The following is a 144,179-nucleotide window of genomic DNA, read 5'->3' as shown; positions in this document are numbered from 1 at the left end:
TAGTGCGCCCGTCTTCCCGCTACTCAGGTAGTGCTGCCATTTGCACTCTAATAGAGTTCCCTTCCTTTCTTTTTCTATTCATCTGAAGTCTAGTCATGCTAGATTTTCTGAAAACATCAGCACTATAGGGTGGAGAAATGCGTCGGTGACCTTTGGAACGCAGGTGGAACACAAACCGGAAGCCAGAACCCCCGTGACTGGAAAATGCGAACTGCATGTATGACAGTGTCCACTGGTTTGTTGCAGCATCACAGAACACTGGGAAGAACACCGTGAATTAGGAGCAGAGGTCCCTCTGCCTTGGGTCCCGGCATCACCAGCCACTCAGTGTGAGTAACACATTTACACACTGGTGCCAGTGTGCAGCACATTGCAGAAACAGCCAGCAACTGACAGGGACAAACAAATATTCTTCCCCAGCAAAGGGTGGAGGTACTAAAGACTATCAGATCCAAATTTCTATAGTAGTCCACCAGCTCCCAATTACTGCACTGAGGCCTGTGTAGAATTATTTGGAGCAACAAAACTGCCATATGGTTAATTACCCACATCATCTATATATCTGACTGAATATTAACTAACATACTAATATTATCAATTTTCTGCTTTGCTGCTAATATCTTTATGACCTGCCTATCCACAACTCTGCTATTGTGCTGACTATGTTTACAGCCAGAGCCGTGTAATGTTATTATTTCTTTGTGGCCATAGGTTATTGGCAATTTTTCCACCTGCCTACTTTGCTTATGTTGCAATTTTACTGTAACTTTAGTTGTTGAATACATTTTAGTTATATTTTCAAACCTGCAGCTGTGTTTAAGCAATCCCATTTCTTTGCCTTGTAAATTAAGCTTCTGCCTCTAAAGCCAAAAAGCAAAATATTTAAAATATAAACCTAGAACGTGCATCTGCCTTATTATTGCTGACCCTGCAAATATGACGGGTTCAGAAAAAAAAAATAAACTTAAAGTTTTTAAGCACCAATGTACAGAAGGAAGTATACTTTAAAGTAGGGGTGAGCGGGTTCGGATTTCTGAAATCCGAACCCCCCCGAGCCCCCCCGATCCGAGTCCGATCCGAGTCAGGCTCGACTTTTCCCGCCTGACTCGGATCTGAAATCGAGGCAAAACGTCATCTTCCCGCCTTCCGAGTCTCGCGGGTTTTGGATCCTATATAAGGTACACACGTCGGCGCCATTTTCTCACTCGGCTGTGGACAGTGAAGAGGGAGGGTGGGAGTTAGGGCTGTGTAGTGTAGTGTAGTGTAGTGCTGCTGTTGTCCACTACTTCAAAGTCCATAGGGGCTGGCTGTGTTGTGCTGTGCTGCTGTTGTTAATAGGGGCTGTGTCCACTACTTCAAAGTCCATAGGGGCTGGCTGGACTGTGTTGTGCAGTCAGTTCTCCATAGGGGCTGTGTCCACTCCAAAGTCCTGTGCAGTGTCCCAGTCCTAAAGGAGTGCTGTAGTGTTGTCCAGGGGGTGCTCTGTCCATCAGGGGTGCTCCCCCCAAGTGCTAAAAAAATAATATATTTTCTGTGTTTGTGAATTGTGTGCGCAGTAGCCGCACGTGCATCAACAAAGTAGTGCCAAGCGTGCGCCTGTGTCATAAGTAAAGGGCCGGCTGGCTTGACCGTTAAGGGTGCTGTAACCCCCGAAAGTACACTCCAGTCCAAACCAAAAAAAAAATTATTTTCTGTGTTTGTGAATTGTGTGCGCAGTAGCCGCACGTGCATCAACAAAGTAGTGCCAAGCGTGCGCCTGTGTCATAAGTAAAGGGCCGGCTGGCTTGACCGTTAAGGGTGCTGTAACCCCCGAAAGTACACTCCAGTCCAAACGAAAAAAAAAATTATTTTCTGTGTTTGTGAATTGTGTGCGCAGTAGCCGCACGTGCATCAACAAAGTAGTGCCAAGCGTGCGCCTGTGTCATAAGTAAAGGGCCGGCTGGCTTGACCGTTAAGGGTGCTGTAACCCCCGAAAGTACACTCCAGTCCAAACCAAAAAAAAAATTATTTTCTGTGTTTGTGAATTGTGTGCGCAGTAGCCGCACGTGCATCAACAAAGTAGTGCCAAGCGTGCGCCTGTGTCATAAGTAAAGGGCCGGCTGGCTTGACCGTTAAGGGTGCTGTAACCCCCGAAAGTACACTCCAGTCCAAACCAAAAAAAAAATTATTTTCTGTGTTTGTGAATTGTGTGCGCAGTAGCCGCACGTGCATCAACAAAGTAGTGCCAAGCGTGCGCCTGTGTCATAAGTAAAGGGCCGGCTGGCTTGACCGTTAAGGGTGCTGTAACCCCCGAAAGTACACTCCAGTCCAAACCAAAAAAAAATTTATTTTCTGTGTTTGTGAATTGTGTGCGCAGTAGCCGCACGTGCATCAACAAAGTAGTGCCAAGCGTGCGCCTGTGTCATAAGTAAAGGGCCGGCTGGCTTGACCGTTAAAGGGTGCTGTAACCCCCAAAGTACACTCCAGTCCAAACCAAAAAAAAAATTATTTTCTGTGTTTGTGAATTGTGTGCGCAGTAGCCGCACGTGCATCAACAAAGTAGTGCCAAGCGTGCGCCTGTGTCATAAGTAAAGGGCCGGCTGGCTTGACCGTTAAGGGTGCTGTAACCCCCGAAAGTACACTCCAGTCCAAACCAAAAAAAAAATTATTTTCTGTGTTTGTGAATTGTGTGCGCAGTAGCCGCACGTGCATCAACAAAGTAGTGCCAAGCGTGCGCCTGTGTCATAAGTAAAGGGCCGGCTGGCTTGACCGTTAAAGGGTGCTGTAACCCCCAAAGTACACTCCAGTCCAAACCAAAAAAAAAATTATTTTCTGTGTTTGTGAATTGTGTGCGCAGTAGCCGCACGTGCATCAACAAAGTAGTGCCAAGTGTGCGCCTGTGTCATAAGTAAAGGGCCGGCTGGCTTGACCGTTAAGGGTGCTGTAACCCCCGAAAGTACACTCCAGTCCAAACCAAAAAAAAAATTATTTTCTGTGTTTGTGAATTGTGTGCGCAGTAGCCGCACGTGCATCAACAAAGTAGTGCCAAGCGTGCGCCTGTGTCATAAGTAAAGGGCCGGCTGGCTTGACCGTTAAAGGGTGCTGTAACCCCCAAAGTACACTCCAGTCCAAACCAAAAAAAAATTATTTTCTGTGTTTGTGAATTGTGTGCGCAGTAGCCGCACGTGCATCAACAAAGTAGTGCCAAGCGTGCGCCTGTGTCATAAGTAAAGGGCCGGCTGGCTTGACCGTTAAAGGGTGCTGTAACCCCCGAAAGTACACTCCAGTCCAAACCAAAAAAAAATTATTTTCTGTGTTTGTGAATTGTGTGCGCAGTAGCCGCACGTGCATCAACAAAGTAGTGCCAAGCGTGCGCCTGTGTCATAAGTAAAGGGCCGGCTGGCTTGACCGTTAAAGGGTGCTGTAACCCCCGAAAGTACACTCCAGTCCAAACCAAAAAAAAATTATTTTCTGTGTTTGTGAATTGTGTGCGCAGTAGCCGCACGTGCATCAACAAAGTAGTGCCAAGCGTGCGCCTGTGTCATAAGTATAGGGCCGGCTGGCTTGACCGTTAAGGGTGCTGTAACCCCCGAAAGTACACTCCAGTCCAAACCAAAAAAAAATTATTTTCTGTGTTTGTGAATTGTGTGCGCAGTAGCCGCACGTGCATCAACAAAGTAGTGCCAAGAGTGCGCCTGTGTCATAAGTAAAGGGCCGGCTGGCTTGACCGTTAAAGGGTGCTGTAACCCCCGAAAGTACACTCCAGTCCAAACCAAAAAAAATTATTTTCTGTGTTTGTGAATTGTGTGCGCAGTAGCCGCACGTGCATCAACAAAGTAGTGCCAAGCGTGCGCCTGTGTCATAAGTAAAGGGCCGGCTGGCTTGACCGTTAAAGGGTGCTGTAACCCCCGAAAGTACACTCCAGTCCAAACCAAAAAAAAATAATTTTCTGTGTTTGTGAATTGTGTGCGCAGTAGCCGCACGTGCATCAACAAAGTAGTGCCAAGCGTGCGCCTGTGTCATAAGTAAAGGGCCGGCTGGCTTGACCGTTAAGGGTGCTGTAACCCCCGAAAGTACACTCCAGTCCAAACCAAAAAAAAATTATTTTCTGTGTTTGTGAATTGTGTGCGCAGTAGCCGCACGTGCATCAACAAAGTAGTGCCAAGCGTGCGCCTGTGTCATAAGTAAAGGGCCGGCTGGCTTGACCGTTAAAGGGTGCTGTAACCCCCAAAGTACACTCCAGTCCAAACCAAAAAAAAAATTATTTTCTGTGTTTGTGAATTGTGTGCGCAGTAGCCGCACGTGCATCAACAAAGTAGTGCCAAGAGTGCGCCTGTGTCATAAGTAAAGGGCCGGCTGGCTTGACCGTTAAAGGGTGCTGTAACCCACAAAGTACACTCCAGTCCAAACCAAAAAAAAAATTATTTTCTGTGTTTAGCCGCACGTATATATCAAATCGATATAACATAAATGGAGGACCAAACTTTCTCCGATAAAAATAAAATAGAGAAAGATCAAGAACCACTTCCTCCTAGTGCTGAAGCTGCTGCCACTAGTCATGACATAGACGATAACATGCCATCAACGTCGTCTGCCAAGGCCGATGCCCAATGTCATAGTAGAGGGCACATACAATCCCAAATGGCAAAGTTCAGGAAAATGACCTTGAAAAAGACATTTAAATCAGCTGAAGAGAAACGTAAACTTGCCAATATGCCATTTACGACACGGAGTGGCAAGGAACGGCTAAGGTCGATCCCTAGTATGTTCATGACTAGTGGTTCAGCTTCACATGACGATGGTAGCCCTCCTCCCACTAAAAAAATCAAAAGAGTTAAGCTGGCAAAAGCACAGCGAAGAACTGTGCTTTCTAAGAAGATATCACAAATCCCCAAGGAGAGTCCAAGTGTGGTGGTCGTTGCGATGCCTGACCTTCCCAGCACTGGACGGGAAGAGGTGGCTCTTTCCACCATTTGCACGCCCCCTGCAAGTGCTGAAAGGAGCACCCACAGTCCACTTGCTGATATGCAAATTGAAGATGTCACTGTTGAAGTACAACAGGATGAGGATACTGGTGTAGCTGGCGCTGAGGAGGAAGTTGGCGAGGAGGATTCTGATGGTGATGTGGTTTGTTTAAATCAGGCTCCGGGGGAGACAGTTGTTGTCCGTGGGATGAAAAAGCCCATCACGGTCATGCCTGGGCAGAAGACCAAACATTCCACCTCTTTGGTCTGGCAATATTTCTATCCAAATCCGGACAACAACTGTCTTGCCATATGTACCATATGTAAAGGTGAAATAAGTAGGGGTAGGGACGTCAACCACCTAGGAACATCCTCCCTTATACGGCACCTGCAGCGCGTTCATAAAAAGTTACTGTCAAGTTCAGAAACTTTGGCTAAGACCGTAAGCAGTCCAGGGACACCTAAATCCCGTTGTCCTGTTGTATCCAAGCGCCTGCAAACCACACCGTCAACTCCCTCCTCGTCAATTTCCTCCTTAGTCAGGATCGGAAGTAGTCCTGCAGGCCATGTCACTGGCATGACTGACTCTCCTATCCGGGATTCCTCTGGAGGATCCTGCATTGCTACGCCTACTGCTGCCGCTGCTGCTGTTGCTGCTGCTGGGAGTCGTTCATCATCCCAGAGAGGAAGTAGGAACACCACTACTTTTACTAAACAATTGACCCTCCAACAGTCCTTAGCGAGGAGGATGAAGTACGACAGCAGTCATCCTGAAGCAAAACGTATAACTGAGGCCTTGACTGCTATGTTGGTGTTAGACGTGCGTCCGGTATCCGCCATTAGTGCAGTGGGATTTAGACAATTGATGGAGGTAGTGTGTCCCCGGTTCCAAATCCCGTCTAGATTCCACTTCACTAGGCAGGCGATACCGAGACTGTACAGAAACGTCAGAAAAAGTGTCCTCAGTGTCCTGAAAAATGCCGTTGTACACAATGTCCACTTAACCACGGACATGTGGACAAGTGGAACAGGGCAGACTAAGGACTATATGACTGTGACAGCCCACTGGGTAGATGTATCACCTTACGCAGCAACAGCAGCAGCGTCACCAGTAGCAGCATCTCAGAAACGCCAGCTCGTTACAAGGCAGGCTACGCTGTGTATCACCGGTTTCAGTAAGAGGCACACCGCCGACAACCTCTTAGAGAAACTGAGGGAAATCATCGCCCAGTGGCTTACCCCACTTAGACTCTCCTGGGGATTTGTGATATCTGACGCCACCAATATTGTGCGGGCATTACATCTGGGCAAATTCCAGCACGTCCCATGTTTTGCTCACACAATAAACTTGGTGGTGCAGAATTTTCTGAAAAGCGACAGGGGCGTGCAGGAGACGCTTTGGGTGGCCCGAAAAATTTCTGGCCACTTTCGCCATTCAGCGACTGCGTGCCGAAGACTGGAGCGCCAGCAAACACTCTTGAACCTGCCCCGCCATCACCTGAAGCAAGAGGTTGTGACGCGGTGGAACTCAACCCTCTATATGCTTCAGAGGATGGAGGAGCAGCAAAAGGCCATACAAGCCTATACATCCACCTATGACATAGGCAAAGGAGGGGGTATGCACCTGACTCAAGCGCAGTGGAGAATGATTTCCGTGTTGTGCAAGGTTCTCCAGCCCTTCGAACTTGCCACACGTGAAGTCAGTTCAGACACAGCCAGCTTGAGTCAGGTCATTCCCCTCATCAGGCTTTTGCAGAAGCAGCTGGAGAAAGTGAAGGAGGAGCTAAGACGGAGCGATTCCGCTCGGCATGTGGGACTTGTGGATGAAGCCCTTCATTCGCTTTGCCAGGATTCCAGGGTGGTCAATCTGTTGAAATCAGACCACTACATTTTGGCCACCGTGCTTGATCCTAGGTTTAAAGCCTATGTGGTGTCTCTCTTTCCGGCCGACACAAGCCTGCAGAGGTGCAAAGACCTGCTGGTGAACACACTGTCAGCTGAAGCGGAACGTGACACGTCAACGGCTCCTTCTTCATTTTCTCCCGCAACTTGGGCTGCCAGGAAAAAACTTAGGTATCCTAAGCAACCCGCTGGCGGTGATGCAGGGCAGGCAGGACCAAGTTTGGACATCTGGTCCGGACTGAAGGACCTGGCAACAATTTCTGACATGTCTACTGTCACTGCATATGATACTGTCACCATTGACAGAATGGTGGAGGATTACATCGGTGACAGCATCCAAGTAGGCATGTCAGACAGTCCATACCTGTACTGGCAGGAAAAAGAGGCAATTTGGAGGCCCCTGTACAAGCTGGCTCTATTTTACCTGAGTTGCCCCCCCTCCAGTGTGTACTCCGAAAGAGTGTTTAGTGCAGCCGGGAACCTTGTCAGCGAAAGGCGTAGGAGGTTGCTTCCACAGAATGTGGAGAAGATGATGTTCATCAAAATGAATTATCAGCTCTTCCAGGGAGACCAGCCTCCAGAAGGTACAGAGGGACCTGTGGTGGTGGATTCAAGTGGGGACGAGTTAATACTTTGTGAGGATGAGGATGTACACACTGAAGAGGGTGAGGAATCGGTGGATGAGGAGGATGAGGATGACATCTTGCCTCCGTAGAGCCAGTTTGTGCAGGGACACATTAATTGCCAGCTTGTTTTGTGGGGGCCCAAACGAACCAATCATTTCAGCCACAGTTGTGTGGCAGACCCTGGCACTGAAATGATTGATTTGTTAAAGTGTGCATGTCCTGTTTATACAACATAAGGGTGGGTGGGAGGGCCCAAGGACAATTCCATCTTGCACTTCTTTTTTTTCTTTGCATTATGTACAGTTTGGGGCCTAGTTTTTCTAACTGCCATCCTGTCTGCCACTGCAGTGTCACTCCTAGATGGGTCACGTGTTTGTGCCGCCCACTCGTGTCGCTTAGCATAGTCATCCAGCTACCTCGGTGCAACCTTTTGGACATGAAAACACTATTGTGAGGTGTGAGGTGTTCAGAATAGACTGGAAATGAGTGGAAATTAAGGTTATTGAGGTTAATAATAGCATAGGAGCAGAGAAACCAACAAATTCTGTGATTTTAGCTGTTTTTATGCTTTTTTTAAAAAAAATACAGATCCAAAACACAAAACCCAGAACCCAAAACACGGAAGGGTGGTTTTGGCAAAACCAATCCAGATCCAAAACACGAAGAAAGATCCAGATCCAAAACCAAAACACAAAACACGAAAAGTGGCCGGTGCACACCCCTACTTTAAAGCCTTCACCACTGAAATATTCTTGGAGAATAAGACAACATAAATATTAGATACTTTAGTGCCCCAAATCTCAACTGCAAATAAAACTGGGAACAACTCCAGAAAGGTGATATTAACATTCCAAATCTGAACCAGTCTGTTTTCCAACCACCGACACCCTCCAGGAAAGGACAAAACACAGCTATATATTCATACTATAAAATCAGAGGCAGAACTATGGGAGACAATGGAGGCGCCTGCCGTCGGGTTTCAGCTTTGAAGGGGGCACCTCCTCTATTGTCCACAACATATTCACACCACTTAGGGCTGTAACTATGGGAATCGGTATGAAATACCGCTGGCCATTCCCGGCAGCGGCAGCCCGACACTGGAACAGAACCCGGCAGCAGCACGCCCGACACCGCTGGAAATCCCGATCGCCGTAAGGTAAGTAATGACTAAACTAACCTAACCACCCTAACCCTCCTTAGGGGTGCCTAAACCTAACCTCCCCCCCAAGTGCCTAACCCTAATCCCCGCTGTAAGTGCCTAACCCTAACCCCCCCCTTCCCCGCTGCCTAAACCTAAGTCTCCCGGGGGGGCCTAACCCTAAGTCCTCCCCCCCGGGGGTGCCTAACCCTAACCCTAGCTCCCCCTAGCCTAACCCTCCCGGGGGTGCCTAACCCTAAGTCCCCCCTAAACCTAACCCTCCCCCCCGCGGCTGTCCACTTGCGGCACCTGGCATTCCTTCAATCCCGATTGAATGGATGCCAGTAGCCGGTCTCCCGGCGTCGGTGAAATGAGCGGCGTCTACATCTAGACGCCGGGCATTTCACCCTCGCCGGGATAAGACAGTCGGGAAGCTGGCTGTCAGTATAATGTCAGCCGGCTTCCCGATTGCATCACGTAACTATGTACCTGGAGTGTACCCTCACAGCCACCCAATACATGGCACCCCTTCCCGGCACCTGAGAAGCCACCATACACTAGTGGAGAGCTCCGTGTCAGACCATCAGTTGCTGCCTTCGTTTATCTATAGCCTGTTTGCATGCGAATTGCTACATTACAGTGTCAGTGGCTGTGATGGGGGGGGCACAAATTATAACTTGCCTCCAGGCGTCTGGGATGAACTTACACCATTGTATATAACCCTATGACATGTACTGCTGTACAGCATTCTGTTCAGGCATTTTAAGAGAGGAGGGGGCCCGTGTTCATTCCCTGTCCAGGGCCCCCCTCCTCACTCCCCGGTGGCCGGCAGCACACTGATGCATCTGACCGCCAACCTCAGCATCAGTAGACTCTGGGCACTAGAGTGTGCCCAGAGACTACTGTGCATATGTAGGTTGCCGGGGAAATGGCGCGGCCGCCATTTTCCTGCCGATTTCCTCACTGCGCATGCACAAAATGCTGTAAAAATGGCTACGGCCAGTGTCGGACTGGAACATGAAGGGCCCACCAGGAAAAAGATTAAGGGGTGTGGCCAGCAATCAGAGGGGGCATGGCCAGTCACCACAGATGCCTGGCTAACCAGTAGACAAATCTTTGTGTAGTTTTTATAGGTAGGAACCAAGAACCCATGTTGATAAGTGTTACTACTCCACCAGGTAACTGGTTATCTAATAGAGTAACAATGTATGATTTGAGGTCTGGAATCTGACACCTAGAACAGGTGGGTGGACCCTCAGGCAGTGGGGTCCACCGGGGATTTCCCCTATACCCAGTGGGCCAGTCCAACCCTGGCCACGGCGGCCATTTTCTGGTGTTTTGTGCAGGGCTGAGACACCCGACGCGGGACCTTGGAGAGGTAAGTATTAGATAATACGGGTGCAGGGTGTGCGGTGCGGGGCCTCCCCATGTGCAAGGCCCCCCCCATGTGCACTGCACACCCTGTACCCATTATAGATACGCCCCTGATTCTGTTACTGAAAGTCCTCATCATAGTATTACCATGCTTGAGGTGGGATGTACTAAAAGGAAAATATGGGTAAAAATCTGAAAACTGCTGTTTCTCTCATGTACCAAGCTCCGGAATGCGTTACTTTCCCGAGCTTGGACCCAACAGGCAATGCCATCTATATATGGCATTGTCCAATAGAAGCTTATGGTCTTCTTTTCACACTGTGCCCTGGGAGGGATCCAATCGGACCCCCTCTTCGCAAATGACAGCTCTTTTTGGAAGAGCTGTCCCTTGTGATTTTAATCACAATTCTAGGTACATCCCAGCGATTTTACCCCCGGTATGCACCTGATTAGTGGCAGGATGTACCTCATCAAAACTGCAATGCGTAGTACATCCCGTCCTAAGTCTCTATAATCCTTGCATGTTTCAGATATGGTATGTACATATTTTAAAAGAAGGGAACGTTCCTGGAAAGGTCTTTTATTTATAATGCTAGGAAGAAAAGCAGAACATTTTTAGAATTTGATTCTTCAGCCACTCCACATACTGTATAATATTTTTCTCTGAACTAGCCACACAATTGTAAACACAAGCAGCAAAGTGCCACTGTCCAAATATTACCCCTTCACAATGTTTCTTTTATTGATGATATCCAGGGTAACACACCTGTACCTGGGTCTTCTGGGTAATCGTGTGTATGTAAAGCTTCTAATGGTTCTCACCTTGTGGTTCTTTTAGTTTCAGTGCCTCCATCCGAATCTTGACACCGCGTGCTCTTCGGACGGGAACACCAGGGGAAGATTCAGGGAACCCCCTACCCAACATGTACTCAGACCACAAACACCACAGGAATTATTCACATAGATATGTTGCAAAAGCCACCCTGGCACATTTATTAAAGGGTTTTGGATAGCTACTGCTTTTATGTGTTATATAATTAATTAACTTTGTAAGATCAATCAAATAAAACATATACAAAATAGGCATATATAGATAAATGGAACAGTCAGTAATGTACAGAAAACTCTAGAGGGCATGTAATGCAGTAATCATTAAAAAAAAATCATTGAACATGGACCTGATCTCTTCTGTCTTTCCATTCTAGAATCTACCTTCAAATAACATACAGAGAATTGCAATCACTGGATGTGTGATGGCACCATAACCAGCAGTATCACAAATGGCTTGCACATACACCACACTCTATTAGACAATACTTTCCCCACTATCTACAGTGCACTGGTGAGTTTGAGGTCACACTCTATCTTCTACAAGCTATTACTTGTAGAAATTTGAACTTTAAGGATTTTCACTTAAATGTCAAACTCAAGTAAATCATGAACAAATAACTTTCTCAAAGTCCTCACACTGGATCTCTTGTCACTTCCAACAAAGGGGTCTAGTTTGTGTGAGTTTGCAAACTCACGTGAGTTTAGGCATGTTTTTCATCACGCAAATTTACTAAAGACAAATGCGAGTGAGTTTGGAAGTGAGTTCTGTCTTTTCACTGTTAAAACTCATGTGAGATTGCAAACTCGAAAAAACTCACCATCAGCCAAAATTAGGAAGTACTTTACATGAAAAAGATGCAACTCGCAAGTTTACTAAGAATCGAGTTTCCAATCTCGTGTGAGATTGTAGCAATTGTAGCAAACTCACTGTGAAATTGAAGTTTCAAATAGACCACCTCCTGAGCTGCGAGTTTGGCAGAAACATGCACAGATCAGTGTGATTTGTGTATGTTTCTGCCTGTATACCTAATATAAAGTGTTTTTATTAAATAAAACTTACATAGGTCCCCCCTAAAGCTTTACCAGCCCCAGATTTGCCAGCCTGTCCTGGTACCTAAAATTATGAGGAACAAAATGAGTAGGGTTCACCGTAAGTTAGGTACCAGCACCAGGCTGCAGGGCCAGTCTTGGTTTTAATTATAGGGGGAAAAAAATTGTGTAGGGGTACCCCTATAATTAAAACCAGCACCGGACCCTTTCTAGCGAGGGGGCTGATGCCACAGCCAGGGGAGCTCATTCACCGGGCCCCTCAGCCGCAGCATCCGTACTGACTGCTAGTTACCCAGGCCAGGGATCCCTGGGGAGTTGTGGACAACCCCAATAAAGGGGTCCCCCCTCTCCAGGGCACCTCTAGCCTAGGCTGATAGCCCGGGGTTATCCCCGCCACCCCTGGACGGTGGTTGGCAGGTTGATAGTGTATGTAGTGTATAAAAATTAGAATGAACAACATTGTCTTTACAGTGGAACTACAGGTCCCAGCAAGTCTCTCCAGCATGCTGGTACTTGGAGAACCACAAGTACCAGTATGCGGGGCTCGCTGGTACATGTAGTTCACCTGTAAAGAAATGTGTAAAACAAACACAAGACACACACACCATGAAAATAAAGTTTTATTACATACATACACACACATACATACTCACCTGCTCCCAGATGTTCACGTTCCCTTGTCAACATAAAGTATCCTATGGAAGAACCTGAAAAAAGATCCAATACTCACCTTTTGTCCCACGAAGTTCTCCGCAGAAATCCATTACGGCCAATGGACACACTGTAACAACATGCTTCAGCATGTTGTTACAGTACACGAATGACAGCTGGAAATGAGCTGTCATTCGTAGTGAGCCGCGAGCCATTCAGTGGCGGCTTAACATTAGTGGCCGCTCATTGGCCGGGACCCATGGGTCCCGGCCAATGAGCGGCCGCTAATGTTAAGCCCACGTGGGTCCCAGCTAATGTTAAGCTTCAGCTCACGGCCCGCTACTAATGAAGGCTCATTTCGAGCTGTCATTGGCGTACTGAAGCATATTGTTATAGTGTGTCAATGGGCCGTAATGGATATCTGTGGAGAACATCGTGGGACAAAAGGTGAGTGTTGGATCTTTTTTTCAGGTACTTCCATAGGATACTTTACGGTGACAAGGGGACGTGAACATCTGGGACCAGATCATACTGATCTGTGCAGTGATTTTCCCAAACTTGCCTGCTACATACAGGTCTATTATTTGGGTGGGATTCCTGTTGATTTGCAGTCAGTATTTGGTTGTTTTTCAAATCAACCATTAGTAAATCTGTGGATTCTATTCTTATCTATGTAAAAAATTCAATTGTTGGTCTGATGTTCTAAAGTGTTTTAAAGTCTTAGTAGATAAGCAGAGTAGTCCGCGCTCCAGGTCTTAGTGGGTGGATCTAATGGAGGTGTGGGGAAGGAAAGGGGGGACTTGGGGGGAGGTGGGGTGGGAAATAGGGCGGTGCTGCACGTGGAACAGGAGTACCGGATCCTGTGGTATATGAGGAGAGAGAGAAGGTACACGTGCGCTCCTTGGTGTGTAGGGTGGGATGGTGGGGTGGGGAGGAGGGTGGTTAGGGGTGGGGGGGAAAAGAGGTAAAAACTAAGGGTGTATGGGTATAGTGTGGGTGGGTAGCGAGGGTGTGTAAAGGATGCAGGCTACAGGCCGAAACGCGTTGGAGAAACTAACATCCCCCACACACCACCGCTACAGCAACACACCATTTGTGCTGCTCACTGACCCCACGGGACCGTGGGGCAGATCCACAGCGCGGACCTCTGCATCACACCAACCCACAGAGCAGTGACGGGCACCTGTCCAGCAGACACCCTGCGGGCTCGCATGGGTGTCAGGAACCACGAAGCCCACATCGAAGAGCAGACCAACGTCGGTAGGTTCCCCAATCAAACAAGTGCAGGACGCCGCCAGTTGCTATTATACGGGATTTCCTTAACAGACTTCCTTGAACAACACATACATCCTGGTCCCATAAGACTGTAGACCATAGGTCCAGCAAGGGGATGTGCAGAAGTAAGGGGCGCACGGCAAGGAGCCTCCTCAAAGGGTCCACCCACTCCCTGACCAGGATCACATGGAACCATCCATCCATTCCCAAACCCGAAAACGGAACCGCCTGGGGAGCATTGTGCCTCACCAATAAACAGGTTGGATTCAACTCACAGTGTCTGTTTTAAAGTCTTCCCTTATTAAATGGCTGGTTTTCAAAACCAATGGAAAATCACCGAAAACAGACCTTTAGTCAATTTAAACTCAAGTGCCTATGTACTGACATGGCACAGGGGGCTACACCAGTATAAGCCTAATGATAGAACACTACTAATGTATGCTTCTCTGTAGTTGCCATGTAATGTCTGTGCACTAAAATCACAAGTCCTGAGCTGAAAAACAGATTTTAGTGTGAGTTGAGTTTGGGGTAGAACCAGAGCCAGATTTAGACCTCATGGGGCCCTAGGCAAGATACCAGTTTGGGGCCCCCCTACCTCAAACAATCCATAGCACTTTGTTTGCATTCCTGATTCATGCAAAGCATCCCTACCCTAATCCTGACCCTCACTCAACCCTAATCTCAAACCTGACCCTAACCATAACCTCTAACCCTAATACCCTAACCGCTAAACCTTACACCATTCCTAATACCCCAACTCAAACACCTGACCTGACCCTAATACCCCAAACTGCTACACCAACCCTAATATCTTATCCCTAATACCGTAACCCAAACTGATACACCAACCCTAATATCTTATCCCTAATACCCTAACCCAAACTGATACACCAACCCTAATATGTTATCCCTAATACCCTAACCCAAACTGATACACCAACCCTAATATCTTATCCCTAATACCCTGACCCAAACTGATACACCAACCCTAATATCTTATCCCTAATACCCTAACCCATACTGATACCAACCCTAATATCTTATCCCTAATGCCCTAACCCAAACTGATACACCAACCCTAATACCTTATCCCTAATGCCATAACCCAAACTAAACCTAATACCCTAAGGTTTTACTCCTCATTATCCATTGAATACATCACACAAGCCTGAGGAGTGCCAAGGATTAAAAGGTAGCTGTGAGGTGGCATCTGCAGTGGGGGTTGTGGTGTGGCCATGCCCAGTATTGTTTGTGATTGTGCTCAGCTGAGTACAATGATGGGGATGAGTCATCACCATTACACCCCCTCTTTTTCTATAAAGTACACTATAGGATTTATTTTTGTAATGGTAGGTGGGGAGTGGACAGGACTGCATTATAGTATATTACAAGTGCCTAACATGAAAATACCATCATCCTGGATTGATGTACTAATAATACTAATAATATCATGATCATCATAAAGTATATTACTATATGCTTGTAATATAAGGCAGTCCTGTCCACTTCCCAGACCCCATCTACCATAAAAAATAAATCCTACATAATTCAGTCTTTATTAGAGTAATTGAGCATAGCACAGTACTTGACCCTACCTGCCTGGCTGCTATGATTCAACAAATAAAAACAGGGTAAACCTTGCGCATAAACCTCAATGGGGAATTACTCTCCAATAACAATATTTTGGAATTGCCATAAAGTCAACATAAAAAATCCTTATATTGAGTATTGTTGTATTGGTTCATCCGGGTTAAAACAGTACATATATGTGTCCTCTTCTTAAAAATATACACTGGTCTGCTTCACACAAAGTGAAGTGTATATTTTTAAGAGAGTAATTCCCCATTGAGGTTTATGCACAAGTTTTACCCTGTTTTTATTTGTTGAATCTTCTTGGTGAACTGTGGGTGTACACCATATTAACCTATTGCTGCATTTACACTCTTAAGTGTGAAGCGCACTGATTACTAAAACCTGTTTTGGCTGCTGTGATTCCCTGAGATCTGGATCCTCGGTCACTGTCTCACTCAGCCAGACTCTGCCTTGGTCTGTCTCTCTGCTCCTCTCTGGGTCCACCGGTGCATCCTGCTGGTGGCAAGCTGCAAGCCTGACAGTCAGTGGCAGAGGCTGTTGTGCTGGGGGTGGACTGGAGCTGGATGGGGCTGGTCAGAGGACCCACTGACCTTCGTCCTCCCTCTTATGCACAGTCACTCTGTGACAATGCAGACAGCGGCGCTGCAGCGGGACTCTATAAGCGGGTCCTCGTGACATCATGATGTCACACGGTACTTGTACAGTGCTCCTCTGGGAGCATTTTGACCGGCCAGATTTCTTGGGAAAAAGGGGCCCGTCTAGGGCCCCACGAGTCAAAAGGGGCCCCATCCACGGGCCCCTTGGGACTCGTGGGGCCCTAGGCGAGCGCCTAGGTTGCCTTGTGGGAAATCCGGGCCTGGGTAGAACTTCCAATAATGCTAGAGAATATGGTAACTTAAGTGTCAGTTATAAAGCCCACTGACCTTGGTAGTAAAGACTGAGTGCCAACTCCCATACTTAATGCTCTTCCCAGATAATGTGACTCTGGCATAGGCTATTATGACTAGCAGGAGGAACAGCTTTGCCCACTATAGAGTGAAATCACAAGCCCTGATACTATGGTGCGGTGACTAAGATAATGGTAATTGACCAGCATTGTCCTCTATAGACTGAAAACAAGGTTACCCAGCATGTGTACTATTAAGTAAATAAACTGAGAGTTGAACAGTGTCTCCAGAGGAAGCAGAAGAAATCACCTTCAATGATTACATTTGGTTTACAATCAAATATGCCTCTCCTGACCCCGTCAACGTGACTGTAGCATTACATGTTCTGCTCAAGGCATGAAGCCTGCTGCAGAAGGTGCTCTTTAGTGCGCATTGCTGGTCATTTCCGACATTTGCATGCCCGATTTGGGCCCGATTAACGAGCATTGAACGATAATGATGTCGTTATTGTTCAATCGCTCTGTTTAATAGGGGTAGTGGATATCCGCCTTGAGAATGTTGACGGAAGAGAGTCTTATTTTATTAGCTTTTTATTAGTTGCCTATACTGTCTCAAGCTGCTCAACCACATAACCAGGGGTAACCACCTTATTAGCAACAGAATCATCCATGCTGGAAGATGACCTTTGCCTCTGAAAGAATTAAGAAAGCAAACTCATTGCAGTCTTATGCAAACTTCTAACAAATCTTTGTCTGCATTTAACAGGGCCGCAACTAGGAGTGTGCGACTGGTGCCGCCACATGGAGCGCAGTGCTCTCTTTTGGCGACACCATCGCCACCCCATGGCCCTTGCTTCTGGCTAGCAGGTTCACTGCTGCAGCACCGCGCAGCGTCCTTTAGACGCTCCTGGCAGACATCCTGCAGTTTGTGCTGCTGATTAGAGGATTTGGACGCTCCAATCAGCGCTGCACATACTAGGGCTGCTGGCCCTGCCTCTCCGCATGTGACATCATGCGCTTGACGATATGAAGTCAGGCGCTAAGGGAGCAGGCTGGCACAGGGTGCTATTTAGCCCTGTTACAGCACTGGCATTTAAAGTCTTATAGCCCTTTGGGCTACTGAAGCTTCCCTGTCACAAGTGAACACATTCACAATCTCTAGATTCTATCTGTAAAATCTTTTTATTGTACAGCAAAAAAAGAAATGTACAAATACAAGTGAGCAAAACACAAAACACGTAAATTAATCGTTTATGAGTCAAAATTACATTGCTGTAGATTTTAATTATTTAACTGCACAAATATAGTGGAACATGAAAAAATTGTAATTATGTAAGGGGAATAAGGAGCAAAATGAAAGGGAAGGGAAAAACAAGGGGGGGGATCTCAAAAAGTATAATATATATTAAATAAAGAAAAGTGGAATCCACACTAATCTAGAATATAGCTGTTTTGTCTGCAAACAGGAGGGGGAAGTCATAACGAGAGAGGAAGAGGGAATGGGTACTTGAGGCAGCAAAAGATGGGGCAGTGGTAACACAACTCCAAAGAAATTGAAAATATATTTTAAATAGAGGTGGGGTTCATAGTTGTTAAGTGATTTGGTGCAACATATACCACTCTCTGTTCTCAAATATTTTCCATATGGATGTCTGTGTTTGAGCAGGTAATTTTTCAATATAATTGACCCATTTCTTGTGCCATCCCTTTTTCTATATCAATAGTGGCCATTCTTTGTTCATGATGGAGTATCTCCAATAAAGCTCTCCATTCTTATATAGAGGATTGGGAAATCCAATGTTTTACAATGGTTTGTTTGGCTACGGTAACCAGATCTGTTGTCAGATCTTGGTGGGTTTTTGTCACCGACGAGGTGAGGGTAGTCGTGGGAGGGTCTCTAGCAGATGGGAGTAAACGAGGAGGTAGTATATAACTTCTCCTCATGTATTAACTGTGTGTATGAAGTATGAATAGAAGCCAGACATCATGGGTAGCAGGTGAGTATGGAACCAGGATACTAGATGCTGTTGGGATCAGGTGAGTAAGAGCTGTAGAGTATCCTAGATGGAGAAGTTCATTAGATTCACTGTGTGTTGATAAAAGTGTTGTACTAAAGATGATTCTGGAATGTGGAGCCAGGAGCCATACCAGCTATACAGAATGTGCTGGGTTGCGGAGTAGGACCAACTATACAGGATAAGCTTGGATGCAGAACCAGATATATAGGTTATGCTGGGATGCAGAGCAGAACCAGCTATTTGGGATGTGCTGGGATGCAGAGCAGAAACAGCTATATAGAATGTGCTGGGATGCAGAGCAGAACCAAATATATGGGATATGCTGGGATGTGGAGCAGAACCAGCTATACAGGATGTGCTGGGATGCGGACCAGAACCAGCTATACAGGATGTGCTGAGATGCAGAGCAGAACCATCTATATGGGTTATGCTGGGATGCGGAGCAAAACCAGCTATTCAAGATGTGCTGGAATGCAGAGCAGAAACAGCTATACAGGTGTCACCAGACCGAACCTGGTCAGCAGGGGTAAACAATAGGATCAACAGTATAGGCACAGGAAAACCGAGACTCAACCATGTACTAGCAAAGCACACCACCAATAAGGGTTTCCACAGGGCACTAGGACCAAATTAACAACCGCAGCAGGGAGCACAGTAACAAGCAGCTTACAGGAGTAGTGACTTGTTGCACTGGCAATTCCCCTCTGGGCCAGACTGGCTTTATAGGCATAGCAGCGCACTGATTGGCCCAGGAGCTCCCTCTGGCTGACCATTGGATTACTGGTAGTCAGCTGATGGTCTCCAACATGGCGGTGCCCTCCATGCAGACACACAGGAACACCAGCCACATGGAACACACACCAAACTACCCCAGAAGAAGATTTTTATTTAGAGCAGAGTCAATTGTATATCACACAAGTATGGTCCTGGTATATTATGTATTATCTACTACGAATATGTTGCTTTTATAAATACTCCCTGGAAAGGGTTTAATTGTATACATATATGGGAAAATGTATACCGGATCTGCGGGGAACTTAAAAGTGGGTAGTTCTCAAATCAGCTATGCCTTGACAAAGACCCGTGGAGGGTGGAAACGCGTCGGCAGCTGATTTGAGACGGAGAACATATGATACATTTCATGAGTATTATCTAAGACACTAAAGGGATAAAAACTGACACGTGGCAGCTGCTGGTGGATAGCCAAAACAAGTTGGACCTTCAGAATTTTTTCGGTGCTCTTATACTAACAGCCGCGGGTGAGAGCCGCCCATAACAGCTGTGAGTGAAAGCTGCGGGCGAGAGCCGCCAGCATCAGCTTTGAGTGAGAGCTCTATGCGCACAAGAATAAGTGTTTTGGAGATCAGAGCAGCCTATGGGTGAGTGCCGACCGCTGCATCACATCTATTGTCCCGGAGACATACCATCCTGGTGGGTCCAGGTACTATAGGATATCTCCAGGAATAACACCTTCCTCTACATAACACGCTGCGCTTAGATTGTGGAGTCCCCTCAGGTCCGGTAAGCCTTTTCCTTTTTTGTATATGTACAGATGCTATATCGTGAAATACATATCAAGCTTTTTGGAGGAGTTTGAAATTTTTTAAAGACGTTATAAGACTTTTACTATATTTTTTGGGGATGTTTGATAGCCTGTTTTTTATTAAAGATTATTTTTTATTGGATAACAACAGCTTTGGAGAGTTTCCCTTTGAATTATAGGAACTATATAATATTTTTGTTTGGCGGATCTATATAATATTTTTGTTTGGCGGTGGATATTTCCATCAAAGATTAGAAAAAATGGTATAGTTTCGGGAAGAGTTTGCCCTTTTTAGATTATAAGATTTATTGACATTTTCCTGAGAAGTACCTTCGCACTTATATTAAGAAAGATTGGTATACACTGAAGTTATTTGTCTCTATTTTTTTGAACAATATACACGCAGCGCTGCCATATGATACAAAAGTTGCTACTTTGTTTCTTTTTGTTCTATACCCCAGATCCCCGGCCACCGTTACACCAGCCAGTGCTGCCAGTCGTAATGGCCGAGATCTCACCAGCCATCCATGAGGATCCCGCATGCCACGCCACTGCACTACCAATGCCCAGAATGTGCAAACTAGCACTAAACATTCATAAAGTCCTGACATACCAATACTTTCAGGAGAGATATATGTAGGTATAATAGTGTATGGTAATCCCAAATGGAAGTTTGCAAAAAGGAGAGCTTCCACATTCTTGGAGAGTCTAAGGGCCTGATTCAGACCCGCTCGCGAGCGCTGGACGCTCGCAAGCGGGTCGATGTTGGCCCAGTGCACATGCGCATGATGGAGCCAGCTCCGACGTGCGCATGCGCAAGACCCGGATAGCGAAGGGCAATGACATGAATGACATTGAGCACACCCTGCCGGGGACACACTAGTCGATATCGCTCAGGGAGCATATCGTCTAGTGTGTACGCACCATATGTGTGTTTTAGGGATGTCCATTGAGCATCAATGGTAAACTATCATCAATTGTTAACCACCAATGATCATTGGTTTTGCCATCGATGGCATAAGCAGGAGTGTGTTACAAGTTGCCGGCACGACTTGTCACTCTCCGACACTGTGGACATCGCTTCCACCTTCCGTACAAGAATTGCACCACCAGTTTCTAGGCAACCTGGATGCCAGATGACGTTACACGTTACTGGGAACACTGGGTGATCTTCCATTGATCTGATTGGTTCTTTATACTTTGATAATCCTGGCAGCATCCTCATGGCCTTGCCGGCTATAGCGTCTCCATAGGTGCCTTTCCGGTTCCTGTTGCTAGACTCAGCGTTTCCTGTGAGTTCTCCCAAGTTTTGCTGCATGGTCCGTTGGTCTCCCAGAACCAGTTGTTCCAGGTGGATTCCCTTCTTCCAGCTTCCACACTACCGGCATTTAGCTGCATTTCCGGGTCTCAAAGTCACATCACACCACTAGCTCTCCAGCCACACTACCAGCTCTTAGCCGCATCCAGATCACAAAGCCACATCACACCAGCTTCTCTTCAGCCACACTACGGGCTCTCGGCCGCATCTCTGGCTCTCAAAGCCGCATCTCATAAGCGGCTCTCAAGCCACACCACTGGCTCTCAAGCCACAACTACCGGCACTTAGCCGCATCTCCGGCTCTCAAAGCCGCATCACACCACCGGTTCTCCAGCCACACTACCGGCTCGCAGCAGCATATCATCACCATCTCACAAGCCACATCATCAGCTCCCAAGCCACAACTACCAGCACTTAGCCGCACCTCTGGCTCTCAAAGCCGCATCACACCAATGGCTCTCCAGCCACACTACCAGTTCTTAGCCGCATCTTTGGCTCACAAAGCCACATCACACCACCGGCTCTTCAGCCACACTATCGGCTCTCAGCCGCATCTCCGGTTCTCAAAATCGCATCTCATAACCAGCTCTCAAGCCATACCAACAGCTCTCAAGCCACAACTACTGGTACTTAGCCGCAACTTCGGCTCTCAAAGCCACATCACACCACTGGCTCTCCAGCCACACTAACTTCTCTCAGCCGCATCTCTGGCTCTCAAAGCTGCATCTCATCACCGGCTCACAAGCCATACCACCGGCTCTCAAGCCACACTACTGGCATTCAGCCACATCCTACCTTCTGATAGACTAACTGTGCTTCAGTTACCGGCTCTTTAGCAGTCACAATTTACTCTGGTCTTCCTAGGGGACCTGTGTATACCACTACTACCCCGAGTGTAAATCCAGGCGGCCACCTAAGTACCGGTGAACAAAATCTGTTCTAAGGCAACAGTGGGTGGTTGTTAGTGGTGGAAGATCTCGTCCAGAGGGTTCTAGGGGTTTACATGAGTTACCCTAGGTAACCATAATAGGGTTAAAGTGCGCAAGAATGGGGCGGAACTTCTATTTGAAGACGGAACCAGTACTGCCTCCTCCGTCCCACCTCAGCTCAGCACGCAGGGAGGTTCCATTTGCCGGGCGCCCTCTGAGATTTTGTTACCAGGGGGCACCGACTTCTTCCCTGCAATGTCAGCCGGAGGCTGAAGCTCACTCTTGAGCTCTAATTTATGGCTCCCCCCCACTGGCACTATGGGAGAGACATCATGATGTCTCTCCCATAGTTCAGAGGAGCATCCAGGCTGGCGGACCGGTTGGTAGCGGATGCATGAGCGGGGTTTAAGGTAAGTATTTTTTTTGTGTAAGTGGCTTTACTCTAGGCGGCATAACTTCTGGGGGCATTACTATTGGGGGCACTACTACTGGGGCATTGCTACAGGGGGCACCACTCCTGGGGGCACTGCATAAGGGACACCACTACTGGTGGCACTGAATAAGGGACACTACTACTGGGGGCACTGCATAGGTGGAACTACCACTGTGAACACTGCATAAGGTGCACTACCACTACTGGGGGCACTCCATTAGGGGCACTACTACTAGGGGCACTCCATAAGGGGACCACTACTGGGGTCACTCAATAAGGGACACTACCACTGTGGGTACTGCATAAGGGGCACTACCACTATTTATTTATTTCAAGTTATTTATATAGTGCCCACATATTCTGCAGCACTGTACAGGGAATAGTTGGCCATTCACATCAGTCCCTGCCCCAGTGGAGCTTACACTCTATATTCCCTACCACTGCTAACACACATACAATCTAGGGTTAATATTTGTGGGAGCCAATTAACTACCAGTATATTTTTGGAGTGTGGGAGGAAACCGGAGCACCTGGAGGAAACCCACGCAAGCACAGGGAGAATATACAAACTCCACACAGTTAGGGTCGTAGTGGGAATCGAACCCATGACCTCAGTGCTGTGAGGCAGTAATGTGAACCATTACACCATCTGTGCTGCCCACTACTATGGGTACTGCATAAGGGGCACCACTACTGGGGCCACTGCATAAGGGGCACCTCTAGTTGGGGCACTGCATAAGGGGCACTATCACTGTGGGCACTGCATAAGGGGCACTACCACTGTGGGCATTGCATAAGGGGCACTACCACTACTGGCAGCACTGCACAAGGGGCACTATCACTGTGGGCACTGCATTAGGGGCACTATCACTACTGGGGGCATTGCGTAAGGGGCACTACCACTACTGGGGGCACTGCATAAGGGGCACTACCACTACGTGTTTAAAACTATAAGATCGACTGTCATTGCTCCCATACATTACCAGGCTTTTATTCCAACCAGCCAGATTGGACAGATAATTGTATAGTGTATGCCCAGCATAAGAATTAAATTATAACCAATCAATGCTGCTTTACCTTCGACTAAATAGTACTCCACCTCCAATTGCCTGTACTGGCCTGAGGCCTATGATTTGCTGTTTGGAGAAGTGTGCTGGTAATATATTATATTTTTTTCTACTAGGCTTTTAGTTCTTCATTATTGAAGACATTCTATAGGGTCATATAGATTATTACACTGCCACCCTGTCTGCCTCTGCAGTGCCTCTATATTTTCTATATGTGCTATATTTTAAGTTGCCATGTGTTTGTGCTGCTGCTCTGTCATTTACTTTAGCCAGTCATCTCACTTCAGCCTTTTGCCCATATACTTGCATACCCTCCCGGAATGGCCAGGAGACTACCATAAATCGGACAAGTCTCGCAGGGGCTGTGGCGACTCGGCCACCAACTTCCCCGGTGAAGTGGGAGGCACAGGTGGCCGATTAAACAATTTGCGTTGAATCGCATAATCACAGTTTTGCTTCCCGCTCCACAATGTCGGTAATCTCGATGTTGCATAGCGGGGGGCAGGGCTACAATGAAGTGATTGCATTGTCCCACCCACCTCCACGGGCCCCACCCTTTTCTGCCCCTGACCTGCCCACCACTGCCGAGCCCCACCTCCCACAATGCCGACCTGGCTGCCACCTTCTGGAGAAGGCAGCCAAAAGGTCGGCAACTATTGCCAATACTAATGAGAACAATATTGTTAGCTGTGAGGTGGTAAAAATTGACTGGAAATGGCTGGAAATGAATGTTATTGCTATTAATAATACTGTAGGAAGAAAAACATATCCAAATTACATGATTCTAGCTGTTTTGATCAATTTTAAAAAATCCAGATCCAAAACCAAAACATGACAAAGATTTAGAACCACAAGAAAAGCTCTGGGTCTGCCTGCACACCTCTCTACTTTTCACGTACAGTCAGGTCCATAAATATTGGGACATTGACAGAATTTTCATATTTTGGCCTCTATTCACCACCACAATGGCTTTGAAATGAAACAAACAAGATGTGCTTTAACTGCAGACTTTCAGATTTAATTTGAGGGTAATTACATCCAAATCAGGTGAACGGTGTAGGAATTACAATGGTTTCTATATGTGCGTCCCACTTTTTAAGGGGCCAAAAGTAATGGGACAAACTAAACAATCCTAAATCTAACTATCACTTTTTAATACTTTGTTGCAAATCCTTTGCAGGCAATTACAGCCTGAAGCCTGGACATCATCAGACGCTGGGTTTCATCCCTGGTGATGCTCTGCCAGGCCTCTACTGCAAATGTCTTCAGTTCCTGCTTGTTTTTGGGGCATTTTCCCTTCAGTTTTGTCTTCATCAAGTGAAATGCATGCTCAATTGGATTCAGGTCAGGGGATTGACTTGACCATTGCATAACATTCCACTTTTTAGCCTTAAAAAACTCTTTGGTTGCTTTTGCAGTATGCTTCGGGTCATTGTCCATCTGCACTGTGAAGCGCCGTCCAATGAGTTCTGAAGTATTTGACTGAATATGAGCATATAATATTGCCCGAAACACTTCAGAATTCATTCTGCTGCTTTTGTCAGCAGTCACATCATCAATAAATACAAGGGAACCAGTTCCATTGGCAGCCATACATGCCCACGCCATGACACTACCACCACCATGCTTCACTGATGAGGTGGTATGTTTTGGATCATAAGCAGTTCCTTTCCTTCTCTTCTCTTCCCATCACTCTGGTACAAGTTGATCTTTGTCTCATCTGTCCATAGGATGTTGTTCCAGAACTGTAATGGCTTTTTTAGATGTTGTTTGGCAAACTCTAATCTGCTCTTCCTGTTTTTGTGGCTCACTAATGGTTTGCATCTTGTGGTGAACCCTCTATATTCACTCTTGTGAAGTCTTCTCTTGATTGTTGACTTTGACATATATACATCTACCTCCTGGAGAGTGTTCTTGATTTGGCCAACTGTTGTGAAGGGGTTTTTCTTCACCAGGGAAATAATTATTTTGTCATCCACCACAGTTGTTTTACGTGGTCTTCCGGGTCTTTTGGTGTTGCTGAGCTCTCCGGTGCGTTCTTTCTTTTTAAGAATGTTCCAAACAGTTGATTTGGCCACACCTAATGTTTTTGCTATCTCTCTGATGGGTTTGTTTTGATTTTTCAGCCTAATGATGGCTTGCTTCACTGATAGTGACAGCTCTTTGGATCTCATATTGAGAGTTGATAGCAACTGATTCCAAATGCAAATGTCACACCTAGAATCAACTCCAGACCTTTTACCTGCTTAATTGATAATGAAATAACAAGGGAATAGCTCACACCTGTCCATGAAATAGCTTTTGAGTTGATAGTCCCATTACTTTTGGTCCCTTAAAAAGTGGGAGACACATATTGAAACTGATGTAATTCCTACACCGTTCACCCGATTTGGATGTAATTACCCTCAAATTAAATCTGAAAGTCTGCAGTTAAAGCATATCTTGTTTGTTTCATTTCAAAACCATTGTGGTGGAGAATAGAGGCCAAAATCTGAAAAATTCTGTCAATATCCCAATATTTATGGACCTGACTGTATGTGCAATAGAAAATACATTGTCCAGCTCTGAATCAAGCCAAGCCAACATTTTCACTGCATTCCAAAGTCCATATATTTTACTGTATTTAGCTACAATATATATATATATCTATATATATATATATATATATATGGGCTGGGAGCTATCACTATGCTTGAGACTGCATTACTTTGATAAGTATTGATATACCACTCAATATTTTTGACATGCAGTTTGATGCCATTTTTTCTATGATTAAATAAATGGATTAACTTTTGCTACAAGGCTGGTGTGCTGGTCTATCTTGCCTGTTTCTATGGATACAGTTAAGTGTTTTTTGTATGGAGATCTATTGACCCTGCACCCAATTGTTGACTAAATTGTGTGCGATTTTTCCATGAATTGTTTTATATATATATATATATATATATATATTGTTATATATATATATATATATATATATATATATATATATATATTATAGTATGTTCAAGATTTATAAAGGCATTGTCATTTAATTGCAGTGGTTCCAGCAAGGGAACAGGCAACCATGCAAGACATTATTTAAACCTATTATGTAATAAATCTTGTAATATTAAAAACATATTTATTACCAATTACCATTGCAAACACACTAAAAGACAGGCGCAATGCAACCATTAAATACACCACTCAAAAAAATGTTACCAATAAGATAAGCATTAAAAACTCAGATTTCACTATAAAACTGCTTGGATTGCACATCTACAGTACTAGGACTTAAAACATTGCAAAGTTTTGAAACAAAGTTGTAAAAGGAGTTTATCAAGAGAGCAAAGAAGTAAACAGAGATTGGAATTTCAGACACTGACAGCAGCCCCGCCCCTTGCCCTGTCTCATAACAAAGACCTGCAGCAGAGGAGAGTTCCCTACAGAGAGGCTGAACCTGAAGCTCTGAACACCACCAGCAGCAGCAGCAGCATGTTCCCAGCAGGCTCCCACTCTCTCCCTCTCTGTGGACTTGCACTTCTGGCAGTCTTACTCCAGTCTGTGTTTTTTGCAGTCACATATGTTTACTTCACAAATGAAATCAAACAGGTACAGTATGTGCCTTTTCTTACAATCCTTGTTGTTTCCTAACAGCTGGCAGTGACTGTGCTCTGTTTCACAGATTGCATCTCCTTGTCTATAAAGCAGTCCACATATTGTAGTTTGTGCCACAAGGAAAGCATTCTGCCCTGTCTACACTTTTACTTCTCTTTTTGGTGGGTGGGGGCAATACATCAAGTTTGCATGTTTTATGCACTCTTTTCCTTTCCGTGTGTTCCCTTTTCTTTCTCCTTGGTTTTGGCATTGCACAATATTTATCAGTACATGCATATATTATTATGCAGTATGCATAAGAAATACTGGAAGAAACAAATGTTAGTACAATTTTGTCAGAGTGTGCTGTTTGGATAGCCAAAGTACAACTGCAGTCTCTGATAATTAAGAACAGCCTCACATTTCCATCATAATACTAATGGATTTGAAGAATTGCCCCTGGAAATACAGTATATCCAGTGCCCATTTCCACCTCTCGTTCTGTTGCTGGGTGTAAGTGTCGTTTGTTTTTTTTCTGCTTTAATGAAATAAAGAATGTTGATGGCAATTTGCCCATCCAGTCTACCCCTTGAGCAGTATTATAGTGTGGTAATGATGCATACTTGCCTGCTCTCCTGGAATGTTTGGCAGACACCTTTTATTTCATGGTGTCCTACCAGGCCGTTAGCAGAGTAGACCACCTTCACTTTCCTCTGTCGTGAAGGTCTTTCATGACGCAATTCAATAAGCATCACATACATTATCAGAGCTCGACCAGCCGCCGTGTGATGATGCGGATCTCATTGTTGTATAATGGCACAAATTGCACGTATGATAATTATTATTATTATTATTAATAATAAGCTTTACTTATGGAGCGCCACATGTGGTCCACAGTGCTGTACAGAGGGCAAATGACAAGACAGTACATGGTAACACAGCACAATACAAAAGTTATACAATTAACAAATAACACTACAACTCTCAATATAGCTACTGAGGCCGGTGGGGCAAAGGGGAATATTCGTTAAAGCTGAAACCTGAAACACTTGTCTCTTGGACCTCATCCACAAGCTCTCCAAGAGGGAAGATCCAAAAAAGTAGGTGATTATTCAATGATGCTTTGGTCCTAAAAATTAAGAATGCACAATGTTATTGTGCAGCTTGGGGCAAGGCATACTGAGAGTATTATGCCTGATTAAGACCCTATGGAGCCATGATCCTTCCTCACTGTCTACCCCATCGGTGTCACCACTGTCTGTCTGCCCCTCCCCTTTAGACAATAAGCTCTCATCCCTGTCTGTCCTATCTTCTTTAGAAAGTAAGCTCTCAGTGCCCTCTTCCCTCATGTGCTTCTCCTTCCCCTACTTACACTATAGTCTACTCCTAAATCCTCACAACGGCACCTAACACTTAGAGGTCAATCCTATTAACCGTGATGATCCTGCTGGTGCAAGTCATTGGGGCAGTGGTAGCACTTTACGGCAGCCTGGATTCACTGAATTTTGCATGCAGCCCCATAGGGATCCAAGTAAAATTCAGCAAATTCGAGCTTGGAGCAGGCCGTGAAGAGTGCGAGGTGTCGGTCCGTTGCCGGTGTTTTAACACCATTGCAACGGCAAAATCGCACCCTTCGCACTTAATAGGATTGACTCATTGGTTGCTAACGCCCTGCTGCTTATTTGAATGTTGTGATCACTAATGCAGTATTGTTGATAAACCATGTCCTTACCCTGCATTGTTTTGTACTGTAAGACACTGTAGTTCTTGTTCGCTCATTCATTTATGTACTGTGTAAGGTGCTGCGGTACCCTTGTGGTGCCATATAAATAAAGGATAATAATAATGGGGCCCTAGGCAACATGCTGTTAGAGGCTCATAGCTACCTTCCATTTGTCAAATAAGAACACATTAAAATGTATTAGTGCACTTGGGCTCTAGGCAGGAGCCTAGGTTGTGTAATGGATAATCTGGGTCAATGATAGTAGATCACCCCCAAATGCATCCACATTGAATAACATAATACAATACAGTGATTGCATGGTCAAAAACATTGTCTTTTTATTATTACAAGTAAATTGCTACAATGATAGAGAAACAATTAGAAGATTAAACTTCACAAATACTGCTGTAATATAAATTACATACATAATTATTTTTTCTATTTCCATGCAATTAATACACAATTAATATTATTGCACATCCATGTACCTATGTTCCACACAACACCAAGTTGTGCCACACATGCCCCCTCACCAGTCTGTGCTCTACATGCACCTCTTCACTAGCAGACACCTACTGGACATATGCCCCACTTGCACCCTTCTCACAATTCTGAACCCCACATGCCCCTTTTTCACCTTCTTGTGCCTCACATGTCTTCCTCTTCACCTGCGGTCTTGGTACCATGTGACTGGAGTAGTTACATGACATAATGATGTCATGATGACATCAGAAGCTCCTTAGTGGTAAGGGGAGCTAGCTGATACCATTTCAGTGGAGCGCAGGGACATGACAGAAAGCTTGAAATTTCTTGGGGATCTGTGTCACAGCATTCCCTGCCTGCTCTAGCTCTTGTTGAAAGCAGTGTAATGGTCTATATTTGCATAGAATGTACAGTCAACCTACCCAACAGATAGGTGTCACTTAAAATAAAATTAGTAGTGCTAGGCACTCTGCAAGCCACACGTACGTGCCATGGGACAGTGATAGTGTCACCCCCAGGGCCCTGCACCCTGTGCGACAGCACCGCCCACACACCCCTAGTGACGGCCCTGGTGTAAGGTTCCAATGGAATCTCACGCTGAATTAAATGTGTGTGGAATACATGGCACATTATATTATAATGCATATATTGTTGTTACGAATTATACGGGATGCAATCGGGAAGCCGGCTGACATTTTACCGACAGCCGGCTTCCCGACTGTCATCCCGGCAAGGGTGAAATGCCCGGCGTCTTGATGTAGTGTATATGCCCAGCGTCATATCCCGACGGGAGAGCAGCGTCCGGCATCCAGATCAAAGGGATGGCGAGCTTCGCAAGCGGACAGCCGCGGGGGGGGGGGTTAGATTTAGGCTTCCAGGGGGAGTTAGGGTTAGGCACTTAGAGGGGGGATTAGGGTTAGGCACTTGGGGGGGAGGTTAGGGTTAGGCACCCCTAAGGGAGAGTTAGGGTTAGGGGGGTAGGTTAGGTTAGTTAATACTTACCTAGGGACAATCGGGATTTCCAGCGCTGTCGGGCTGCCACTGCCGGGATCTGTGCCAGTGTCGGGCTGTCACTGCCGGGAATCGAACGATTCCCTGTCAGTATGTATCAACCTCGCTTGCCTTTTTCTACAGACTGAAAAAACGCCAGTCAGGCCTATGCTGTTTGTAGACAGAACCATATCTAGGAGCAAGCAACTGGGAAAACTTTTTGCCCATCTGGCTCATAACCTCTCCTCCTGTTCTGTAGCCCAACCAATTACCTTGGTTATATTCTGCCACTTTCTAAGTAACCCTGTATATCTTATTTCCCATGCAAGCCCCATGAAATGTATTGCCCTGTGAGTACATACAAAAAATGATACATAAACAGAGGTCCAAGAGTTTTGTTACTGCTTACTATAAATCGAAACTTACAGTAAATGTTTTTCTTTGTCCAGTCTCCAGTGCTTAATCCTGGGAGTGTCTGAATCTCATCCTGTTTTTTTCGAAAACTGAAACAGAAAGTAACCTCACTCCGATCAGGACAATACACTGCACCTTTTGTTTACTTACTTCAAACTTAAGTCTCTATAAAGATACAATTGTGTAATTTAGGGCTCCCATAAAAGTTTTATGAAATATAAGGAAACAGATAAAACAAGTCAGGGTGCCAAGAGCAGGGATCAATTTCAGAGCAGTTTCAAAAATGAAGAAAAAAAATGGTTCTGTAATTTTCTTATTATATACATTCTAGTATCGCATGTTATTCTATGCCTCCAACATAATGTGCTTCACTTAGTAGACAATTGTCTGCCTTTCCTTTAGCCACTGACAGTATTTCTCTTCAATGGACAATGGGGTTATTAACTAATAAAGTACAATAATGTAGTAATCTGTAGAAATAAGAAATTTGCCTTAATAAAGGTAATTTTACAAACGGTGCAATGTGCAATGCTTTCATGTTGCACAAGGGCTGTTATTCATCCACCTAGCGCATTTCAAGGTGGACCACCACTTTGCTGTCTTTGGACCTGTAAAATTAATTTCTGGATAAACTGGAAACAATACATGGAGGGATGAGTGACAACGTCAACACAAGGTGCAGCCTATGTCCACTTTATGACCACTCCCATCATTATTTAAACTTTTATGGTTTTCACGGAAAATACTGCTTAGCATTGTCTATAGCATTGTTCACCTCAATATGCACTAATTACCTAGAAGTACAATTGGAAAGGTACATTGGCCTCTGTAACTGTGTCCCCCACATCTCATTGAAGTAAACTTGGCTAGCCAAACATAACAACCAATCTTGTTATCGCATATTAGTGCAAAAGTAAGCTCACGTATAAGCCATCTATCACCCGATCCACCCAACTCTACTCATGAGACATTGGAGAGGTTTACATGCCACAGACCCCACCATCATGGTCTACAAATTCATGCACTTCCTTGTACAAATGGATGTATTTCTGTAAAAGTAAGAAAAAAGGGTGAGTGAGCGCGCTGTCACAAAGCAGCTGGTAATAAAGGGATAGTCAGTCCCTATAAAAAAAACGACATATATATATATATATATATATATACATACACAAGAACCAGCGCTAAATAAGGTGGACGGTGTGATAAAAAACACTATGATTTATTTAAAAAGCATCAATATATAAATGTCTCAAGACAAACGTTATAAAAAGTTCATATTAGAACCAAAATAAATATCTGCTTCTGTATAGTTAGACACAGGCCCGCCAAGAGCCGTGGCGGGCCCCAGTAATAGGGGGGGTGGCCTAATAGCGGGAGGCGTGGCCACGCCCCCTTGCTGATAGAAAAAAAAAAGATTTGCAGCGCGGGGGGCGCCCTGAGCCCCCTCACCCCGGCGCAAAGCCAGGGGGGGCGCGATCAGTGTGATCACTCCCCCCCACAGGCATAGGAGACTGCTGTGGCTGCTCCTCAGCAGCCACGAGCAGTCTCCAACTGCAGCCAGCACACGCTGGGCTGCTGTGAGGGGGGGGGCAGCGCCGGAACCGGGCCCTCGCCGGGCCCCTCAGAAAACCCGGGCCCAGGTAATCTGTACCTACTTCCCCCCCTCTCGGCGCCCCTGGATAGACAGCTGGACCTAGGACAACCTCCAATACGTCCCAAACAGATAAAGTGATTTCTGAAGGCAACACTTATTTACCATGAAGTGGTGTAGCAGTCACCAACACAGTCCTTAGCATCCTAGACGCCACACTTTGTAGGCTGTGAAATAGATCCACATGGAAGGTTCCAGTATTTGCCAAAGGGTCCCAGGAGGAGTATAACAAAGTCCAAATGATAGTCCAGCAGTTGTACAGGGGTGCAGAGAAGGTCTCAACGCGTTTCACTGGGTAAATGTGACCACCCAGCTGTGAAGGCATATCCTTCTGCATCTAAATCTGAATCACCTCCTATGTTCTGCAGTGATATATGAAACTGAAATGATTTTGGAAGCTATACTGATTTTTGTTCTGTAAGTCCGTCTGCTCCTGATAAACCCCATTGCAAACAGTATGAGAATACGCCTGTCTGCACTGTCATTTACTCCTAATTTGCCTAGTTATTCAGTACATCAGGGTCCAGTCTTCAACCTGAGCAACACCGGGTAAATCAAATGTCTGACATCTCTTGTAAATGCACAATAGAGTGTCGTGAATGGATATCTGACCACAGAACGCAGATACTATTTAGTATGTCTTGTCCATTGTTTGTTTTTTCAAACAATACTTTATATTGGATTCAACTTTTAAATTGTGTTAAGGTGCCCATCCATTAGGCGATGCGGGGACGACTGCACAATTACGACGCCGTCGTCTCCAGCGGGGTGAAGTCTGGAGAGGTCTTCCTCCCGGGTCCTCGGCGGTGACGGTCAGCAGTCCTCGGCGGTGATGGGCAGCATTCCTCGGCGGTGATGGGCAGCATTCCTCGGCGGTGACGGGCAGAGTCAGCAGGGCACTGGTCTCCGGCAGGCTGCAGGACCCCCCCTCTCAGCGGCTCCCAGCAGCGGACATTCCATGGCAGCAGAGTCCCTCTAGACAGGTGAGTGACCGCGCTCCCTCTCTTGGCACTCTGCTTTATGGTGGCGGGTTCATCCCCAAACATGGCAACCTGACAGCGGTCGTCAGGTTGACCATCATGTTCGGGCGATGATAGATGTTAAAATTGACCAGCGGGCGCGCGCATCACTGGTCGTTTTTAACCTTTTAATGCCCGATTTGCGGGCGATTACCAAGCGATGAAGCGATAACGACTGTCGTTATCGCTCCATCGCTAGGTTTAATCGCCTAGTGGATGGGCAGCATTAGTTATAAGGGCTTGTCAGTAGCAGATGTAAGGTGCCATTTATGAAACATGGTGCTTAGAAAACCAGGTGCTATATCCCATAACAAGCAATTCAGTTCTTTTTTTCTAGTACAACACTGGAATAAAAGGTTTATAGATGTTATGTGTTAAATACTTTAAATACTTTTTTTTCAATCTTTTTTATAAACATTCCCCATAGTATTGTATACATTGCCTAGTCTTGCGCTTAAATCACGATTACCATATTGAAATCCAGACAAACTTGAATGTTACATGTTTAATGGTAGACTTGCAGCTCAGGTAAAGCTTTCATGCTGCACCAAAAGTGATGAAAATGCAGCAATATGATCTGGGTATGCCAGGCAGAGCCGTAACTAGACTTTTTGGTGCCCTGCGCCAGAAAGAGCATTGGCGCCCCCCTCATTTTTCAAAGGGACATAATGCACCCAAAAAAGGAGAATGGCCTCATGAGGAAGGGCCAGGGAAGAGATAGGGGAGGCCAGGAGATGCTGGGGATGAAATAAGAGGAAGCTACAAGCAAGAATGATAATAAACAGAGATTTGACAGGCCCAAACAGCGCCCCCTGACCTGTGGTGCCCTGTGCGATGGCACCGGCCGCACTACCCTAGCTACGGCCCTGATGCCAGGTGTCCTATAGCAAAAGTATTGCTGGCCAACCAAAGTTGACCTATGTAAAGAAGCTTCTGATAATATTCACAAGCACATGATGATAATAGAGACAAAGTCCAATGCCGTTATTAAGTTGGCAGTTAGGAAAGTATTTATTGTTGGGGAGATACTGTTCTGTGTACAGCAGTAATCTAATTCATTCAAGGACACAGCAATCAGCCAATTGTTTTCCTGATAATGCTGACACAGAGAACATTAACTTCCATTCAGAATCATAGTAAATGTAATGACCATATTAAAGATCTCAACTTCTATATTTATATTTGTGACAATATTCCATTATGGGATCATTGATCCTTTATGTGGGCATGAAAATATGATCCGAATCATTAACCAGCTTAAACCTGGACTTGATTATTGATTCCATGTAATTAGTTTAGTTATTGATCAGATCATTTTGAGATATGTTGGTAAATAACTAAATATATATTCAAGGGATAACTGATGTGTGTTGCCAGTTTGGACAGTGATCCTTTTGCTCTTAGGCTGGGAAGAAGGAATGTTACATCTATGGCGTGTGCCAGTGTTTGGTGAGCTTGCATGTGGTGTCCATGACTTCATGTTCACACTGAGCAAATTTTCTTGCAACACATCAATGGATTTTTCTGTTTTTGGTTGTATCAGGAAAGCCAGTTATACTAAGGGCATACAGTATATACAGTAGGGGTGAGCGGGTTCGGATTTCTGAAATCCGAACCCCCCCGAGCCCCCCCGATCCGAGTCCGATCCGAGTCAGGCTCGACTTTTCCCGCCTGACTCGGATCTGAAATCGAGGCAAAACGTCATCATCCCGCCTTCCGAGTCTCGCGGGTTTTGGATCCTATATAAGGTACCCGCGTCGGCGCCATTTTCTCACTCGGCTGTGGACAGTGAAGAGGGAGGGTGGGAGTTAGGGCTGTGTAGTGTAGTGTAGTGTAGTGCTGCTGTTGTCCACTACTTCAAAGTCCATAGGGGCTGGCTGTGTTGTGCTGTGCTGCTGTTGTTAATAGGGGCTGTGTCCACTACTTCAAAGTCCATAGGGCTGGCTGGACTGTGTTGTGCAGTCAGTTCTCCATAGGGGCTGTGTCCACTCCAAAGTCCTGTGCAGTGTCCCAGTCCTAAAGGGGTGCTGTAGTGTTGTCCAGGGGGTGCTCTGTCCATCAGGGGTGCTCCCCCCAAGTGCTAAAAAAATAATATATTTTCTGTGTTTGTGAATTGTGTGCGCAGTAGCCGCACGTGCATCAACAAAGTAGTGCCAAGCGTGCGCCTGTGTCATAAGTAAAGGGCCGGCTGGCTTGACCGTTAAAGGGTGCTGTAACCCCCGAAAGTACACTCCAGTCCAAACCAAAAAAAAATTATTTTCTGTGTTTGTGAATTGTGTGCGCAGTAGCCGCACGTGCATCAACAAAGTAGTGCCAAGCGTGCGCCTGTGTCATAAGTAAAGGGCCGGCTGGCTTGACCGTTAAGGGTGCTGTAACCCCCGAAAGTACACTCCAGTCCAAACCTAAAAAAAAATTATTTTCTGTGTTTGTGAATTGTGTGCGCAGTAGCCGCACGTGCATCAACAAAGTAGTGCCAAGCGTGCGCCTGTGTCATAAGTAAAGGGCCGGCTGGCTTGACCGTTAAGGGTGCTGTAACCCCCGAAAGTACACTCCAGTCCAAACCTAAAAAAAAATTATTTTCTGTGTTTGTGAATTGTGTGCGCAGTAGCCGCACGTGCATCAACAAAGTAGTGCCAAGCGTGCGCCTGTGTCATAAGTAAAGGGCCGGCTGGCTTGACCGTTAAAGGGTGCTGTAACCCCCGAAAGTACACTCCAGTCCAAACCAAAAAAAAATTATTTTCTGTGTTTGTGAATTGTGTGCGCAGTAGCCGCACGTGCATCAACAAAGTAGTGCCAAGCGTGCGCCTGTGTCATAAGTAAAGGGCCGGCTGGCTTGACCGTTAAAGGGTGCTGTAACCCCCGAAAGTACACTCCAGTCCAAACCAAAAAAAAATTATTTTCTGTGTTTGTGAATTGTGTGCGCAGTAGCCGCACGTGCATCAACAAAGTAGTGCCAAGCGTGCGCCTGTGTCATAAGTAAAGGGCCGGCTGGCTTGACCGTTAAGGGTGCTGTAACCCCCGAAAGTACACTCCAGTCCAAACCTAAAAAAAAATTATTTTCTGTGTTTGTGAATTGTGTGCGCAGTAGCCGCACGTGCATCAACAAAGTAGTGCCAAGCGTGCGCCTGTGTCATAAGTAAAGGGCCGGCTGGCTTGACCGTTAAGGGTGCTGTAACCCCCGAAAGTACACTCCAGTCCAAACCAAAAAAAAAATTATTTTCTGTGTTTGTGAATTGTGTGCGCAGTAGCCGCACGTGCATCAACAAAGTAGTGCCAAGCGTGCGCCTGTGTCATAAGTAAAGGGCCGGCTGGCTTGACCGTTAAGGGTGCTGTAACCCCCGAAAGTACACTCCAGTCCAAACCTAAAAAAAAATTATTTTCTGTGTTTGTGAATTGTGTGCGCAGTAGCCGCACGTGCATCAACAAAGTAGTGCCAAGCGTGCGCCTGTGTCATAAGTAAAGGGCCGGCTGGCTTGACCGTTAAAGGGTGCTGTAACCCCCGAAAGTACACTCCAGTCCAAACCAAAAAAAAATTATTTTCTGTGTTTGTGAATTGTGTGCGCAGTAGCCGCACGTGCATCAACAAAGTAGTGCCAAGCGTGCGCCTGTGTCATAAGTAAAGGGCCGGCTGGCTTGACCGTTAAAGGGTGCTGTAACCCCCGAAAGTACACTCCAGTCCAAACCAAAAAAAAATTATTTTCTGTGTTTGTGAATTGTGTGCGCAGTAGCCGCACGTGCATCAACAAAGTAGTGCCAAGCGTGCGCCTGTGTCATAAGTAAAGGGCCGGCTGGCTTGACCGTTAAGGGTGCTGTAACCCCCGAAAGTACACTCCAGTCCAAACCTAAAAAAAAATTATTTTCTGTGTTTGTGAATTGTGTGCGCAGTAGCCGCACGTGCATCAACAAAGTAGTGCCAAGCGTGCGCCTGTGTCATAAGTAAAGGGCCGGCTGGCTTGACCGTTAAGGGTGCTGTAACCCCCGAAAGTACACTCCAGTCCAAACCTAAAAAAAAATTATTTTCTGTGTTTGTGAATTGTGTGCGCAGTAGCCGCACGTGCATCAACAAAGTAGTGCCAAGCGTGCGCCTGTGTCATAAGTAAAGGGCCGGCTGGCTTGACCGTTAAAGGGTGCTGTAACCCCCGAAAGTACACTCCAGTCCAAACCAAAAAAAAATTATTTTCTGTGTTTGTGAATTGTGTGCGCAGTAGCCGCACGTGCATCAACAAAGTAGTGCCAAGCGTGCGCCTGTGTCATAAGTAAAGGGCCGGCTGGCTTGACCGTTAAGGGTGCTGTAACCCCCGAAAGTACACTCCAGTCCAAACCAAAAAAAAAATTATTTTCTGTGTTTGTGAATTGTGTGCGCAGTAGCTGCACGTGCATCAACAAAGTAGTGCCAAGAGTGCGCCTGTGTCATAAGTAAAGGGCCGGCTGGCTTGACCGTTAAAGGGTGCTGTAACCCACAAAGTACACTCCAGTCCAAACCAAAAAAAAAATTATTTTCTGGGTTTAGCCGCACGTATATATCAAATCGATATAACATAAATGGAGGACCAAACTTTCTCCGATAAAAATAAAATAGAGAAAGATCAAGAACCACTTCCTCCTAGTGCTGAAGCTGCTGCCACTAGTCATGACATAGACGATAACATGCCATCAACGTCGTCTGCCAAGGCCGATGCCCAATGTCATAGTAGAGGGCACATACAATCCCAAATGGCAAAGTTCAGGAAAATGACCTTGAAAAAGACATTTAAATCAGCTGAAGAGAAACGTAAACTTGCCAATATGCCATTTACGACACGGAGTGGCAAGGAACGGCTAAGGTCGATCCCTAGTATGTTCATGACTAGTGGTTCAGCTTCACATGACGATGGAAGCCCTCCTCCCACTAAAAAAATCAAAAGAGTTAAGCTGGCAAAAGCACAGCGAAGAACTGTGCTTTCTAAGAAGATATCACAAATCCCCAAGGAGAGTCCAAGTGTGGTGGTGGTTGCGATGCCTGACCTTCCCAGCACTGGACGGGAAGAGGTGGCTCTTTCCACCATTTGCACGCCCCCTGCAAGTGCTGAAAGGAGCACCCACAGTTCACTTGCTGATATGCAAATTGAAGATGTCACTGTTGAAGTACAACAGGATGAGGATACTGGTGTAGCTGGCGCTGAGGAGGAAGTTGGCGAGGAGGATTCTGATGGTGATGTGGTTTGTTTAAATCAGGCTCCGGGGGAGACAGTTGTTGTCCGTGGGATGAAAAAGCCCATCACGGTCATGCCTGGGCAGAAGACCAAACATTCCACCTCTTTGGTCTGGCAATATTTCTATCCAAATCCGGACAACAACTGTCTTGCCATATGTACCATATGTAAAGGTGAAATAAGTAGGGGTAGGGACGTCAACCACCTAGGAACATCCTCCCTTATACGGCACCTGCAGCGCGTTCATAAAAAGTTACTGTCAAGTTCAGAAACTTTGGCTAAGACCGTAAGCAGTCCAGGGACACCTAAATCCCGTTGTCCTGTTGTATCCAAGCGCCTGCAAACCACACCGTCAACTCCCTCCTCGTCAATTTCCTCCTTAGTCAGGATCGGAAGTAGTCCTGCAGGCCATGTCACTGGCATGACTGACTCTCCTATCCGGGATTCCTCTGGAGGATCCTGCATTGCTACGCCTACTGCTGCCGCTGCTGCTGTTGCTGCTGCTGGGAGTCGTTCATCATCCCAGAGAGGAAGTAGGAACACCACTACTTTTACTAAACAATTGACCCTCCAACAGTCCTTAGCGAGGAGGATGAAGTACGACAGCAGTCATCCTGAAGCAAAACGTATAACTGAGGCCTTGACTGCTATGTTGGTGTTAGACGTGCGTCCGGTATCCGCCATTAGTGCAGTGGGATTTAGACAATTGATGGAGGTAGTGTGTCCCCGGTTCCAAATCCCGTCTAGATTCCACTTCACTAGGCAGGCGATACCGAGACTGTACAGAAACGTCAGAAAAAGTGTCCTCAGTGTCCTGAAAAATGCCGTTGTACACAATGTCCACTTAACCACGGACATGTGGACAAGTGGAACAGGGCAGACTAAGGACTATATGACTGTGACAGCCCACTGGGTAGATGTATCACCTTACGCAGCAACAGCAGCAGCGTCACCAGTAGCAGCATCTCAGAAACGCCAGCTCGTTACAAGGCAGGCTACGCTGTGTATCACCGGTTTCAGTAAGAGGCACACCGCCGACAACCTCTTAGAGAAACTGAGGGAAATCATCGCCCAGTGGCTTACCCCACTTAGACTCTCCTGGGGATTTGTGATATCTGACAACGCCACCAATATTGTGCGGGCATTACATCTGGGCAAATTCCAGCACGTCCCATGTTTTGCTCACACAATAAACTTGGTGGTGCAGAATTTTCTGAAAAGCGACAGGGGCGTGCAGGAGACGCTTTGGGTGGCCCGAAAAATTTCTGGCCACTTTCGCCATTCAGCGACTGCGTGCCGAAGACTGGAGCGCCAGCAAACACTCTTGAACCTGCCCCGCCATCACCTGAAGCAAGAGGTTGTGACGCGGTGGAACTCAACCCTCTATATGCTTCAGAGGATGGAGGAGCAGCAAAAGGCCATACAAGCCTATACATCCACCTATGACATAGGCAAAGGAGGGGGTATGCACCTGACTCAAGCGCAGTGGAGAATGATTTCCGTGTTGTGCAAGGTTCTTCAGCCCTTCGAACTTGCCACACGTGAAGTCAGTTCAGACACTGCCAGCTTGAGTCAGGTCATTCCCCTCATCAGGCTTTTGCAGAAGCAGCTGGAGAAAGTGAAGGAGGAGCTAAGACGGAGCGATTCCGCTCGGCATGTGGGACTTGTGGATGAAGCCCTTCATTCGCTTTGCCAGGATTCCAGGGTGGTCAATCTGTTGAAATCAGACCACTACATTTTGGCCACCGTGCTCGATCCTAGGTTTAAAGCCTATGTGGTGTCTCTCTTTCCGGCCGACACAAGCCTGCAGAGGTGCAAAGACCTGCTGGTGAACACACTGTCAGCTGAAGCGGAACGTGACACGTCAACGGCTCCTTCTTCATTTTCTCCCGCAACTGGGGCTGCCAGGAAAAAACTTAGGTATCCTAAGCAACCCGCTGGCGGTGATGCAGGGCAGGCAGGACCAAGTTTGGACATCTGGTCCGGACTGAAGGACCTGGCAACAATTTCTGACATGTCTACTGTCACTGCATATGATACTGTCACCATTGACAGAATGGTGGAGGATTACATCGGTGACAGCATCCAAGTAGGCATGTCAGACAGTCCATACCTGTACTGGCAGGAAAAAGAGGCAATTTGGAGGCCCCTGTACAAACTGGCTCTATTTTACCTGAGTTGCCCCCCCTCCAGTGTGTACTCCGAAAGAGTGTTTAGTGCAGCCGGGAACCTTGTCAGCGAAAGGCGTAGGAGGTTGCTTCCACAGAATGTGGAGAAGATGATGTTCATCAAAATGAATTATCAGCTCTTCCAGGGAGACCAGCCTCCAGAACGTACAGAGGGACCTGTGGTGGTGGATTCAAGTGGGGACGAGTTAATACTTTGTGAGGATGAGGATGTACACACTGAAGAGGGTGAGGAATCGGTGGATGAGGAGGATGAGGATGACATCTTGCCTCCGTAGAGCCAGTTTGTGCAGGGACACATTAATTGCCAGCTTGTTTTGTGGGGGCCCAAACGAACCAATCATTTCAGCCACAGTTGTGTGGCAGACCCTGGCGCTGAAATGATTGATTTGTTAAAGTGTGCATGTCCTGTTTATACAACATAAGGGTGGGTGGGAGGGCCCAAGGACAATTCCATCTTGCACCTCTTTTTTTCTTTGCATTATGTACAGTTTGGGGCCTAGTTTTTCTAACTGCCATCCTGTCTGCCACTGCAGTGTCACTCCTAGATGGGTCACGTGTTTGTGCCGCCCACTCGTGTCGCTTAGCATAGTCATCCAGCTACCTCGGTGCAACCTTTTGGACATAAAAACACTATTGTGAGGTGTGAGGTGTTCAGAATAGACTGGAAATGAGTGGAAATTAAGGTTATTGAGGTTAATAATAGCATAGGAGCAGAAAAACCTACAAATTCTGTGATTTTAGCTGTTTTTATGCTTTTTTTCAAAAAAATACAGATCCAAAACACAAAACCCAGAACCCAAAACACGGAAGGGTGGTTTTGGCAAAACCAATCCAGATCCAAAACACGAAGAAAGATCCAGATCCAAAACCAAAACACAAAACACGAAAAGTGGCCGGTGCACACCCCTAATATACAGTATATAGAGGTGCTTTGAAAAACAATTCTCATTGAAGTGTAGGTAACTTTTCAGTTTCTCAGGATGGAATACGTCTCAAAGTTGTGTGGCAGCTTTGTGTACTTTATGGAGAGCTTTATGTTTTGATGGAACTCCATTATATTGTACAGAGCAGTAGGCAACATAGGAATTGACACAATGTCAGAAAGGAAGGGGGGGGTGTACCGTAAAATTCACTTACATTGTGTTTTGGAAACCCGGCATCCTTTAGGTTTTTTTAGGCTGTAATGTGATGTGATGCTGTAATTCTCTTACACCACTGTATGTGAATGGTTTATTATAGACATTTCCAGCTAAGATCTACATGAGGAAATGCTTTAAAAAACACACCGATTATAAACTCTGACCTGGAGTGTTCTCATGTTTACTCTCCATGATCAGGTTATATAAAGAGCTGAGCTGGAATGTTTGCAAGAAAAAACAAAACTACTTCCTTCAGTTGAAGAAAAGCATTACCCCTGTAGAGCTTCGGGCTCATGACAGTGACATAGGGGCCTATTCATCATACCTAAAGTTTCTCAGGAGGTAATTAGGTTTAGAACTCGCATGGAGTTCTACCTAATTACTGGAGGAATTCATCATTCCTCCTCCCTATAACTATCTATTCTGAAAAGCTGTCATTTTTGCCTGCCAAGTTTTCCCTGCCTGCTCTAACTTACCGCAGCTGGAAACATTGCTGCGCATGCGCTGTTAAATTCGTTAACCTGGGGCATGCGCAGCACTGCCTACACCTGCGGTAAGTTTGTGTCCCCCCCTCCCCTCACCTGCCCCTCCTCCCCCCCTCACTCACCTCCCCCGTTCAGCACTTACCTGCCCGCGCAGCAGCCTCCGGCTCTGTCTGCTATGCTGTCACATGTTCTCCCAGCAGAGCACAGTACTGTTTAGCAAAAAAAAAATAAAAGGTTTTTTTTTTTTGTAAACTTAATTGTGTTCTGCTGGGAGAACACAATGACAGCATAGCAGACGGAGCCAGAGGAGAGACCAGAGCGCCGGAGGGAGACGCCGGGGGACCTGTCCAGATGGAAGCAGGTTAGTGTTACCTACCATACGCCACCTCACAGTTGCGGATAGTACCTCCATCAAATTCCGAAAATACATAATTTTCGGAATTTGATGAATACCATAATTTCCATATCCCCATACTAATGTACTAATGTATGGGGAGTGTGGAAATTAACGCAGGGGGACTTATCAGTGATATCTCCTGTGCTAAGTGGCTTCATGGATACTAAAATAACGTTAATTACGGAAAATGTCCTTAAAACGTTATTTTAGTGTTGATGAATAGACCCCATAGAGAGAAATATACGATGTACCAGTTACTTAGTAGACACAACAAAAGACTAATTTAGGACCTGTGTATGTGAGCAAACTTTTCCTGCATATTTTTTCTTTTTTTCTTTTAAAAAATATAAAAAAAAACAGATCAATTTATCCTATGATGATAGAACATGGACTATATTGTATCTTTTTTTATATTGAGTCTGTGGAGAAGAACTAAAAACACATTGGGGCTGATTCAGAGGTGCATGCAGAAGCGCCCTCAGCTGCGTTTATTGGTGGTCGCCCGACTCTATGCAACTACTGCTACAAGGTAATTCCCTTGTGCACATGCATGCGTTAGAATGTCATCGCCCTTTCACACTGTAATACCGATTGGTGCATCTTCAGACGCTACCATCAGTCACACTATCACTTGCACCAGCCGTATGGCAGGTGCAGTCTCCGTCCGAGTATGGCCTCATGTGTGGTGGGTCAGCGTCTATGTAAGCAACCACTTTCACCGATACGCCTGTGACACTCCCATACACGACATCAGTGGCGTCCCTCCCCGCGGTGTCACCCAGTGTGGGGAGGGACGTTGTGAGCGCGGCGGCCTTGTGGGACAGGGACGTGGCCTCGTGCACCCGATCCCTCTCGTCCCGTTTTTTTAATATTACTGGGAGGGGGTGCAGGAGGTGCTGACTGCATTGTGTTGCAGTGCCGGCTCCCTCACAGTGTCAAGAGCCGGGTGCTGCACTTAATACTACAGTGCAGCACCCGGCTCCTGTCACTGTGGGGGAGTGTCAGTCTGCACCTTGGTGTCACCCCTCGGCGGGTGACACCCGGGTGCGGCCCGCACCCCCCGCAACCCCCTTGAGGCGCCACTGCACAACATCAAGACAGTGCATCTCCATGTGTCTGAATAGCTACCTTCTAGTCACCGCTCCGGAACCTCCATTTCATTTCTGTTACTATGAAACTTAATCGGTCCTGCGTATCTGTAAGCACACACCCAGGGGCGACTTTTTAGCAACTTAGATGAATGTGCAGTTGAGAAACATTGAACATTTGCATTAATATTGGCATTGCGTCCTACTCTGAATCAGGCCCTGAATGAGCACATCCAAGATGGCTGCCTCACCCTCGGAAAATATGCAAAGTGTTTTGAGTACTAGGAGAAAGGCCACATAAACAAACAGCACTTATAATAAATACAGGTACAGTATATCCAAGGAAATTTCGTTTTAATGGGCATTTTCGTATTATGTCACAATAAATGTGTAACCCTTTGGGAATTTAATTCAAAGTAGTAAGTTAAAGGACTATATGGATGTTTAGTAAGGTATTGTTTATGTAATACTACAATTGGATATGCAGGCTTGTTTCTGAAATTATACAGGTGCTTTTCGACAGCATGCTTACAATTAGGGGTTGTATTTTTTTATTGTTTCAGTATTATTATAAATTATTATGATTATCCTTTATGGGCGCCACAAGGAGCTGCAGCGCCTTACAAAGTACATAAACAGAATGGACAAGACAGTAAACAAGTGACTTACAGTTCAATACATAGCAGGACAAGGACATGGTTTATGGTTTATAAACATTGCTACAACAGCTGTTATAAAACTGAAGTAAGCAGCTGGACTGCAGAAACCAAAGGTTAGGAGCCATTGTAGGCACTATGGAGTATATGATAGTATAAGTAATAAAAGGAAAAGCACCTAAATGAGAACTTATATTATAAAGGGGAGAGACAGGCAGGCAGGGGTGACACAGATGGGGGAGGCAGTGAGCAAGGAGCATGGGGCAGTGGGTTAGGATGAGAGCTGGATGGCTTTGATGAAGACGTGGGTCTTGAGAGCCCGTTTGACGTTTTGTAGAGAGGAGGAGAGTCTGACAGGGAGAGAGTTCCAGAGGTAGGGAGCAGCACGGGCAAAATCTCATACAATGTTCAATACATTGTATGGCCATAAGTAATAATACATCACATGTAATCATCTGCAAAAGGCGACACTGCAAAACATGTTAGTTTTCCATGTTGATATATCCTGAGGGTATGGATAGAAGTTTTTGGCGTGGAGTTGTACATCTCTTCTTGTAAGTTCAGTCTAATGTGTAATGTCCATATCTTCCATATCTAACTACATCCCCTTTACAGTCCACACACAATCTCACACATCGTCTTTCTCTCACATCCTCACAACACATATTTGCCTACTTTTAAAAAAGCATTTCAGGGAGATTGTGAAAGCAGCACCTATGAGCACTTGTTACAGTCAGTAGGCGTGTACTGATAAATCTGAGAGGTATGTCCTAAACCTGACTTACATCCAAATGTAAACCAGCCCAAAAGCAGTTAATAAGATCTGTTTGTTGATGAAAACACACTAATACTTCTCAGAAATTCATAGGGATCATTGTGCCTTATAATAACCAATGCAAGGAAATGACACTAATGATCCCATTGGAATGTATATATCTCTGTTTTGTAATATAACAGCTTCATAATGGATGTAAGGATGAAATGAGGGAGATTGCTAGACTCTTCAGGGAGACAGGGAGATTGCTACTATTTCAGGGAGTCTCCCTGACAATGAGGGAGAATTGGCAATTATGTCACAACATTTGGTCGACATTCCTGTGTGACTGGATCATGCAGCCAACCAAGAAACTGTGCATTCTGGCTGGACCAAAATGCAATATATAGCACCTATCCTTGTGTATCAATGCCAATTTCCCTATAGATTGTAAGCTTGCAAGCAGGGCCTTCCTACCTATATATCTGTCTGTTATTATCCAGCTTTGTTCTATTAATGCTTACAATTGTAAAGCGCAACGGAATATGCTGCACTATATAAGAAACTGTTAATAAATAAATAAATAAAATGTCCAGAAGCAATAAATGTAGAAAAGCTGTAGGGAAAAGAAAAAGGTGCCATATAATGTTACTCAATGACTATATGATGTGGACTTTTGAGGAAATTACTGTCTTGTGAAGTTTTATGCAAATCAGCTGAGTGTTTCCGTCTCATGCTCCAGGCCCTTTATCATTTTCTTGTTTGTTTTTCCCTTCAGGAAGCGCCATTTAGTTTACTTTAACAGTAGCGTGTCTTTAACATGTGTTTTTGCTAATATAAAGCTAGAGCTGCAGATTGGTATACGATTGATAGCCTTCTTATCCCAAATAACAATTTAAGAGGTAAAAAATAACAACCACATTTATATTATCTCATAATAAAGCCTAAAAGCAAAAGTGACCCAGTGCTTTTTTTTTTTTTTTTTTTTGCCAGGTGTGAAATTAGAATTAAATGAGCAACATTTTGCAAGGCTGATAACTTGCACGGCGAGCAAGTTTTTTTTTACCAAATGAGGCAACCATCTTGGGTGCACAACGTAGGAATACCCTGTGTGGAATAGGTTACGCCTAGAAGACATGACACAAAATGGGTGGTTGCAGCATCCTGATGCTAGGAGTAGGGTCCCACCATAATAGTCAGGTCCATGTATTATTCATCCCATCCACGAGTGTACCAGGTGAGGCAGCCATGTTTGGCGCACTATGAAGGTTGCACTGTGGGAGATAAACCATACAATGACCCAAGGCATATATGGGAAAACTGACGTGTGGCGGTATGATATACCCTTTGTGAATAGATCCACATGAAGTACATCCTGCCCATGGAGGATGCACTTCAGTGGAGGTATAACACCAGTATAGCATACAGGGCAGTGGAAGCACATGGTACAGAACGGGGAATAGCAAATGCAGCAAACAGTGATGCAGTTCGGGCATGACATATATGGGTGACTGAAACATTTGTAATACGAAATGCACTGAATGAATAGATCCACGTGTTTGTTCATCCTACCAAAGAAAGAACCATCTGAGGCAGCCATCTGGGGCACACTGCATAGGTTACGTCTGGTAGGGTGTGCAAGTAGCGGAAGTATAACGTACAGGCGGAGAAAAAAAAAATGGATGAGAAGCTGAATACAAAGGCATAAAGGGCCAAATAAAAAAAAAAATGGTGACAGCATTATAAGTTAAAAAGTTAATCAGAAATTAAAAATAATAGTGATCTGCAAAATGCCACGTGACTCAGCCTGCGCCTAGTGTCTCCCTCGCCCGAGTCATAACATTCTCCACTTTATCTCTCTCCAAGGCTTGATACAGCTCTCACAGAATTATAATTGTTCAGAACTGTCATGTATCGGCCGGATCTGAACAGTTATCACTCAGTGTATGGCCAGGTTAAGAGCGAAATTTAACACCTTCCATCTTTTAAATGCCAAACCCTACTGTTATTAGGAATCAGCTGGAAAACATTAATACGATTTATGGATTGTTTTTTGGCAATTTAATTTTATATAGAATATAAGGACACATTTGAATGAAAGATATATATATATATATATATATATACATATATATACACACACACACAAAAGAGTGAGAAATCACTTGTGTTCTATTATAAAACTCCGCAGTCCCATATGTCCAGTTATAGTAGACTGCAGCTGCCTTGATTCAGGGTTCCACCACACCTGAACTGAAGTATTTAAAGGAAAAAAAGGAACAAGGTTGCTTACACTGGTAATGTTCTGTAACACTTGTATAATAGAGAACAGCACATAATCACATACATCAAGGGTAAAAGTATTCCATATAGACCAGCAGCCTGTCTATAATCAGCATGCCACGATCCATCTTCACCATTCCGGGGACTCGTCTACTAGTTTCACTCAGACCCGATAAGCTTTGTCCTGAAAACAGACCGCTCGGTTCACCAATAAAAGCCGGGGACTGCCGCTCCACGCTCTGTGATCACACCAAGGGGAATATGTATCAAAGCTTGATGTGAGATAAAATTGTGAAATATATATCACCAACCAATCAGCTCCAAACTATAATTTCTTAAACACAGCCTGAAAAATGTAAGTTAGAAGCTGATTGGTTGGTGATATATATCTCACAATTTTATCTCACATCAAGCTTTGATACTTATGCCCCCAAGTGTGTGGATGTTCCGGACTTCACAATGAGCACACGGAGCCCTTAGCAATTAGTAACATATGTCCATATACTGTCGCCCCAAATGCGAAGTCCATATGATGAAACAAGTTTTGTACTATACTGAAATAACACAGCACACGGTTTTGTACACCCAGGGAAATAAAAATCCTACAATATTGATTTTTTTTTTTCCAGCTGCATGAAACCTACATCAGAAACAATATTGCATGTTTGGTGGATGAAGATCTTATAGATGTCTCTCAGACTGCAGATATTGGTGATGTTGATGAGAGGGAGGACCCTTGCTGGGCAGTAAGGACCCATCTTCGAATTTTAATCAAAAAGGTAAATTATTGTGCCTAAACACCCAAACCCATTAATCTTCTATATTGATGAAGTCTGTACAGTAGCTACATATTCCTTGATATAGACTGTACTGTTTATTCAAAGTTCTCTTTGGGATGTTTTCTTATAGATTCTGATGAGCAATTATGGACCTGACATAACATCTATTATTAGAGGTATTTCCTTTTTTTCTTTTTGTATTTTAATATTTTTATTATAGCACTAAGTTCTTGTAGTCAAAGGGATTTCCAGTCATGTGGACATTCAGAATGTCCACAATCAAAATGATGACACCAGAATGTCGACATGTTCTGAGTGTCGACATTCAAGATGTTGACACGTTTAGAATGTTGAAAGTGAAAATGCAGGTGCACACTCTAAGAACTAAGTAAACTGATCATCAAAACCTTTATAATAAACTCTAACAATTAGCATATACAATAAACAATAGTTTAAATAAGGTTCTTAGTACGTTTGGCCAAAAATGTATGCCCACCTACCACTTCAAGGTAAATCTCATCAAGTGGGTCCTTCCTTAACATCCCTAATACTGACACATTAAATAAATTTGTCCAAAACTTACCTATAATAGTGCCTATTCCAATGTGTAGACTGCAATGCTAGGACCTATACTAATTAAAATCACCTAAGGGCAGGTAAGAAGGGTGCTAATCCAGCAGAATGAGCCTCACCTTCAAGTGTATATTAAATACACACATGCAGAGGAAAAAGGAGGAGGGGGCTGGGCTGCACATCCTAATTTTAAATATAATAAGAGGTGCTACCATGCTGAGACTTGTAGTACCATGCAGATAAAAGAAAATGCAGGTCCACACTCTAAGCCAGGCCTGGCCAACCTGTGGCTCTCCAGCTGTTGTGAAACTACAAGTCCCAGCATGCCCTGCAACCGTTTTAGCATTCCCTAATAGCAAAACTGTAGCAGGACATGCTGGGACTTGTAGTTTCACAACAGCTGTTGAGCCACGGCTTGGCCAGGCCTGCTCTAAGCACTAAGAATACTGAGCCTCAAAACATTTATTATAAACTCTAACAATTAACATTTAGTTTAAATAAGGTTCTCAAGTATGTTTGGCCAAAAAATGTATGCCCACTACCATGCCATGGTGAACCTCATCATCAGGTTGATCCCTAACATCGGTTATACTGATACATTATATACATTTATTCAGGACTTACCTATAATAGCACATATTCATGTTTAGAATGTCGGCAGATAACATGTCGAAATCTACAATGTTGGTGTCAACATGTTCAAAATGAATGTCGACAGATGCAATTAGGGTTACGGTTAGGCTGCAGTTAGAGTTAGGGATAGAAAAGAGAAAAATCCCTATAGGCGCTAAGCAATTAAATTACTAAATTAACAATAGCAGCTATGGTGAGGGGTGTTAAGCCTCAAAATGTTATAAACATGAAAATAAACCACCACAAAAGTAGTACACAGAGCTAATACAAATATAATATAGAGACTGTTTTAGAATCTGTAACAATTTTAATATTCAAAGCAATTAGCATGTAACATATAAAAACAGGAATCAAATACATATAAAAATGTTATCAATTGCCAGTGATTTAAACGACTTATCTTTAAATGACTAAGGAGCAAATATATTTTTACCAGTAAGGAGTAGCACATACAAGGTGGAGTCCAAAACAAATGCCCCCCTCGTCGGAGGTCTCCTAGAATGCTTGCAGTTTGTTTAGAACCAAAAGTCTCCCAAATGTGTAAATCCACACTATGCCCGGTAGCTCCATGTTCCACACTCCTGTAACGAGCAGCTCCAGCACTGCTCAGAGGGGGTCATTCAGACCCGCTCGCGAGCGCAGGACGCTCGCAAGTGGGTCGATGTTGCCCCACTGCGCATGCGCACGACGGAGGGAGCATGCGCGAGACCCGGATAGTGACGGGCTCTCCGTCGCTACGGGTCTCGCACCAAAGGGGGCATGCTGTCGATGTTGATTGACAGCACGCCCCCTTTGGTGGGCGTGCCGGGGGCGTGGCTGCCAGACGGAGGCGTTCCCATGGGAACGCCTACCGTCTGAAGCCGGCCCCACTGACATCACTAGTGATGTCAGTGGGAATGATTTTGGCTCTATCACAGGGCTTGCGGCAGCGAGACCCTACCGCAGGGTCTCCGTCGCAAGCCCGATGGTCGCGATGGTCTTGACCATCGCGACCATCATCATGGACGCTCGCATAAGCTGTGGGTGGTCACCCACAGCTATGCGAGCGTCCAGAAGGACGCTCCATTTTCATGGAGGAGGGCCCTGATTCAGAGCGAGCGCTCTGTTCAGAGCGTTCGGCTCTGAATCAGGCCCAGAGTCACAGGAGACGTCCAGTCGGGTAATGGCAATAACCATACTGCTCACTGCTCGGGGGGAAGAACACTGATGTCCTGAGTCTCCCGATAGTGAGCTCACCTTGTGCTGTATAAAGCCGGCAGTGCGTCCCAAACAGCCAATATTGTATTGTTGGGGTTAGTTGTAAAGCAGTCCAGCCCACTGTGGTAGTGATAATAAGTAATAAAGAAGTGTTAGGTTTGCTGGACGGATATTAACCTTGATTCCCATAGGTGAAAAACAGCAAAGCCTGGCGTGTTTCCCCATGGCTCCCCCCACAGCTTTGTCAGAGACCTTACTGTGATTGCATGCTCCCTTTACAGTACATTCAGTGCCATCATTTTTGGGTCATAAAATATAAAACTGTTAATTTTTTTTTCTGCATTGTGGAGAACACAGAATCTAAATAAATCATGTCATACAGCAATACTTAATAACTATTTTTATTGTTACTTTTCCTCCAGACAAAGTTGCAGAAATCCCTCCACTCGCTGCTGCTGGGAAACAAGCATATTCCGGACAACTGATTGCTGCCCATGTCACTGGGAGTAACGGGAAAGCCCTAAATTCCTTGCAAAGTATGATATTAGCTTTATACATTTATACAGAAATATTGTATACTTATGTGTTTTCTCAAACCAGTTTTCAAGGCTAACCATTGGTCCTGACTTTACAGATGTGCTGATTAACTACAGCTGTGGGATGAAGGAGGTCTGTTAGGACTGATGTAATAATATGTGGTAAATCTATACACACAGATTTAATCCTGGCTACTACAACTTCCAGTTAAACATCCCTTTTGTTTTTGGACTATATCCTAGATCAGGGGTCTTCAAACTTGGCCCTCCAGATGCTGTGGAACTACACATCCCAGCATGCACTGCACGTAGTTTTAGCATGCTGTTATATCAAAAAGGTGGCAGTGCATGCTGGGATGTGTAGTTCCACAGCAGCTGGAGGGCCAAGTTTGAAGACCCCTGTCCTAGATCATATAAGCATACCAATTTATGCCCTAATCTGAGGGGGGCTGTTTAATGGGTTGGCACTTTTGTGTGGGTGCCAATTGAAGCAAATTTGGCCTAGTGCTTCAGAAGTGCTAGGCACAACCCTGGTGTTAGTGGTCACTTCAGTTGTAATACTCTGATGCTAACAAGCCCCCCTTTCAGTGGATGTATGGGGTTATCCCTGTGTAGAAATTTTTAATGTCAGGAGATAATAATTAGATGCTTGATTTAGTAGAAAATAAATAAATAAATTACAGTTCCTCTGTAATTTTGGAAGGCAACCAACTTGAAAAATTGTCAAAAGAATAAGATTTATTACGGGACTGTAGAATGGGAAGCCCATTTAGTGCACACGGCTTTAGAAGTCTTTTAAGCGCCTCTCATTTGAAAGGCCACGGAAAATGTGTGACTTATGCCCCTATTTACTACAATCTGCATTTAAAATGCAGTTGTAGTGTGATAATTCCGACTAAATTCGCATTGCAAATTTAGGAAATATCACATGGATGTACTAACATCCGCATGCAGGGGACGGGATGTAATAAAGGTAAAAATGCAGTAAAACCCCCCGAAAATGCAGTTTTCGGGGGTCTTACCGAATTCCCCCAAATGTACTAAGCACCTGGAATGCAATGCACTCCGGTGCTTCGTCCCGATGGGTAACGCCACCTGAAGTTTTTCTTATAGGGACGCTCAAGGCTGGGAGGCTCCCGCTCCCATCACCCCCCCACAGCCCACGTCATTCTGCGCATGCGCAAAAGGACGCAAGAGTGACTTCTGGGTGTTTAACCTGGAAGTCACTGTGACGCAAAGGACAGCTCTTATCGGGAGAGCTGTCCTTTGTGATATTCTTAGTACATACTGCAGTAATGAACCTCAGTATGTACCCAAAGACAGAGGGGATGTACCGCATCGCGAAGCTTCGTACATCCCGCCCAGGGACAGAGCTTGATATAAAGCTCTGTCTCTACGAATTCCATCTGCACACTTCGCTCTGTATTTTTAGGAAACAGTACAGGGAGAACGTGTCTGTGCATGCATACTGCAACCCTCCCCCCCCCCCCCCTTCCCCGCTCCCCGCTCAGCTTACACTTACCTCGGTTATCGGTGGTCTAGTGATGCCCTCTGGGGCTCCAGTCAGCTGGTCTAATGGCTGACCAGGGTCACAGTGCAGGAGCCGGACCGGAGCCCCAGAGGACATCACCGGAGCACCGTCATTGGTCCCTGGATGCAGATAACTTTTTTTTTTTTTTGCAGTGAGCAGCTCATGGTCTATTTTGAGTAGAAAACACAGCTGATCACAGGGGGGCAGCTCCCGACTTTGCTCTGCCTGTTAAAGCAGAGCAGGAGTCGGGGAACCAGGAGAAACCCTGGATAACGCCATCTCCAGATGGCATAATTATCACAGGGCTTCCCCTTGTATTTTTTCACAATATATTTTTAGTAAATCTGGGCAGATCACATTTCCCATTACAAGTATGGGAACAGGGGCGTATTTACCCATTGGCCATGATGGCACTCGTCAGGGGCGCCAACCAAAGGGTGGGCGCCGTTCAGCAGTACCACCAGCAGCCAATGAGTGGACTACCTCGCTAGTCCCCCAGGCCCCAAGTGTAGGGCAGACCACTCTCACTGCGGCGGCTGTCTGTTTGTTATAGCAGCCAGCCAATGAGAGTCAGACAGGCATCCACGGAGGGAGCCGACTGGAGCTCCCCCCCGCAGCAGGTGATGGGAGAGACGTCATGACGTCTCTCCCACCCCATAGTGCAGAGCTAGAGCGTGCCCAGAGGAGTGGACAGCAGCGGTCGTCAGCAGGAGCGGGGATCAGTTGCTTTTTTTTCTGGCACAGCACAGTGGGGGAGTGTGGCTACTAAGGGGCACTGTATAGGGAGTGGCCGCTACTGGGGGCACGTTATGGGGGGGATGGACGCTACTGGGAGCACTATATTGTGGGGGCTGCTACTTTGGGCACGTTAAGTGGGGGTTGGCCGATACTGGGGGCACTGTATAAGGGGACTTGTACTGGGGGCACTGTATAGGGGGACTACTACTGGGGGCAATGCATAGGGGGGACTACTAGTGGGGGCACTGTATAGGGTGGATTACTACTGGGGGCACTGTATAGGGGGGACTACTACTGGGGGCAATGTATAGGGGGACTACTACTGGGGGCACTGTATCGGAGGACTACTACTGGGGGCACTGCATAGGGTGAACTACTACTGGGGGCACTGTATAGGGGGACTACTACTGGGGCACTGCATAGGGTGGATTACTACTGGGGGCACTGCATAGAGGGGACTACTACTGGGGGCACTGCATAGAGGGGACTACTACTGGGGGGCACTTCCTGAAATTATGGGGGGAGGGGGCGCCAGTCCATTACTTTGCCAGGAGCGCCCGGATGCATAGATACACCCCTGTATGGGAAATGCGACTTGCACAATAAAAATATGTGATCATTAGGGTTTAGAGCAGTGGCGTAACTAAGGGGGCTCTGGGCACTGTTGGACCCAGGGATGGGTGGGGCGCTGCTGGACACCATCCAGGTCAGTTCGGTCCGCTGCAAAACACTTTCTACACACTAGAACAAACACATCGGCGCCGAGTAGTACATTCACTGACAGTGAATCAGTACGGGAACGGACATTCGGGTAAGGATAGTTTTGTGTATCTGTGTGTTTTATGTGTAAGGGGCACTTCTATTGGGGGCTTTGTACAAGGGGCACTACTGGGGGCACTGTATAAGGGGCACTGCATAAGGGGCACTAATGAGGGCACTGTATAAGGGGTATTATTGGGACACTACTTAAGGGGCACTTCTGGGGGCACTGTATAAGGGGCACTATATAAGGGACACTATGGGGCACTGTATAAGGGGCACTTCTGGGGGCACTACTGGGGGCACTGCATAAGGGGCACTACATAATAGGCACTACTGGGGACAATGTATAAGGGGCACTAATGGGGCACCACTGAGGGCACTGCATAAGGGGCACTACTACTGGGGGTATTGCATAAGTGGGCACTAGTACTGGGGGCACTGCAAAAGGGTCACTACAGAGGGCAGTACTACTGGAGGCATTGCATAAGGGGCACTACTACTGGGAGCATTAAAGTGCCTATGGAGTGGAAAGGAATGTTCCCAGAGTGACGAGAAATGGTGGCATGTCACGTTGACATGCCCCCATTTTTCAGTGGCCATGCCCCTTGTGGCATGTGGCCATGCGCACAGTGGGGGCACCGTTATTTTTCTTGCCCTGGACGTCAAAGACCTTAGTTATACCACTGGTTTGGAGATAGAATTTTGCAAATTCTACTCCTAATGCCCTCTAGTAAATTCATGTGATACTAAAGTAATGTGAAAAGGGAGTGAAAACACCCATTTTCACATTATTTTAGTAAACCCAAAAATTCTTGGTGGGTTTCCAGTCAAGCTTTTTTTTTTTTGAGAAATAAACTTAGTTTGCAAAAAGTCTAAATATGTGTAATCATTTGCAGTCATTAACTGGAAAACAAAACATTAATGTACGAGAGGCCGCTAACCCAACTATAACACTCATATCCTGCTGGGGTAGTGTGAGAATCCCTGTATTACAGCATGTTGTGGATGCCTCTGACTTATATTTGTGCTGACCCATTTCCACCATCTACAGTAGGCCAACTCTAAAGTGCATTGTAAATATAGAAACGACGAGTACGTGTGCAGCATGCAAAGTATCCAAGTGAACGTTTGCATCTGCCCTCATAAGGCGCCTGCCCTTTATAAAAACAGGAAAAAAATGCACACACAGAAATATGGAAATAAACTTAACTACTTTTATTTGAAAAGTTTTAAAACTGAAAAAAGTCTCGTCAAAAACGTAAGTCTTTTTTATATATTTAGAATGGGTTGGAGAATGAAAGATCAACAGTAAAGAGGTAGACAAGCAATAGGTCGACACCAGATGGTCGACAGTCAGTGTATCGACAGAGGCAAAAGGTCGACAGGTGCAAAAGGTCAACATGCAAAATGTCAACATGGATTTAGGAGGATAGGTACAAAAAGGGTTACATGGGTTATCGTTAGGCACTTACCGGAGGGTTAGGGTTAGGCACTTATCCCGACGGTTAGGGTCAGGCACTAGGAGGGACAGTTAGGGTAAAAAAAAAATGTAAAAAATGTGGCGACCATTTTTTGTGTCGATCATCCATATGTCGACCTTTTCACCACGTTGACCTTTCGTACCTGTCGACCTACCGTACATCCATGTCGACTGGATGGTCGTTGTCTGTCGACCATCTGGTGTAGACCTATTGCTTGTCGGCCTTTTTACTGTCAAGTCATGTGAGAACAGTTGCGCATCAAGACAGGATGTGTGTAATTTTGCAGAACAAGTATAATAATACAATATATAACATGTGCAAATCATGTGATAATCATACAGTTAGAGAATGGATGGACAGTGTGCAAATGACAAAACATTGTGAGAATAGATGAGAAACATGACAGTTACAGGGTCCGGACCATGATAGCTTACAGTCTAGAAATAAATATGGTGGGTGTATCTGACACTTGGCTAGACGAGAGCCATAGCTGGATAGTGCATTTGAAAGATGTTTGGAAAAGCAGAAAGCATATTTTTGTACAAGAGATGGTTGGAGCCCAAAGTTTGGGCAACATCTGAACTGCATCACATATAACATCCACTGCAGAGTTTTGTGCTTAGCACTCAAGTATTTGAAAGACAATCTAAAAGGATGAAGCACTAGTCATCTTATTTATCTAAAATAGATACATACATATCGTAAAATAGGACTCTTTAAAGAGTTCCCTCACAGATAATATAACAATGTGCAATAAAACCGCCCCTAAATACACCTTGTTTAATAAGCAGCACTAGAATAGATAATTGATAAGAATTTTCAAATGTAGGTCAGCAAGTTAATATCATTCCACTGGTAGCATAACGTGCAACGCAAGAAAAACAAATTAGGTAATTTTATATATACAGTATATGTATCATTGTTAATATATGCACTTATCTGAGGTTATCTAATTAGAAGTAACAGTTGCATTCAGGCATCCAATTTAGGTGTTCATCATCCAAATCACTCCAGATACAAGTATCCCAATAATTGAAGCATGAAAGGGTGTATTAATAATATTACAGTTTGTTCATTGGTGAGCAGTCTCTTCCAATAGTTAGTACATAATATAGTAGCAAGGAAGCTGTATGCACAGTGAAACAAGCTGTATTAAGCAGACTGAAAGTTATATATCAAGCAAGCCAGAGGTATGCACAGATAGTGTTTAGGGAGAGTTTGGGAAGAAAAGCATGCATGCATTAAAAAGCTACACTTTACTATTACTCAGGGGTCTATTTACTAAGCAGTGTTAGGAGACAGAGTGAAAAGTGATAAGGTACCAGCCAATCAGCTCCCAACTGTCATTTTTCAAACACAGCCTGTGAGATGGCAGTTAGGAGCTGATTGGCTGGCACCTTATCACTTTTCACTCTGTCTCCTAACACTGCTTAGTAAATAGACCCCTCAATCCCCTTTGGGCTTACCCCACTGGAATTTTTAAATCCAGATACTCTATTCTGGGAACCTCTGTTGTTGCCTCAGAATGAAGACCAGTTCAGAGCTGTATTTCAACATAGAGGTATTTCTGCGTGTCCCGGTGATCCATGCTATTTTCAACTGCAGTCACAAATCCTCACTGTAAAAAGAGTACTCTCATTTAACGCATTTCTCCTCATTAGTAGCCCATCGGTGGCTTCATCAGGAAGTGTGTTCGGCATTAGCAGTCCCCGCTATATATGATGGGTAATGTCTAAATCCCCTTCACGGAGAGGACCCTGATGTCATCAGTTACTGTCCAACATCATTCCCTACCATCCAAGTGGGCATAGAAGGGGAATATAATCTTGCCTGAAGCGTGGCGAGCACAGCGAGCCCACGAGGGGCAACTTTCTTCTTTAGGTGGCCTTAATGGGCATGAACTGCACTTCCGCATGCACTCACATCAATATAACCTTGCCTGAAGCGTGGCGAGCTCAGCAAGCCCACAAGGGGCAACTTTCTTCTTTAGGTGGCCTTAATGGACATGAACTGCACTTCCGCCCTTACTCACATCGCTTCCAGGTTCCTAGCATGAAGGGGAAATAAGCTCAACCATATATGCAGTGGTGCTATTACTCTCATCAGCTGTTCATAGCAACAGGATTGAGCGCATGCGTACCTCTAGTATGGTCCATACTATCACCAATGTTTCGCTCATGCGCACATTCCGTGCTTCTCGTTCTCAGATCACATTCTAAGACATGATGTTATGCGTGTCTAGTACTTCTCCAAAGTCTTCTGTCTCTCTCTCCTTTTGTAAAGCCATGATGCATACATAGTATTGATGTACAGTAGTGCTGGTAATTTGAGCATCAATTTCCAGCTCATTACATTGTAATTGTTTCTAAAGCTGCTACATAGTAATATGCTCAGATGTCAATACACATATCTAAAATAGGTGTGATAAACACTTATTCTAACACAATTTAAAAGCATTACACAAACATATATAGATATGCCTATTTAATTAGTAATCCTACATTTATTAGCATACATATAGGCTACTCTACTTTCACTTACTTATAGATTGCCCAAAAAAGGAACCAGATCATGTCGTCACAACCAAAGTAATAACTTTATCCAGATATCCTGTTATGCTTGCTTTACTTTGTTTTATTTTATTTTGTTTTATTCTGTCATAGTTTTGTAATACCCCTTTTATACCAGAGCTAAAACCTGGGTTATTGCAGGGTTAACCCAGGTAGCTTCTTGGTGTAAAAGGGCACAGGGTTGGACTCTCGGGTCGAGTGACCCGGCAATCCCACCCAGGTAACTTGCAGGGTTTAACACGGGAATGACCCATGAAACCCTGCTGTATAAACACTGTGATCCGGGTCACGATGACCTGGAGCAGGCCGCATGCTGGCCGATTGGCCGGCTTCAGTGGCACTTGGAGATGACGTAACCTCCAAGCATCCACTTCCACGCCGGAAGAGCTGGGTCACTGCAGACCAGGCTCTGGTGTGAACCATGCCAACTCAGGATTATCCTGGGTCGGCACCGCAGCTAAATTCCAGGTCTGATCCGGTTTGGAACCCTGTTCCAACCTCCGGGTCAGACCCGGAATTTAGGTATAAAAGCGGTATCACATTCACTCATATATTTATTCTGTATGTCTATATCCCAAAGCATTACCCACATACGGGGAAAGATTCCATAGTTATATATCAGTATCGAGAAACTGATATATACATATATTTTTGTAGAGGAAAAGACCTCTTCATATGCCTAAAAGGTATGGATGTATATATAACGAACTATAATATAATTAATACACCCTTTCATGCTTCAATTAATGGGTGACTTGTATCTGGAGTGATTTGGATGATGAACACCTAACTGGATGCCTGAATGCAACTGTTACTACTTAGATAACCTCCGATAAGTGCATATATTAACAACGAATATATATATATATATATATATATATATATATATATATAAATAAATTACCTAACTTGTTTTTCTTGCATTTCACGTGATGCTACCAGTGGAATGATATTAACTTGCTGAGCTACATTTGAAAATTCTTTGATTTATCAATTATCTATTCTAGTGCTGCTTATTAAACAAGAAGGTGTATTTAGGGGCGATTTTATTGCACATTGTTATATTATCTGTTAGGGAACTCTTTTCAGTGTCCTATTTTATGATATGTATGTTTCTGCTTTAAATAAATAATCTAACTGACTAGCGCCTCATCCTCTTAGTTTGTCTTTATATATATATTTTTTCTGTTGGGGTTTCCAGTTTCCCCCAGCTTGTATGGTGGCTGCTGACAGTTATCTAACCATATTGATTGCCCAATAGTTTAAGCGCCTGAGTATTTGAAAGCCATGTGCTCAGGTCATGACTTATGCTGGGCATACACTATACAATTTTCTGTCAGATATCTGTCCAATCTGGCTGGTTGGAATGAAAATCTGGTAATGTATGGGAGCCAATGACAATCGACCATTTGCTCACAAACACCTGCAATGTTTAAAACACCTGTCCCATCCATACAGCACCCTCATATACCTGTCCCACTACTTTAAACCCATTTTCCAACACTTTTTACTTTTTCACCCCAAAAATGACATGTCATTACTGGCAGGTTTGCATTGTGCACGTTAGCATTGCGATCGCACTGTGATCACGCATGCAGATAGAAAGCCATCGCAGAGTGAGTGACGGGACATCAGCGTTTGGGGGTGGTGACAGGGAAATGGTCGGAAAAACCCAGAAGTGAATGTCCGTTTTAACGCCGTTGCATGGGCGTGCATAAATTAGCCACTGTGACGGCATATGCAGCTTGAGTACTCAATGCATGCGACAAGAGTTGCAATTTCCGAGATAGGTCAGACCTGCTGTAATTCTGCGTGAGGGGCCGATATTATCGATGTATACACAGGACTGCAAGGCCTTACGGATGTGAGAAAGCGGTAGTGAGCGTCTCTATGCTGGCTGAGCGGTTGCAAACATTAGCATAATTTCGCAGCAGACATGTGTGCGTAATCGTAGCTGCGATCGCAATAGCAATCCGTAATGAATCAGGCCCTAAGTCCCAAAATTTTTATCCAAATATAGGGGTTTTTCACAACTTATCACCTGTTCTAGTGGTCCCGAATAGAGAACTGCGATAACTCCAATGTAGATTTCACACCCGCGAAAGCAGCAGGTAATTAGGTTGTCCGATAACCATTTTTGGAGAAAAGTTTTCACAAATGAAAAATAATCGGAGAAAAGGGGGTTATCACGGCTAATGGGATATGGCCCTAAGATTTTGAGTTATGGGAGAACTAGAGAAGAATCAGAGGCAGAATACTGGGTATACACACTACTATTATATAGAACATAACATTTATTGATGTGTATTAAAATGTGACATGGTAATCTAGACACACAAAGATACAATATATAACATCAAAATAAAAACAAACAGGCAAATTATATGTGATTAGTAAATGTGGTCATCTGAGAAAATAAATAACTCTAATAATATCAAGGTGTTTATATCATCTGATAAATTCTGGTCTGTAGGTGCAGTCCAGAGAAACCAAACCATCAGATACCGATGTGTATCGTGATCTGAAAGGGTGAAAATATTAGGTAAATAATAAAGGGATAATTGTTCAGTCCAGCATATTCCACATAGATTGTCATGTCAGCCACTAAACATAAAGATATAATACAAGCCAAAGGGAGTCATAAAACAGGTCAGTGATTATCCAATAAATATGGTATAGGACATAGTATAACTTTGCATCAAAAACACATTATGCAATAATACATCTATATAGGTCATGTACCTTCATAAGTATACATAAAGATGGTAATTGCTTGCCACTAAAAAAATAGGTATGAGCTAGAACAGAAAAGAGTCATCATACAGTTCAGAGCCACAAATATGGTATGGAGCAAGGTGTAACTCACAGGGGCACCTTCCTCTTAAATCACAGCAGCCCAGCCCTGCAAAAATGTATTTATTTTTTAAATCCAAAGGTGTGGCCACGCCTCCCGTGATTAGGCCATGCCCCCCTCCTTCACCAAGGCCCGGCCAGCCTCTCTACACCTCTGGTAACTCAGATTCAATATTTAAAATAGACAATGTCTATATAGGCAAATCTACTCTCAGAGGTATGCAAATGATAAGTCTCCACAAATTATACATGGTATCACTGAAAAGATTGTATGTATATAAAGAAGCAACAAATGGTGGCACTCTGGGCCTGATTCAGACCCGGTCGCAAGCGCCGAGCGCTCGTAACCGGGTCGATGGTGGCCCACAGTGCATGCGCACGAGGGAGCCGGCTCCGTCGTGCGCATGTGCGTGACCCGGATAGCGACGGGCATTCTGTCGCTCCGGGTCTCGCAAACAAAGGGGGCGAGCCGTCGATGCTGAGTGACAGCTCGCCCCCTTTGGTGGGCGGGCCGGGGGGTGGCTGTCCAAACGGAGGCGTTCCCATGAGAACGCCTGTCATTTGGGGGTGGCCCCACTGACATCACAAGTGGTGTCAGTGGAGAGGTTCAGGCTCTGTTAGAGCCGAAAGCTCTCTGGGGCTTACGGCCACGAGACCCTACCACAAGGGTCTCGTCGCAAGCCCGATGGTCTTGACCATCGTGACCATCATCATGGCGGCTCGCTATAGCTGTGGGTGACCCACAGCTATGCGAGCGGCCAGGAGGCCACACAAAAAAAAAAAAAAACACCCTGAATCAGGGCCTCTGCGTCTTCATAATCAAATATAATTCTTATTTATTCTAATGGCATTTTGGGTGTGCGCCCGTTATCAAGGATATATAGATAGATAGATAGATAGATAGATAGATAGATAGATAGATAGATAGATAGATAGATAGATGTGTATTAGAAATTATTGTAAGCATAAATGTATGTTTATTTAACTCTTTTATGTGACATAGAAACCTTTAACAAATATATAAATATATTTTTCCTTTTTACAGGACCTTTACATGTAAAATACAATGGACATAAAGTAACTGAATGGGCTGAAAATACACCATCATATTTTAGCAACATCAGAATTCAAGGTGGAGAGATGGTTATCCCAAAAAATGGCCTCTATTACATCTATGCCCAGACATATTTCCGTCACCAGGATACAGAGGAAGCCAGAGCGAGACAGCTTGTCCAATATGTATATAAAGTAACAACAAGATACATAGATCCTTTGATACTAATGAAAAACGTGAAGACGACCTGTTGGTCAAAAAGTGCAGAATATGGACTTCATTCCATTTACCAAGGTGGAGTTTTTCAGCTATATGAAGATGATCGAATATTTGTGACAGTGAGTGATATAAGTATAATTGATATGGATGAAAAAGCAACTTTTTGGGGGGCATTCCTGGTATCTTAAACAATAGGAAAATGGATATTTTCTGAACAGGAAAAAAGAAAATAGAGGCAAAGTTGAAAACTGGTTATGTGCTACTAAATTTTATAATGTGACGGAGGCCTGGAGTCAGGGGTGTAAGTAGGTATTTGAAGGCCCCATAGCAAAAGTTTGTAAGGGCCCCTATGTACCACCCAATGGCGAAAAATGTATACAGTAGAACACATGTAACTTTGATAAGGTAGATGGGCCCCCTCAGCTCTGGGCCCCATAGCAGCTGCACCCCTTGCACCTATGGTAGTTACACCCAAGCCTGGAGCAGATCCTTAAATTACCCCCACATACAGGCGAAGCAGAGCTTATTGCCATGAACAGTGCATCATTACAAATAGTTAACTTAAGTATCTTAATTTTTTCACTGCTAAATGAATCAGATTTGGTCATGCAGCACACGTTATTCACGTTACACTGTTCATTGTAGTAACTCCATCTGTGCACCCTCTCCATTCGCCCTTGTGTACTCCAGTAATCACAGGCACTACATGCTGCACTTCTGCATGTCCTTACTTTATAGCAGTAACTATTTTTGCATACATTGATAGCAGAATAAGAGGTGCACGAGCAATAGTGCACTGTACATAAGGAAGCAAATGGGGAAATATCAACTCAGGGATTTCCTGTATTAGCACCATGTGCAAACACATGATCCCATCGCATTATGTAATAATGTAAATATGTCCATTTTTATTTTAGTGATATTTAATGGTGTTCAATAGATATCACAAAATCTATTGCACCTCCAATAGCACTATAATAATTGTGCGTTTGTCTGAGCCCCCTGCTCTTATTATAATGCAATTCCCATCAGTATCTACTGTCCGACCTTCCTAGGACTTTTGGTTGCCAAAGAACTGGACAAGGAAATGTTTTCCTGAATCTACTGTTAGAAATGGGAGGTCATCTTTCTCTTTCCAGAGAAACCAGTATGATAATGATATTTTAAGGAGACTATCCACCTGTGAATAACCATGTTTAATTGATGAATGACATTATTAGTTGTGAGTTTTCCAATGGAAATGATATTTGCTTATATTAAGCATATTAAATACTCTCTATTAACACAGACAGAAAAATCACTGTAATTATTGTATAAATCACTCCTTTACAAAAAAGGCTTCTGGTAAAATTATTTACAATTATACTACATATGTAATTATTCTGTACTTTTTTGATTAAGGCTGTGTCTAGCCATTATTCTGCCTGAGACAGCAACCGAATTGCCCCTTAGTTATCATTATTTGTATTAATGTAATACTAATATACCATACAGCACTTTTATCACTAATGGATGTTCCAGCAAAGTCATTAATTCAGACTTTTGTATTTTTAAACTATCTGCATTTTTAGGCCCCATGAAAATTATTGTCACACCCTGTGCCTTTGGGTATTTTGGATTATTTTTTAATTTTTTTTTTTGTCGAAAATTGGCTTCCGCCATTTGGGTTAAGTAACTTATAGAAATAGAAACTGTTTCCTCATTGTCTGGATAAAGGGATCAAAACTGGAATACAGAAAAAATTATACATATAATTAAGACTATTATGAATCACTTTTCTCATTTTAGAGTACTTTGACTTTAATTTTTTGTAATTGTTGCCATTTGTCATCAGTAAGATTATGTGGCTTTACATTTGTATTTTTCTATATGGAATTTTTGCTACAAAATAAAACTGTGACTGCAATATACTTATTTTTGGTTGTATGTAGCAATAAAAATATTGATAAAGTGTCTAAACCTGATGCACAGCGCTGAAGGAACCAATGGCATTGCTGTGTAAACAAAGGTGAGCTATTGGTTTTAGAATTAAAGTGATGCAAACTAAGTAAGTGGCTCAGAACCAAATCAAAGCCCAGAAAGGCTGCATCCTGACACACCTGTAAACTGGAGACCCCTGTAAGTATTTCGGCTGAGTGTAGTGTAGGATACATATTCACAACCATCTGTCATAAGAGCTGCAAAAACAAAATGTTACGTGCTAAAAATGTACACAGTGTTGTAGGTCAATAGGGATATTCAGTTATCCAAAAATATGGTTATTTGTAGAGTCTAGTGTTTGGGCGCATTTAACATAGGTAACCCAAACACCCCTGAAACAAACCAGTTAAGCATCAACCACGGTCCCACAAGAATAACTGTACTCTATTGGTGCCTGTGTATATAATAATAATGCTTTCTCCAGGACTGCAGATACACAGGGAAGCCCTCTTCTCAGGGGCAAATGCAGGATTTTTAAAGGGGGGTCTCTAGTGTGTGTATGTATATATATATATATATATATATATATACATACACACACACACACACTGACATATATATATATATATATATATGCAGTACACACACTTGTATCTATCTATCTACATATACATATACATACATACAGTCAGGTGCATAAATATTGGGACATTGACAGAATTTTCATATTTTGGCCTCTATTCACCACCACAATGGCTTTGAAATGAAACAAACAAAATGTGCTTTAACTGCAGACTTTCAGATTTAATTTGAGGGTAATTACATCCAAATCAGGTGAACGGTGTAGGAATTGCAATGGTTTCTATATGTGCCTCCCACTTTTTAAGGGGCCAAAAGTAATGGGACTATCAACTCAAAAGCTATTTCATGGACAGGTGTGGGCTATTCCCTCGTTATTTCATTATCAATTAAGCAGGTAAAAGGTCTGGAGTTGATTCTAGGTGTGACATTTGCATTTGGAATCAGTTGCTGTCGACTCTCAATATGAGATCCAAAGAGCTGTCACTATCAGTGAAGCAAGCCATCATTAGGCTGAAAAATCAAAACAAACCCATCAGAGAGATAGCAAAAACATTAGGCGTGGCCAAATCAACTGTTTGGAACATTCTTAAAAAGAAAGAAAGAAAGCATCGGAGAGCTCAGCAACACTAAAAGACCTGGAAGACCACAGAAAACAACTGTGGTGGATGACAGAATTATTTCCCTGGTGAAGAAAAACCCCTTCACAACAGTTGGCCAAATCAAGAACACTCTCCAGGAGGTAGGTGTATATGTGTCAAAGCCAACAATCAAGAGAAGACTCCACAAGAGTGAATATAGAGGGTTCACCACAAGATGTAAACCACTGGTGAGTCACAAAAACAGGAAGACCAGATTAGAGTTTGCCAAACAACATCTTAAAAAGCCATTACAGTTCTGGAACAACATCCTATGGACAGATGAGGCAAAGATCAACTTGTACCAGAGTGATGGGAAGAGAAGAGTATGGAGAAGGAAAGGAACTGCTCATGATCCAAAACATACCACCTCATCAGTGAAGCATGGTGGTGGTAGTGTCATGGTGTGGGCATGTATGACTGCCAATGGAACTGGTTCCCTTGTATTTATTGATGATGTGACTGCTGACAAAAGCAGCAGAATGAATTCTGAAGTGTTTCGGGCAACATTATATGCTCATATTCAGTCAAATGCTTCAGAACTCATTGGATGGCGCTTCACAGTGCAGATGGACAATAACCCGAAGCACACTGAAAAAGCAACCAAAGAGTTTTTTAAGGCTAAAAAGTGGAATGTTATGCAATGGCCAAGTCAAGCCCCTGACCAGAATCCAATTGAGCATGCATTTCACTTGATGAAGACAAAACTGAAGGGAAAATGCCCCAAGAACAAGCAGGAACTGAAGACATTTGCAGTAGAGACCTGGCAGAGCATCACCAGGGATGAAACCCAGCGTCTGGTGATGTCTATGCATTCCAGACTTCAGGCTGTAATTGCCTGCAAAGGATTTGCAACAAAGTATTAAAAAGTGAAAGTTAGATTTAGGATTGTTTAGTTTGTCCCATTACTTTTGGCCCCTTAAAAAGTGGGAGGCACATATAGAAACCATTGTAATTCCTACACCGTTCACCTGATGTGGATGTAATTACCCTCAAATTAAATCTGAACATCTGCAATTAAAGCACATCTTGTTTGTTTCATTTCAAAGCCATTGTGGTGGTGAATAGAGGCCAAAATATGAAAATTCTGTCAATGTCCCAATATTTATGCACCTGACTGTGTATGTATAGATAAATATATATATATATATATATATATAAATAAATCACGGGGGCTCTGCACTCACCATAATAAATAACAATAATAATAATATAATAATAAACATAATGAACAGTTTGTTGCACGCCAAATTTAGGAATGGTGAGTGCCGTGGATTACTGCTTTATTTTAAAATACATATATATATATAATATGGGATGTAGTCAGGAAACCGACGGTTGAAATCCCGACCGCCGGCTTCCCGACTGATAACTCCCAGCATGGGACTAATGATAGGCTTCGAAATCCTGACACCAATCATTATTCACCCGCCTAAATCCTGACGCCCGGCATACCGAACAAAGGTAAGCCGGGCGTCGATAGCGGACAGCCGCAGAGAGCGAGGGTTAGGTTTTAGGGCTACAGGGGGACTTAGGGTTAGGCACCCCCCCCCTGAGAGGGTTAGGTTTAGGCTAGGGGAAGGGGGGGTTAGGGTTAGGCACCCCGGGGGGGAGGTTAGGGTTAGGCCCCCCCCGGGAGGGTTAGGTTTAGGGTGCGAGGGGGGGGTTAGGTTTAGGCACCATAAAGGAGGGTTAGGGGGGGAAAGTGGTAGTGATAGTATACTTACGGGCGCTGTCGGGATCTTCACCCATCGTGCTGCCGGCATCTGGATTCATATCACACCCATAGTATATATATATATATAGATATATATATATATATACACACACACACATATACACTGACAAACACATATATGTCACACATACTTTCTACACACACACGGGCTGGCTGGCAACTTTTAGCCTGGGGGGTAAGTCCACAGCACTGGCCCATAAGCAGCGGCTCATCCTTAAATAAAGAATGCGAGATTTGTCGCACATACCAACTGGCACAATTGAACAATGAGTGTCCTAATCAATTACTCAAATAGGGATGTAAGTTTCAATACATACACTAAAATAAATAAAACATTATAAGAGGAAAATAAAATGTTGGATATTTCTTAGTAAAAACAAGAGATATGGTAAGAACTTACCTTTGTTATCTCTTTTTCTACGAAGTCCATAGGGTACACAGGGTGACCTTGGGGTATAGCTGGATCCTGGATCCTCGGGCACCACAGAGTTAAAGCTATTAGCTGCTCACAGGATGCACTTGGGTCCATCCTCCCCTATACCCCGCCCCCGAGCCACAGGCACCTCAGTTGGTAAGCAGCCCAGGCCGGAGGAGGAGACGAAACAGAGAGAAGGAATACTGGAACACACAAGAATCATACTCACAGAAAGGGGAGACGGAAAACCGGTGACCAGTCACAGAGCCCATATGAAGCCAGGTGCGTCAGGGCGGGTGCCCTGTGGACCCTATGGACTTTGTAGAAACAGAGATAACAAAGGTAAGTTCTTACCATATCTCTTGTTTTCTACTTCAGGGTCCATAGGGGTCCACAGGGTGACCTTGGGGATGTCCCAAAGCAGTCCAACTAAGGGCGGGGACGCTCCTGTGCTGATAGGAGAACCTGGCGCCCAAAGGATGCATCCTGAGAGGCAAAGGTGTCAAACGCATAGAACCTCAAAAAGGTCTGAATGGAAGACCAGGTGGCCACCTTACACAGCTGAACAGCAGAGGCGCCACGGCTAGCAGCCCAAGAAGGGCCCACAGACCGAGTGGAATGAGCCTTAACAGAGGCTGGAACAGGTAAACCCTCCTGCATATAAGCCACAATAATAACAGAACGAAGCCAACGGGCTAGAGTCTGTTTGTTGGCAGGCCAACCCCTCTTGTGAAAACCAAAGAGGATAAAAAAAGAATCCGACTTCCTCACAGAACTAGTCCGGTCCACATAAACCTGGAGTGCACGGACAACGTCTAAGGAAGCCTCCCCTTAGGCAGGAAATCAGGACGAGTGCGAAGCACCGCTCTGTCCTTATGAAAAACCAGAAAAGGGGGACGACAGGAAAGCGCCCCCAAATCCGAAACCCTCCTGGCGGAAGCAATTGCCAAGAGGAAAACCGTCTTAAAAGTTAGCTACTTGAGCTCCACTGACTCCAAGGGCTCAAAAGGAGGACCCTGTAAGGCCCGAAGAACCACCGCCAAATCCCACGGGGCCACAGGTGGCACAAAGAGAGACTGGATTCTTAAAACACCCTGGAAAAAGGTGTGTACATCCGGCATAGCAGCAATCCTGCGCTGTAACCACACCGACAGAGCAGACACTTGCACCTTCAGTGAGGAAAGACGTAATCCTAAATTAAAACCCGACTGAAGGAAAGCCAGAATACGCGAAACTTGGAACACCTGGGGATCATATTTTCTGGCCTCGCACCACTGAAAGTAAGTGTGCCACACTCTGTGGTAGATCCTCGCGGAAGCAGGCTTGCGCACCCTCAGCATGGTGGTAATAACGGAGCTAGAAAAGCCCCGAGACCTCAGGACGGCTGTCTCAAGAGCCACGCCGTCAAAGATAGTCGACCCAGATCCGGGTGAAGACAGGGCCCCTGAGACAACACATCCCGCCGTTGAGGTAGGAGGTACGGAGCGTCGATGGACAGGCTCTGCAGATCGGAGTACCATGGTCTTCTGGGCCACGCTGGGGCCACCAGGATGAGTGTGCCTCCGTCCTGCTTGAACTTGCGCAGGACCCGAGGCAGCAGAGATATCGGAGGGAACAAGTAAGCCAGGTGAAACAGCCATTTCACCAACAGCGCGTCTATCAGACTTGCGCCTGCGTCCCTTGTCCTTGACCCGTACACGGGCAGCTTGTGATTGTGACGGGACGCCATCAGGTACAGCTCTGGCAGCCCCCACTTGTCCACGAGCAGTTGGAATACCTCTGGATGAAGCGACCATTACCCGGGATGCACGACGTAACGGCTGAGGAAGTCTGCCTCCCAATTGAGGACTCCCGGGATGAAGACTCCCGAGAGAGCTGGAAGATAGCGCTCTGCCCAAGCCAGGACGCGGAACACCTCCGACATCGCAGCTCGACTGTGAGTCCCTCCCTGGTGATTGATATACGCCACCGTGGTGGCATTGTCTGACTGCACCTGAACGGCCCTTCCGTGAAGAGCGGTGCCGGATGACTGCAGGGCTCTGTACACTGCCCGCAGTTCCAGGATGTTGATGGGAAGAATCGCTTCCTCCGCCGACCAACGACCCTGAAGTGACAAGGAGCCTGTCACCGCCCCCCAACCCCGGAGACTGGCATCTGTCGTGAGCAGAACCCATTCCGGGATCCAAAAGGGGCGCCCCTCGAGGAGATGAGCCGTCTGTAGCCACCAGGCCAGGGACAGACGCACCTCGGAGGACAACACCAGCATTTGAGAGCGGATCCTGTGTGGCAATCCGTTCCATTCCGAAAGAATCAGCCTCTGCAGGGGCCTGGAATGGAACTGGGCAAACTCCACCATGTCGAATGCCGACACCATGGACCCCAAAACTCTCATCGCTGAGTGCACCGACACTCTGCCACTGCTCAGACAACTGTGAATCTGCAGCTGTAAGGAGGAGACCTTCTCTGGAGTCAGAAAAATCCGTTGCTGACGAGAGTCCAGCAGGGCCCCCAAATGAACCATCCGCTGTGATGGGATGAGGGAGGACTTCTTCCAGTTGATCAACCACCCGTGCGCCTGTAAACAAGTGACCGTCAGGTGGAGATGCTGGATCAGTACCTCCGGGGAGCTTGCCAGCAAGAGGAGGTCGTCTAGATATGGTAGCAACCGTATCCCCTGGCTCCGAAGGTGAGCCGCCATGACCGCCATCACCTTGGTAAATACCCTTGGTGCCGTGGAGAGGCCAAAGGGTAGAGCCCTGAATTGGTAGTGGTTGTGGAGAATAGCAAACCGCAGAAACCGTTGGTGCGATGTTGCAATAGGCACATGGAGGTAGGTGTCCTGGATATCCAGGGAGACCATATAATCCCCCGGTTCCATCGCCAGAATGATGGAACGCAAAGTTTCCATCCTGAATTTGGGAACCCTGAGAAACCTGTTCAGGAACTTCAAATTGAGGATGGGGCGATGAGAGCCATTGGGTTTCTGCACCAGAAACAGCATAGAGTAATACCCCATCCCACGTTGAGATTGTGGTACGGGTATAATGACCCCCGCCGTCAGCAAGGTCTCTATGGCTTCCTGAACCTGCAAGGCCTTGGTTTTGTCCTGAGAAGGACTTGTGCAAAAAAACTGGCGAGGCGGCCTGTGCCGAAAAGACAGGGCGTACCCCTGGGAGACCACTTCTCGCACCCAGGCATCCATGGTGGTATTGTGCCAGCACTGGGTGAATTGAAGAAGTCGGCCTCCCACTCTGGGGTCCCCCAGAGGGAGGCCCATCCCATCACGCAGAAGGCTTATCTTCTTGCTTGGAAGAAGGGCGCCTAGCACTCCAGGCTTGCTTCTTTGGCTTCGAGGCGGTCTTGGTTGCGGACTGCCTCGGGAAGGACTGACCCTTTGCCTTGCCCTGAACCCGAAAGGAGCGAAAGGCCGAGCTCCGGACCTTAGCGGGTGTCGTGGCAGAAGGGAGGAAGGCTGACTTGGATTTTGCCAGGGTATCTACTATTTTGTCCAGGTCCGGACCAAATAAAAGGTAAGGCCTCCAAGCCTTTCTTTGAATCAGCGTCTGCTCTCCCAAGACCTCAACCACAAGGATCTGCGAGCAGACACTGCTGCCGCCAAAACCCTAGAGGTCAGCAGGCTAGCATCCAAAGATGCTTCTCCAATGTAGGAAGCGGCATCTCTCATCTGTCCTAACAACGCCCTCTGGACATCCGGAGCTTCATCCGTAAACGTATCCTCCAAGGCGTTGGCCCAACCCTCAATGGCCTTGGCCACCCAGGAGATGGCCTTGGACGGCCAGGCTACAGCCCCTGAGAGAGAGTAAATAGACTTTAGACAAGTCTCCTCCTTCCTGTCCGTAGGATCCTTCAGCGAGGATATAGACGGCAATGGCAAAGTAGCACTCCTAATGAGGCGTGTTACATGGGAATCGACCGCAGGCGGAGTTTCCCATTTCTTACAATGTGCCTCCGGAAACGGATAATTGGACGCCAACCGCTTCTGTGGCAGGAATCGCTTACTGGGCGTCTGCCAGGCCACCGCCATGTGATCCGTGAACTGATCAGACAAGGGGAACGCTGCAGAAGTAACCTTAGCTTTTTTAAAACTAGGATACCTCGACTTGGGAGCGGGTGCCTCATCCTCAATCAGAAGAATGGCCCGCACCGCCCTAACCAGAGCCCGCACGTTGATGGAAGACTTAGTGTCTACCTCCTGGACTGAGGCATCTGAGGTCATCCTGCACCTCACCATCATCCGAGGACCCCTCAGAGTCCGAAAAATGCGCAGCCTGCGCCATAACTGTGCGTTTAGACGCCCTGGAGGGCACGTCACTGCGCAACATCGACTGAAAAGCAGAAGATGCTTGCAATAATTGTGGGACACCCGGGGAATGGGGGATGGTAGGCTGGGGCAACGCCCTAGGAAGGACGGCAGTCGGGACCGACAGATGGTCCGCGATGGACACCAGCACCTGGGAAAACATCGCCCATGGTGGCTCCTGCGACATAGGAGGTTTAGACGTACCAGGGATTGCCTAGCACCATCCGCACAGGCCCTCCTGTGACAAATCCTCCTCCACTCCTGCAGAACAGCGCCTGCAGGAGAACAATACCGGAGCCACGGAGTGTTTAATCTCCTCCTCAGACATGACAGACTATATAGTTAAATATACAGTTATGACGTAGGAAGAAAACGAGCGCACTCACCAGTGTGCTGGACAACAGCCCACAATATGGTACTGTGCAGCACACAGCTGTATGTGACGGACCTCACAAATACGTGATCTATATAAGTGAGGTCAGTAGAAACACCCTTCCCCCGCACACCTGTAGGGCTTGTAGGAGAAGGAAAGGGATAGGTATAGGCTGACAGTAAGTAGAAATTATCACAGACAGGCAGCACTAGCAAAAGTCACATACCATGCAGGAAGATATACTCACTGCACCTTTCCACTACAATCAACCTGCCCAGATTCAGTGTCTGGGAGGGCTATAGTGCTGTGTACACTGTCCTTTTGCAGGGGAGAGGTACACAGGGGGACCGGTCCACGTGCTCCCTGAGAGTATCTGCACTGCCACAGAGAAAATGGCTGCTGGAGACCTCAGAGGAGGAGTGGCCCGAGTAACTGCAGCTCAGCGACGCCAGACTACTAGCTGAAAGGCGCGCTGAACTGAGGGGAGGAGCCGCTAGACAGGGAAGGCTTCCTCCCCTGGCTAGCATATTAACCCCCGGGTTGCCGGCATCCCGCTTGCCGCGTTACCCTGGTGGTCTAGTGGTCTGGCGGGGTATGCCTCCACTGGAGGGGGAACCCGCCGCCACCGCTAGCGCCCCCGGTCTGTCCCCTAAACCGGGGGCATGGGACTGCATTTTTAAAAGGAACCCGTGCACCGCCGCTAATCAGCGGTGCGCGGCTTACCTTAATCTCCCCGGCAGCAGTCCCGGGGGAAACCAGAGTTCGGCTAGTACAGACTCTGGCTTCCCCCGCCATGATCCCCAGTGCAGTACTGGCGTCGCGGCGCCAGCAGGGAGAAGGAGCGGCAGCGTGGGTGTCTGTACAGACAGCCCATCGCTGCCGCTCTGGAGAAAAAAACTAAAGTAAAAATAAATTTAACCTAGTTAAAAAAAAAAAAAAAAGCTTTAGGGGGCTGCTCCTGCAGCCCCCCAGCCCCCACCCCCCCCCACGGGGTGACCCGACTCCGGCCGGGCACCAGCTTAAACTGAGGTGCCTGTGGCTCGGGGGCAGGTTATAGGGGAGGATGGACCCAAGTGCATCCTGGGAGCAGCTAAAAGCTTTAACTCCGTGGTGCCCGAGGATCCAGGATCCAGCTATACCCCAAGGTCACCCTGTGGACCCCTATGGACCCTGAAGTAGAAAGAGACAATATAGGGCCCCATTTAACAACGAAACATAATACCTTTAGCAATTACTAACGGGGTTATGGTCTCCTTTCACTATTTAACAAACAACGGTAAGCTTAGCTTATCGCTGCTTATCACACTACCGCTTGCGCCATTTATACATGGCAATAGTGATGTGTTCCCCAAAGCAGACATTGACGACCCAGCAACTGCCTTTCCAGCTTCAGCAAAGCCTTACAGGCATTGCTGTGCCCCTGGCAGGTGAATGTGAATGTGTAATGTGCATGTGCAGCCTGACCGTCACACATTACACAACAGGCCTTCGCTGTCAGTCAAGTATGTGTGTGTGGGGGCTGGAGGACAGCAGTCTGCAGTACAGGTGTGTGTGTGGGGGGGCTGTCTGCAGTCCAAGTGTGTGTGTGTGCAGGAGGTTAGCATTCTGCAGTCTAAGTGTGTGGGGGGATGGGACTGTCTGCAGTCGAAGTTTGTGTGTGTGTGTCTGTATGTGTGTTTGAGAGAGGGTTGTCTGCAGTCCGAGTGGGTGTGTGTGAGAGAGAGAGAGACAGACAGGGGAGGGTTCTGTCTGCAGTTCAAGTGTGACTGTGTGTATGTGGGGGGGAGAGGGGTTTGTCTGCAATCCAAGCACGGGTGGGGGATGCCTTCAGTCCATGTGTGTATGTGTGTGGGGTGGGGGCTGTAGGTTAGCAGTGTGTAGCAGTGTGTAGCCCAAGTGTGTATGTGGTGGGGGGGGGAGGAGAGGGCTCTGTCTACAGTCCAATTGTGAGTGTGGGGTTGCTGTCTGCAGTCCAAGTGTGTGTGGACCTGCCAGGCAGATTGCAGGTCCATGTATATACCCACATTAGGTGGCACTCACTGCAAAGCAGAAACACAGGCAGCAAGGTGATCTATATATCACATATTCAGAACCCCCATCCCATTCCTCCTCCTCCTCACAAAACTTGCATTTGTCTCTTGTGTGTTATGAGAGGACTCACTCCAGCACATGCCGTCGGTCAGTGCCTTTCTGGAAACAGCCCTAATGGGGGCGGGTCTCTTGAGGGGACGAAGTCTGTGGAGGAGGGCAGGATAATCCCTGTTAGGGCTTGGAGGGGCTTTTGCAAGCCACTGGCGATAGCAAGGTTGGCAACATAAATCTTGGTGAATGATACACTCTTTCTGGGGTCCCCCAACCATCTGCACTAGGTACAGGCCAGTCAGGTTGAAAGTCTTTCCTTACCTATGTGGTGGTTTCTCTATAGCGGGGATCCTCTGAAGAATTAGAGCCTCACTGGGCAGCGTCTTCGGCCGGTATTCACTATTCATGTAGGAGATCACATTGTCTGGAAGATGCCTGGTTACGTAGAAGTATAACCAATGTCATCATCATAACCAGATAATGTATAGTAACAGAAGTTTTTGAACATGGCAAAATGTGAATTTCCCTTATCAAACAATTTTTGCATCTCTCCAGGCCCCCCTGTGGTAGTCCAGGCCTCCTCTCCATCCCCAGTACCACCTGTGCCTCTCCATCCCCAGGACCCCCTGTGCCTCTCTAGGCCTCTGTGTCTCTCCATCCCCCGCCCCAGTGTGTCTCAGATTCACTCCCCCAGCCCCAGGGTGTCTCAGCCTCACTCCCCCAAACCCAGTGTGCATCTCAGCACCACTCCCCCAGACCAAGTGTGCATCTCTCAGCTCCACTCCCCAGACCCAGTGTGCATCTCAGCACCACTCCCCCAGACCCAGAGTGCATCTCTCTGCCCCACTCCCCCAGACACAGTGTGCATCTCTCAGCCCCTCTCCCCCAGACACAATGTGCATCTCTCAGCCCCTCTCCCCCAGACCCAGTGTACGTCTCTCAGCCCCACTCCCCCAGACTCAGTGTGCATCTCTCAACCCCACTCCCCCAGACAGAGTGTGCGTCTCTCAGCCCCACTCCCCCAGACCCAATGTGCGTCTCTCAGCCACACTCCCCCAGACCCAGTGTGCGTCTCTCAGCCCCAATCCCCCAGACCCAGTGTGCGTCTCTCAGCCCAAATCCCCCAGACCCAGTGTGCGTCTCTCAGTCCCACTCCCCCAGACCCAGTGTGCATCTCTCAGCCACATTCCCCAGCACCGGTGTCTCAGCCTCATGCTACTGCCCCTATGTCACCCCAGCCCAGTGTGAGAGCAAGCCCCACCATGTTATTAAGCCCCGCCCCCTCATGGCTAAATGCCGCAATTCAAGGGTCAATGAGGAGGAGGCGGAGCCAAAATGATGCGGTGCTTATTGATATGGCACCTGGTCCCATTTCCATCTCCAACCTGCAGCATGGTAAGTATGTGTACATGTGTGCAGTGGTGGGCTGGGCCGGGTGCCAACTGCCCCTTGGGCCGGTTCCTGCTGGGCCAGTCCCTACAGTGGCCAGCGGCCGCCATCCACCCTCCCATGTCGCTGCTGCGAACGGAGCTCAGCTCCGGTCGGGCAGCTCTAATCTACAGCTTTTGCGCACTGCGCATGTGCAGAAGCTGAACCTAAAAGTAAAAGAAAAAACTCTCTGGCTCCAACCTCCCCTCCGGCCCTGTGTGCTCAGCTCCAACCTCCCCTCCGGCCCTGTGTGCCCAGCTTCAACCTCCCCCCCAGCCCTGTGTGCTCAGCTCCAGCCACTCCTGCAGCCGCCGTCAATACTTACCTGCTGCTCACTCCTCTGTTTGGCTGACTGCAGCAGGTCTGGCGTCACCGTGCAGGTTGCCTATTGTTGCAGCACAGCCACGGAGATTGTCCTGGAGGCGGGGCCGAGCCGCTGATGGGCTGGACAAGGCGGAGCCATCAGTGGAGTCTGAGGTTCTGCAAAGGCTCGTCGGAGCCAGAGAGTTTTTTATTTTACTTTTAGGTTCAGCTTCTGCACATGCACACTGCGCAAAAGCTGTAGATTAGAGCTGCCCGACCGGAGCTGAGCTCCGTTCGCAGCAGCAACATGGGAGAGTGGAGGGCGGCCGCTGGCCACTGTAGGGACTGACCCAGCGGGAACCAGCCCGAGGGGCAGTTGGCACCCGGCTCCCCGGCCCAGCCCACCACTGCACACATGTACACATACTTACCATGCTGCAGGTTGGAGATGGAAATGGGACCAGGTGCCATATCAATAAGCCCCGCATCATTTTGGCTCCGCCTCCTCCCCATTGACCCTTGAATTGCGGAATTTTGTCATGAGGGGGCGGGGATTAATAACATGGTGGGGCTTGCTCTCACCCGTGTCACGGGGGGTTTCTGGGTACTCAGAAACCCCCCCTGCATGCGCTACTGCTTCATGCCATTAAGATTGCATGCAGTAATGCTTCCTATGTGCGTTTTAACATTAGTAAAACTCATTTACACTGCACTGCGTGTATATATGCATATTATAGGTGTTTTAGCAACTTGCCAGTCATTGTCACATCATTTGCAACCTCGCCTTCTGTGCTTTCCCTGACATGGTAACAGAGAATACGACCAGTCAGCTGCTTAAAGACAATCTTCCAGCAGCCGCCAATCTCAGAGGTACTCCTGTGTCTCCTCTACATCCTTGCACCCTCCCCCCAGTGTCTGCCAAGCAGCCAATCACTGCTGGTCGGGCAGCCTGGTAGCATCCCCACCAGGTGGCCTGCAGAGAGGAGTAACCACTGGGGAAATGCAAAGTCCTGATGGTCCGATAATTGATAGACAGATATATCACTAATCGATATTACAATCAATACAGGGGCGTAAATAGGGTCTTCGGAGCCCAGGGTAAATTTAAGATTGGAAAAACCCCCCCCCAAGATAATAAGTTTAGGCGGCAAAAAATGGGCGTGGTCAAACAATGAAATGGGCGTGGCTACTGAAAATGGGGCAGGCCAACATGACATGCCAACTTTGTATAGGGAAAAGGGGATGAGGATATCCTAAGCACTGCTGGGACTACTGACAGAATCACTTGTATAGTAGATGTATTCCAAAATAAGTATACTATGTGGGTCAAAATCCCAAGAAGTCTCTTTAAGGAGGTGCACCCTCGAGAGTTGTATTATATGAGAAGAAAAAGAAAGAGAAAGATACTCTCTTTTTGTGGGGCACTCAAACTACTATAATATATAAAACTTAGCTTTTACTATGTATGCTATTAAAATAATGAAATAATGTGACAAACATCTAAACCTGAACAGTGAAAAAACTAAACAAACACGACATGTAATCTGGGCCACAGTAGGTCCAGTTATGAGTGACTGATGAGAGATAGGGAAAAAAGTTTTATATATATTTGATCTCTAAATCCCAATATGGGTCAGACACAAAATTTATGACACTGTGGTCAAAAAGGCGAAAATATGTATATATTGAAGAGGATTTATATAAGGAAATATAAAGAATATCTGCCCTTCAATGTAATAGTCGGTGACTACCTAGCTAACTCTCTGTAAATAGGGGTAGTTCCAAAATTCCTGTCTATACTGATAAATTTCATACATGAAGCATCATCATAGGGGAACAAATGTATAATACCACAATAAATGATTTATCAAAATAACATGCGAGCAGAAAAATACAGAGACCATATAAATTACAGTTGTTCTCCAAATTGCTATCTAAATTGATAAATTTCATACATGGAGCATCATCATATGGGAACAAGTGTATAATACCACAATAAATTAAATATAATGTGCGAGCAGAAAAATAAAAAAATTGACCACATGAATTGTAGTTATTTTCCTGGGCACAGTGTATGTATATACATATAAAAAACTACACACACATATATACACATGTGTATATAGATAGTACTTTCTGATATATAATATCCGTGATCTTAGGACAATTTCATTCCAAGTGTGATACAAAGCAGGATAGTTTAAAGAAGGAAAGGTTCTCCACTATTGTATGGGAAAAATGGCTGCTGCAGACTGCTTTGCATAAGCATAGGACACTGTGTGAGCAGATTCCACCCTATACATGGGGATAGAAATAATAGGACACAGGCATCTGCTGTTGGACAGGGCGTTTAGAGGGCGAATCTGATGACAATGCAATGCAGACTCGCTCTCCTGTGCCCCGCACAATGAGAGTACCTATAGCAGATAACAGTGTGAGGAATAGGACACAATAGTGTAAAAGAAATAAAAAGAAAAAATGTGAGAATGGTTAATATTCCTCAGAATGCTGCTTCCTATGGTAGGTATGTGATACACAGTGAACCATAGGTGAGCGGTTCTGGGGATTCCCTAGTCATCAGGAAGAGTACAGGAGAGAGGGACATCCATGCAGAGAGCTAGCCCTGCTGTGCCCTGATGTAATGAACAGTGCAGGGCAGGAGACAGGCTGCGCTCTGCACTCTGTTCCCAGAAGGAGATACCTGTTGTGGTTGCTGCTCGTGGTAGTCTGCCAACAGGGAGTGCCCCTGGTAGTTGTAAAGGGTTTCCTGAAGTGCCCAAACACATGTTTCACTTGAGGGGGCTTTCTCAATGGGTGGCCTATAGACAGCAATTTTGGAACTACCCCTATTTACAGGGAGTTAGCTAGGTAGTCACCGAATATTACATTGAAGGGCAGATATTCTTTATATTTCCTTATATAAATCCCCTTCAATATATACATATTTTCACCTTTTTGACCACAGTGTCCATCATTTTTGTGTTTGATCCATATTGGGATTTAGAGATCGGATATATATAAAACTTTTTCCCCTATCTCTTATCAGTCACTCATAACTGGACCTACTGTGGCCCAGATTACATGTTGTGTTTGTTTTTTTCAGTGTTCACGTATAGATGTTTGTCACATTATTTCATTATTTTAATAGCATATATATTACAAGCTAAGTTTTATGTATATTATAGTAGTTTGAGTGCCCCACAAAAAGAGAGTATCTTTCGCTTTCTTTTTCTTTTCAACATGACATGCCACCAATTTCTTGTCAGTCTGGGAACATTCCTTTCTATTCCATATGCACCTTACCTATTCGGTGGTTTCTCACAATGTGGAACTCTGAAGAAATACATCCTCCCTGGGCGTCTTCAATCGGTATTCAATATTCATGTAGGTCACATCATCCGGAAGATGCCTGTTTGTGTAGGAATATTAACAAGGTCATCATCATGTGATAGCGGTTCAACTAGACTCGCTCCCCCTGTGTAACTTCCTTCCCCCTGCATCTCTCAGCCACACCATCATCTCCCTGCATCATCTCTTAGCCAAACCATCATCTCCCTCCATGTCGTCTCTTCTTAGCCACACCATCATCTCCCCCCCTTGCGTCATCTCTCAGCACACCATCATCTCCCTCCCTGCATCAACTCTCAGCACACCATCACTCCACCCCCACGTTGTCTCTCAACACATAGACACACACTGACACAGATACACACAGACATATACACACACACACTGACACATATACACACACTGCCATAGACACACACTGACACAGATAAACACAGACATACACACACTACCATAGATACACACTGACACATATATACACACACACACTGACACATATACACATACACCATGATACATACAGTGCATCCGGAAAGTATTCCCAACGCTTCACTTTTTCCACATTTTGTTATGTTACAGCCTTATTCCAAAATGGAATAAATTAATTTTTGTCCTCAAAATTCTACACACAATACCCCATAATGACAACGTGTAAAGTTTTTTTGAGATTTTTGCAAATTTAATTTAAAAAAAAACAACTAAGAAATCACATGTACATAAGTATTCACAGCCTTTGCTCAATACTTTGTTGATGCACCTTTGGCAGCAATTACAGCCTCAAGTCTTTTTAAATATGATGCCACAAGCTTGGCACACCTATCTTTGGGCAGTTTCGCCCATTCCTCTTTGCAGCACTTCTCAAGCTCCATCAGGTTGGATGGGAAGCGTTGGTGCACAGCCATTTTCATATCTCTCCGGAGATGTTCAATTGGATTCAAGTCTGGGTTCTGGCTGGGCCACTCAAGGACATTCAGAGAGTTGTCCTGAAGCCACTCCTTTGATATCTTGGCTGTGTGCTTAGGGACGTTGTCCTTCTGAAAGATGAACCGTCGCCCCAGTCTGAGGTCAAGAGCGCTCTGAAGCAGGTTTTCATCCAGGATGTCTCTGTACATTGCTGCATTCATCTTTCCCTCTATCCTGACTAGTCTCCCAGTTCCTGCCACTGAAAACATCCCCACAGCATGATGCTGCCACCACCATGCTTCACTGTAGGGTTGGTATTGGACTGGTATTGAGCGGTGCCTAGTTTCCTCCAAACATAACACCTGGCATTCATGCCAAAGAGTTCAATCTTTTGTTTCTCATGGTCTGAGAGTCCTTCAGGTGCATTTTGGCAAACTCCAGGCAGGCTGCCATGTGCTTTTTACTAAGTAGTGGCTTCCGTTTGGCCACTCTACCATACAGGCCTGATTGGTGGATTGCTGCAGAGATGGTTGTCCTTCTGGAAGGTACTCCTCTCTCCACAGAGGAATGCTGTAGCTCTGACAGAGTGAACATCGGGTTCTTGGTCACCTCCCTGACTAGGGCCCTTCTCCCCTGATCACTCAGTTTAGACGGCTGGCCAACTCTAGGAAGAGTCCTGGTGGTTCCGAACTTCTTCCATTTACGGATGATGGAAGCCACTGTGCTCATTGGGACTTTCAAAGCAGCAGATATTTTTCTGTACCCTTCCCCAGATTTGTACCTTGAAACTATCCTGTCTCGGAGGTCTACAGACAATTCCTTGGACTTCATGCTTGGTTTGTGCTCTGACATGCACTGTCTAGTGTGGGACCTTATATAGACAGGTGTATACCTTTCAAAATCATGTCCAAACAACTGAATTTACCACAGGTAGACTCCAATTGAACTGTAGGAACATCTCAAGGATGATCAGTGGAAACAGGATGCACCTGAGCTCAATTTTGAGCTTCATGGCAAAGGCTGTACATGTGATTTCTTTTTTTTTTTTTCTTAAATTGAATTTGCAAAAATATCAAAAAAATGTTTTACACGTTGTCATTATGGGTTATTGTGTGTAGAATTTTGAGGACAAAAATGAATTTATTCCATTGTGGAATAAGGCTGTAACATAACAAAATGTGGAAAAAGTGAAGCGCTATGAATACTTTCCGGATGCACAGTATACACACACACACACATATACAAACATACACACTGACATACTCACTGACACATATACATACACTGACACATTATGAATGCCATTCAGTCGCTATTTTGTGCTGCTAGTCGCTTAAGAAAGAATTGCTTACCGGTCTAATCGTGTGGTTCCAAAGCACAAAAAGTTATTTATGTAAAAAGGGGTAACACGATGTAAGTTTAACAATTAGAGTAAAAAGCAATAAAATGAACAATAGTACAGTCAATGCATATGCATGCGCACACTTGGTCCCAGTATACAGTCATTCAGTCCAGAAGTCTGCGGTCGCAAAGAAAATGTCTGTACACTGGGGTCAGGACACAAGCCTATATACCTTACAGGTTTCAGAGTTAACAAAGGGACAAATTGACAGGTTTTCATTGGTTCTTGCTTCTGGTCAATCTGGTCATTGGTCAGTTCATCAGGGGTATGGCTCAGTCTCCCAACAGTCACATTGTGTAGCTTCCCACCTAAGAACTGGTTAAAACTGGCTACAACACTGCATACAAGTAATAACATTCTACTCAATAACTCCTTATCATCCATAACTAGCGGACGCATAATGCGACTTCTTTGCCGATAGAAACGGATGTCTGCAAATAAACAGGGATTAGTATGATACCAAACATGACATGTCCACTGTATACTGAACCTTAGATCTCTTTTAAGTACATCTCACATAATTATTAGCTAACAATACGTTTAATAACTGGTTATTATCTATAATGTATGGGAAACATGTTATACATATGCGTTCACATATGTGCAACTGTGTATGTGTGTGTATGTGAATACATGTGTGCGTTCGCATTTGTGTGCATTGGATTTCACTGATGCAAAGTAGAGCCCAAGTAACTCGTCATCAGACTATAGACAACTATATTGTCAGATAATAATTGTATAGCGATCATACCCAATTATTTGACAACATATACACACACTGACACATATACACACACCATGACACATATACAGACACACTGACACATATATACACACAAACACTGACACATATATATACTAGGGGTGAGCGGGTTCGGATTTCTGAAATCCGAACCCCCCCGAGCCCCCCCGATCCGAGTCCGATCCGAGTCAGGCTCGACTTTTCCCGCCTGACTCGGATCTGAAATCGAGGCAAAACGTCATCATCCCGCCTTCCGAGTCTCGCGGGTTTTGGATCCTATATAAGGTACCCGCGTCGGCGCCATTTTCTCACTCGGCTGTGGACAGTGAAGAGGGAGGGTGGGAGTTAGGGCTGTGTAGTGTAGTGTAGTGTAGTGTAGTGTAGTGCTGCTGTTGTCCACTACTTCAAAGTCCATAGGGGCTGGCTGTGTTGTGCTGTGCTGCTGTTGTTAATAGGGGCTGTGTCCACTACTTCAAAGTCCATAGGGGCTGGCTGGACTGTGTTGTGCAGTCAGTTCTCCATAGGGGCTGTGTCCACTCCAAAGTCCTGTGCAGTGTCCCAGTCCTAAAGGAGTGCTGTAGTGTTGTCCAGGGGGTGCTCTGTCCATCAGGGGTGCTCCCCCCAAGTGCTAAAAAAATAATATATTTTCTGTGTTTGTGAATTGTGTGCGCAGTAGCCGCACGTGCATCAACAAAGTAGTGCCAAGCGTGCGCCTGTGTCATAAGTAAAGGGCCGGCTGGCTTCACCGTTAAAGGGTGCTGTAACCCCCGAAAGTACACTCCAGTCCAAACCAAAAAAAAATTATTTTCTGTGTTTGTGAATTGTGTGCGCAGTAGCCGCACGTGCATCAACAAAGTAGTGCCAAGCGTGCGCCTGTGTCATAAGTAAAGGGCCGGCTGGCTTGACCGTTAAGGGTGCTGTAACCCCCGAAAGTACACTCCAGTCCAAACCAAAAAAAAAATTATTTTCTGTGTTTGTGAATTGTGTGCGCAGTAGCCGCACGTGCATCAACAAAGTAGTGCCAAGCGTGCGCCTGTGTCATAAGTAAAGGGCCGGCTGGCTTGACCGTTAAGGGTGCTGTAACCCCCGAAAGTACACTCCAGTCCAAACCAAAAAAAAAATTATTTTCTGTGTTTGTGAATTGTGTGCGCAGTAGCCGCACGTGCATCAACAAAGTAGTGCCAAGCGTGCGCCTGTGTCATAAGTAAAGGGCCGGCTGGCTTGACCGTTAAGGGTGCTGTAACCCCCGAAAGTACACTCCAGTCCAAACCAAAAAAAAAATTATTTTCTGTGTTTGTGAATTGTGTGCGCAGTAGCCGCACGTGCATCAACAAAGTAGTGCCAAGCGTGCGCCTGTGTCATAAGTAAAGGGCCGGCTGGCTTGACCGTTAAGGGTGCTGTAACCCCCGAAAGTACACTCCAGTCCAAACCAAAAAAAAAATTATTTTCTGTGTTTGTGAATTGTGTGCGCAGTAGCCGCACGTGCATCAACAAAGTAGTGCCAAGCGTGCGCCTGTGTCATAAGTAAAGGGCCGGCTGGCTTGACCGTTAAGGGTGCTGTAACCCCCGAAAGTACACTCCAGTCCAAACCAAAAAAAAAATTATTTTCTGTGTTTGTGAATTGTGTGCGCAGTAGCCGCACGTGCATCAACAAAGTAGTGCCAAGCGTGCGCCTGTGTCATAAGTAAAGGGCCGGCTGGCTTGACCGTTAAGGGTGCTGTAACCCCCGAAAGTACACTCCAGTCCAAACCAAAAAAAAAATTATTTTCTGTGTTTGTGAATTGTGTGCACTGTGGCTGCACGTGCATCAACAAAGGAGCAGCGCCAAGCGTGCGCCTGTGTCCCATAAGTAAAGAGCCGGCTGGCTCATTTCTTAAAGGGTGGTGTAACCCACAAAGTGCACTACTCTCCAGCAAAAATAAAATAATATTTTCTGTGTTTGTGTGCGCTTTAGCCGCACGTATATATATCAATATAACATAAATGGAGGACCAAACTTTCTCCGATAAAAATAAAATAGGGAAAGATCAAGAACCACTTCCTCCTAGTGCTGTTGCTGCTGCTGGGAGTTGTTCATCATCCCAGAGAGGAAGTAGGAACATCACTACTTTTACTAAACAATTGACCCTCCAACAGTCCCTAGCGATGAGGATGAAGTACGACAGCAGTCATCCTGAAGCAAAACGTATAACTGAGGCCTTGACTGCTATGTTGGTGTTAGACGTGCGTCCGGTATCCGACATTAGTGCAGTGGGATTTAGACAATTGATGGAGGTAGTGTGTCCTCGGTTCCAAATCCCGTCTAGATTCCACCTGCATCCTCAAAGCAGCAGCGACAAGCGTGCGTCTGTCTGTTAAAGGGTGGTGACACCCTCAAAGTGTGCTACACAAACAATTAAAATATTGTTCTTTTTTTTTCTGTCTTTGTGAATTGTGTGGGCTGTAGCCGCACCTGCATCCTTAAAGCAGCAGCGACAAGCGTGCGTCTGTCTGTTAAAGGGTGGTGACACCCTCAAAGTGTGCTACACAAACAATTAAAATATTGTTCTTTTTTTTTCTGTCTTTGTGAATTGTGTGGGCTGTAGCCGCACCTGCATCCTTAAAGCAGCAGCGACAAGCGTGCGTCTGTCTGTTAAAGGGTGGTGACACCCTCAAAGTGTGCTACACAAACAATTAAAATATTGTTCTTTTTTTTTTGGTCTTTGTGAAATGTGTGGGCTGTAGCCGCACCTGCATCCTTAAAGCAGCAGCGACAAGCATGCGTCTGTCTGTTAAAGGGTGGTGACACCCTCAAAGTGTGCTACACAAACAATTAAAATATTGTTCTTTTTTTTTCTGTCTTTGTGAATTGTGTGGGCTGTAGCCGCACCTGCATCCTTAAAGCAGCAGCGACAAGCGTGCGTCTGTCTGTTAAAGGGTGGTGACACCCTCAAAGTGTGCTACACAAACAATTAAAATATTGTTCTTTTTTTTTCTGTCTATGTGAATTGTGTGGGCTGTAGCCGCACCTGCATCCTTAAAGCAGCAGCGACAAGCGTGCGTCTGTCTGTTAAAGGGTGGTGACACCTCAAAGTGTTCTACACAAACAATTAAAATATTGTTCTTTTTTTTTTGGTCTTTGTGAAATGTGTGGGCTGTAGCCGCACCTGCATCCTTAAAGCAGCAGCGACAAGCGTGCGTCTGTCTGTTAAAGGGTGGTGACACCTCAAAGTGTTCTACACAAACAATTAAAATATTCTTCTTCTTTTTTCTGTCTTTGTGAATTGTGTGGGCTGTAGCCGCACTTGCATCCTCAAAGCAGCAGCGACAAGCGTGCGTCTGTCTGTTAAAGGGTGGTGTAACCCTCAAAGTGTGCTCCACAAACAATAAAAATATTCTTTTTTTTTTCTGTCTTTGTGAATTGTGTGGGCTGTAGCCGCACTTGAATCCTCAAAGCAGCAGCGACAAGCGTGCGTCTGTCTGTTAAAGGATTACATCGGTGACAGCATCCAAGTAGGCATGTCAGACAGTCCGTACCTGTACTGGCAGGAAAAAGAAGCAATTTGGAGGTCCCTGTACAAACTGGCTCTATTTTACCTGAGTTGCCCCCCCTCCAGTGTGTACTCCGAAAGAGTGTTTAGTGCAGCCGGGAACCTTGTCAGCGAAAGGCGTAGGAGGTTGCTTCCACAAAATGTGGAGAAGATGATGTTCATAAAATGAATTATCAACTCTTCCAGGGAGACCAGCCTCCAGAACGTACAGAGGGACCTGTGGTTCCAGCAGGGACGAATTAATACTCTGTGAGGATGAGGATGTACACACTGAAGAGGGTGAGGAATCGGTGGATGAGGAGGATGAGGATGACATCTTGCCTCCGTAGAGCCAGTTTGTGCAGGGACAGATAAATTGCCAGCTTGTTTTGTGGGGGCCCAAACGAACCAATCATTTCAGCCACAGTTGTGTGGCAGACCCTGGCGCTGAAATGATTGGTTTGTTAAAGTGTGCATGTCCTGTTTATACAACATAAGGGTGGGTGGGAGGGCCCAAGGACAATTCCATCTTGCACCTCTTTTTTTTCTTTGCATTATGTACAGTTTGGGGCCTAGTTTTTCAATGCCATCCTGTCTGCCACTGCAGTTTCACGCCTAGATGGGTCACGTGTTTGTGCCGCCCACTTGTGTCGCTTAGCATAGTCATCCAGCTACCTCGGTGCAACCTTTTGGACATAAAAACACTATTGTGAGGTGTGAGGTATTCAGAATAGACTGGAAATGAGTGGAAATTAAGGTTATTGAGGTTAATAATAGCATAGGAGCAGAAAAACCTACAAATTCTGTGATTTTAGCTGTTTTTATGCTTTTTTTCAAAAAAATACAGATCCAAAACACAAAACCCAGAACCCAAAACACGCAAGGGTGGTTTTGGCAAAACCAATCCAGATCCAAAACACGAAGAAAGATCCAGATCCAAAACCAAAACACAAAACACGAAAAGTGGCCGGTGCACACCCCTAATATATACACACACACACTGACAAATATACACACACACAGATACATATACACACACACTGACACATATACATACACACTGAAAGTCTATACAGACACACACTTACACACACACTGAAAGCCTATACAGACAGACACTTACACAAAGCCTATACAGACAGACACACACACAAAGCCTATACAGACACACACACTTACATACACACTGAAAGCCTATACAGACAGACACTTACACACACACTGAAAGCCTATACAGACACACTTACACAAACACTGAAAGCCTATACAGAAACACACACACTGAAAGCCTATATAGACACACTTACAAACACACACAAAGCCTATACAGACACACTTACACACAAAGCCTACACAGACAGACACACACACACTGAAAGCTTAAACAGACACACTTACACATATACACACACACTATGACACATATACACACACTTATAATATACATACACACTGTCACATACACTAACACACACTGACACATACACTCACTCTGACACATATACACACACCATGACACATATACACACCATGACACATATACACACACTGACACATATACACACACACACACTGACAAATATATACACACACTGACACATTTACACACAAACTGACACAAATACACTGACACACACATACACCATGACGAATACACACATACACTATGACACATATATACACACACACACTGAAAGCCTATACAAACACACGTACACACACAAAGCCTATAGAGACACACACATAAAGCCTATACAGACACACACTTACACACACACTGAAAGCCTATACAGATACACTTATGCATACACTGAAAGCCTATACAGAAACACACACACTGAAAGCCTATACAGACACACTTACAAACACACACAAAGCCTATACAGACACATTTACACACAAAGCCTACACAGAGAGAGACACACACACTGAAAGCCTATATAGACACACTTACACATATACACACACACCATGACACATATACACACACTTATAATATACAAACACACTGACACATACACTAACACACACTGACACATATACACTCACTCTGACACATATACACACACCATGACACATACACACTCACTCTGACACATACACACACCATGACACATATACAGACACCGACACATATTGGTAGACGAAATCTGTATAGGATTGAGGATAGATAAGATTGATGGTTTCTGCAAGGTGTTTTTGTGTATGACAGCCTGGTTGCCTGAGTGAATGGTTTGTGTCAGGTGGCCAGATCATCCTATAGGCAGAGGGATAGGAGGAGTTAAATGGAGGATATATAAGGAAGGGTTAGAGGGCAGCTCAGCCTCTTTTGCAGTGGAATTTCGGAAAGGCTGAGTATCACTTGCATATTTATTCCTATCCATTTACACCAACTGTCTCTATCACCATGTCTCGTCCTCGTCGCGATGCCCCCCCTCCCCGCAGGCTTGCTGAATTTGCTTGTCCCCTGCGCGCTGTGCCAGCCCGAATATCTCCCCCATCCTCCCCTTCCCAGATATTTATGTCTTCCCCGAGCGGCTCTGCCCCGCTTACCGTCGGCTCCCCAGCGGCTGCTGGGCCCGCTCCCTCATCTTCCTGCACGATTTGCCCAGGCGCGTCAGTATCTGGCCCGGCTGCATCCCCACCACGCCCCGGCGCCAGCTCTCCTTGCAGCATCACGGCCCCTGCTTCTCCGGCGCGTGACGCGCACGGACGTCCCCTTCCATGCACCCTCACTCCGGTCGGCAGCACGTCTCCTCTGGCGCCGCTGGGGTCCCCTACCATACCGGCTTTGTCCGCGGCTTCTGCGGGGGCTCTCGGCAGCGTCGCGGAAGTGCACGCGGCGTTCTCAGCTGGTCTGCCCCATGCAGTCAGCAAGGGTCACCTGACCTCAGCCCCGTCCTGGCCTTATGCGGGGTCCGGTGGGGGTATATACACCGCGGCTGTGACCTCCGCCGCTCTGCTTACCAGTGGCCCAGCCGGCCTGGCCCATGCGGCGGGCCCGGCGGCCATCTTGCCTCAGGCGGCCATTTTAGGTGCGGGGTCTCCCTATTTCCCCGGCACCTTTTCACATTTTTCGGGGGGTTCAGTGCAGCGGTTAAGCTCCCCAACTTTGCCCGCAACTCCATTCGCTGGAGTATCATTTGGGCACATGGTGCCGGTTTCGATTCAACCCCCATGGTACACCCCAGCTGGCAACCAGGCACCATCCTTTAATGTGCCACCTCCTCTTTCTGTGGCTGGCCCTTCTTGGGGTCAGACTTCTTGGAGCTCAGGCGTAGCTCCTCCGATTTTGTCATCTTCTGTTGCTGTTCCTCCTGCCCACTTTTATTCTCCCCATTTCGCGACCCCTCCTTCGGCATATCCTCCTGCTTTTCAGCATGCGCAGTTTCAGTACCCGTACCTGCCAGCTTGGCAAGTTTACCCACCTGCAGCGGGTGCGGCTCTGCCTTTGCCCCCAGTTTCCTCGTTCAGCTCACACTCCGGCCAAACTTCCTCTGTTTTTCCCCCGCCCAGTTTGTCGCCTCCTCCGCGGGCGCCAGCCATTCCGCCTCCTAAGCCGGTCACCCTGTCCCTTCCCACCCCGGGGGTTTCCGGGTCCGTTTCTGCGGTGGCTCACACGTCTTCCTTAGTTCCAGGCCTTGAAGTATCTGATGGTCCAAGTGGTGAGGCGTCCGCAGTTCTTTCATTGCCTGCTTCGGGACAGGAAGATTCGGCACCGGTATCTGAAGCTGTGGCGCCGTCAAGGGAGAAGTCTGCTGAAGCGGGTCCGCTTCCATCTGGTTCTGGTGAGTATGAAACTCCTTTGTCTTCTTCTGACTCTTCTTCTTCTTCATCCCACTCTTCTGGTTCCCCCGCTCGCCCCCGTAAAATTGCTAGACTGGTTGCGCGGCGGCTGGCGAAAAAGTCAGGCGGCGAGTCTAGGAGATCTGATGAGTCAGGGGCAAAAGCGCAGGAAGCAGGGGCAGATACAGTGCATTGCGCGAATACTGCGGTGCTACGAGGCTTGCGAAAAAGTGTAAAAGGCAAAATTCGCAAAGGGAAATTTGTAGACCTGTTTTCACTCACTGATGACATGAGGAAGGGCTTGGTGCAGGCTAAAAAATCGGGAGGCATAGGAGAAGATGCTTTTTGCAACTTTAATACGTGGTTGAAAGGCATGCTCATATTTGCGACATGTTATTTGGAGACCAGGGCGCAGGAGCACGTTAACATTCTCAGGTATCTATTTTTAGTGCTCGACATGTTCGTCAGGTCTCGTAACTTGGCATGGCGTGAATATGATTCACAATTTATGAAAAAACATGACGGTTCTTTAGTTATTCCTTTCGGGGTTAAGGATGTTGAAGTCTGGTTAGAGGTCTCTCAACAGCGTCGGCCTCCGTTGGACGGTGCGCCTCCTCGGAAAAGCTATGCTGCCAACAGACAGGGGTCGGCAGGAGTGGGGAGAGGAAAATGCTTTGCCTACAACGACTCCAAATGTACTAGGGGGTCGGGGTGTCGTTTTCGCCACTCCTGTCGTCTCTGCGGAGGTGAGCATCCGGCCAAGGACTGTCGACGTGGGGCAGGAGGTATTTCCCAGGACCGTGCTGAGGGCCCCAAGAGTGCTAGTTAAGGCTTGTTCTCCAGTCCGTTTAGATTCTCTTATTAGATGGTTACATTTATACCCATGTAGAGAGGATGCACTTTTTCTTTACAAAGGTTTTTCAGTAGGTTTTCGTTTACCCATTGACAGGCAGTTGATTGTTAGGGCATCCCAGAATTTGCGCTCTGCCAGGGATTTTCCAGGGGAATTGAGGGTTAAGGTGTGTGCGGAGGTTTTGCTGGGGAGGATGGAGGGTCCTTTTCCTTGTCCTCCCTTGCATAATCTCTGTATTTCTCCGGTTGGCGTAGTTCCTAAAAAAGTACCGGGCAAGTTTCGGTTGATTCAGCATCTTTCATACCCGCAGGGAGGTTCTGTTAATGATGCCATACCAGAGAATTGTCGTAGGGTCGTTTACCAATCATTTGACGATACCTTGAATTTAGTTCGTAGTTTTGGACATGGCGCTTTGTTGGCTAAATTAGATATAGAATCAGCTTTTCGTTTATTACCAATGCATCCTGAGGCCATGAGATTTCTGGGTTTTAGGTTAGATTCGGGCTATTTTGTAGATAAGTGTTTACCTATGGGCTGCGCGGTTTCCTGTGCCTATTTTGAGAAATTCAGCTCCTTTCTTCAGTGGTGTCTCCATGCCGGGACCGGACAAACGGGCATAGCACACTATTTAGATGATTTTCTCTTTATGGGTCCAGGAAGAAGTGACGTTTGTGCTGACCTCCTTTTTTCTGCGCAGTCCTTATTTAGAGTTTTAGGTGTTCCCGTTGCGAATGAGAAGACAGAGGGTCCGTCTGTTTGTTTATCTTATTTGGGAATTGAGATAGATACGATAGAGGGCTGTTGTAGACTTCCCATGGATAAGGTTGAGAAGCTGCGTGGTCTTATTGAGGTCTGCTTAGCAGAGGATTCAGTAAGGTTACGTAGAGTTCAGTCTCTCCTCGGCTCTTTAAATTTTGCTTGCCGTATTATTCCTGTGGGTAGGGTCTTTTGTAGAATATTGGAGAGGGCAACAGCTGGCGTGGTTCGGCCGCATCACTACATTCGCCTGTCCGCGGAGATAAAGGAGGATCTTCGCATGTGGAATAGATTTTTGATACACTTTAATGGTGAACGCATCTGGCCTTCGCCTCCATTAGCGAACAGTTCGTTGCAACTTTTTACGGATGCGGCCGGATCATCTGGTTTTGGGGCCTTTTTCAATGGGGAATGGTGCGCGGCTCCATGGCCGATAGCTTGGCGTGAAGAGGGTTTGACGGATAACTTGTTGCTGCTGGAACTTTTTCCAATTGTCGTATCAGTTGAACTTTGGTCCGTGCGACTGAGCAATTGTCATGTAGTATTTTGGTGCGACAATTTGGGTGTGGTTCATGCCATCAACAATCAGCGTTCGTCTTCGCATTTTGTTTTACGTTTGCTCAGACATTTAGTTTTGCGCTGCTTGGAGTTTAATATTAGATTCAGGGCAAAGCATGTGCCAGGGGTGTGTAATGACATTGCAGACGCGCTGTCCCGATTTCAATTTGATCGCTTCCGGGCGCTGGTGCCGTCGGCTTCTAACGTTGGTTTGGTCTGCCCCTCGTTTGTGTGGCAGATTATCAGGCCAGCTTAGAAGGTTTGGCGTTAAAGTCGCTTGCTCCATCGACTTTCCGGGCTTACTCAGCCGCTTGGCGGGATTGGTGCACGCATTGTGCTCTCCCAGACGTGGAGGGTAAGTCTCCGGAACAGTTGATTTCATCTTTTGTTTGGTTTCGTTATCAGCAGGGCAGATCTAGAGCGTTTATAGGTTCCGCGCTTGCTGGTATCTCCTTTTTCTGCAAATTAAAAGGTTTGCATGACCCCACCAAGGCTTTCGTGTTAGTGAAGGCTTTGAGGGGTTGGGCTAAGGGGTCGCCAGCTCGTTCAGACTCTCGCCGGCCAGTCGATTTGCAGCTTTTGTCCGGCTTGTTGACTTCAATGGGAAGGATAGCGGTTGATTTGTATGAAACTTTTCTTTTTAGGCTTGCTTTTGCGGTAGCATTTTTTGGGGCGTTTCGGGTTAGCGAGGTAGTGTCTACCAATAAAACTTCCACAGTTTCTGGTCTTTTGTTAAAAGACATTGTTTTTCGTGACTCAGCGATACTTTGCAAGCTGCGTTTCTCCAAAACAGATCAAACAGGCAGGGGGAAATGGGTTACTCTGCATAAGAATAGGGATTTAGACATCTGTCCAGTTCAGTTAGCTGCCAGGTTTATGGGGTTACGTCCTAGTGGGGGTGCGCAGTGGCTAATTCATGCGGATGGCACTCCTCTGACCAAGTTTCAATTTGCAGCGGTTTTTAAGAAATGTTTGTTAGAATTGGGTTTGAATCCGTCAGAGTATGGCACGCATTCTTTTCGTATTGGCGCTGCTACTTGTGCGGCCCTCTCAGGGGCGTCTGTGCAGGACATTCAGAAGGTGGGGCGCTGGAAGTCAGCTGCATATAAAAAGTACGTGCGATGCGATAAGGTATAGGGGCGCACCCTGCGTTAACCCGAAAACGTTGCTTACCCGCCAATTGGTCAACGGTTAGCGTTGAGCAATTGGGGGTGTGAAGGGATTTTTAATTTTTCCTCCCGTTAGCCATGATTTGACCCATTTGGTTCACGGGCAGGTTTTTTGGTTTTTCTTCTTCACTCGGGTTCCTGTTTTCCCCAGTTCTGCATCCCTGCTAGTCAGTTGCTATGTGTTACTAAAGTTGTGTCCGTTTGGAATTGGGTTTGGTGCGGTTCTCACGGTTAGGTTCTCTCTTTTTCCACAGCATTGACGGAAGAAGAGGGGCAGGTGTGGCTTCTTGGTCACTCATATATTTTTTGGGCGGAAAAATATGTGTTGTCCCAAAAACAGGTTTTGTGGCCTCGCAGGTTTAGAGTGCGTTGGATTGGTGTAAGGGGCTTGCGTGTGGCATCTGTGTTGGCACTGATAGTTTCATCAGTGGCTAAGTGGGGAGTTCCGAATATATTGGTTTTACATGTTGGTGGCAATGATGTGGGCCAGTTGAAAGGTGTGGAGCTGATTGTCAGGATTCGTGAAGTGATGGACGAGATACGTTTGCAGTGGCCCAATATTCGGATTGTATGGTCTGAAATGATGCCTCGTTTGACATGGAGGGGAGTGCGCAAGTATGGTGCTTTGGAGAGAGCACGTAAGAAAGCGAATGTTGCAATTGCCAAGCATGTGGAAAAAATTGGAGGAATTTTGGTGAGTCATGGCTTTTTGGTTGGTGATATTGGGAAGTTCCTTCGTCATGATGGTGTGCATTTGAATGCTGTGGGGACCAGTTTGTTTGTGAAGGATTTATTCTCATTTTTGGTGTAGTTTTTGGGTGGCGGGCCAGTCTTTCCTTAGGGCCTGGCTTTGGCGGGAGTTCGCTGCAACTCAGTGGCTTTAGGTGGCGTAAGACAACTTTGTGGGGGCACTGTCCCTCATTGCCCCTGGCGAATTTGTCCTTCTCTTTGCGGGGGGACCCGGGTGCTGTTTTAGTGCGAAAGCACCTCGGATTGGCCCAGGAGGGAAGTGAGACTCTTGCATCGTTAGTACGTCTTGAAGGGGGGTCGTTTAGTCGTCCTCCGAGTATTGAGCAAGGTGAAAGCTAGAACTGAGTTGCAGCGTCTCTTGGCCACCCTGGTTAGGTTGATTGAATTTAATTTATAAATAAAAAGCTGTGACCTTTTTTAGCCAAGCTCTGGTGTCCGTGTCTTTATTTATTTGTAACTTAAGTTAAGTAAGCTAATCAGGTGTTAAAGTATTGTAAAGCAGTAAACCAATACAGATCTTAATACACACATACACTGACACATATATATACACACACACTGACAAATATACACACTCACTGACACATTTACACACACACTGACACAAATACACTGATACATACATACACCATTGCGAATACACACATACACTATGACACATATATACACACACACACTGAAAGCCTAAACAGACATACTTACACACACAAAGCCTATAGAGACACGCACACACAAAGCCTATACAGACACACACTTACACACACACTGAAAGCCTATACAGAAACACACACACACACTGAAAGCCTATACAGACAGACACTTACACAAAGCCTATACAGACAGACACACACACACAAAGCCTATACAGACACACACACTTACATACACACTGAATGCCTATACAGACACTTACACACACAAAGCCTATACAGACAGACACTTGCACACACTGAAAGCCTATACAGACACACTTACACATACACTGAAAGCCTATACAGAAACACACACACTGAAAGCCTATACAGACACACTTACAAACACACACAAAGCCTATACAGACACACTTACACACAAAGCCTACACAGACAGACACACACACACTGAAAGCCTATACAGACACACTTACACATATACACACACACACACACCATGACACATATAGACACTTATAATATACATACACACTGACACATACACTAACACACACTGACACATATACACTCACTCTGACACATACACACACCATGACACATATACACTCACTCTGACACATATACACACACCATGACACATATATACACACACACTGACAAATATACACACACTGACACATTTACACACACTGACACAAATACACTGACACACACATACACCAGGACGAATACACACATACACTATGACACATATATACACACACACACTGAAAGCCTATACAGACACACTTACACACACAAAGCCTAGAGACACACACACAAAGCCTATACAGACACACACTTACACATACACACTGAAAGCCTATACAGACACACTTACGCATACACTGAAAGCCTATACAGAAACACACACACTGAAAGCCTATACAGACACACTTACAAACACACACAAAGCCTATACAGACACACTTACACACAAAGACTACACAGACAGACACACACACACTGAAAGCCTATACAGACACACTTACACATATACACACACACCATGACACATATACATACACTTATAATATACATACACACTGACACATACACTAACACACACTGACACATACACACATACCATGACACATATACACTCACTCTTACACATATACACACCATGACACATATACACACCGACACATATTTACACACACACACACCGACACATAAATACACACACACACTGACAAATATACACACCCACTGATACATTTACACACACACTGACACATATACACTGACACACACATACACCAGAACAAATACACACATACACTATGACACATATATACACACACACACACACACACACACACTGAAAGCCTATACAGACACACTTACACACACAAAGCCTATAGAGACACACACACAAAGCCTATACAAACACACACTGAAAGATATACAGACACACACACAAAGCCTATATAGACACACTTACACACAAAGCCTACACAGACAGACACACACACACTGAAAGCCTATACAGACACACTTACAAATATACACACACCATGACACATATACACACTTATAATATACATACACACTGACACATACTCACTGATAGATATACATTCACTAACACACACTGACACATATACACTCACTCTGACACATACACACACCATGACACATATACACACATACACACACACACTGACACATATATACACACACACTGACAAATATACACACACACTGACACATTTACACACACTGACACAAACACACTGACACACACATACACCATGACAAATACACACATACACTATGACACACATATACACTTACACACACTGAAAGCCTTTACAGACACACTTACACACACAAAGCCTATAGAGACACACACACAAAGCCTATACAGACACACATTACACATACACACTGAAAGCCTATACAGACACACTTACGCATACACTGAAAGCCTATACAGAAACACACACACTGAAAGCCTATACAGACACACTTACAAACACACACGAAGCCTATACAGACACACTTACACACAAAGCCTACACAGTCACACACACACACTGAAAGCCTATAAAACACACTTACATATATACACACACACCATGACATATATACATACACTTATAATATACATACACACTGACACATACACTAACACACTGACACATATACACTCACTCTGACACATATACACACACCATGACACATATACACTCACTCTGACACATATACACACCATGACACATATACACACACTGACACATATATACACACACACACTGACACATATATACACACACTGACAAATATACACACACAATGACACATTTACACACACACTGACACAAATACACTGACACATACATACACCAGGACGAATACACACATATACTATGACACATATATACACACACACACACTGAAAGCCTATACAGACACACTTACACACACAAAGCCTATACAGACACACACTTACACACACACACTGAAAGCATATACAGACACACACACACAAAGCCTATACAGACAAACTTAAACACAAAGCCTACACAGACAGACACACACACACACTGAAAGCCTATACAGACACACTTACACATATACACACACACCATGACACATATACACTCTTATAATATACAAATGCACTGACACATACTCACTGAAACATATACATACACTAACACACACTGACACATATACACTCACTCTGACACATATACACACCATGACACATATACACTCACTCTGACACATATACACACACCATGACACATATACACACACCGACACATATATACACACACACACTGACACATATATACACACACACACACTGACAAATATACACACACACTGACACATTTACACACACACTGACACATTTACACTGACACACACATACACCATGATGAATACACACATACACTATGACACATATTTACACACACACATACTGAAAGCCTATACAGACACAATTACACACACAAATCCTATAGAGACACACACACAAAGCCTATACAGACACACACTTACACACACACACTGAAAGCCTATACAGACACACACACAAAGCCTATACAGACACACTTAAACACAAAGCCTACACAGACAGACACACACACACTGAAAGCCTATACAGACACACTTACACATATACACACACACCATGACACATATACACTCTTATAATATACATACACACTGACACATACTCACTGACACATATACATACACTAACACACACTGACACATATACACTCACTCTGACACATATACACACCATGACAAATATACACTCACTCTGACACATATACACACGCCATGACACATATACACACACCAACACATATATACACACACACACTGACACATATATACACACACACACTGACAAATATACACACACACTGACACATTTACACACACACTGACACATATACACTGACACACACATACACCATGACGAATACACACATACACTATGACACATATTTACACACACACACACTGAAAGCCTATACAGACACGATTACACACACAAATCCTATAGAGACACACACACAAAGCCTTTACAGACACACACACACTGAAAGCCTATACAGACACACACACACACAAAGCCTATACAGACACACTTACACACAAAGCCTACACAGACAGACACACACACACTGAAAGCCTATACAGACACACTTACACATATACACACACACCATGACATATATACACTCACTCTGACACATATACACACACCATGACACATATACACCCACCGACACATATATACACACACACTGACACATATATACACACACACTGACAAATATACACTGACAAACCACATACACCATGACGAATACACACATACACTATGACAGATATTTACACACACACACACTGAAAGCCTATACAGATACGATTACACACACAAATCCTATAGAGACACACAGACAAAGCCTATACAGACACACACACACACACACACACACACACACTGAAAGCCTATACCGACAGACACACACACTGAAAGCCTATACAGACACACTTAAACACAAAGCCTACACAGACAGACACACACACACTGAAAGCCTATACAGACACACTTACACATATACACACACACCATGACATATATACACTCACTCTGACACATATACACACACCATGACACATATACACCCACCGACACATATATACACACACACTGACACATATATACACACACACTGACAAATATACGCACACACTGACACATTTACACACACACTGATACATATACACTGACACACACATACACCATGACGAATACACACATACACTATGACAGATATTTACACACACACACACTGAAAGCCTATACAGATACGATTACACACACAAATCCTATAGAGACACACAGACAAAGCCTATACAGACACACACTTACACACACACACACTGAAAGCCTATACAGACACACACACAAAGCCTATACAGACACACTTAAACACAAAGCCTACACAGACAGACACACACACACTGAAAGCCTATACAGACACACTTACACATATACACACACACACCATGACACATATACACTCTTATAATATACATACACACTGACACATACTCACTGACACATATACATACACTAACACACACTGACACATATACACTCACTCTGACACATATACACACCATGACACATATACACTCACTCTGACACATATACACACACCATGACACATATACACACCGACACATATCTACACACACTGACACATATATACACACACACACTGACAAATATACACACACACTGACACATTTACACACACACTGACACATATACACTGACACACACATACACCATGACGAATACACACATACACTATGACACATATTTACACACACACACACACACTGAAAGCCTATACAGACACGATTACACACACAAAACCTATAGAGACACACACACAAAGCCTATACAGACACACACTTACACACACACACTGAAAGCCTATACAGACACACACACACACAAAGCCTATACAGACACACTTACACACAAAGCCTACACAGACAGACACACACACTGAAAGCCTATTCAGACACACACTTACACACACAAAGCCTATGCAGAGACACACTTACACACACTGAAACCCTATACAGACACACACACACAAAGCTTATACAGACACACTTACACAAAGTCTATACAGACACACACTTACACACAAAGCCTATACAGACACACACACAAAGCCTATACAGAGACACACACTTACACACACACAAATGCAGCCAGCAGCCCCCCACATAAAAAATGAACACCCCCCTCCCCTCCCGCTGCAGCTTAGCCATCCAATACTTCCCCCCCAGTGGCAGTTTAGCCATTAGCTCTCTCCCCCAAAAAAACTTACCTGTGGTGAGCAGGCAGCGGCAATGGAGAGCACCGGGGAGGGAAGAATCACTCCTCACCCAACATAGATGGCAGCTCTAGTCCAGGTCTTCAGCAGGTCAGGAGGAGGATAGATCTGGTAGGAAGGCTGCCTAGGAGGGGCAGCGAGCCTCCGCTGCAGCTCCCCCTACATGCAGCCAAGCCAACAGCAGGCTAGCAGACACCATTGCCTGCTCGTTAAAAAACAGGCTCAGGACACAATAGTGGTGTGGGGGAGGGTGTGCGGGTACGATGCCCTGGCCGGCTGCGCCCCCCTCTGCAGGGCTTGCCATGGCACCCAGGGCACGTGCCCTGCTCGCCCTGCCTTAGTTACGGCACTGAATCAATATTAATGTTATCGGTTTAAAAAGTATATATATATATTCTTTTTTTAAATTGTGTTGGAAAAGTTATAAATAAATGTTCTTGACCTAAGTCAACCATAAAAAAATAAAAATTTCTGAGCGGCTTTTCGAATAAATATTAGCCAGTTAAGTGGTTAAAAATATGAATCTGTGACAACACCAAGTTGTTATGGGTTAAACCAACTTTTGAAAAAACATTTTAGTGAGATTGTGAAAGCAATACCTAACCACGTGTACTGCTCCATCTGAGAGACCGCATCATAAAACTGACTTACATTCAATTGTAAATGAGCATCAAAAGCAGTTACATAGTTTGGCAAATATAATGTATATCCCAAGTATTTTACAAGTAGATATAGGGGTAAGTTGAAGATGTAATAGGAAACTGTGCTTCCAACCAGTTATTTAAGTTTTGCAAACTATGGGCCTGATTCAGACCTGGATGCAATGGCGATTACAGATGCCGATCGAGTGATTGTTTGCCATCGCGCATACATATCAGCCACACTGCGCGCGCAGCATTGGAAATGCGACTATGGACGCACAGAGGAATCCATCGCAAAGTGAGTGACAGGTTGTCAGCATTTCGGGGTAGTGACGGGGTGTGGTTTGAAAAACGCCGACGTATCTGTATATTTGAATGCCGTTTCATGGGTGTGCATAAATTAACCCATGCGATCTCCTATGCAGCTCTGCGTGTCAGGAAAACTCCCAAAGCTGCGGCAGGTCAGACCTGCTGCAAGGGCAAGATGGCTGCTGTGCATCGATGTTACCGATATGTACGCACATAAGCGACATTGGGCCTGATTCAGACCCACTCGCGAGCGGCTGTCCGCTCGCAAGTGGGTCGATGTTATGCACTGAGCATGCGCACGACGGAGGGAGCTCCGTCGTGCGCATGCGCCAGACGCGACGAGCGAAGGAAAGTCCTTCGCTCGTTGTGTCCGATCAAAGGGGGCGTGCTGTCAATGTTGATTGATGTCAGTGGGAGTGATTTTGGCTCTGATAGAGCCAAAATCACTCCGGAGCTTGCGGTTGAAAACCTCAACCGCAGGCTCCGGCTCGCAAATTCGATGGTCGCGATGGTCTCGACCATCGCGGCCATCACAAAGCACGCTCGTATAGCCTGTGGGTGGTGACCCACAGCTATACGAGCGTCCAGGAGGACGCTCCATGAAAATGGAGCCCGGCCCTCATTCAGAGCGTGCGCTCTGCTCAGAGCGTACGGCTCTGAATGAGGGCCATTGTACGCAAATGAGAAGTTGGCTTTGGGCGTCCCTTATACTTGGGTAAAATTTGCAACCATTAGTGTCGGTCTCTGAATCAAGCCCTATATACAGTACAGTTGTCATAGTAAATAGAAAAAATCTGCAATAGCCACAGAAAGAGCCTTCACAGATGGCCAAAAAATTCTGCTCTTTAGCCCATGAAGTCACTAACAGGAGTTGTTTTACTATGGGCCTGATTCAGAGTTGAACGCAGTTGAGTGATTATTGGTGGTCTGCGAATTTGTCACAGGCACATTGTGCATGCGCGGTGAATGAATTGTGATCGTGCTCGCTGTGAGAATACAGTTACATTTGAATGTTAGAGACCGGTTTGCGGGTGGTTAGGGGAATTTCGGCCAAAACTCGGGCATGCCGGGCCGTTTCCTTTGCGTGTACTAGCAAGGGTCTGCGTTCGGCACGCAGAGAACAAAGCTCCAGCGTCTCAGTTACCACGGTCATTCTGAGTGACCATAGACTCACACTAGAAGTAGATGTTTTCGGTATCTCCATTCAATGCTGCATTTGTGTTGCGTGCAGTTGTAAAGGGCTCCGGGGGGCGTCTCAGTACAAATTCCACTGGCTGATGCATTAGCATATTTTACCAAATTGCTAAGTGGTAAAATTCGCAAATACGTTTGCATTAGTGTATGACTCTGAATCAGGCCCTATAAGCATGACTAGTTTTGTAACATCTTAAATGATCTTCTCTACCTGTCATCCTTCCAGGGCTGTAACTAGGGTGGTGCGACATGTGCCATGGCACAGCGCACCACAGGGCAGGTGGCACTGTTCGGCTGCTCCTGTCAATTTTCTGTTTATAATCATTGTTACTTGCAGTGGAGGCTCCAGAGGTGGAACTGCAGCACAGTCCAAAATTCAAATAGGGGAACCACACCAACTGCCAGTGAGTCCTGGCTAGGGATACCGACGCCTGTCATTAGCCCCCTGCCGGGATTAGACAGTCTGGTAGACAGCGGTCGGCATTTCAACCGTCGGCGTCCTGACTGCATCCCTCTCCTCACACCTCCTATCTCCTCCCTGTCTGACTCCCAGTCTCATCCTTCCCTCCATCTAGCCATCTCTTTTCCAGTCACATCCTCCTTTATTTAATGTGCACATTTCAAAATACTCATACCCAGACTCAAACCCATCACCAGACACCTTACACATAGAGCTATCTGCTGATGCAAAGTAAGCCCACAAATTCTGACCGCCGGACCTAAGGCCGGTGCTTCAATCCCAATGCTAGAAGACCAGCACCAATGAAAATCCTGATCGGTAAGTACTCTAACTATACCTAACCATCCCCCCCTAATCCTCCTTTAGTAGTGTCTAACCCTAACCACCCCCGTCCCCACAGCCTAAACCTAACCCTACCGGGGGGTGCCTAAGCCTATCCCCCCTTTCCCTAGCCTGACCCTAACCTTCCTGGGGGGTGCCTAACCCTAAGTGTTCCCCATGGAGCCCCTGACACACACCCCCCCCGCGTTGTCCGCGCCCGGCTTACCTTCATTCGGCCGGGCATCGGGCTCCCGGCGTAGGGATATTGATTTTAATGATAATAATCATTTGTCCCCTTTCGGGATTGCACAATCGGGAAGCTGGCGGTCAGTTATGTTCTTTGTTAGGCCCTGCAGAAACCTTGTGGTGTTATATAAATGAAGGATAATATATATATTTCGCAATATGCCCCACTGTGGTGGGTGACAGGGAGGTAGACGATGACAGGGAGGTAGAGGGTGACAATGGGAGGTAGAGTGCGGCAGGGGGAGGTAAAGGGTGACAGAGAGAGGCAAAGGGAGATGGGCTGGGATGGACTGGGACTAAAAATAGGCCCTGGAATTTAAAGCACACATTCCCACCTCGGCATCAGCATCTGGTCTCAGGTGTAGACTCCTTCCCTTACTATTCCTGACTCCTCCTACTACTTAGTCTATGCTCTTACAAATATAACTAAGAACATCATTAATAATTAACAAGTGTACATCGTTCTTTGTATTAAAATACACATAACAGAGCTCATCCTGCAGCATGTGCCATAGTCAGACATTGGGTTTTTGGTTGGTATTGTTCGGTAAAGCTGGCACTTCACTGGTGTAGGTCACACACAAAGAAAAAGAAAGGCATTTTCCCTATTGAGCAAACCCTAGCTTAGCAGTTGTAGAGGATTAGATAGCATTCACTGTAGGATTTTTTTAGGATAGGGGTCAGGTGCTCAACTCAGAGGAGGACACACCAAAGCAGAGCATTTTGGTGCCCTGTGTACATAAAGCGCATTGGTGTTCCCCTACACATTGCAAAGTAGAGAGTGCACGCCAAAGAGATGTAGTCTTGCTGGGAAGGGGTGTGGTCACAAAAATAGTACTGCCAATTCAACCTTAGTCACTTTACACCACAAAGAAGCACCCCTTATTCACGTTACACCACCAGTGGCGGCTCTAGGCATGGGCTTGTATGGCCATCGCCCAGAGCACCATAGCCAAAAGGGTGCAGCCCTGCTCCATACCTGAGCTAATCATCGGCTGGCTGCAACGGAAAACCCACCCTCCACTCTCCGACTGGCGTTATTGGGTAAACGCTCAGAGGGAGGAAAGGGGCGCAGCTGTTCAGCACAGGACGGTGCAGGGAAGCCTACTGCCGATCCTGTACACCATACAGTAGTAGTGCCTTATAACACATTATGCCACACAGTAGTAGTGCCTTATAACACATTATGCCACACAGTAGTAGTGCCCCTTATAACACATTTTGCCACACACAGTAATGCCCCTTACTCATTGTGCCGTACACAGTAATGTCCCTTACACATTATGCTGCACACAGTAGTAATGCCCCTCACACATTATCGCTAAGGGGGGTTATGTAGAATCCGCACAGGAAAAAAATAATTGTCCCAGCCTTTTTAAAAAATTTTATTTCCTACATTTTATTGTCTAAATGAAGAATTCCTACTTAATCTACTTATAGCTGGTGGTGCACCATGGGAAAAATCAATATACATATATATTGGGAATAGAATCATACAAGTATGATTCAATAACAGAGAAATTCCCTTTTTGGTGCACTCATTAGTTAAAAAAAAATTGTCCAAAACATAACTTTTAATAAATATTTACATAAAATATATACATTCTTTATGGATTCAGTAATATAAACATTAAAGCATTCAATAATACAATCTAGACAAATTTCTGCAGTCAACATAAGAAAAATGTATTGCTGTAGTGTTTCTCTCCTAGATAGAGAAAAACTCTACTGATATTGTCTTCTATGATAAGTAAAAAGCTCTGTTAGTGTATACACCTGTGATCATAGCAATGTACCCAACTTAAACTTACAGTTTTACAAAATATTATGATATGTTATCTTGCTTTTATGCACAGGGTATAGTGAAAAAGAGTGAAATATTTAATAACCATTAACCCCAATGTAGGGTTTGTGATATCTCTGTATCTTGTATTAATTGAATCCCTGTCCTGAGTATAGTCTCTGTCTCTGTGTCACATATTCTACTTTGGGGCGGTTTATTATGCTGCAATTGACCACACCTCTTTTAATTTGTCCATGTTGATAATTAGCTTCAACCAATTGATATATTTGCATATTGTTATTCTCTCCATCAAGTTAATCTCAAGATTTAATTACTCCATTATACATGTCAATACACAGTTGTATATATAAAAGGAAAACACAGTTCAATGTTACCAATCAATCAGTTGTATATAATGAAACCTGCTCAGATGGAATACCTATATAACTGATTATCTATATCTTGTGATACCCTCAGTTATCACATATGCAGGTATAGAGAAAAAAAATCAATCTGTTGACCACTAATACAACCTGTTGCAATAGTTAACAAAGACAAACATACAACACCATCATATTAAACATACATTTTAACGTCTCTACTGACATCTGAGTGAAAAGAGTGTCAATAAATGAAGCAAAGTACTCTGCCCTATTGGAGGAAGACCTCTCACCCTTATTTCACCCTTAGGGAAAGCAAGACCCCCCCTGGGTGCAGAGTGGAAAAAGAAAGAAATGGAGAGAAAAGAACACCGGTTTCTACTGTCCCTGCAAGCTCCGCACCCTCCTGCTGTGAGGACACAGTGCAGGGTAGATTGTGCCGGTGGAAGTGGGATGAGAGCGCCAGCTGAGGTACCTGTATGCAGGTGTGCAGGAGCGTGTTCCCGATTAGCAGCCTAGTGGAGCCATCCGGTACCCGGTCACATGGTCACCATACGAAGGTCCGGAGAAGCGGCTCGTTCTGATGATGCGCGTTTCACTTCAGGGCTTCCCCCCCCCATGGGCTCTTGCTTCCATATCACCCCATTGTACTTCTAACCCCGGTATACAATTGGGAAGCCGGCTGCCTTAACACTGGCAGCCGGCTTCTCGACTGTCATATCCTGGGGAGGGATGAAATGCCTGGCATCTAGATGTAGACGCCTGACATTTCCCCGACACCAGGAGACCGGCGCCCGGCATCCCGATTGAAGGGATGCTGGGCGCTGCGAGCGGACAGCTGTGGGGGGGGGAGGGTTAGGTTTAGGGCACCCGGGGTGGACTTAGGGTTAGGCACCCCCCCGGGAGGGTTAGGCTAGCGGGAGGGAGGGTTAGGGTTAGGCACCCCCGGGGGGGACTTAGGGGTAGGCACCCCCCTGGGGGACTTAGGTTTAGGCAGCGTGGAAGGGGGGTTAGGGTTAGGCACTTAGAGGGGGGATTAGGGTTAGGCACTTGGGGGGGAGGTTAGAGTTAGGCACCCCTAAGGAGGGTTAGGGTTAGGGGGTTAGGTTAGGTTAGAGCTTACCTTTCCACGATCGGGATTTCCAGCGCTGTCGGGCTTCCGCTGCCGAGAACTCTGCTGTTGCCAGCAAGGCGCTGCCGGGAATCGAACCGCCGGCCTAACCCCCCCCTCACCCTTCTCCCTGCATGCTCCCCTCTCTCACACCCTGCCCTTACTGATTCCCTCTCTCTTTCACCCCCTACAATAGCTAGCCTGCCTCTGTCTGCCCCTCTCTCTATTCCCTCTCTCACAAACTCCCCTCTCTCTAATTCTCTCTTACCTGCGCTGCTGGAGTGGAGCCACCGGGATCCTCGGGTCTTCACTGCAATTTATCTGGCGCCGCTGCGAGCCAATGGGAAGCTGCTATTTGGCAGCTTCTCATTGGCTAGCGGCTGCGAGCCCTGCGATTGGCTGGCAGCTGCGAGCCTCGTGATTGGCTGGCAGCCGCCCAGTGTGTGGTGCTTACAGTGCAGCCGGGACCAGGTACTTTGTCCCGGCTACATGTCAGCTCCTCCACTGCCCCGATTGAGATGTGTCCCCTGCGGGACACATCTCTACACATTGCCTCCGCTGTTCCAGCTCTGGGATCCCATACTGGATCCCAGCGCTGGTGCATTCTCTTCTACATCTAAAATGAAGTGGGGCCGGGAAGTGGCGGTATGTCATACCGCCGTATACAGCCCCACTTCGACCACTGATTCACAGTATCATTAATAACATATAATATTTTGAACAATGGTGCAAATACTCTTACACAACTCAGGTAAGTTTATAGACACACCTGTGCTTGCACAGAAAATACATATGGCCGGGTTAAACTTTATTTTACAGGAACAGTCTTGTCTCCGTGGCTGTACGTCTGTGAATCTGAATTAGTGAAGTTAAGACACAAGGCAAAAATCAGTACATTGTACTAACGTTAATATTTTGTACAATATATAACCTACATAAGCTTAATGGCTAACTATAACTGTTCAAGTCATTACATTTGAGCAGTTGCTGGCCAGCTATTTCTCTTTAGGCGGTGCACAATTGCTGACTTGGTGGATCTATGCTCCTCTCTATCTGATGCACTGTATACAATGTTGCTGCTGTACAAAGAATAAGGTTGACTGTAGCATCACTACCTTTGCAGATTAATAGAAGTAGGTTTTTTTGTACACTACGTCAGTAGTAGTGTTGTTTTTATAAAGGATTGCTGAGTCCAGGACTTGGGCACTCTCTATACTTGCAATGGGTTAACGGCAGTCTGTGACTATGTATGGGGAACTGCTGAACCTGATAACTGTCAGCTGTGCAATGCAATAAGCCACCAGTGTTCATGAGCAAATGTTCTATTATCATTTGATCTCATACACATTGGCCCTGATTCAGAGCCGCTCGTAAGTTCTGACCGATGTTCGCACATCTGCGCATGCGTACGGATTGTAATACGCATGCGCGAACCAGTCAGTGCGGCCGAAAATCGTTTGTTCGCTATATAGCGAATGCCGGCTATTTTGAGTGACAGGAGGAGGCGTATGTGGGTGGTAACAGGGGAAGGTGCTTCAAAACGGGAAGTGGAGATCAGAACGCAGGCGTGCTTAAAGGTCAAAACGGGCATTTTAGGGGTGTGCATAATTAATCCAGCAGCGTCATTGACCACGTCACTTGTTTTTTTTTTTACACAGAACTGCTCGCAAAATAGCGGTTGAAAAAACCAGCCACAAGAATAGCAAGCAGTTCATACGCTGTTCGATGTACTCGATTAATCTATTAAATAGCGGACATGACGTATGGTGCGAGCGGCCAGGGGGCGTATTTTTCAAAATTACAACCGCAAGTTTTGCTCGCTCGTTCAGACTTAGAGGCGTGAACAGACCGCAATGAGTGAACAGATCATTTGAATAGCCACCCCTTGTTTTTGAACGAACGACCACAAATAGCGAGCGGCTCTGAATGAGGGCCATAGTGTATGCCCATCATAAGTGACTGCTTTAATTACTAGTCTGTTTCAAGTAAGAAGCTGGTCACCTGACTATAACTGATGGACCCCATACATCACAGATGGATTGCTGCAATCCCGCGATGCTGCAACCCAGCAAAAAATTTTTTGCAATTGTCAAATCGCGGATGGATCGCAGAACATCGATGGTGGGTGATCGGAAATATCCAATGGCGATCAGAAAATTCCGATCGCAGCCCTGCATCGCAGTGATCCGTCGCAGATGTATGGGCACCTTAATACAATGCTGCAAGTCACTTTATATCCTGAAGAAGCAGCGTTCCAGTCTATAAAACTGACAGCTGATGAGTGATGTAGTAATGCTAGATGGCGTGGGTTTTATTTACAGACCTCCCCAATAGTCAAGCGCTAGGAGCTTCTCTCCTTGCGATTCACAGCCCAGTCTCCTCCTTTCAACCCTGCGTCAGGTGCACCTCTGGGACTCCCAGGTTCAGGTGCAGTGCACCTGACAGGCGCCTGTCATAAAATCATCATTAGCATCTAATTAACTCAATTCTAACACTCTTAAAGTGATCAGCAGTGTTCTCCCCAGGCTGTTTTTTGCGGGTGCACCACCCGGCAAGAAACAGTCTACCACCCGGCACTTTGGGAGCCTGCAAGTGGGAACAGTGGCCCTCATTCAGAGCCGCTCGTTAGCGGCAGTACGCTCGTTCCGAGCGATGTTTGCACATCTGCGCATGCGTACGCTTTTTAGTACGCATGCGCGAACCAGTCAGTGCGGCCGAAAATCCTTTGTACGCTATATAGCGAGTGCCTGCTATTTTGAGTGACAGAATGAGGCGTATGTGGGTGGTAACAGGGGAAGGTGCTTGAAAATGGGGAGTGGAGATCCGAACGCAGGCGTGCTTAAAGGTCAAAACGGGCGTTTTATGGGTGTGTATATTTAAAACAGCAGCGTCATTGACCACGTCACTGGGTTATTTTATAGCCAGAACTGCACGCAAATTTGTGGTAGCAAACACCAACCACAAGAATAGCGAGCAGTTCATACGCTGGTCGATGTACTCGATTAATCTAATAAATAGTGGACATGACTTAGGATGCGTGCGGCCAGGGGGCGTTTTTAACAAATAAACGAGCGTATGTTTTGCTCGTTCGTTCAGACTTAGAGGTGTGAACACACTGCAATGTGCGTACGGATCATTTGAATAGCCACCCCTTGTTTTTAAACGAACGACCGCAAATAGCGTCCGGCTCTGAATGAGGGCCAGTATTTGGGAGCTGTATAAAAAGGATCAGATTCTACAGACTTTGCAGATTTTTCATAAATCAGATGACTGGGCCTCTAAAAGAAGAGAATGAATACTGTATGCAAAATGTTATTTCAAGTTTAAATCATTATAAGGTCAGGGTTTAAAACATTTTATTATTGCGTAGGCCCCCACCCGGCTACTTCTTGATACCACCCGGCTGGAAAAATTTTCTGGGGAGAACACTGGATCAGTAACCTTCATTAGGATGTACAAAGAGAGATTATATGGAAATCTGATTCACAAAACCACATTTATTAACCTTAAAGTAAAACAAAAAATACTAAATTTTAAGAGGCGCAGTGTGCCTAAGAGGCCACCCTGGACAAACCTACATATTTCCGCAAAATACCCACAACCTTTGTAATTTTCATACATAAAATGAGCAAAATACACAAAATTGTGAGAAAATAAAAAGAAATACGTACCTTCAAAAGTCGGACGAGTTCGGGTGCAATGAGCCTGAGAGGCCAGGCAGGTCACTACTGCACTCCATGCAGGCAGCAGGAAAACTGAGTAGGGGGGTTTCAAACAGCATCTAGAGATAGAAAGGTACTAGAAGGGGCAGGCCCCTGCACCCCCTTGCGGCGGAGAGGTGAACAAAAACAGCTTTGTGGCACCTGTCAGGCCAGCTGCGCCCAACGCAGGGCTAATGATGAAGCTGCCGAACCTCTCTGCAGTGATGGTGAAAGTCTCTCTTACTAGGGCAATCACCGCCCCTCCCAGCCAGCTCCTCCGTTCAGGTCCCAGCCTCCTTACCTGGCCAACACCCATGACTCGCCTCCTGACTGCCTACTGGCTCTGTGGGGAGGACTGGCTCGGCTTTCCTCCATTCCGCCCCAGCTCCGCCTCCAGCAGCTGCCGTCCAGGAAGTCAGTCCCCGGACTCCGGCTCCTCAGTCAGCCAGTTCTTTTCACTCTGGCCGCATCTTCTCATTGCGCTCATCTATCCCCATTCTACATTCTGGATCATGATTCCCCAGCAGTGGCGGCTCAAGGCATGGGCTAGCAGGGCTGCCTTCCGTAGCGCCATAGCCTGAAGAGCCCTGCCTGAACATCTCACGACCACCCGACTTCAGAAAACTCCACCCACCCGCTGGCAATATTGGCATATGCTCAAGGGAAGGAAGCGGAGGAGGGAAGGGGCGACAGACAGTGCAGCACAAGACGGCACTGGGCACAGAGAAACCTAGCGTCGGCTCTGTCCCCAGTAGTTTACTTACTCAAGATAGACCTCCTTCATCCTGTACCTATCTCGGCTCCTCTAGCCAGGGACAGATTCACCATAAACTTCACTGGGAAGATTCCCTGTGGTTGACGCACCTGCTGGGCCACCTGTCAATTCAGGTCTTGGTATTTTTACATATGGCCTAGCTGCTAGAGATGCAATATATGTTGTCTCTGTTACTTAAAGGCATAAGTCAGTGGGTACTAGGACCCTCACAAATCTGCACAGTGGTGTGATCTCAACTTGGCACTTCTGCGCATGCATAGCTTCACACGCTGTCTTTCTCTCCACGTGCAGCGTCCTGCGGGCCTCCCCACTGAGTGTGCCTGGTACTGTCTACTTCTAGGTAACAATCAGAAGTCAGTGGTGAGGAGGGGAGGTAGTCAGCTTGGAATGCCGATGGTCAAAATACCAGCGCCGGAATCCTGACAGCTTCAGGATCCCAGCTCTAGTATCCTGACCACCGGCATCCCGAAGGTAAGTATCTGGGGTTAGGAGAAGCATTAGGGTTAGGCACTAGGGGGAGGGTTAGGCACTAAGGGGGGAGGGTTAGGTTTAGGGTGCGAGGAGGGGGAGGTTAGGCTTAGGCACTAGGGGGGAGGTTAGGTTCAGGCATCGAGGAGGGAGAGGGATAAGGGTAAGTGCTAGGGTACTTTCTTGGTGGTGTCGGGATGCTGACTGTCAGGATGCCGCTGTTGGTATTCTAACCGGCGGCATCCCGACCATCGGGATCCTATATCCAACCCATGAGGAGCTGTACTGCTGCTTTCACACACTGTCCCTGCATGCCGGACTTTGCATCCTGATTGTGGAGAAGTGTTAGTACACTCACTGACACTTGGAGGAGCCCCATTGGAGTCACCTATTTCTTTCCAATACTGGTTCTCATAACAGGCTGCATTCACTACCGAGAGGCTGGTCTCAGTGGTCCCAACCATTCCTGCTGCTGTACAGTTACCAGTTTGGTCTGTGAGGGCCCTATTTATCGATATTATTTAAAAAGGGTGTTTTCACATCCTTTTCACATTATTTTAGTATCACATAAATTTATTGAAAGGATTTTGGAGCAGCAGGGGGCTGGGCAGCAGCCAAAGGAGTAGGGCAAAAGGTGTGGCGGGTTTCAGCAGAAGTGGGCATCGGCAACGGAGGGGAGTCAGTGGAAACAGTGGAAATGTTAGTGGGAATGCAATGCATTCTGGATATTGGCCCCACAGCTAACACCATCTGAAGATGGCACTAGCCACTGTAGCCTATGGGCCTATTGGCTACAATGCGCATAATTAGCCGGCGAACCCTCCCCAGCAGTGGAGGCCATGCATGTGCAGTCAGTGTGACTGCGCAAGTGCAGCAGCCCCAGCAGATCTCCGGGCACATCGCAGAGACGGCATGTGCCGGATGATACATCCGGCGCTATGATCGCATATTGCAATGTGATCATGGGTGGTAATGTCATGCCTAGATCGCATCGCATTAGCGATCATTAATAAGTGGGGGCCATATACTCTACTCAGGTGTGCAGCTGAACAGTTAACATTAAACAAAGCATTATTAGAAGACAATCTAATATAAGGACAAAGGTTCTTTAATCTGAGTAACAGATAGCCTCTTACAACAACCATTTTAATATAAACTTTAAATTGCTACGTAATAGAACACAATGACCTACTGTATATATTAGCATGTATTGGCATGCAGGCACATTGCAGGCCAAATACATGTGCCATCAACTTGACCTTGCTCCCGGGCAGTGGCACCAATCACAACACTCTAGTTACAGCCTTGGGTATAACTATCAGTAAGTTGTAGCTGTCATGTTTACTTTCACTTGGTTCTTGTTAGACTTTGAACATGAGATTCCTTCCTTCATTTCTAAAAGTATAATACTAAACTTTGCTATCACAAACTTTTTTTGCTATTCACTGATTAAAACCTTGACATTTCTTGTAGGTCGCATGGCTGACGGAGCCTAATGCATACATAAGTGACAGGTAATAAATGAGATAGTGGGTGGGATGAACTAAGCTCAAAATTGTGGTAAAACTCCAGAACATGCAGTTTTCGAGGTTTTACTGCATTTCTCATATGTACTAAGCAACCGGAATGTGATACATTAAGGTGCTGTGACCTGGGGGGAAGCGTTTCCCAATAGAAGCCTATGCACCTCTTTTCGGGACGCCCACTGAGAGGGATCCAATTTGATCCCTCCCAGCTCACCCCATGTCGTGCGCGTCCTTCTGCGTGTGCACAGAAGGATGCCAGAGGGACTTTTGGGTCATAAACCCGGAAGTCCCTCTATCACAAAGGAGAGCTTATACTGGGAGGGACAGCTCTTACCGGGAGAGCTGTCCTAAGCGATTATATAGGTACATACAGGTGACATTATCACCGGCATGTACACCATAATTGCTGGAATGTACAGCATCGCTGATGCGATGCTTAGTACATCCCAACCAGTGTCTGTTATGTAGTAAGTGTAGCCTACAGTGACAACGTAATGAATAACATATAGTAAGCAAAGCTAAAATAAACCTGAATTGCTAGGAATAGTATTAGTGAATGTACATTCTGTATAACACTTGTTTTTGCTTTCATAGTTAGATCCAGCTCCATCAGATCAGTATACTCGGAAGAAACATCTAATGCCTGAAAGTAAGCTAATAACCCTCCTGACATCTATCTATCTTGTGGTAGTTACAGGCTAGCAAGCACTAATTAACCATCTGCTATAGCCCTAGATCTGGGTCAGGATGCACTATCATTAATAAATTGGTTAAACCCAAAAAATGCAGTTTTTGGGGGTATGACCGCATTTCTGATATGCACCAAGCTTCAGAAAGCAAAGCTGTCGCAGCTTTGACCCAATGGGTAACGTTGTTAGATGATATTTCCCAATAGAAGCCTGTGGACTACTTTCCGCACAGTGTGAGTGGGATCCAATCGGCGCACATGCGCAGAGGGACGTCTTGGTCATAAACCCAGAAGTCCCTCACTTGCAAAGGACAGGTCTTATCAGAAGAGCTGTCCTTAGCGATTTTCTTCATGCATACTGGCATTACTAACGCCGGCATGCATGTGATGCCTGGCAGAGCATGCAAAATGTGATGCTTAATGCATCGCACCCCTGGATACAAACATGACTGACATTAGACCTGCTCGTGTAGGAATTAAACTAGCAATCAGTTGGAACTATTAATAAATTGTAACATAAATATAAACTCCTGGCTACTGTATCCAGCCTGAATGTGCAAGGCCCACACTATGCTGTGCTGATATCTGTAAACAAAGGCGAAGCTACCGTAGGTGCAGGGGGTGTGGCTGCTATGGGATTCGAGTCGCATCCCTGGGCCCACCTCCCCTGCAACTAGTGCTCACCTCACACCACAAAACAGTGTTCCCTGTATCAGAGGAGTGCGCTGCCTTTGTTTTCTAACATGGCTGCCAGGTACTAGGACACAAGGAGCGGTTGTTGCCGAAGGCCCAACCTCCGAACTGCGCCTTCTGCACATATGCGTCTTCATCTCCTCTCCATTCACAGCATAAAATGCACCCCTGAGTGTCACGTACAATGGGGGACCCATGAGACCCCCATATTCTACTGCGTCACCACCTCACACTATACTAATATTAATATATACTGCTGCCATCACTGCATTTAAGCAGTACAGTGAGTGTGCACACCTGGTGCATCAGAATACCCTTCAAACCCTTCAAACGCTCCTGGCAACTGGACAATCCATGTAACCTGTGCCTGCTATTAACCATGTGTTTACTTATTCCTGTTTCTTCCTAGTTAATAAACCTTCAGCTTGGTTAAGTCATCTGCCATGTGGACTAATTGGAATGCACACCGCTTGCACCTCCCATTGTAGTGTCTTCTAATACCCTGGAAGGAACAGTCACTTTGCACCTCCCAGCATTCCCTGCGCACAGCCGTTTCTCTCATCACCTAGCGCTGCAGAACACTGTTCCCTGCTTGCAGGATGGACAATGACGTCACACCTCTCAGCATTCCCTGCGCACCAGCGAGGCACTGTGGATGGAGGATCTGGACTCGAGATTCAGCAAAGAATATAGAGAATGTATGGACGGATGGACTGATGGACAACTGACTGAAGGTAAGCTGTGCTTTCATTCACTGTATAGTGATACTGAAGGACCAGTACTTGCATGAAAATCATAATTTCAAGAAAAAAATGTAAAGGATTGGTGGCAGAAAGCACCCCCCTTGGGCAACACTAGGCAAGCTCACGCTGGTAGAGCGCTGCAGAGAGAGTTTTCTCTAGAAGTCTTTCAAAATTTAGCTATGGGGCCCACAAAGTTTTTGCTATGCCCCAGACTGTAAGAAACTTTTTAACATGTTATGCTTACAATGGCTTGGTAATTGCCAGCCTTTGGACATGAGATTCCTTCTCCTTTTGCAATACTAAAGTTATAATACTAAACTTTGCCTAAAAGTTTGTTTCTGTTCACCGATTAGAAAACTTGACATTTTTTATAGGCCACATGGCTGTTATTGGGGAACCTGACACATACATGAGAGGTAATATATACAGTATATATATATATATACATATAGAATTCCAGGGACCAGCACTCCTACACCTAAATGCTACTTGCCAGGGTGCCCTCCAAAAATGAAATCCATACATACTTGGTCTTATCTTCACTTAGAGATAAATAGGCACAGAAGCCAACATCCTTAGATCAACGTTTCAATACTTTACAGAATTTGATGATTCTAGTGAAGATTCTGTAAAGAATTGAAACGTTGATCTAAGGATGTCTGAAGATGGCGTTACCCACTGGGGCGATGCATTCCGGTGCCTAGTACATCTGAGAAATACGGTCAAACCACTTTAAAAAAAAAAGGCATTTTCGGAGGTTTTGCCGCATTTTTCACTTTAGTACATCCTGCCAATTGTGTGTGAAGTAATACCCCTTTCACATCGCGATGCCATGTTGCACCCAGGATTTTGTGTATGGGTGCAACCCGAATGAGATCCCTTTCAGACTGGCTTATTGCTGGGTCGATGACATCATCACCATCACGTGCTGAGTTGGTGTTAGGAGATGAGATCATCTCCAAGCGCAGCTCTTCCTATGCTGTGAACAGGGCCGCCATCAGTGGGGGACTGCCAGGTCTCGAGTCCCGGGCCCGGAGAGAGCAGAGACAGAGGGGGGCCCGGCTGGCTGCGGTGCTGCACTGGCAGCCATAGAGTCAGGGGCAGAACTAGTGCCGCTGCCCGCCAACCTGGTCCCCATTAATTAAATGGTTGGAGCCAGAGCGGCCTGCTTTGGCCGCTCCGACTCCGACAAGACAGACACCCGCCACGGCCAGGCTCCTTGTTATGACACTTCGCGCGTGACGACATAACATCACGTGCGTCATCTCATAACAAGGGGCAGGGCTGCTGGAAGGGATCGAGAGGAGCCGAAGAGGAAAAAGCAAATAAGGTAAGTAAGTGGTGGTGGTTTGGGGGGGGGGGTCAGAAAGAGGCTGACACACACACTGGGGGGGGAGACACTGACACGCTGGGGGGGAGAGAAAGCGGCTGACACACACGCTGGGGGGGAATGAGGATGACACACACGCTGGGGGGGAGAGGATGACACACACGCTGGGGGGGAATGAGGATGACACACACGCTGGGGGGGAATGAGGATGACACACACGCTGGGGGGGAGAGGATGACACACACGCTGGGGGGGAGAGGATTACACACGCTGGGGGGGAAAGAGGATGACACACGCTGGGGGGGAGAGGATGACACACACTGGGGGGGGAGACACTGACACGCTGGGGGGGAGAGAAAGCGGCTGACATACACGCTGGGGGGGAAAGAGGCTGACACACACGCTGGGGGTGATAGGGGCTGACACACACGCTGGGGGGGAGAGGATGACACACACACTGGGGGGGAAGAGGCTGACACACATGCTGGGGGGGAAGAGGCTGACACACGCTGGGGGGGAGAGAAAGCGGCTGACACATACACGCTGAGGGGGGAAAGAGCCAGACACATACACGCTGGGGGGGAAAGAGGCTGACACACACGCTGGGGGGGGAAAGAGGCTGACACATACACACTGGGGGGGAAGAGGTAGACACATACACACTGGGGGGGGGAGAGGCTGACACACACGCTGGGGGGGGAAGAGGCAGACACATACATGCTGGGGGGGGAAGAGGCTGACACACACGCTGGGGGGGGAAAGAGGCTGACACATACACACTGGGGGGGAAGAGGTAGACACATACACACTGGGGGGGGAAGAGGCTGACACACACGCTGGGGGGGAAGAGGTAGACACATACACGCTGGGGGGGGAAGAGGCTGACACACACGCTGGGGGGGGAAGAGGCAGACACATACACTCTGGGGGGGAAAGAGGCTGACACACACTCTGGGGGGGGGAAAGAGGCTGACACACACGCTGGGGGGGAAGAGGTAGACACATACACGCTGGGGGGGGAAGAGGCTGACACACACGCTGGGGGGGGAAGAGGCAGACACATACACGCTGGGGGGAGAAAGAGGCTGACACACACGCTGGGGGGGAAGAGGTAGACACATACACGCTGGGGGGGGGGAGAGGCTGACACACCCGCTGGGGGGGGAAGAGGCAGACACATACACTCTGGGGGGGAATGAGGATGACACACACGCTGGGGGGGAAAGAGGATGACACACACGCTGGGGGGGAAAGAGGATGACACACACGCTGGGGGGGAAGAGGATGACACACACGCTGGGGGGGGAAGAGGCAGACACATACACTCTGGGGGGGAATGAGGATGACACACATGCTGGGGGTAATGAGGATGACACACATGCTGGGGGGGAATGAGGATGACACACATGCTGGGGGGGAATGAGGATGACACACACACTGGGGGGGGAGAGGCTGACACACACGCTGGGGGGGGGAAGAAGCAGACACATACACTCTGGGGGGGAATGAGGATGACACACACGCTGGGGGGGAAAGAGGATGACACACACGCTGGGGGGGAAAGAGGATGACACACACGCTGGGGGGGAATGAGGATGACACACATGCTGGGGGGGAATGAGGATGACACACACGCTGGAGGGGAATGAGGATGACACACATGCTGGGGGGGAATGAGGATGACACACACGCTGGGGGGGAGAGGATGACACACACGCTGGGGGGGAATGAGGATGACACACACGCTGGGGGGGAATGAGGATGACACACACGCTGGGGGGGAGAGGATGACACACACGCTGGGGGGGAGAGGATTACACACGCTGGGGGGGAAAGAGGATGACACACGCTGGGGGGGAGAGGATGACACACACTGGGGGGGGAGACACTGACACGCTGGGGGGGAGAGAAAGCGGCTGACATACACGCTGGGGGGGAAAGAGGCTGACACACACGCTGGGGGTGATAGGGGCTGACACACATGCTGGGGGGGAGAGGATGACACACACACTGGGGGGGAAGAGGCTGACACACATGCTGGGGGGGAAGAGGCTGACACACGCTGGGGGGGAGAGAAAGCGGCTGACACATACACGCTGGGGGGGGAAAGAGCCAGACACATACACGCTGGGGGGGGAAAGAGGCTGACACACACGCTGGGGGGGGAAAGAGGCTGACACATGCACACTGGGGGGGAAGAGGTAGACACATACACACTGGGGGGGGGAGAGGCTGACACACACACTGGGGGGGGGAGAGGCTGACACACACGCTGGGGGGGGAAGAGGCAGACACATACACGCTGGGGGGGGAAAGAGGCTGACACACACGCTAGGGGGGGAAAGAGGCTGACACATACACACTGGGGGGGAAGAGGTAGACACATACACGCTGGGGGGGAAGAGGCTGACACACACGCTGGGGGGGAAGAGGCAGACACATACACGCTGGGGGGGGAAAGAGGCTGACACACACGCTGGGGGGGAAGAGGTAGACACATACACGCTGGGGGGGGGAGAGGCTGACACACCCGCTGGGGGGGGAAGAGGCAGACACATACACTCTGGGGGGGAATGAGGATGACACACACGCTGGGGGGGAAAGAGGATGACACACACGCTGGGGGGGAAAGAGGATGACACACACGCTGGGGGGGAAGAGGATGACACACACGCTGGGGGGGAAGAGGCAGACACATACACTCTGGGGGGGAATGAGGATGACACACATGCTGGGGGGGAATGAGGGTGACACACATGCTGGGGGGGAATGAGGATGACACACATGCTGGGGGGGAATGAGGATGACACACACACTGGGGGGGAATGAGGATGACACATACACTCTGGGGGGGAGAGGCTGACACACACGCTGGGGGGGGAAGAGGCAGACACATACACTCTGGGGGGAATGAGGATGACACACACGCTGGGGGGGAAAGAGGATGACACACACGCTGGGGGGGAAAGAGGATGACACACATGCTGGGGGGGAATGAGGATGACACACACGCTGGGGGGGAATGAGGATGACACACATGCTGGGGGGGAATGAGGATGACACACACGCTGGAGGGGAATGAGGATGACACACATGCTGGGGGGGAATGAGGATGACACACACGCTGGGGGGGAGAGGATGACACACACGCTGGGGGGGAATGAGGATGACACACATGCTGGGGGGGACTGAGGATGACACACACGCTGGGGGGGAGAGGATGACACACACGCTGGGGGGGAGAGGATTACACACGCTGGGGGGGAAAGAGGATGACTCACGCTGGGGGGGAGAGGATGACACACACTGGGGGGGGAGACACTGACACGCTGGGGGGGAGAGAAAGCGGCTGACATACACGCTGGGGGGGAAAGAGGCTGACACACACGCTGGGGGTGATAGGGGCTGACACACACGCTGGGGGGGAGAGGATGACACACACACTGGGGGGGAAGAGGCTGACACACATGCTGGGGGGGAAGAGGCTGACACACGTTGGGGGGGAGAGAAAGCGGCTGACACATACACGCTGGGGGGGGGGAAGAGCCAGACACATACACGCTGGGGGGGGAAAGAGGCTGACACACACGCTGGGGGGGGAAAGAGGCTGACACATACACACTGGGGGGGAAGAGGTAGACACATACACACTGGGGGGGGGGAGAGGCTGACACACACGCTGGGGGGGGAAGAGGCAGACACATACACGCTGGGGGGGGGAAGAGGCTGACACACACGCTGGGGGGGGAAAGAGGCTGACACACACTGGGGGGGAAGAGGTAGACACATACACACTGGGGGGGAAGAGGCTGACACACACGCTGGGGGGGAAGAGGTAGACACATACACGCTGGGGGGGGAAAGAGGCTGACACACACGCTGGGGGGGGAAAGAGGCTGACACACACGCTGGGGGGGAAGAGGTAGACACATACACGTTGGGGGAGGAAGAGGCTGACACACACGCTGGGGGGGGAAGAGGCAGACACATACACGCTGGGGGGGGAAAGAGGCTGACACACACGCTGGGGGGGAAGAGGTAGACACATACACGCTGGGGGGGGAGAGGCTGACACACCCTCTGGGGGGGTAAGAGGCAGACACATTCACTCTGGGGGGGAATGAGGATGACACACACGCTGGGGGGGAAAGAGGATGACACACACGCTGGGGGGGAAAGAGGATGACACACACGCTGGGGGGGAAAGAGGATGGCACGCACGCTGGGGGGGAAGAGGATGACACACACGCTGGGGGGGGAAGAGGCAGACACATACACTCTGGGGGGGAATGAGGATGACACACATGCTGGGGGGGAATGAGGATGACACACATGCTGGGGGGGAATGAGGATGACACACATGCTGGGGGGGAATGAGGATGACACACACACTGAGGGGGAGAGGATGACACATATACTCTGGGGGGGAGAGGCTGACACACACGCTGGGGGGGGGAAGAGGCAGACACATACACTCTGGGGGGGAATGAGGATGACACACATGCTGGGGGGGAAAGAGGATGACACACACGCTGGGGGGGAAAGAGGATGACACACATGCTGGGGGGGAATGAGGATGACACACACGCTGGGGGGGAATGAGGATGACACACATGCTGGGGGGGAATGAGGATGACACACACGCTGGAGGGGAATGAGGATGACACACATGCTGGGGGGGAATGAGGATGACACACACGCTGGGGGGGAATGAGGATGACACACACGCTGGGGGGGAATGAGGATGACACACACGCTGGGGGGGAGTGAGGATGACACACACGCTGGGGGGGAGAGGATGACACACACGCTGGGGGGGAGAGGATGACACACGCTGGGGGGGAAAGAGGATGACACACACGCTGGGGGGGAGAGGATGACACACGCTGGGGGGGAGAGGATGACACACGCTGGGGGGGGAAAGAGGATGACACACATGCTGGGGGGGAATGAGGATGACACACACGCTGGGGGGGAGTGAGGATGACACACACGCTGGGGGGGAGAGGATGACACACACGCTGGGGGGGAGAGGATGACACACGCTGGGGGGGAAAGAGGATGACACACACGCTGGGGGGGAGAGGATGACACACGCTGGGGGGGAGAGGATGACACACGCTGGGGGGGAAAGAGGATGACACACATGCTGGGGGGGAAAGAGGATGACACACACGCTGGGGGGGAAAGAGGATGACACACACCCAGGGGGGGAGAGGATGACACACGCTGGGGGGGAAAGAGGATGACACACACGCTGGGGGGGAAAGAGGATGACACACACGCTGGGGGGGAAAGAGGATGACACACATGCTGGGGGTGGGGGGGGAGAGGCTGACATACTGGGGCTGGGACACACTGGGGGGAAGAACAAGGCAGAGACACTGGGGATGGAGGGAAAATGAGACAGAAACGCTGGTGCTGGGACACACACTGGGGCTGGGAGGGGAATGAGGCTGACACGCTGGCGCTGGGTGGGAAAGAGGCTGACACATGCTGGGGCTGGACAGACTGGATTTACTGACTGGGGGGGTAGTGAGGGGTGGTGAAAAAACAAGGCTGGGCAGCAGGACAGACACTGTATTTTATTACTGGGGTGGAGTGAGGGCTGGTGAAAAAATGTTGTGGTGCGGGGTGCCAGGAAAGGGGGGGCAGGCGTGTACGCAGGTGGGGTTTGCCAAGCTAGCACTTCCTCCTACAGTTAAGGGGCCCTGGGCTGCAGATTCCAAGCGGACTAGCCGTCCGCATGGAGTCTGCTGAAAATGCCCTCCAAAAATGGCTGCCACCTAGGAGGAGACAGACACTAGAGTTGCTACTTGATCTCTGGTGTTTGTCAGGGAACACAGCTCTGGAAGTGCCTGGAATGCTGAAGCCACCAGGAGAACAAGCAGAAAGAAATGCATCTTCTCCTGTATAATCCCTGACAATGAGCATGAAACCCCTGGCAATGAGCAGGAGACCCCTAACAACGAGCATGAAACCCATGGCAACGAGCATGAGACCCCTGGCAATGAGCATGTAAACCCATAGCATAAAACCCCTGACAATGAGCATAAAACCCCTGACAACGAGCATGAAACCCCTAGCAACGAGCATGAAACCCCTAGCAACGAGCGTGATACCCCTGGCAACGAGCATGAGACCCCTGACAATGAGCGTGAGACCCCTGACAATGAGCATGAGACCCCTGGCAACAGCATGAGACCCCTGGCAAAAAGCATGTAAACCCATAGCATAATACCATTGGCAACGAGCATGAGACCCCTGGCAACGAGCATGAGACCCCTGGCAACGAGCATGAAACCCCTGGCAACAAGCAGGTAATTGACAAGTAATTTGAAGCCTTACTGTGGGGCATAAAATGGTGTTAGGGACATAACTATATGTGGCATAATGTGTAATGGGCTGTACAGTGTGTAGCATCATGTGTACTGGGCATTAGTATAAGGAGGAAAAATTATAATGTAAACTGTCTATGAGGGGTGGAGGCGCATTTTTTAACAGTCCGCACTGGGAGCCAAATTGCCTAGAAATGGGCCTGCATTAGTATTAGCAAAATGCCATGGCGGGGAGGGCGCCAAAAACTGGCAGGTGGCGAGCAAAATGTTAAGTGCACAATTTCTCCATCTAAACGTGACCTCTGTAGCTGTGGCTCTGAATTTGAGAAAACAGCAGCTCTCACTAATGACCCCACAACACCCCCATAACATGCCCATGAGACATTCTTTTTGCGTTCAGTTCAGGTCACCGCCCAGGAACGCCCATCACTCCACCGCTCCATTTGCAATACCATCTGATCTGATCGCACCAGCATCATTGTGCGTACACTCAGGGTAACACATTTGCCGTACTGGCTTTCTGAAGTTCTAGCACATGTGCAGTTGCTACAAATCACATTGTGCAAGTTTTATGCCCAGATGCCTTGTTATTTATATTATTTATATTATTTATATTATTTATATTAAAACAATTGAAGTACACAATAAAGTGTACATTGCAGGCTTATTCTGGTTAGACTTTTTTGTCATTGGCTCTATAACTAATTATTTGGAAACCCCCCCTTTCAAAATCCTGCGTTTGCCACTGGGGGGCCCAAAGCATATTCTTGCACCTGGGCCCACCACTCTCTAGTTCCGCCACTGCATTAGAGTAGTGATAGTGCCTGCTGCATTAATTTACAATTGTAAATACGGTGCTGGCCACGAGCCAGCCGGAGCTCGCGGACCTGCAGCCAATCAGGAGCGTTAGCTCCTGATTGGCTGCCGGCCCGAGAGTTTTGATTGGATGGCACCGGGCGCAAGCCAACCAAAGCTCCCGGACCGGAAGCCAATAAGTAGCGGGTCCTGCAACTGGTGAAATGCCGGTGGGTGCAGCAATCATCCTGATATGCCATCAGCGCTGATCCCGGCTGCCAACTGAAGAAGCTCAAACCAGGTACTACATAGTGCCTGACCATGCCCTGTGCTCCTCCTCCTGTTCCAGCTAGCCGTCCCTACCCTGTCCTCCCCTCTCTGCCCTGAGCCTCCCCAGCTAGTTCAGCCAGCCTTCCCTGTACCTCTCTTAGTCTAGACAGCATTCCCTGCCATGCCCCACTCCAGACAGCCCTCCCGGCCCTGTGCGTCTCCCCCCTAGTCCTGCCAGCCGTCACTGTCCTGCCCCCCCTCTCAGCCCTGAGCCTATCACCCCCCCCCCCCCCCCCCCAGTACAGTCAGACTTTCCTGGCTTTTTTTATGTGGGTCTAGCTTTGTCAACATATTTTGTGTGGTTACGGCTTCTTTATATATATAAATCCATCCCCTCCCTCTACTTTGTCAGTACCGGGCCCCACAATTTTTGATGGCAGTCCTGGCTGTGAATGAGACCTAGATCGCATCAAAATGCCGGGTTGAAATGCTGGGTTGCTCGACCCGGGTTATTTCAACCCATTCACACTGCACAGTAACCCAGGATTATTGTTGGCAGTGTAAAAGGGATACATGTAATAATATCCCCCTCACATTGCTGACTATGGGCCTGATTCAGAGTTGCTGTGTGATAATATGCTAATATAGCAGCAGTCGATCACAGAGGTGGCAGTATGCCTCTATTTATACAAGACGCCTCCTGCCAGTTTCTGTAATCCACTGCTGCATCCAAGGATGCAGCATCGGATCACTCTGCGTGAACATCGATCATCTAAGTAACCCTCAGGTTACTTAGGATGGCCGGTGTTTTCACGCTGCCCGAGCCAGTGAAGCTGCTTTGGAAGATGCAGACACTAGCCTCGGCACACCATTCCTCCAATATCTGGGACGCTGGCAGTCACCGTCCCTTACCTGCAGATCCTGAGCATCAGCAAACGTCCCGACGCCGGCATCCCGACAGGGTTAGCATACCCTTGTTGGTCGGTATGCTAACCCTCCCCTTCTCCCTACCCTATCCCTAACCCTCCCTCCCTGGTGCCTAACCCTAACCTCCCCCTTCCCACACCCTAAACCTAACCCTCCCCTTTTAGTGCCTAACCCTAATGCTGCCCCTAGTGTCTAACCCTAACCCCTAAACCTAAATCTAACCCTCCGCCCATCCCCGCTACTTACCTCCAGTAATGTAAGCGTCGACATCCTGACCGCCGAGATGCCGAACGCATCTTCTATCTATCTATCTATCTATCTATCTCTCTATCTATCTCTCTTTCTATCTATCCATCTATCTATACACCTAACCGATAAATCTGCAGATTGACTGATCTGCAAATATAGCTGCAGACTGTGCAGAACATATGTTCTACATACAGACTGCCTGATTCGTTGTGACTGACATCACAACTGGCCGGGCATTTACATGCGCCCACCCAATTTAGCTGTCAATCACCATCAGACCATGCAGCCAGGGCCATTGAGAGCCTGGCCGCGCCCGGGAAATAGAGAGGGCATGGCCTAATCGTGGGAGGCATGGCCCCGCCCCCTTGGAAAAAAAATAACTAATCATCACTGCAACAGCCGCGAGCAGTCTCACACAGCAGCCCAGCACAAGCTGTGTGCTGAGTTGCTGTGAGGGAGGGGGGGCGACACCGGGCCCCGCCGGGCCCCTCTAGCAAGCCCCGGGTAAACTGTACCCGCTCCCCCCCCTCTCGGCGCCCATGCATGCAGCAAGTGTGCAGGCGATCGGCTGACTGCCCGTAAATATAGGCCCTGATTCAGAGCCAGACGCTCTTTCAGAGCGCTCGCTCTGAATCAGGGCGGCTTTTTTTGGGGGGGAGCGGGCCTCCTGGCCGCTCGCTAAGCTGTGGGTGACCAACCACAGCTTTTGCGAGCAGCCAGGTGATGGTCGCGATGGTCGCGACCATCGGGCTTGTGACGAGACCCTTGTGGTAGGGTCTCATTCCCGCAAGCCCCAGTGAGCTTCCTGCTCTAATAGAGCCGGAAGCTCACTACTGACATCACGAGTGATGTCAGTAGGGCCGCCCACAATCGGCAGGCGTTCCTTCAGGAACGCCTCCGTTTGGTCAGCCACCCCCCCCCCCCTCCCCGCCTACAAAACAGGGCGAGCTGTCGATCAACATCGACAGCCGCCCCTTTTGGATGCGAGCACCAAAGCAAGTGATTTCTCGCTCGCTCCGGGGCTCGCTCACGAGCAGTGCACATGCCGTGCGTGCACACTGCCCGGCCATCGACACGCTTGCGAGCTGGTCTGAATCAGGCCCATAGTACGGTGAGCAGATATATCTGCCATCAGCTGTGCAGCACAGCCGAAGCGATATATCTGTGGACGACATCGTTCACATACATATCACTGGTACAAACTGGTCGACGCACACACAATATATTTGCCGATCAATTGATCGCCCAATATATTTGACAGTGTGTACCCAGCATGTCTATCTATCTATCTATCTATCTATCTATCTATCTATCTATCTATCTGTAGTTGCAGGTAGGTAGCGCTAGTCAGCCACCTTTTAAAGCCCTGGATGCGTGATCATTCCCTACAGGATAAGAATAGGTGTGACCACACCTATATGTAGCCCATTAGGGTATAATGTATATGACAGTCAATCTGAATATATTTTCAAAGCACTAACACACACATATTGTTATACTCTGCTCAGAAGAAAAATGCTTTTAATCCTAACAACATTCTGGATTGATTCTTGAATCAGTGGCGTAACTAGAGCTGGGTCCAGTGGGACACGTGCCCTGGGCGCCACCAGCCAGCGTCCAGGTCAGTGCAGACCACCGCATTGACCTGGACGGCGGCAGCCCCCCTTACAGCCAGGTCCAACAGTGGCACTATACACTAAAACAAACTCACCATCGACGGGGCACTACTACTGGGGTCACTGTATAAGGGGCACTACTACTGGGGTCACTGTATAAGGGGCACTACTACTGGGGTCACTGTATAAGGGGCACTACTACTGGGGGCACTACATAAGGGGCACTCCTGGGGGCACTGCATAAGGGGCACTCCTGGGGCACTGCATAAGGGGCACTCCTGGGAGCACTGTATAAGGGGCACTACTACGTGGGATACTGCATAAGGGGCACTACTACTGGGGACACTGCATAAGGAGCACTACAGGGGGCATTGCATAAGGGGCACTACTACAAGGGGCACTGCATAAGGTGCACTACTACTGGGGGCACTGCATAAGGGGCACTACTACTGAGGGCACTGCATAAAGTGCACTACTACTGGGGGCACTGCATAAGGAGCACTACTACTGGGGACACTGCCTAAGGGGCACTACTACTGGGGACACTGCCTAAGGGGCACTACTACTGGGGACACTGCCTAAGGGGCACTACTACTGGGGACACTGCCTAAGGGGCACTACTACTGGGGACACTGCATAAGGGGCACTACTACTGGGGACACTGCCTAAGGGGCACTACTACTGGGGACACTGCCTAAGGGGCACTACTACTGGGGGCACTGCATAAGAGGAACTACTACTGGGGGCACTGCATAAGGAGCACTACTACTGGGGACACTGCCTAAGGGGCACTACTACTGGGGACACTGCATAAGGGGCACTACTACTGGGGACACTGCATAAGGAGCACTACTACTGGGGACACTGCCTAAGGGGCACTACTACTGGGGACACTGCATAAGGGGCACTACTACTGGGGGCACTGCATAAGAGGTACTACTACTGGGGGCACTGCATAAGAGGAACTACTACTGGGGCACTGCATAAGGGGCACTACTACTAGGGGCATTGCATAAGGGGGCACTACTAATGGGGGCATTGCATAAGGTGCATATGGAATGGAAACAAATGTTCCCAGAGTTACGAGAAATGGTGGCGTGTCATGTTGACAAGCCTCCATTTTTCATTGGCCACGCCCCTTGTGGCATGTGTCCAATCCCACCTTTTTTGGCGCACACGCACACAGTTGTGGGGGCGCTATTTTTCATCTTGCCCTGGGCGCCAAATACCCTAGTTACGCCTATTCTCCTATTCCCCGCTCCTGTCTTATGTGCTCCCAGTCCCCATCTCCGGTCACTATATTTACCCTGCAGCGGGTTCTATTTAATAATTTGATGTGGAAATTGCCAAAAATGAATTCACTGACTTTGGCTACTACTGGGGGCACTACATAAGGGGCACTCCTGGGGCACTGCATAAGGAGCACTACAGGGGGCATTGCATAAGGGGCACTACTACAGGGGCACTGCATAAGGTGCACTACTACTGGGGGCACTGCATAAGGGGCACTACTACTGAGGGTACTGCATAAAGTGCACTACTACTGGGGGCACTGCATAAGGAGCACTACTACTGGGGACACTGCCTAAGGGGCACTACTACTGGGGACACTGCCTAAGGGGCACTACTACTGGGGACACTGCCTAAGGGGCACTACTACTGGGGACACTGCATAAGGGGCACTACTACTGGGGGCACTGCATAAGAGGAACTACTACTGGGGGCACTGCATAAGGAGCACTACTACTGGGGACATTGCCTAAGGGGCACTACTACTGGGGACACTGCATAAGGGGCACTACTACTGGGGACACTGCCTAAGGGGCACTACTACTGGGGACACTGCATAAGGGGCACTACTACTGGGGGCACTGCATAAGAGGTACTACTACTGGGGGCACTGCATAAGGGGAACTACTACTGGGGGCACTGCATAAGAGGAACTACTACTGGGGCACTGCATAAGGGGCACTACTACAGGGGGCATTGCATAAGGGCACTACTACAGTGGACATTGCATAAGGGGCACTACTACTAGGGGCATTGCATAAGGGGGCACTACTAATGGGGGCATTGCATAAGGTGCATATGGAATGGAAACAAATGTTCCCAGAGTTACGAGAAATGGTGGCGTGTCATGTTGACAAGCCTCCATTTTTCATTGGCCACGCCCCTTGTGGCATGTGTCCAATCCCACCTTTTTTGGCGCACACGCACACAGTTGTGGGGGCGCTATTTTTCATCTTGCCCTGGGCGCCAAATACCCTAGTTACGCCTATTCTCCTATTCCCCGCTCCTGTCTTATGTGCTCCCAGTCCCCATCTCCGGTCACTATATTTACCCTGCAGCGGGTTCTATTTAATAATTTGATGTGGAAATTGCCAAAAATGAATTCACTGACTTTGGCTATTATTTGGTTATACCAGAAATAATTCCCAAATGTACTCTGATCAGTAATACTTAATACCAGTCCATTATCTGACATGTTAATACTGTCCTGAAGCATTAGATAAATCAGTGGAGATCACTCTGCAATGTAGCCCCAAAGAAAAATGGCTAGCTTTACTCACTCTTTAGTATTCAACCAGTTTCATTTTTGTAATCACCCATTTATTTAGTAATTTTGCAACTATAAATAGTTTTTTTTCATAACCCACACTTGTTTTGTTTTGCTGCTGATTTCTACAAATGTAACGTGTAACGTGTTAAAGAACTGTTTATTGAACTAAATATGTGGTCAATCTTGCTTTCTGTTTTGAGATAGTTCCCAGAGATACTGTATATAGACACTTCAGGCAAGGGTGTACAAAAGGAGCTATGTAAGTGGTTACAATAATTGTGCTAAAACTGCATTTTTGCAGCTTTAGTGAAATTTGACTAAGCAGCTACATTCAATTCAACAGACAAACTGGGTCAGACCCTTTCAAGCACAAGAAGGACCCGGGTGAACTCGTCATGTTCCCGCAAATTCCAGAGATTTTGGCAATGTCTGAAGGGGTATTAACGGACATCTGTGCTCCTACCATGAGGCAACTTGAGAACTCAGAAAGCAGGAAAAAGGGGATTGTTGGGAAGAGAAGGAATAATTCTGCAGTGCACTAAGCTGCCTGTTATAATATATTTACTCCATACTTGACAGAAAAGAAATATGCCCGCGCTCGGTTTTACCCATATCATACATGGTACCAGCAGCATGGCCATATTAATGCCATAAATGTATACAAAACAGAAAAACTTTTGCTATCGGCGCTAACAATAATATACTGCAAATTTATGTGTGTGCAGCAAATAAAACAAAGGGGATTTTGTCATGATTTGATCAAAGCATTTAAGCCTGTAGCCCAGCATCAAGGGACCCCATTTTTCTGCAGATCCCTAACACTAGCATATATGCCCAGCACCTCCTAGATACAGAGGGACACATCTATACAGGGGCTGGAGTTGCTGTTTGTTTTAGTACACTCTGGGGGCAATTCAATCCTTTTTTATGTTGTGGTAACTAATTGGCAATGTTGCAATTCAGTTGTTTTGGGCGCCCATTAATTATCTCCCTCTTCACGGGTAATTAGACCAGGTTTAGCCGTGTAAAACTGCTAAACCCGTCTAAACTACCATTTGGGCACCCTGTCCAGAAATAATCGCACTAACCAGGATTAATCACACATTTCTGCTTACCTCCTCAGGAGGGGCAGAAATGCAGGCACCAGCTAGCTCAGGGATGGTGGTGAGGGGCAGAGGATGAGTCTGAGGGCAGAGGATGGGGCTGGGGGCTAAGGATGGTGGTGAGGGGCAGAGGATAGGGCTGGGAGCTGAGGGCCTGATTCAGACCCGGACGCTATCAGCCGTTCGCTCGTACGCATTCGATTGTTTTAAACCACGCATGTGTCCGGTTCTCATTGCGCATGTGTGGCCGGATCATTGCGGTCATTTTTCGTTCGCTCGTATACACAGCGAACAGGAAGTGACCTATGTCATTTGATTGACAGAATGTTCTGTTTATGGGTGGTAACGGGGGTGGAGATGAGAAAACGCAGGCGTGGCAAGCCGTTTTTTGGGCATACATGTATTATCTTGTGCGAACGTCCAATGTGGACGCTATTTTGTACACGTCACTGTGTGATCCAGTTTCCATTATGACTGCTCGTTCAGCTTGTGGTAGGGTATTGGATCTCGCAAAGACGATGGTCTCTTCGTAGCTCCCTTAGCTAATCGATGTTTTGCTATTCTCCTTTACAAGACACAAGACCAATCACCTAATAATTGGATCACTTGCGAGAAGGTGATTTGCAATGGCCAGGCTATATTAGCTAAATTTGGAACGCATGTTGTGTTCCTATTTGTTTGTTTTTAGAAATCACAGCAATCCCAAAATAAATGTTTTAATAAAGGTAAAAATGTTAGATGTTTTTCTTGTATTCCGTACGCATGTTGTTGTCAGATATTTTTATGGTTTTAAAAAGCCTAACACCTTGTTTTTTTTTGTTTTTTGTTTTTTTTAAAAAGCACAACACCTTTTTTTTGTTTTGTTTTTAAAAAGCCCAACACCTTTTTTTAATTTTTTTTATTTACATTTTTTGTAAAAGCCAGAAAGACAATCAGCTACTAATTGCTTGGCTTGTGTTATTATTTACTTACCTGTTACCTTTTGTTTTTTAACTTAAACATTTTTTTAAGTATATGACCTTTGTTAAGTATTTAATTTTGTTTGTTACAGTCCCTTTTAGCCATTTCATAATGAATTAGACAATTTTTCTTGGGTTATTGTTTTTTTATTTGGAAATAAATAAATGTTCACATTTTTTTTTTAAAAAGTGTAATTTTACAGTCCCAATATTTTTTATGGGACTTCAAATATATAAAGTAATGATACAAAAATAAAAAAATTCACAAGAAAGGAGAGGGAGGTTTTGAGGTGCAAAAATATGAGGCAAACACAGAGATGGAACGTGGGGAAATTTGCCAGTGCTGTCAACGCCTTCTCCCCCGCTAGGCTTGATGCTGGAGGGAGCATGACTTTGTCCGTCTGGTCGAACGCCTTGCCTGGCCAGAGGTAGCTGGTGTTTCCTCTGGCCTAGGCATATGGCTAGGCACATTTGGAGGATTGTCCGATGTTGTGCGAGAGGTGGAGGGTCCTGATGTTCCGGCAGGAAGGAAGGCCGGCTCCAACATGCGCAGGTGGACGAGCTGCTCCAGGGCATTAGCTAGTCTGACATTGGCGCAGCATTTTACTCCAGGGCGTCCACCAGCCATAGCAGTTTGGCGTCCATACTCCACAGAATCTCTGTGTTTTGATCCGTTTTCTCATTGAGATCTGAGAGAAGGGCCACTGACTGCGAGGGGGAAGGCCCTGGACTGTCCGCCACAGGGTCCCCAGACGGAAATACTGCTTCCTCCCCTGCGGAGCCAGCAGATCTACTGCAGCCAAAACTCAGTTCTGGAGCACACTCGTCCTCTTCTGTGCCTGTGTGAAAAAGAGAGATCATACAAATATTAGTACATTTTTAAGTTTTCCAAAAACAGAAAAAAAAACAGTTTTATCTCAATGACCTGCATGTGGAGCCGCAAAGTCTGGCATGTCTGTGTCCATGTTGGACATGCCAAACACCTCCTCTTCCTGCACACACCCCTGTGCCAGCTCCTCCAAATCGGTCAGCTCCAGTGACACAGGGGTTGACCCACCACCTGTCCCCTCTGCATGCCTAGCCCTATCAGCCAACTTTTGCTTTAGCCAATATTTGAAGTCACTCCATCTGTTGGTAAAAAAAGTTATTTTAGATTTGAAATGTTCCTCCACATTTTGGGACTTAGGTGAGAGCATTTACGTACCGGCGTTTGACCTCTTTGGTTGAACGGACAAAGTCACCAACCCCATTGACAGCACTGGCTATGTCCTCCCACAGTTTCCATCTCTGGCTTGCACCCATATTTCGTGGCACCTGTGCCAGGTTGTCAATACAGTTTTGCACCAAAACCTCCATCTCCTTTCTAGTGAATTGCGGCTGCCATTTTCTTTTACTCCTGGCCTGGGTATTAGGCCCTGCAGCCTCCTCATTGTCTGTCTCCACACCTTACGAAAAAAAAATATATATTTTTTAATTTTTACTTTTTTTTATTTTTTTTGGGTTGCTAACTTTCATTTTGGAGCTACTTACTTTGTTGTCTGGGATTTTGGCTTTGATCCTGTTCTGTGGACATGATTCAATCCTTGAATTCAGCAGACCCATTGTGTGCTCTCGTGACGTTTTTATAGATGCGTGTGCATTATACGGGCGCATCTATTGAGCGTCATTGATTTGAGCGGGAAAGTTAGGTCTATTTAAGGCTTTTTTGTGGCCTTGTTTCGGGGTGGGTTGATAGAAGTGGTTGGTGGATGTTGGATTTGAGGAGTTGTTTGTGAAGGTGTTGTGGAGAGTTGCTGAGTTGTCAAGTGTTATTTTTTTGGTTCGCATTTTTGCGTTTTGGTACTAATCCTTTTTTTTTGGTTTTTGAGGTGTTTGTTGGTTCGCTTTTTTTAATTTCATTTTTGTAAAAATTTTTTATAATTTTTTATTTTAATATTTTTTTTTTTCTATATATTTCAGGTTTTTTTTGCTTTCCCTTTTATCTCCTTTCGTTTGGTGGACTACATTTCTACTTTCGGGCTCGTCTTTGTACGGTAAGTGTTTATTGAGATACATTAGACCTTGTTTATTGTTAACATTTATCATGTTTTTTTAATGGATCTCATTATGCATTCTTTTTTTATTTTTGCCCAAATGAATATTTGTCCATCAAAAATGCGAAATGTCTTGCGTATATTTTGCACATCTCCTGTCTGTGGCGTTAGCGTACCATTTAGCGGTCTTTTTTGCCCTCTATTGCGTATATTTTGCACATCTCCTGTCTGTGGCGTTAGCGTACCATTTAGCAGTCTTTTTTGCCCTCTATTGCGTATATTTTGCACATCTCCTGTCTGTGGCGTTAGCGAACATTGGATTCATAGAATAAAATCAGACACTAACAACATCTGTGTAGTGTATGCATTCTTTATATTTTGGGCTTAGGCTTTTATTTTTATAATTTGTTGTTTTTACTTATGTGAATTCTAATTCATAGGTTTTCTTCAAGATGTCACTACCGAACCCTGTAAGATTCTTCTTAATGTGTCAAAAAGATAAGTATATTTTCTTGTTTTTAGATTTTAAAAAATTAACTACATTGTCTAACATTTCAGATTGATGTTGGGCAAATTATAGTGGCAATGGTCCACGACCCCGACCAACCTGAACATCCTCCTAGGTGTAGGCATCGTAGGCGTGCAAGGCCCCATATATTTAGAACATGTGTCACCCTTTTTGGAATGCCTGATGATGTGGTTTTACGGCGGTATCGCCTACCACCCCAAATCATCCTAGACACTCTTTCATTAATAGAGAGTGATCTTGAAAGGCAAATTAACAATCCAACAGCAATACCACGCAGTTAATGTCGGTGTTACATTTTTGCGCCTCAGGATCCTTCCAGACCACAGTTGGGATTGTTGCAGGCATTTCCCAATCCTCCTTTTCAAGGATCCTGAGGGCGGTCATGGATGCCCTGTTTAACCACCTACATAATTTTATTAAGATGCCATTGGATATGGGTTCCCTTAATGTGGTGAAGCAGAATTTTTACCAAATTGCAGGCTTCCCACATATCATAGGGGTTGTGGACGGCACTCACATACCACTTCAGCCACCAGCAGCGCTGGAGGCCATATTTAGGAACTGTAAGCACTTTCATTCGATGAATGTAATGGTGGTATGTGATGCCTCCCTCCAGATCCTGTCCCTGAATGCCAAATATCCAGGAAGAGCACATGATTCATTTGTCATCCGGCAATCAGGGCTTTGGCACAAATTAAACAACCTACAAGCTGGTGACGTGTGGCTTCTGGGTAAGTAGTACCCCTAATTTTTTAAGCAAACACTGTTGACTTAGAAGTGGTACTGAATGCTTGTTTTTTTTCACAGGAGACAGTGGTTACCCTTGCACGCCCTGGCTGCTCACTCCTTATTTGGTTCCCACACCAGGGCCACAAACTCAATATAATTCCGCACTTACTGCCACCAGGCAGGTGGTGGAGCATTGTATCAGCCTTTTAAAAGGCCGATTTTGATGCCTCCACCGCTCTGGTGGCGACCTCATGTATTTGCCGGCTATGGTTTCCAAAATTGTGGTCCTGTGTGGGATATTTCACAACATCGCCATAAGGAGTGGTGTCCCAATGCAGCCAGAGGATGCCTTGCCTGAGGATGGCCCCCCCGAGGTTGGTCGGAGGAGAGTGTCAGGGGGGGCCATACGTGATGATGTTGTTTCCCGCTTTTTCAGGTATTTGCATTTCCTTGGTTTTACATTTGTTGACATTGTGAAGACTGAAAATTATGTGTGTTTACTATCCTATGTTTCAAATTTTAACCTTATTTTTTAATTTTTTTTTATTTTTGGAAAAACCAAACAACAACCTTCTTACTTCCTGAAAATGCTCACCTGTGACATTAATGACTCCAAATTGACCTTTACACCTGGACAAATGTGTTTCTTATGTGATTTTGGGACAACATGTTGGCATGCACCATCTTCAAGCAGTTCTTGATTTTTTTTTGGCAATTCTTTGTGTGTATTTGCTTTGTATTATGATAATTTGTATAATAAACTACTTTTAAAATTATTTGTTTTTGGTTACCAGAAAAACCAGCAAATGGACAGTACCTTTTAACTTAATTTACCAGGGCATTTTTAATAAATGTAACTTTTTTGGGCAAAACATTTTTAAAAACAACATAACAATTAACAACATTTTTGCATAGTTGGGCCTACCTTTTTTTGTTTTTTTATAATTATTATGGGAGTTGCATGGATATTTTTGACGAACTTAAATAACTACATAAGGTATTTTTTTATAAACATTATGGAGTTAATGTCATTTGGACAAATTCTTGGAATGTACAAATATGTCTTTAAAGTATGGGAAACCACATTTTTTAATATTAAAGATTTACTTTTAAAGAATACTTACTCCAAAAAATTCATATGCCACATTGTTTGCATTTTCATATGCAAAATCCATAAACCAAAATGTTTACACCCAAAAATTTGGGAAAAAATGACCTTGTGAGCTAATTTTGGAGATAATAAATGAGATTGGTTTAAACAAACAGCTTTTATTAACCAAAGAAAAAAACATAATAAATTAATGTCTCAAAAAAACAATCAAATGGTCCATTGCGACCATCAGCTGGACCAAATGTCCCCTCATTGCCATTATCTGGCACAAAATGGCTTGATCCCGCATCCTTGGGTCTGTAGAAAGAGAAATATGAGTTTCATAAAAATGTGAATTTTTTAACAAATACATACTAGAAAAACAGGATTATTTACAGTTAAATAAAGTTTACATACCATGCTAATTTTGTGGCAAAACTATAGTGGTCACATAAATTTGCCTACATTACCAATTGTCAACAAAACAAAAAAAACATGAACATGAGAATAGTGTTTGGAAAAATCACTTTGGGATCTTAATTAATCCTTACACCACTTGTATATTTATTTTATTGTAGAAATGTAAACAAAAACAATGAAACTTGTATTTGTCTCTGGCATATGTGGTTATTGTAAAGTTTATTTTGTTTAGAAAGATGAATAAATTGTTCAAAAATTTAGTTTAAAAAAAAAATTTTCAAAGAAATAAAAATGCTTTTTTACTAAATTTAATAAAAAAAAGAGCAAAATTTTTGGAAAAATAGCACCCAAAATAAACAAAAAATAACCCAAATATGGACTGCCCTTAGATTGTAAGCAGGGATACAACAGTGTATGCTTATAGGGCACATTTTTAAACAATTGCAAACAACCACTAAAAAATACCTGCACGTTCAGGGCCAGGTTGACCCAGATCCTCTTCCTCCGAAGTGGGCCAGTGGATGGGTGAAGACAGGGGTGAAATGTCTGGGGGGGATAAAGGGGAGGGGTTGGTTTCAGGAGTGGGTGCATCAGGGGAGGGTGTGGGAATGTGGATGGGTAGGACAGGGGAGGGAGGGGTGATTTGGGGAGCAGGAGAGGGAGGGGAAATAAGGATGACCAGGTCAGGGGAGGGTGGCGAATTTTGGGAGGATTGGGCAGGGGAGGAGATGGTGGGAGTTGGGGAGAGGGGTCGGGCACGCCTCCGTCTCTGTCTCAGGATCCGCTCCTGACCTAAATGATGTTTAGTTTGTAATATTAGCAAATATGTATACCTTAAAAGATTTTTAATGTAAAACATTAACCACAAAGAAAATATTACTCTTAAAAAATAAACAATAACAAGGTCTCATTTATGCCGAAAAAAACACATGCTGCACACATGCACACGCATTAATGCAAATTTACATTAGCAAAGACAAAAAGTAACAACAGATTGTCCTAGATATATAAACATTGAAATATCCACTTACGCCGCCGGATCCTAATCCGAAGATGCGCAAGCAGGTGTGGGGACCGGCGTCGTAAATCCGACCACCGGCGTTCTAATTGGTCGATGGTCCGACGATATCCCATGGCCCACAGCCTGCGCCGCACCTCCGCGTACGCCCGGCGCTTGCATTGGTTGGTGACGGGGGGTGGCATATCAGTTATTCGCCGATCTATGACTTCAGTGAGCACCAGCAGCTCAACACGTTTAAAAGCACTGGCTCAAATGATGGCAATGGGTTTTTTTTTCAACAAAACAGTTTTATTACAGGGACCCCTAAATTTTGATTGGCTAATGTACTTTCATAAATAACATAAAGAATTCTATTGGTTAATGTGTGAGTCATGTGAACAACCCCTAAAAATAGATTGTGACTTATGATTGGCTTGCTGCATTTGGATGCGTTAGCAACAAGCTGGAAATAAAACAATAACAAAATTTAAAACCCCAAAAAAGCTAATAAAAAAGCCAACAAACTGCCTTTGGATTGAAAAAAAACAAGTTTGCCGTTAAAAGCGGATGGATTCTACGGACCAAAATGAACACAAAACAAACAATAAAGTTTATTGTTTTTTATTCAATAAAAAAACATGATTGAAAACTTTCGACCAACAATTAAGTAAATTAAGGTAATGATTGGCACCAATCGATTCACGGATGTTTGATGAAGGAAAAACAAGGCAATCGACAAATGACAGGCCTACTTCCGGTCGGAATTGTGCGAGCGAAAAGTTCATCCAAAAACGAGTAGTGCGCTCGCTATTTCAGACGCTCGTTAGCTAGAGGAGGGGTTGTGGAAATATGGGGCGGAAGACTCGATACGAGCAACCACACATGCGAGTGCTTGTTTTGCCATTTGGACGGATGTACCTCCTGCAGGCGAACGGCTGATAGCGTCCGGGTCTGAATCAGGCCCTGAGAAAGGAGATGAAGGGCTGAGGATGGTGCTGAAGGGCAGAAGATGATGCTGAGGTGACAAGAGCAGAACATGTTTATGAGAGGTGACGAGGGCTGAGGACAGTGATGACGACCCAGGTGAGTGAGGGAGCGGGACCAAGCTCCAACCCACTGGTCTGGTCTGGACTCTCTGGAGGGAGACACTCACTGGTCTGGACTTTCAGCTACTGGAGGCACTCACTTTTCTGGAGGCTGGTCTCCTGCAATTAGCTTCACAGCTATCTGTTACAGCCCAGCAGGTGAGGTCACTCAGTCTCCTGTAGAGGACTGGGAGGAATCACTGTTTGCTTTATTTATTTTTCCTGTGGGGACAATCACTGAATTATTGTGTTTTATTTTTTTCCTGTGTAGGCCAATGTGAGTGTTTTTTCCCTGTGGGGGCTATTGTATGTTTTTTTCCTGTGGGGCCAATGTTTTTTTTTCTGTGTCGGGGCCATTGTGTTTTATTTTTTCCTGTGGGGGGACAATGTTATTTTTTTTTCTGTGGGGGGACCAAAGTTTTTAGTTTTTCTTGTGTGAAGTTTTTCATGTGTGCAGGTGTCACGGTGGTGTTTGTACAGAGTTACAGTACAGATTAAGTTGCATGCACCAAATAGTGTAGTGTGTTAGAAATGTGTTGGGCGTTTCTAGGTGGTTACGGGGTTGGCTAATCAGACGCAGATGTAACGTACTATGAGCATTATTGGAGTGACATGGGTGTGTTGCTGAAAGTGGTTGTGTACAGAGAAACTGAATTGCTCACATTAGAGGCCATATGTGTAATCCGCACCTAGCACAGTGCAGGTGAAAGTTTCAATGGTGCGACCGATGGGGGCGTCTAAAAAAGCACAGAGCATGATTGCACCGTCTGTACAAACTGACAGTGGCCGTCTCAGTCCTTGTATATTCGGAAGCATGGTTGTACGGAATTGGTATGAAATACCGCCGGCCGCATGGCCAGCGGTTCGATTCCCATCAGCGGCAGCCCGACAGGAGCAGAGTGCGACGCAGCGGAAGCCCGACAGCGCTGGAAATCCCGATCGTGGATAGGTAAGTATCCACTAACCTAACCCCCCTAACCCTAACCCTCCTTAGGGGTGCCTAACCCTAATTTCCCCCCCAAGTGCCTAACCCTAATCCCCCCTCTAAGTGTCTAACCCTAACCACCCCATTCCCCGCTGCCTAAACCTAAGTCCCCCGGGGGGGTGCCTAACCCTAAGTCCCCCCCGGGGGTGCCTAACCCTAACCCTCCCTCCCTCTAGCCTAACCCTAACGCTCCCGGGGGGTGCCTAACCCTAAGTCCCCCCCAGAAGCCCTAAACCTAACCCCCCCACCGCAGCTGTCCGCTCGCGGCACCCGGAATCACTACGATCGTGATGCCGGGCGCCGGCCGGTCTCCCGGCGTCGGGGAAATGCGGGCGTCTACATCTAGACGCCCGGCATTTCACCCTTGCCGGGATAAGACAGTCGGGAAGCCGGCTGCCAGTATTTAGGCAGTCGGCTTCCCGATTGCCTCCCGGTTGTACACCACGGAAGGACTCTGTAGCAGCATTAGCATAAAATTACAGACGCAACTGCAACCAAAGAAGCAATGGAGGCCGCACCTGTGTCCAACTCAGAAATAGGCCCCACGAGGAGACATCCCGCCCCCCTTGACAGACCACCCCCCTCTCCAGACTCCACACCCATTAAGGCTCCTTTCATACACTTCCCTGGCTGGTATTCCTTCCCAATCCGCCCCTGGATGGCATCAAATAAGGTAAGACTGTAAGGGGACTTGTTTTGTTTTTCCTGCTACCTGAATAGCAGAAAACATTAACCACTGTAGAGACCAATGGCTTGCTCTCTATAATGCAATGTTGTAGGATACAGGCATTAACGCAGAAGATAATTGCGTTATCTTCTCTGTTAACTAGTCCCAGCATAGCTGGGATACTTAAATGAGCTCTAAACTGCAACTTCCCAGCAGATTCTGTTCACAGCTGTTGCTCTGAAATCACTCAAGACTGTCAGCACTCTCTGTCCAGACCACAAGTCCAGTTCCCTTCTTAGGGTCACTATCTCTGGGCTTGTCACTCTCTCAGGAGGATGCACTCCTGTATGCTGCTCTGGGGTTTCCCAGTCGCCAAAGCCACAGACAAGATAGGCTCCGCTCCCTTTTCACAGTAGCTTTCTGGGAGATGTAGTTTCTGTCCCTGGACTGGTAAAAGATAGTGTCCATCTCTTTTCTTACTGAGGAAGTTTATTAGTAGCCTCTGGGTGCTCAAGTCCAACCGCAGCATCCCCAAAGATTACACATGATCTCTATTGAGCCAAAATACTGCACTATTTGTGGCATTTGGACTATTTTTGGGTGTTTTAGTGTGTGGGTACCTAGATACATATTGAAAATACAGATATTTCCTTGTGGGAACAAAACTGAGAGAATAATACTTTGGAAAATACTGTATCAGGTCTGTTTATTGTAAGTCATTTGAAAGAATACTTTGGTGTGTGTGCATATCCCATGAATCAGAGGCGGATTTAGACCTCATGGGGCCCTAAGCAAGACACAGATTTGGGACCCCCCTTCCTCAAACAATCCATAACACTATATTTTCATTTCCGATTTATTCCCTTTACATTATTTGTCATCTTTCCTCCTTATACTCAGCTTTTTAACATTTTTCCCAAATGACCAAGCCCTAGTTTAGCAGTTGTGGAGGATTAGATAGTTATCACTGCAGGAGTTTTAGGGCAGGGGGTGCTGAGCACAGAGGAGTATACTTCTGTGCACACCAAAGCAGAGCCGTAAATACACATTTTGGTGCCCTGTGTACATATAGAGCATTGGTGCTCCCATCCACAATTGAAGAAAGGTGAGTGTGCACCAAAGCCATGCACCAAAAAAAAAAAAAAAACACAGAAGTGATCTCGCTGGGAAGGGGCATGATCACACAATAGCACAACGAATTAAATAAAAATCCACAAATTAGTGCCCCTCACATTACACCACGCAGTAGTGCCCTTTAATCACATTACACTGCACAGTAGTGTTCCTTAGTCACATTACATTCACACAAGGATGGCTCTTATTCACGTTGCATCACACAGTAGTGCCCCTTATTCACGTTACACCACATAGTAGTGCCCATTCATGTTATGCCCCCAATGGCGGCAACATATCTCCTTTTTGAGAAATGGAGGCTGTCGCAGCCCTCTCCCCGCCCACAGACACAAGCAGACTGTCAATCACTGACAGTCAGCTGACACTCTGCATACGATCATGCAGGACCTGTGCACTGCTGAATGAGGGCCTCTGACAAAGTGTGAAAGCTACAAAGTGCCAAGTGGCATTTTTAAGAAGCTTTTCACTTTTAAATCATATTTTTATAATGAAAGTACAACAACACAGCTTTTTGCTGCTAGAGTTACCAATGACAAAGGCAGACAAAATCCAATACAAATTGTCTTTGCAATGATATCCTCCTTACACAATCTCCCAGTCAAGGGCATTTTAAGAGAGGAGGGGGCCCGTGTGCATTCCCCTTCTGGGGCCCCCTCCTCTCTCCCTGGCAGCCGGCAGACAACTGACAATGCTGTCCGGCCACCGCAGCATCAATAGACTCTGGGCACTAGAGTGTGCCCAGAGTCTACTGCGCATGTACAGATTGTCGGGGAAATGCCATGGCCTCCATTTTCCCAGCGATTTCCTCACTGTGCATGCGCAAAACGGAGGAAAAATGGCCGCAGTGGCCATTTTCAGGCATTTTGAGCAGCGCTGAGACTCCCAATATGAGACCTGCTCCCAGTGATTTCATGCTGAACAATAAAGATTATTACCCAGCAAGTAGGATGGGTCACATCTTACATAGTTCTTGGTAAGACCGGCTCTCCGCACAAGCTACACAACCACTAACCCTGCTCCCGCTCTCCGCACAAATTCACTACCACTAACCCTACTCCCGCTCCCACCACACACTAAACTACCCTTACCCTGCTCCGGCTCCAGGCCCCAACTACACTACCCCTAACCTTAATCCCGCTCCCTCTACACACTACACTACCACTAACCCTGCTCTGGCTCCCTCCACACATACTACCACTAACCATGCTCCCTCTTCCCGCTCACAGTACACTACTCCTAACCCTGCTCCTGCCACTGCACACACTATACCACCCCTAACCCTGCTCCTGCTTCCCGCTCACATGACACTACCCCTAACCCTGCTCCTGCTCTCTGCACATACAATACTACCCCTAACCCTGCTCAACACTCACACAACACTACCCCTAACCCTGCTCCTGCTCTGTGCACACACTATACTACCCCTAGGCCTGCTTCTGCTTCCCGCTCACACGACACTACCCCTGACCCTGCTCCCGCTCTCTGCACAAACTATACTACCCCTAACTCTGCTTCTGCTTCCCACACAAATGACACTACCCCTAACCCTGCTCCTGCACACACAATACTAACCCTGCTCCTGCTTCCCACTCACACACCACACTACCCCTGACCCTGCTCTCTGCACACACTATACTACCCCTAGGCCTGCTCCTGCTTCCCGCTCACACGACACTACCCCCAACCCTACTCCCGCTCTCTGCACACACTATACTACCCCTAACCCTGCTTCCCGCTCACATGACACTACCCCTAACCCTGCTCCTGCTCTCTGCACACACAATACTACCACTAACCCAGCTCCCGCTCTCTGCTTACACTGCACTACCACTAACCCTACTCCCGCTCCCACCACACACTAAACTACCCTTACCCTGCTCCGGCTCCAGACCCCAACTACACTACCCCTAACCTTAATCCCGCTCCCTCTACACACTACACTACCACTAACCCTGCTCTGGCTCCCTCTACACACACTACCACTAACCATGCTCCCTCTTCCTGCTCACAGTACACTACCCCTAACCCTGCTCCCGCTCTGTGCACACACTATACCACCCCTAACCCTGCTCCTGCTTCCCGCTCACATGACACTACCCCTAACCCTGCTCCTGCTCTCTGCACACACACTACCCCTAACCCTGCTCCTGCTTCCCACTCACACGACACTACACCTGACCCTGCTCCCGCTCTCTGCACACTATACTACCCCTAACTCTGCTCCTGCTTCCCACTCACACGACACTACCCCTGACCCTGCTCTCTGCAGACACTATACTACCCCTAACCCTGCTCCTGCTTCCCACTCACACACTACCCCTAACCCTGCTCCTGCTCTGTGCACACACTATACTACCCCTAGGCCTGCTTCTGCTTCCCGCTCACACGACACTACCCCTAACCCTGCTCCCGCTCTCTGCACACACTATACTACCCCTAACTCTGCTTCCGCTTCCCACTCACATGACCAGGGCCGCCATCAGGGGGGTACAGCCGGTACTATTGTGCCGGGCCGGGCTCAGAGGGGGCCCGCAGAGTGCAGATGATTCAGTCTTAGTCACAGGCAGATGACTTCCTGTGAGTACAAAGCAGTTTACTGCAGGACCGGTGCTCTGCGGGGCCCCCTGTCAGTGTCAGTCACTATGTGACTACCAGCAGCTGCAGGGCTCCTTCTCATAGGAGGGCAGAACAGAGGCTTTGCATTTAGCACTGCCTCACTTAAATTATTTGTGTCTCTCCCTCTGCACGAGTTATCCCCCATGCCGACTGATGTGTAAAGCCCACTTTCCCCGCCCCTACCCGAGTCCCAGCCCCTCTTTTTCTCCTGCTCTTTATTACATGTCCTCTCCTTCAGATGGAGTGTGAGGTCCCTCCCTGCCCCTTTCCAGAGTCCCCGCCCTCTCCCCGAGTCCCCACCCCCTCATGCTTTTCCAGGCCAGCTTGATGTTGTCTCTACATCTGCAGCCGTTGTGAGAGGGACACAGAGCCTCCTGCGATGCTGCTATCAGAGGTAAGTACCTTAGGGGGGCTATGTACTTATGTGGTGAGTTATGGTGTCCCTGACTAACCTCTGTTAGTTAGGGAAACCACCTTTGCCTAGTGGCTCAGCCCTGTC

The 144,179-nt window shown here is 46.6% G+C and overlaps 1 protein-coding gene and 1 long non-coding RNA gene across 3 annotated transcripts; both read left to right on the top strand.

Annotated features, from left to right (window-relative positions):
* Window positions 1-26,988: 26,988 nt before the first annotated feature.
* On the top strand, window positions 26,989-106,005 carry TNFSF10 (TNF superfamily member 10). 2 transcript variants are annotated; one of them, XM_088452332.1, is made up of 6 exons: window positions 26,989-27,171; window positions 48,249-48,398; window positions 48,529-48,574; window positions 51,224-51,337; window positions 62,318-62,664; window positions 105,851-106,005. In XM_088452332.1, exons 1-6 carry the CDS (start codon window positions 27,055-27,057, stop codon window positions 105,953-105,955), a joined length of 879 nt encoding a protein of 292 aa, XP_088308458.1. In that variant the 5' UTR covers window positions 26,989-27,054; the 3' UTR covers window positions 105,956-106,005. The 2 variants fall into 2 exon arrangements, with proteins under 2 accessions (XP_088308458.1, XP_088308459.1); XM_088452333.1 differs by lacking the exon at window positions 105,851-106,005 and having other exon boundaries at window positions 62,318-64,451.
* An 8,952-nt stretch (window positions 106,006-114,957) lies between these two features.
* On the top strand, window positions 114,958-135,105 carry LOC148538746 (uncharacterized). Its single transcript, XR_015871552.1, has 4 exons — window positions 114,958-115,236; window positions 133,352-133,425; window positions 133,866-134,685; window positions 134,762-135,105. It is a non-coding gene; the product is annotated as an uncharacterized LOC148538746 (long non-coding RNA).
* Window positions 135,106-144,179: the final 9,074 nt, after the last annotated feature.

The sequence above is a fragment of the Taudactylus pleione genome, unplaced genomic scaffold (genome assembly GCF_031769625.1).
Source record: "Taudactylus pleione unplaced genomic scaffold, aTauple2 ptg000037l, whole genome shotgun sequence".
Classification (NCBI taxonomy): Eukaryota; Metazoa; Chordata; class Amphibia; order Anura; family Myobatrachidae; genus Taudactylus; species Taudactylus pleione.
Note: the sequence above shows the minus strand (reverse complement) of the source record. Positions and strands in the feature narration are given on the sequence as shown.

Coding starts and splice junctions, on each gene's coding strand:
- TNFSF10 (XM_088452332.1), top strand. CDS start 27,055: ATGTTCCCAGCAGGCTCCCACTCTCTCCCTCTCTGTGGACTTGCACTT. Junction 27,172..48,248: donor TCACAAATGAAATCAAACAG/GTACAGTATGTG, acceptor TTTTTTTTCCAG/CTGCATGAAACCTACATCAG. Junction 51,338..62,317: donor AGCCCTAAATTCCTTGCAAA/GTATGATATTAG, acceptor TCCTTTTTACAG/GACCTTTACATGTAAAATAC.